Here is a 133,177-nt window from a genome sequence, read left to right as displayed (position 1 = left end):
CTTCCATATGAAATCAGGCTCATAACCGAAAGCTGGAGATGTTCTCTGAAACACATCCACATCAGAACACACTTTATTAAGAATGCATATAAAGTAACAATCGTCAAGATGCTGCTCACACACACAAACACACACACACACACACGCAGCATAAACCTCGCGTGTAATAAGGAATAATGAGCCGAGCGACATACAGATCCGTGTTACACACACACACACACACACAGGGTTGCAGATTGGCAACGTTTGACTGGAATGTCTTGATGCATGTATTGTCCAGAGTTCTTTTCCATTATATATTTTAAATATGTTATTGTTTGGGGTGTAAAGAGATGAATCCCTCCCCTGTGTTCCAGCTCAATAAGGGATCACGGAATTCCATGTTTTCCAGACGGATTCACTTCACTCCTTCTCTAGCGCCCTCTGCTGGCCACTGTCAGTCCTGCACTGAGTCCATCATCATCATCATCATCATCATCATCATCATCCTCATCATCCTCCTCCTCATCCTCATCATCATCATCATCATCCTCATCATCCTCCTCCTCATCCTCATCATCATCCTCATCATCCTCCTCATCCTCCTCATCTCCTAGTGCGCTTATCGGATCAGTGTTGAATTATTCAGTGTATCTGGAGTAGAGCCCTGCACGGGCCTCAAATCTAGGCCCTAGCCCGGCCCTGCCCCGAGACGCTCAGGCCCTAGCCCGGCCCGTGTCCGACAGCTCAACAGAATGATCAGCCCGAGTCCGACCCGAGCCCGTAAAAAAAAAAAAGAAAAAAAAAAAGATAAACAGCCTGACCTATGTTGCAGTCAGTAAACCAACCAGATATATTTTGTTTTCAATGGCAAAGTATTTACCGGTAGGTTTATTTTCATTTCTTTATAAAGTTAATTAAGAAAAAACAAAAAACAAAATTTATGACGACCAAGCAGCCGACAGCGAGTTAAACATGTTTGATCCATTGATTGATTTATAGCCTCTCAAATCAACACTTTACTTGGCTACAATAAAATCCATAGATATAAAACAACTTAAGCATATCACACAGACATTTAACGTTAGTTTAAACGTTTATTGTCATTTTTGAAAAGCTGAGGCAAACTGCTCTGCTGCTCAGTCGCAACAGCGCTCGCAAACTAAATGAATTTATAATATAGGCTACAATACAGAGAATGCAATCTAAACAAATCAAATAAATTACATTAAAAACAAACATGCAGGTTATCTTACCTCAAAAATCAAGTCTTCACTACAGAACATGGCCATTTCCAATAGTTTCCAACAGACTCATGAAAATAAAGTCCAATCAAACAAAAAACAACCTCCTCCTAACATGGCTAAGAACAGTCTCAGAGCATCGTGAAGAAAAAGCACAGCATCCACAGTGGAAGGTTTTAATCCAGTCGTACTTTTTCCAGCTGCGCTGAAGTCACGCTCGCTACCATAGCGGGACACTAGAACGAGCCGGTCGCGCGAATCTCAGATCGCGCCGCCGGGAAACCTGTGTGTGTGTGTGTGTGTGTGTGCGTGAGCGTGAGCATGAGCAGACTGTCATGTGTCAGTCTTATGTCAGTGTGATAGGTTATAAAACGTCTTTCTATGTTTGCTTTTCAATCGTCATCTTCTCATGTTTTATTTTAATTAATGTCTAAAATAGGCTATAAAAAAGATAAGCCTAAAACAGGCCCGAGGCCCGGCCCGCGTGTGAACTATGACGTGAAAATTGGCCCGAAGCCCGGCCCTAGGAGCATAAATAAGTCGGGGCCCGTCGGGCTCGGGCTGAAATGCAGGCCTCTAATCTGGAGATTGTGTGATTTTAAGATTTGGTGTGTATAAATTCCTCACAAGTAACGAGTCCCTTAACTGGTTAACTAGTGCGCAGTTTTTCTCTCTGACACATATTAGTAATCATCATAAATTAGGTATCATTACCTTAAACACTCAAATTTCACCCTGTCAGGACTGTTTGAAATAGAGCTCAACAGTCGGTTCAGACGCCAAAAATCCATACATTTTCTCCATAAGGAAATTGATTTTTACCAATAACTTCTAAAGCTTTAAAGCCAGCCCTTCTGCAAGCTAACACTGGTAAACATGACTCTGTGCTGAAGTCAATACTACAGAAAAAACTATGTAATTTACATGGAAAAGTTAGTTCAGGAAATAATTTAAAAAACTAAGTAAATTCTATATTGGTACTCAATTCAAGCGTGTAGAAATGAAAGTGTAAATATCAACGTTATAAAATTAGGTAAAACTACTCAACTTTCCAGACAGTTCCCATCATGCACTGGGGCTTGAATAATTAATGAGGTGATTTTCCACTGTTTTCCAGCTGTATTTACAGTGTTTCATCAGTGCTTGTGTTGGCAGGATTAGTAACTGGCCATTTTGGGACATTTGGAGTTCAATTTCTACTCAAAATTACTCAAACACAAAAACAATCCATCAAATGTTTCCGTCATTGTGTACAAGTAATTCTCTGCGTTCACATGACGCGTAACTTCTGATATGTAGATACGGTGTCTCACACAATCTATTGTATTAATTACTTGTTAAGTAATGATGTTTCTAAGTAAAGCATATAAAAGTGTGGTTTAATTCAATGTTATATTGTGCGAGTGAAATGTATTGCAAAGGAAACTTCAGCTAAATAGATATTACTCAACCTTTTACTAGCCAAGTTAAAATTACTTATTTTCTTTGTTACTTTCACTTAACTTAGTTAAGTAGAGTTTACTTCCATATGTGAAATTTAATTTAAAAATATGCGTGTGAAATTTACTTAAAAAATATGCGTGCAAACCTTGCCAAAGAAAGAGTACATTTTACTTAAAAAATTACCGTTCTAACATTACTACATTTTTAATGTTTCTGAGAAATTTCTTCTGCTCATCTAAGCTGCCTTTATTTTTATAATAAATTCAGTAAAACAGTGAAATATTATTCCAGTGTAAATCAGCTGTTTTCTATGTGAATATACAGTAAAGTGTAATTTATTCCTGTGATAAAGCTGAATTTTCAGCATCATTACTCCAGTCTTCAGTGTCACATGATCCTTCAGAAATCACTCTAATATGATGAACAGGGGCCGTATTCACAAGGAATTTTAAGGCTAAAAGTAGCTCCAAACTGGTGAATTTAGGAGCAACTCCTAAAAATAATGGGCGTGTCACTCCTAACTTTAGGACTCCTAATTTTTTTCACTAAGAGTAATTCACGAAGCATTTTAGCCCTAAAAGTAGCACCTAAGTCTGGGACAGCTTAAAAGAAGTCGAGAGGACTCCTAACTCACTAAGACCGATTCACAGAGGATTGTAGCGCACACCAGCGCCTCTCGCAGTCGTCCGGGGTCCGTGACACAAGCGGGAATGCTGCATTGATCTGCAGACAAATCCTCTCCCATTCTCACGCTTAGTTTTGCTTGATATCCCAGTGCCGAATTTCCCTTTTATTATGTTTTTTTTTCAGCACCAGCTGGGCCAGCAGCAGTAACTGATCCTGCGTCCAGCTGGGCTTTCTTTTCCATTTTGGCGACTTCATAATCCACCGTCATTCAACTATTACATTACTTCAATAGGAGCAACATTTCCTTGCTTTAAAGCAGCACTCAGTAAGAATTCCGCCCGCTCCCCATTGAAATGAATGGTATCGTGTCGCTTTGTCGCTTGTAGTGTGAACGGGGCTTGAGGCATTCCTTGACCGGCGCAGCGCCACAGATCTAAAGGCTACCGCCCAAGCCATCGGCAGAGGCATGGCTAACCTCGTTGTGCTCGAGCGCCACCTCTGGTTAAACCTCACTGACATCAAGGACGCGGACAGAACGGCGTTCCTCGACTCTCCTAACTCCAGCACCGGTCTCTTTGGTCCGGCCGTGAAAGGATTCTCTGAGAGGTTCACTGAGGCACAGAAGTCTTCTCAAGCTATGAGACACTTCCCGCATAAACGCTCCAGTTTTGCTCCGAGCCGGCACAAGAGCACAGCCAGCGAAACCAGTGCCTCGAGTCTCCCAGCCCCGCCCTGCGGCTGACACCCGAAGTCGCTCAAGGTCAGCTAAGCGCAACCCGCCGCCTTGTGTTGGACCCTGAGCCGCCGAAGCTCTCCTAGCTGCGGGAGGAAAGAGAGAGGGTCTGAGTCTCGCGCTAGCCGGACCGCCCTCCAAAAGAACTCATCTGAAGCTCACAGCTCCCTGTTCAGCTCAGGCGGCTGGAGATTTTCACACTGTAGTCAATGGGCCCGTTGGGCTGCACGCGCCCCTACAAACAAACACTGTTTTTACAGCGACCCAAATAAAGCACAAAAAGAGTATGTTTCAAACACACAACACCAGGGTAACCGGTCCCCATGTATTAGCCCCCTCCCCAACATGTGCACAAAACACAACACAAGGGTATTAAGTTCCCCTATGCTAGGCGACCCAGCCCCGATATATGTTCAACCCCTAGCCACAAGGGCCCAGGCCTGGCAAGCCGATGTGTCAAACTGGGTTGTGAACATTATAAAGCGAGGCTACTCGCTACAATTTGCTCGCAGACCCCCGCGTTTTCAGGCGGTCATAGAGACCTCGGTGAGAAGCAGCAGAGTGGCTCACATGCTTCGCACCAAAGTGCAAAACCTACTAGAAAAAGGGGCGATCGAACCGGTCCCCCACACACTGAGTCGCTCAGGGTTTTACAGCCGTTATTTTCTTGTACCAAAGAAAGACGGTGGCACCCGCCCCATGTTAGACCTGAGACATCTGAACAAAGCCCTCATAACGCTGTAACGAATCACACAATAATAATATACATAAAATGTATTTAAGGGGGGCCGGAAGGCCAATTTAGCTCAAAAGGAATGATTCATCGATTTGCAATGAATCTTGACCGAATCACTATGGAACCGAGCAAATGACTCGTTTAGAGTTCATTTGAACGGGCCGTAATTATAACCTTGGCAACAGATATAAATATCCAATCTATAGTGAAACACTATGTATTAGCAAGGTAACTTTAGATCGACAGTACAAGACATTAAATGTGCAAGCACAACACAAGGCAAATATCTTTTCAAATATATTGACGACTTTATTAACTATTCTAAACACATAAAACTAAGGTCTAAACACCATCACACACACACATTCATACAAGGCGCAGAGGAAGAGAGAGAGAGAGAGTGAGTTTTCAGAGTGAGATGCACTTTGTAAGACATGACCTGAACGAACCACCAAGCATTAATTTAAACCTTCGTTTCTTAGACAGGTTATTCAATTTACTTTTAAAGCACCAGTTCAGTTAGAGTCTGGAGTAGCTGCTACTTGCTTGTCTTTGCGTTGCTTAGGGAGTTCCCTTTTTGCGGTGCTTCGTCAAAGGGGTTTCCCGACCGGGTCCGTGTGGCTGGTTGTCTTTGAAGTGCCTGGATGGAAGTTTCTGAACAGCCGTTCACGTGTGATTGGCAGGCGAATAAGAGTCTTTACAGTTCAAAGCGCGTTGCAGGAGAGATGTTTAAACGAACTTCGCAGCAACTTAACTTTGAACCGAGACTTTTATGAAAAAAGAAAATAAAGGAAGAAATGAAAGTAAGACGAGTTAGATGGCTTGAATGAGCTGTTTTAACCCCGATCTCGATGGGTTATTTGTCTGCTGGTCTAATTTGGTCTGGTCGATGTAGAAGCGTGCGAACACGCTCTTTGGTGTTTTCAGAGAGAAGCACGAACAGGAACACTCTCTTGCTGTTGCTAGAGAGAGGCGCAAAACTTAATTCAACACCGAACCGAACTCAAAACCGAACGGCAACCCCGCACTGCTCTCTGAACCGAATTTCTTTTTCAACTCACTCTAACTCCTTTGTTCGGGTCTTTAACTTAAAAGTTAGTCCAACCTCTTTTGGAGAATTCTGACCAATGAGACAATGGCATCATTTTAGGAGTTGGATCGAGTTCCTACTTATCGTTATCTGGGATCTGCTTGGGTTCCAGCACTTAGCAGAGAACAAGAGACCCCAGTTTAAACATTATAGATTATTATAATCACACAAAACATTTTACACAGATTTCAAACAAGCCACCTTTTGAATTAAGGGCATACGATTCTTTTGATTGGAAGCACGATACTCTTTCATCCATACACACAGTTATATCACAATTACATGATTTATATGTGATCTAAGCATAATACAAACATGAATTGTAGGAACAACAAGAATTATGATGTTTGATTATTAGTCCACTGAGCATTGTTCTGCGTGAGTTTTAATGGGTTTGATGTGTAAAGTCTGTGTAAGTCTCTCACGTTCCATGAAAGCGTGGTCTGTTTTACATCACTGTCCTGCTCAGCAGTGGTGATGCTGAGGGAGGTCAAAGGTGGTCAGGCCCCTTGGTGGTCAGGCCTCGTCTCACCATTTCTGAGCAGCTTTGTCTGGCTTAAGGATGAAAACAGTGACACGTTCTTACTGTTTAGGCTTATCTCTGGGGCCATAAAAGTCTTCTCTGGGGGGTTTTCTAGACAATTTGGAGCCAGTCTTGTGACTTTGGAATGTGGTATTCAGATCCGAAATGCTGAATCACATTTGAATGAATCCCATGAGAGATTAGAAAGATTAATTTGTGTTTGGTTCATCCTTAAAGTCTCTACAACGCCCAGCCACAGGCCATTCTTGAGATTCGCCTTCGAGGGGCGGGCTTATCAATACACAGTCCTGCCGTTCGGCCTGTCCCTAGCACCCCACACATTTACGAAGTGCATGGACGCAGCGCTTTCTCCCCTGAGGAACAGGGAGTGCGCGTGCTGAACTATCTCGACGATTGGCTCGTCTCAGTCGAGGACAGAATTATTGACACACAGATCCATGATACTCAGCCATTTGGAATGCCTGGGTCTCAGAGCCAATTGTTCCAAGAGCAAACTGTTACCCAGCCAGAATGTAATCTTTTTGGGCACAGTTATCGACTCTGTAACGATGAGAGCGCAGCTCCTCTCTCTATCCAACAGCTGATCCTCCGTCAGGGTTGGTGCACGCACGCCCCTCAGGAGGTTTCAGAGGCGTCTCGGTCTCATGGCCGCCGCATCGTCAGTACTCCGACTTTGGGTCACTGCATATGCGCCCCCTTCAGCACCGTGTGCCGGCCCAGCCTCGGCCATTGGGTGTTCAGTTGCCGCAGCGCAGCCAATGAGCGAGCTAGACGCTCTGCTGTGTTTCACGGAGCAGCTGCACTGCATTTTAAATTATTGCTTCAATATTTCGACGAAAGGGAGTTTCCCCACTGCGTATTAGCTACGCAATACTCGTTCCCTTACTCTCAGGGGTAAGGTCCGTTTTGTTATTGCAGTCTCTGAAGCTCGTGTAAAGGCCCTCTTCTGAACGGAGGCGGAGCTAAAGCTCATTTGCATTTAAAGGGACGCATACAAAACGCCGTGTTTTTGCTCACACCCAAAAAGGGGCAAATTTGACAAGCTATATTAAACGATCTGGTATTTTGAGCTGAAATTTTACACACATTCTGAGGACACCAGAGATTTATATTACATCTTGTGAAAAGGGGCAAAACTTGTCACCTTTAAAATGGGTCTGAATTCATGACTTACAACCATTTAAGTTTGGATTAATCACAGGTTATGATATATCGTGTACAAAGACATGCATTACTGGTTAAAGCATGAACAGCAGAGGTGACTCCAGATTCAGTCATGTTCTACATTAGGTGTAAAGATCTGACCTCGACTGTTATATGTGTGTGTAAAGATCTGACCTTGACTGTTATATGTGTGTGTAAAGATCTGACCTTGACTGTTATATGTGTGTGTAAAGATCTGACCTTGACTGTTATATGTGGGTGTAAAGATCTGACCTTGACTGTTATACGTGTGTGTAAAGATCTGACCTTGACTGTTATATGTGGGTGTAAAGATCTGACCTTGACTGTTATATGTGTGTGTAAAGATCTGACCTTGACTGTTATATGTGGGTGTAAAGATCTGACCTTGACTGTTATATGTGGGTGTAAAGATCTGACCTTGACTGTTATACGTGTGTGTAAAGATCTGACCTTGACTGTTATATGTGTGTGTAAAGATCTGACCTTGACTGTTATACGTGTGTGTAAAGATCTGACCTTGACTGTTATATGTGGGTGTAAAGATCTGACCTTGACTGTTATACGTGTGTGTAAAGATCTGACCTTGACTGTTATATGTGGGTGTAAAGATCTGACCTTGACTGTTATATGTGTGTGTAAAGATCTGACCTTGACTGTTATATGTGGGTGTAAAGATCTGACCTTGACTGTTATATGTGGGTGTAAAGATCTGACCTTGACTGTTATACGTGTGTGTAAAGATCTGACCTTGACTGTTACATGTGTGTGTAAAGATCTGACCTTGACGCTGATGACGGTGTTCAGGACTTTGGTCTGCGTGGCTTCAGTCAGGGGGTTTCTGCGGTGTAACTCCTGCGGAGGAACTCGATAGAAACAGGGATGCCGGCTGGTCATTCTCAGCTTCTCTCCGCCGGTCTGTGGCTTTAACACCGAGCTGAAGTACAATCCTCTCGAGCTCACTTTAACAGCTGATAAACTGACTTTAGTGATGGTTTGATGGCTAGGCTACGTGTGTGTTTGTTCTTCATTTCTTCTATACATGTCATCGCTGAGCAACTGGTCTCTGTATCATCTATTATTCATTGAATTTTCTTTTCCTTTTTATCTCTATGGCTTCCTTCCCTCTCAAATGTGATCTGGCTCTTTAAACGCTCTCAGGTGGACCTTATCAATAATTCATCTCAGGTTCGGGTTTGTAGAATATGTTGACATGTACTTGCCCAGTTAGCAGAATGTCTGAAGTGTTTCTGTTCTTACGCAACTGTAACCCGAGTCAGATGTTCAATGATTAGACAACATAACGCTTTTAGACTGTCTCAGTTCAAGTAAGCCGACTTCGGGTTCAGAGTATTTTTTTATTCCCACATTAATTTCACACGTCTAGTACAACTATGTGGTTTTGTTTCATTAATACAGTGTTTACTGTTTTCTTGATTTACCTTGAAAGAATGGAAGTGAACTGTGACAACATGCCCCATAGGTGGAGTTCACTGTAACATGACCATACGACAGATTAAAATGATATCTGATCTAATAAAAAAAAAAAAACTAAAATATTTTCTCAATAAAATACAATTATTAACTTTTTCATATAAAATAATGGCATTTTTTGATCATTAAAAATCTACAAACATCTATATAGCATAGTTCAAAACATAATAATTATTATTATTAATAACCTTTTTCTCATGGTTTCTCAATAGAATTCATAATAGAATAGAATAGTTCTAATAGCGGCTCATTGTAACACAATGTGACAACATGCCCCGCCTGAGCGACTGGTGTTTAAACTCGGCGAGTGTGTTCTGCTGTCTAGCCCTCCAGCATATGGAACATTATGAGCAAAAACGCATGTTTAAACTTAGCAGTTAATTTGTGAAAAATAAAGTTTGAAACAAAATTCTAGCCCTGCAATGAAAACTGGCCAATGCATGTAAAAAACAACAAACACGCCTTAAGACACTCCTCTAATGCAAGAATTATTAAATATTAAAGGAAACCACCTTTTTCTTCAGAAAAATATGATCATTACCACTTCCCTTTTTTGGCAAAATTATGTATTATGTAGAGTTACACGCTATTCTACTGTTTCTACGTATTCAAAATAATAATAATAAAATATATATCCCATATTAAGCAATGAACCTTTATAATGTGTAAATATTATTGCAGAAATAGTCAAAATTGTAGTAAAGATGTAATCGGATTCAAGAAAGAAGCTATAATAATAATAATTATTAATTGGCTATGAAATGATATAAATACTCTTGGTCAAACAAATAAGTCTCAAGACAGAGCATGTTATTTCCAGACGACTCTTTAAGGCCTTAATGTTATCAGACAAAAGTAACTCGGACTCAGTTTAATCTTCCAGCACCGTGTGTCACTGACACTTTTACATTACTTAATAGCTTATCTTGTCACAATCTTACAATATAATAAATGTGCAAAGACATATATACAGTTATGTCTTACTATAATTTTTTAGAGGCTGTCTTATAAGTGAAGCTCTAGAAACTGCAGAGCTATTTTAGATGAACTGCATGAAAGTGTGTGTGTGTGTGTGTGTGAAAGCCTGGCGGTCAGAGGAGCGTCGCTGTGGTCGACAGCTGCATCACTTCCTCATCAGGGAAACTTCACTCCTCTGGGCTTACACTACTCTTACGCAGACGTTTGCATGTTAATGGCTAATAGTCTTTCATATTTATACCATGACTTAAAGTGAATGAAAAAATGCTAAATGAAAAGTCAATGGCACGTATGAGTGAACAGCCTACTTACTTAATAGATTCACTCTGCAGAAAACAACATATTGATAAACAGATTAATCTCCACGAGTCATGAGTTTCTGTACACTTGTATTAAGCTTGAATTCTTGGTACAATTTTTAAGTTGTAGAATTGACCTTAACTGGATTCAAAACAAATTATGAAAAATATCATTTTAAATCTCTATAAACAGGATTCCAACTAGTTTGTTATTATTTAAATTTTTTATTTAATTTGAATAAATTTTTAATTTTAATTATTTTTTTAAATGTTTGTTTTATTTGTGTTTTACAGTAGAGCATGGCGCTCACTACGCCAAAATCATCCGCTCGATTCCCAGAGAAATTAACATTCCTGAACTGATAAACATTTTCCCTCAAGGTAGTTGAGAAACAGACATAAAAAACAAAACTTTTTTTTATTTTTATATTAGGTCAGCTGTAACGGTTATTCATGAAATTGCAGGTCAAATTGACCCACGAACATCAAAATCATCAGAAATGATGTACACACAAGAGTCAAAACTTTCCAGGCACGTCCATATGACCATAAATAAGAAAGTTATAAAATGTAAAAAAAAAAAAAATATATATATATATATATATATCCTAGGTTAACCAGTATTTTAAACCAGTCGAACTGATCAACAACATAATAAAAAGGGTTAAATATGACAGACAGTCCGTATTTTTTGTCTTTCAGCTGTTTCTGATGTTTAGATTAATGTATTTCTGACATTTTAGAATTGAATTTTCAATGATATATGTGTTGTAGCCAGCAGTGAAGCTAAAAAAAAAATGTTTAAAATTTAAAATGTATTTAGTTTCAACCTTCATATATCAAAATATATTGCCAATATAGATAGAATCCAGGATGCATAGTTGCAAAAAGATTAAACTGATTCAGTATGAGAACCAAAAAGCCAAATCCAAACATGGCCTAGACACAATAATATTAGTTAAAAACGGCAATGAAAGTTTTACTATGCTATATTCACTTGAACTGTGAAGTGCATTACCTATTTGTTACAGTTACTATGTAAAGTAAAAAGGTAATAAAAGCATATGCACATACAAGTATTTGATTTTTTTTCAAGTATTTAAAATTCTGGATGCATAGTTGCAAAAAGATGAGGCAAGGGTGTCGAGTTACATTCAAGATATTTTAAGGTACACTGATTTTTTTCTTTTTTTTTCAAGGAAAACAAATTTAAATGCAATTTTGGTGCTCAAAGATAAGTTTTAAGCCACAATCCCCGACCAAAAATCAACTAAACAACAGGACGACATAAAATACATATTCTCAATGCATATAAACTACATATTCTCAATACACTTTAGCCTTTTTATAAGAAGCCCTCTGTGACATTTTTGTTGTAGGCTTTGACATTGTCAGAAACAAGAGCGACACGCAAGTCATTCCAGAAGAGCGGCTGCCCTCGCGGGTTCTTGGGCCACGACAGGACGGACTTCTTGCAGAGCCGCTTCCTCATCTGAAGGTATTTGAACTTGGGGAAGACAAGGTCCAGCAAAACAAGAACGGCAACATCCACTTTCTCATCTAGAAGCCGCTGCTGAACCAGAAGAAAGGCTTGTCGGACAATCCCACTCGCGTGAGTGTAGCCACTAGGGCTGGTCAACACAAACACCGTCTTTCTGCTGCTGTACACCGCCTGGTGGAGGTTCTCTATGCAAGATACTCCAGGCAACCAGTCACGCTCCTCTAGGCAAAGCCGAAAGCGCCATCTCCCCCTGCTCTCCAATCTCGCAATCATCTCCTTGTAGATCCAATCTCTGACAGCCTTGTTACTCGTATCAAAGACCACAAACGCATCGTACTGGTTATCGGCCGTGTTCCCGTTGGCTGGAGTGTGTCCCTTGTGTCCGGTCCATAAAATCTGGATGCAATACCACAGATCCCAGCCGTAGAGATGCTTTAACAGGGGAATGCTGGTCGCGGCCAATGTCAACAATAACGTACAGAGTAAAGCGAATCCCCCAAATATCTCCTGGCAGGAGCGAAGGTCAACCGAGAGGACGTTCACGCCGGCCAATGACTCTGGGTAAGCACAGTGAACCTGTGTGGTGAGGTGTGGGATATCCAGCTCAGTTTCTCTGAGGAATTTGGCAAAGTCGGAGATAATGCAACTACAGATAAAAGGATTGGCGTGCAGGACAAGTTTGCAGGAGGACGCATTATTATTCCCCCCAGCCGCACAGAAAGCATCACCTTTATGAAACGACAAGGGAAGAGCGTGTACGTCAAGGATCTTCAGCTGGTTGTGGTTGAGCATTAGGTGTTTAAGGTGCACTGCCTGACTAAGGAAAACCCTTGGGATTGCAACTAGCCGATTGTGACTTAAGTCCAGGCTTATGAGACGCAGCTCAAAATGGATGTAAGGTAAGAACGAAAGCATGTTTGAGCTGAGGTTCAGGAAACAGAGCTGTTTGAGGACTGAGATGTTTGCCCAGGGAAAATAGCTCAGCATGTTGGAGTCGACGCGGAGCACCTGGAGGCTCGAAGGCAAGTTCACCATCACCTCCGGGGGGAATGATTTCAGATGGTTTTCAGAAATGTCTAAGTGTGTAAGGTTAGTAAGACCTTGGAAGAAATGCGCGTATTGGTTACGCCTAGAGTCCCACATTATGTCCAAACGATTCCCCGAGAACACAAAGTACTTCAGGGAAGTGCTATTGAGAACGTTAGAGATTCGTAAACCGATGTGATTGTTCGCTAGACTCAGTACTTTAAGAGACGACAAGTGTAAAAGGAACGTGAAGCGATGTCCCATTCCCTTCATGACAAAGTGGAATTCGTTATTGCTGAGATCAAGAGCTTTCAGCGTCCCACTAACCTCTCGAAACGCCTTTTCAGAGTACAGGTCGATGCGGTTGTGCGCCATATTAAGGAAAGCTAGTTTGCTTAGACTTGAGAACTGTTGGCCGTTTAAAGATTGGCTGATGTAGTTGTAGGATAGATCTATGCATACCACGTTTTCCATGCCGCTGAAAGTGCTTGCATTCAGCCATGGGATGTTGTTTTGAGACAGGTCAAAAAACAGGCTTTTAGAGCAGATCTGCTTTTTGAAATGCCACATTGAGTAGTAAAAAGGACAGTGATCTCCGTCAGAGCCCTGCTTAGAGTTCAGCTCTGGGACTTCTGGGATTTGCAAGTTGTAATGTTCACGGTCGTGGCGTTTATCAAGGGTTTGGTAATTTGATGTGTCTTCAGAATTGCAGGTTGAGTAACATGGACTGAAAGCAAGCATGTTTTGGGAGAGTCCCACTCTTCTTAACTTCCTCATTTTGCTAATCGAATCAATGCTAATGGAGCAGATGAAGTTCATGCGCAGCTCAAGGGACTCCAGTCTTGGGAGTTTGATCAGATGTGCGAGGCTGTGGTCCGACAGTTCTTTGAAGAATAATCCACTCAGATACAACTCTCTTAAAGCCGTCATCTTCTCTATGGCTGGTGACAGAATCAACTCAGAGAAGGTGTTCAGGGGTTCATAGTTGTAAAGCAGACTGAGGGACACAACATGCTGGAGCTCCTCATAAAAGGTGCCATTCTGTATGGCATAGGCTAGAAAGTTGTCGGATAGATCCAGATCTCGGAGATTGTGTAGCTGCAGGAAGAGATGCCGGGGAAGTGTACGAAGAGAGTTTCCTCGCAGACTTAGACTGATTAGAGAGTCGTTCTGATGCAGAAACGCATCCGGATGCAGATGCAGAGACTGGTTGTCCGGGCATGGGAAACAGGGTTCGGAAGCATGGTCACATCTTTGGCAGTTCCAACCGAGGTTCAGATGTCGCAGATATGTAAGATTGCCAAAAGAGTCTTTGTTAATACGTTCAATCTTGTTCTCTCCCAAATCTAGGCTTTCCAGTGAAAGTGGGAGATGTTGGGGAACAGCGGTCACATTGTTGTAACTAAGGGTAAGGTTCAAAAGCTCAGGAAGATCCTGAAACACACGTGGGTCGATAAAGTAAGACTGATCACACGGGTTGGCGTAGAAACAATTCTTGCTGAGCAGTAGTTGTTTCAGTAGAGGTGTACCGAGAGGTTTGACGATATGAAAGATGTTGTTAAATTCCAGTCCTAAGACCAAAAGCTGCTTTGGCAGAGGAGGAATGCTCTTCAGGCTATTCCCTGCTAACTGGAGCGAAGTCAGGTTTCTGAGTCCGACAAATGCTTCTGGATCAACATTCAGGTTGCATGAAGGCCATCTCTGCTCTTTGAGTTCTGGTACACAGTTCCACATCAAGCTGAGATGCTTGAGATTGGGTAAACCAGAAAATGCATCCCCTTTAATGTAGTGTATATGGTTTAGATTTAAGTTGAGTGATACGGCAGAGAGGGATGTGAACTTGGGGATTTTACCGAGACGTCTGTGCTGGCAGTCGATATTTACGTGTCCGTCCTTGGAAGTGTGACTTTCACATGGATAGAATCCAGGATGCATAGTAGCAAAAAGATGAAACTGATTCAGTATGAGAACCAAAAAGCCAAATCCAAACATGGCCTAGACACATGAGAATAATAATATTAGTTAAAAACAGCAATGAAAGTTTTACTTAGCTATATTCACTTGAACTGTGCATTACCTATTTGTTACAGTTACTATGTAAAGTAAAAAGGTAATAAAAGCATATGCACGTACAAGTATTTGATTTAAAGTTTTTAAAATTCTGGATGTATAGTTGCAAAAAGATGAAGCTGATTCAGTATGAGAAGCAGATACGCCTGTCCAAACATGGCCTAGACACACCAGAACAATAATATTAGAAGAAAACAACTGCAATGCAAGATAAGCTGCATTTACTTTTTACTGTGCTATATTCACTAGAACTACAAAGTGCATTACTAACTTGTTACATATACTACGTAAAGTAAAACGATAATAAAAGCATATGCACATTCAAATATTTTATAGCAAATAAACTAACTTACAATATTTATTCACTGTACTATGTAGGATTTACTTTACTGAGTATTGAATATGTCGTGCTGTAAATTATTTGCTTGCCTTCCCCATCATAAGGAACATATTTAAAACACAGAATATCACTTACCAAAGGTTTGCAATCCAAATCTCACAACTCCACAACACTGTGTATCTTTACATTCACACGGGGAAGCAAAGAAATCAGAAGCGCAGGGTCTGAGTATTTATATTAACAGTGTTCACCTTTTCATGGAAGTGAAAGAAAAGTGTGGAGTAACTGAAAGACACACACACACACACACACACACACACACACACACACACACACACACACACACACACACACACACACACACACACACACACACACACACACACACACACACACACACACACACACAGACACACGCACACTCTGGGAACAGATGTTCAGAAGTGGTGAGGCATGTGATGCAAGAAGGAGTAATATTAGTTATTCTTGGTTTAAAAATAGTTACTGAAATTAAGAGAGAGATTTCCTGACAAATGAAAGGCTTTCGGGGCTTTAGACACAATATGTTTCTCTCTTGCACTAAACCGGATTTCCCCCCCTCTCTTATTGCATGATCATAGCATGAGTTGTTATCTAGCTCTATACAGATATTGATGGCGCACACATACCATACTTGAGAAACTAAATAATCTAATGTGAAAAGAGACCAGCAGGGATGAGGTTTAGAGCACGTCATGGAAAAAGGTTAAAATCAGCCTTACAGAAAGTCATCAGTACATTTTATTGAAAAGAATGCAGCAAGTTCTTTAGTACATATCCCAGAAAGAAACCATATTACAAAAGAACCGGTCAGCTTGGCACAGATATTATTAGCCAATAACTGAACACTAAAGCCATTTTCAAAAGCAGTAAGAATTGTAGTATTTTTCAGATGTAGTGTAAATTAGATTTAATTACTTAAAACATACTTATGGCATTGTATCATTTCCATTTCTTCAAATATCACACAATATGCCTGTGAACCTCGTCAAGTGCTTTTCGCTTCAGTATGAGCGATTTTGATTGAGATCTGAATAAATTCAAGGAAAAAGCAGCAAGAGAATGCCTGAGTTAATGCCTCAGTGTGGCGATGCAGCTGTTATCAATGAGAGAGATGGTCGAATCATGAGTAGAGCTGATTATGGTTTATGTGGAGGAAGTGACATCACAGAGAAAGGTGTTGGATGACCCAGAGAGCGGCGTTTACGAACCCATCCGATTCTGCGTCAACTTTGGACAAAGCGTGATTATTGCCTGGGTACCACAGCAATCTGTGGACACACGAATGTCAAGTCAAGTCTCCTTCATCTATACAGCGCTTTAACAATATAGAGTTTCACAGCAGCTTTACAGTGATAACAGGAGATTACAGTAACAGAGAGTGTTTAGGCTTTACAGCAGTTATTGTAATAAAGTTATTGTCCAGATAAAGTTAGTTTTGATTGATTCACTTCCGTTGCAAAGATCATTACTTATTAACTTAGGGGCCGCTAACACGACACCGCTCTAACAGAAGACAGACACTTTACTGTGTTCCGGCCGTTCATTCACACACAGCAGTGTTTGGAGCTCGAGAACGCAAACTTTACAACAGGTTTAGCAAGATTTGAAACATGATGAAAATGTTATAATCTCCGCGTAAGCTTCAAAACCGAATCTGTGAAAGCGCTTACGGCGTGCACATGTGTATCACGTGTTTAGTCTATAGGTGTGTGTGTTTGAATATAAATGTGTACAGGCGTTGACCTCAACAAATGACTTGTCTGGCCTTAAAAATTAATAATACAGAATTGTTAGTCGCTTCCGTGTATCCATGCGAACTGTAATGACTTTGATATGAATGATTCGCTGTGCTCACCTCACCGGCACCGGCACCGGCAACGCCTTCAGCGCTCGGTAGTACTCAACACCCTGCTTACTGGGAACACGCCTGTCCTGCTCACCCAACATCAGGAGGACTGGGGCTTTCACCTGACGAACAACACACACGCTTGAACGTTACACACGCTTGAACGTTACACACGCATGAACGTTACACATGCATGAACGTTACACACGCTTGAACGTTACACACACATGAATGTTACACACGCATGAACGTTACACACGCATGAACGTTACACACGCATGAGCGTTACACACGCTTGAACGTTACACACACATGAACGTTACACACGCATGAACGTTACACACGCATGAACGTTACACACGCATGAACGTTACACACGCATGAACGTTACACACGCATGAGCGTTACACACGCATGAACGTTACACACGCATGAACGTTACACACGCATGAACGTTACACACGCATGAGCGTTACACACGCTTGAACGTTACACACACATGAACGTTACACACGCATGAACGTTACACACGCATGAACGTTACACACGCATGAACGTTACACACGCATGAACGTTACACACGCTTGAACGTTACACACACATGAGCGTTACACACACATGAACGTTACACACGCATGAACGTTACACACGCATGAACGTTACACACGCATGAACGTTACACACGCATGAACGTTACACACGCATGAACGTTACACACATATGAACGTTACACACGCTTGAACGTTACACACACATGAACGTTACAAACGCATGAACGTTACACACGCATGAACGTTACACACGCATGAGCGTTACACACGCTTGAACGTTACACACACATGAACGTTACACACGCATGAACGTTACACACGCATGAACGTTACACACGCATGAACGCTACACACGCATGAGCGTTACACACACATGAACGTTACACACGCATGAACGTTACACACACATGAACGTTACACACGCATGAACGTTACACACGCATGAACGTTACACACGCATGAACGTTACACACGCATGAACGCTACACACACATGAGCGTTACACACACATGAACGTTACACACGCATGAACGTTACACACAAATGAACGTTACACACGCATGAGCGTTACACACGCATGAGCGTTACACACGCATGAACGTTACACACGCATGAACGTTACACACACATGAACGTTACACACGCTTGAACGTTACACACGCATGAACGTTACACACACATGAACGTTACACACACATGAACGTTACACACGCATGAACGTTACACACGCATGAACGTTACACACGCATGAGCGTTACACACGCATGAACGTTACACACGCTTGAACGTTACACACGCATGAACGTTACACACGCATGAACGTTACACACGCATGAACGTTACACACGCATGAACGTTACACACGCATGAACGTTACACACGCTTGAACGTTACACACGCATGAACGTTACACACGCTTGAACGTTACACACGCATGAACGCTACACACGCATGAACGCTACACACGCATGAACGTTACAAACGCATGAACGTTACACACGCTTGAACGTTACACACGCATGAGCGTTACACACGCTTGAACGCTACACACACATGAACGTTACACACGCTTGAACATTACACACGCATGAACGTTACACACGCTTGAACGTTACACACGCATGAGCGTTACACACGCTTGAACGCTACACACACATGAACGCTACACACGCATGAACGCTACACACGCATGAACGTTACACACGCTTGAACGTTACACACGCATGAACGTTACACACGCTTGAACGTTACACACGCATGAGCGTTACACACGCTTGAACGCTACACACGCATGAACGTTACACACGCATGAACGCTACACACGCATGAACGTTACACACGCTTGAACATTACACACGCATGAACGTTACACACGCTTGAACATTACACACGCATGAACGTTACACACGCTTGAACGCTACACACGCATGAACGCTACACACGCATGAACGTTACACACGCATGAACGTTACACACGCATGAACGCTACACACGCATGAACGTTACACACGCTTGAACGTTACACACGCATGAACGCTACACACGCATGAACGTTACACACGCTTGAACGTTACACACGCATGAACGTTACACACGCTTGAACGTTACACACGCTTGAACGTTACACACGCATGAACGTTACACACGCATGAACGTTACACACGCATGAACGTTACACACGCATGAACGTTACACACACATGAGCGTTACACACACATGAACGTTACACACGCATGAACGTTACACACGCATGAGCGTTACACACGCATGAACGTTACACACGCATGAGCGTTACACACGCATGAACGTTACACACGCATTACACACGCATGAACGTTACACACGCATGAACGTTACACACGCATGAGCGTTACACACGCATGAACGTTACACACACATGAGCGTTACACACACATGAACGTTACACACGCATGAACGTTACACACGCATGAGCGTTACACACGCATGAACGTTACACACGCATGAGCGTTACACACGCATGAACGTTACACACGCATGAGCGTTACACACGCATGAACGTTACACACGCATGAACGTTACACACACATGAGCGTTACACACGCATGAACGTTACACACGCATGAGCGTTACACACGCATGAGCGTTACACACGGATGAGCGTTACACACGCATGAGCGTTACACACGCATGAACGTTACACACGCATGAGCGTTACACACGCATGAACGTTACACACGCATGAACGTTACACACGCATGAGCGTTACACACGCATGAACGTTACACACGCATGAACGTTACACACGCATGAGCGTTACACACGCATGAGCGTTACACACGCATGAGCATTACACACGCATGAACGTTACACACGCATGAACGTTACACACGCATGAACGTTACACACGCATGAGCGTTACACACGCATGAACGTTACACACGCATGAACGTTACACACGCATGAGCGTTACACACGCATGAGCGTTACACACGCATGAACGTTACACACGCATGAACGTTACACACGCATGAGCGTTACACACGCATGAACGTTACACACGCATGAGCGTTACACACGCATGAACGTTACACACGCATGAACGTTACACACGCATGAACGTTACACACACATGAGCGTTACACACACATGAACGTTACACACGCATGAACGTTACACACGCATGAGCGTTACACACGCATGAGCGTTACACACGCATGAGCGTTACACACGCATGAGCGTTACACACGCATGAACGTTACACACGCATGAGCGTTACACACGCATGAACGTTACACACGCATGAACGTTACACACACATGAGCGTTACACACGCATGAACGTTACACACGCATGAGCGTTACACACGCATGAGCGTTACACACGCATGAGCGTTACACACGCATGAGCGTTACACACGCATGAGCGTTACACACGCATGAACGTTACACACGCATGAGCGTTACACACGCATGAACGTTACACACGCATGAACGTTACACACGCATGAGCGTTACACACGCATGAACGTTACACACGCATGAACGTTACACACGCATGAGCGTTACACACGCATGAGCGTTACACACGCATGAGCGTTACACACGCATGAACGTTACACACGCTTGAACGTTACACACGCATGAACGTTACACACGCATGAACGTTACACACGCATGAACGTTACACACGCATGAACGTTACACACGCATGAACGTTACACACGCATGAACGTTACACACGCTTGAACGTTACACGCATGAACGTTACACACGCATGAACGTTACACACACATGAACGTTACACACGCTTGAACGTTACACACGCATGAACGTTACACACGCATGAACGTTACACACGCATGAGCGTTACACACGCATGAGCGTTACACACGCATGAACGTTACACACGCATGAACGTTACACACGCATGAGCGTTACACACGCTTGAACGTTACACACGCATGAACGTTACACACGCATGAGCGTTACACACGCATGAGCGTTACACACGCATGAACGTTACACACGCATGAACGTTACACACGCATGAACGTTACACACGCTTGAACGTTACACACGCATGAACGTTACACACGCATGAACGTTACACACGCATGAGCGTTACACACGCATGAACGTTACACACGCATGAACGTTACACACGCATGAGCGTTACACACGCATGAACGTTACACACACATGAACGTTACACACGCATGAGCGTTACACACGCATGAGCGTTACACACGCATGAGCGTTACACATGCATGAACGTTACACACGCCTGAACGTTACACACGCATGAGCGTTACACACGCATGAGCGTTACACACGCATGAACGTTACACATGCATGAACGTTACACACGCATGAGCGTTACACACGCATGAGCGTTACACACGCATGAGCGTTACACACACATGAGCGTTACACATGCATGAACGTTACACACGCATGAGCGTTACACACGCATGAACGTTACACATGCATGAACGTTACACACGCATGAGCGTTACACACGCATGAGCGTTACACACGCATGAGCGTTACACACGCATGAACGTTACACACGCATGAACGTTACACATGCATGAACGTTACACACGCATGAGCGTTACACACGCATGAGCGTTACACACGCATGAGCGTTACACACACATGAGCGTTACACATGCATGAACGTTACACACGCATGAGCGTTACACACGCATGAACGTTACACACGCATGAACGTTACACACGCATGAACGTTACACACGCATGAGCGTTACACACGCATGAACGTTACACACGCATGAACGTTACACACGCATGAGCGTTACACACGCATGAGCGTTACACACGCATGAGCGTTACACACGCATGAACGTTACACACGCTTGAACGTTACACACGCATGAACGTTACACACGCATGAACGTTACACACGCATGAGCGTTACACACGCTTGAACGTTACACACACATGAACGTTACACACGCATGAACGTTACACACGCATGAACGTTACACACGCATGAACGCTACACACGCATGAGCGTTACACAAACATGAACGTTACACACGCATGAACGTTACACACACATGAACGTTACACACGCATGAACGTTACACACGCATGAACGTTACACACGCATGAACGTTACACACGCATGAACGCTACACACACATGAGCGTTACACACACATGAACGTTACACACGCATGAACGTTACACACAAATGAACGTTACACACGCATGAGCGTTACACACGCATGAGCGTTACACACGCATGAACGTTACACACGCATGAACGTTACACACACATGAACGTTACACACGCTTGAACGTTACACACGCATGAACGTTACACACACATGAACGTTACACACACATGAACGTTACACACGCATGAACGTTACACACGCATGAACGTTACACACGCATGAGCGTTACACACGCATGAACGTTACACACGCTTGAACGTTACACACGCATGAACGTTACACACGCATGAACGTTACACACGCATGAACGTTACACACGCATGAACGTTACACACGCATGAACGTTACACACGCTTGAACGTTACACACGCATGAACGTTACACACGCTTGAACGTTACACACGCATGAACGCTACACACGCATGAACGCTACACACGCATGAACGTTACAAACGCATGAACGTTACACACGCTTGAACGTTACACACGCATGAGCGTTACACACGCTTGAACGCTACACACACATGAACGTTACACACGCTTGAACATTACACACGCATGAACGTTACACACGCTTGAACGTTACACACGCATGAGCGTTACACACGCTTGAACGCTACACACACATGAACGCTACACACGCATGAACGCTACACACGCATGAACGTTACACACGCTTGAACGTTACACACGCATGAACGTTACACACGCTTGAACGTTACACACGCATGAGCGTTACACACGCTTGAACGCTACACACGCATGAACGTTACACACGCATGAACGCTACACACGCATGAACGTTACACACGCTTGAACATTACACACGCATGAACGTTACACACGCTTGAACATTACACACGCATGAACGTTACACACGCTTGAACGCTACACACGCATGAACGCTACACACGCATGAACGTTACACACGCATGAACGTTACACACGCATGAACGCTACACACGCATGAACGTTACACACGCTTGAACGTTACACACGCATGAACGCTACACACGCATGAACGTTACACACGCTTGAACGTTACACACGCATGAACGTTACACACGCTTGAACGTTACACACGCTTGAACGTTACACACGCATGAACGTTACACACGCATGAACGTTACACACGCATGAACGTTACACACGCATGAACGTTACACACGCATGAACGTTACACACACATGAGCGTTACACACACATGAACGTTACACACGCATGAACGTTACACACGCATGAGCGTTACACACGCATGAACGTTACACACGCATGAGCGTTACACACGCATGAACGTTACACACGCATTACACACGCATGAACGTTACACACGCATGAACGTTACACACGCATGAGCGTTACACACGCATGAACGTTACACACACATGAGCGTTACACACACATGAACGTTACACACGCATGAACGTTACACACGCATGAGCGTTACACACGCATGAACGTTACACACGCATGAGCGTTACACACGCATGAACGTTACACACGCATGAGCGTTACACACGCATGAACGTTACACACGCATGAACGTTACACACACATGAGCGTTACACACGCATGAACGTTACACACGCATGAGCGTTACACACGCATGAGCGTTACACACGGATGAGCGTTACACACGCATGAGCGTTACACACGCATGAACGTTACACACGCATGAGCGTTACACACGCATGAACGTTACACACGCATGAACGTTACACACGCATGAGCGTTACACACGCATGAACGTTACACACGCATGAACGTTACACACGCATGAGCGTTACACACGCATGAGCGTTACACACGCATGAGCATTACACACGCATGAACGTTACACACGCATGAACGTTACACACGCATGAACGTTACACACGCATGAGCGTTACACACGCATGAACGTTACACACGCATGAACGTTACACACGCATGAGCGTTACACACGCATGAGCGTTACACACGCATGAACGTTACACACGCATGAACGTTACACACGCATGAGCGTTACACACGCATGAACGTTACACACGCATGAGCGTTACACACGCATGAACGTTACACACGCATGAACGTTACACACGCATGAACGTTACACACACATGAGCGTTACACACACATGAACGTTACACACGCATGAACGTTACACACGCATGAGCGTTACACACGCATGAGCGTTACACACGCATGAGCGTTACACACGCATGAGCGTTACACACGCATGAACGTTACACACGCATGAGCGTTACACACGCATGAACGTTACACACGCATGAACGTTACACACACATGAGCGTTACACACGCATGAACGTTACACACGCATGAGCGTTACACACGCATGAGCGTTACACACGCATGAGCGTTACACACGCATGAGCGTTACACACGCATGAACGTTACACACACATGAGCGTTACACACGCATGAACGTTACACACGCATGAACGTTACACACGCATGAGCGTTACACACGCATGAACGTTACACACGCATGAACGTTACACACGCTTGAACGTTACACACACATGAGCGTTACACACACATGAACGTTACACACGCTTGAACGTTACACACACATGAGCGTTACACACACATGAACGTTACACACGCTTGAACGTTACACACACATGAACGTTACACACGCATGAACGTTACACACGCATGAACGTTACACACGCATGAACGTTACACACGCATGAACGTTACACACGCATGAACGTTACACACGCATGAACGTTACACACGCATGAACGTTACACACGCTTGAACATTACACACGCATGAACGTTACACATGCATGAACGTTACACACGCATGAACGTTACACACGCATGAACGTTACACACGCATGAACGTTACACACGCATGAACGTTACACACGCTTGAACATTACACACGCATGAACGTTACACATGCATGAACGTTACACACGCATGAGCGTTACACACGCATGAACGTTACACATGCATGAACGTTACACACGCATGAGCGTTACACACGCATGAGCGTTACACACGCATGAGCGTTACACATGCATGAACGTTACACACGCATGAGCGTTACACACGCATGAGCGTTACACACACATGAGCGTTACACACGCATGAACGTTACACATGCATGAACGTTACACATGCATGAACGTTACACACGCATGAGCGTTACACACGCATGAACGTTACACATGCATGAACGTTACACACGCATGAGCGTTACACACGCATGAGCGTTACACACGCATGAGCGTTACACACGCATGAACGTTACACACAAATGAACGTTACACATGCATGAACGTTACACACGCATGAGCGTTACACACGCATGAGCGTTACACACGCATGAGCGTTACACATGCATGAACGTTACACACGCATGAGCGTTACACACGCATGAACGTTACACATGCATGAACGTTACACACGCATGAGCGTTACACACGCATGAGCGTTACACACGCATGAACGTTACACACGCATGAGCGTTACACACGCATGAGCGTTACACACGCATGAGCGTTACACATGCATGAACGTTACACACGCTTGAACGTTACACACGCATGAACGTTACACACTGCGCAGTCGAGAATAACACTTCAGGATAATGGACTGTCATTAACAATAACTATGCAGGAATGATGAGTAGTCCTACATTAACACTTCAGCTACTATTATTAACTAATATAGAAACAAGCTTCACTGATCAGTAATATCACATTTAGGAGGTAGTTCCTTAATAGGTAATTAATAATTACTGAATGAGATTAGCCTCATTAATTACTATTAGCTAACTGACAAATTATAAAGAACATTATCGTGTGTCTGAGATGATCAGTCATCATGTTTACTCTGAATATACAGGGGACTCCAAGGCACTCTCAAGCCTTTATTCTTATGGCTTGGTCAAATTAACCATCTAAAAAACTAATATTTTTGTTTGTCTTACATTAGCACAATGATTGCAATGATGGCATTTGTAAGAACCTATGGGCCTAGGGCCTAACCATGTTTGTTTTACTTCTGGTTTAAGATAACTGTGAACCAATCTATCTTGTAGGGTGGGACAAACAAAATCTTTTCATGATGTTGGTACCCAAAGGGAATTTACCATTAACCATTTCATAAATTGTCAAACAACCTTTGTCATTTATAGATTGGAATGTCCTATGTGTAAAGTCTTTTATGTTGGAGGAACTAAGCGGCGTTTACTGGATAGATTGGCTGAACAAAAATACGCAATCCACACAGGTAACACCAACTATCCCATGGCAAGACACTATATGGAACATCACAATAGTGACCAATCCACTTTACAGGTTTCTGGGATTGACCACATTCCTTTATCCTTAAGAAAAGGTAATAGGCAAAGACAGCTGAATCAACGGGAAGATTTCTGGATATATCGCCTGCAGGTTACTAAATATCCAGGCTTAAATGAGGAACTTGACCTCAGTGTATATCTGTGAGGTTCTGTTGTCTTATGGTGGTTTAAAATGTATATACTATGCTTGTATTTGAACTTTTATGTGTCGCCGTGTTGGTGTGTATTTAATTGATTAGTTAAGAAGTGGAAATGATGACATCTGCTGTCCCTTTTGTGTACTATCAATTGTAATCTGAGCACCCTAGTTGACAGATGGAGACTTCTGATTGGTGGACTGTTAGTTCATAAGAAACTCTGTTTGTGTGAGATCAGTTTGACTCCCAGAAGAAGGCATGTAGCCGAAACGCGTTGGAGTTTTTTAGATGGTTTATTTGACCAAGCCATAAGAATAAAGGCTTTTTAACTTTTTCAATTGAGAGTGCCTTGGAGTCCCCCCTTTTTTGATTTTTGGTATTTAGTTTCCCATCCAAAGAGCACCTCTATCTTAATCAAACTTTGGAGTCCAGGATGCGCTCCTCTACCCCTCCGGTTTACTCTGAATATAGTCATAAAATGCATCACTAATTACTCAAGTGTTGCCAAGTCAGTGTGCAGGAACTACTAGTGATGTTTTTCACTTTAAGATAAGCTAGTAGTCCTTGAAGAGTGACTAGGCAACACTCGAGTAATTAGTGATGCATTTTATGACCACGTTGAGAGTAAAAAAAGACGATTGCTTACGATTAGTAATTAATTAGTACTTCTTTATAATTTGTCACAATTTCATATTAGTTCTTAATGATGCCAATCTCATTCAGTAATTATTGATTACCTAATAAGGAACTGTCTTAGTCCTAAATGTGATATTACTTACTGGTTATTTAAGCTTGTTTCTATATTAGTTAATAGTAAAGCTAAAGTATTAATGTAGTGCTACTCATGAGTCCTGCATAGTTACTTATTAATAACGGACCATTATTAGGAATACAAAACAGTAAATAATGCCTCCGCTCACCTTGCTCACGTGTTTTATTGGGGACTTGTTTAACATTTGCTCCAGAGTAGCAGGTTCAATATGAATGTCAGTGTTATATTCATATCCAGCTTCCACCATACACCTGAACACACACACACACACACACACACACACACAAACAATCCGCCATCAGGACAATACCACAATACATTACTCTTACTTCACTGCAGAGCAAAAGAAACGAAGAGAAAAACCTACTTTTTTTGCATTACATTGGATCAGGCACCTACTCCCTATAATTTATTCTTGTTTAAATAAAATAATAATAATTGTATTGTATTAAAGTGCCATTATTATGCTATTTTATCCATCAAAGTGGATTTGCTTTGTCAGCAGAAAACAGCGTCTTCTCGACATGAACGACACGAGCCGAACTCTCCCAGTCTCAGACACACTACAGTGTTTGAGGGCGGAGCTAAGAGACGCTGCTCAGCCAATCAACACCAGAGGAGGGCATTATGCTAATTAGTTAGAAACCTACGCAGGTTCAGCAGGAAGTAGAATTACTGACGACTTGTTTCAGTTCAGAATCACTCCTTTCGTTTCGGAGACGATAACTTTATTAATCTACACTTTGATCTTTGCAGACCTTTAACATCCACAACCAGCTCTATTACACACTGCATGAAAGGTCATGTCTGAAAGGTAATTTCCTGAAAAGTATAATAGGGGCACTTTAATATTTCACATCACCGAGAATACAAAGAATTGCAAAAAAAACTTTAACCTGGTATGTAATTTCACCACTAATGAAATTTAGTCTGATGATGTTCATGTCACATTACCAGTCGGGAATGTCTGTGCTGCCGATCATGGAGGCCAGATTTGTGACGGGGTTTCGAGCCACACACGCCTTGTAAACCTCAGGATACTGGCCAATCAGATGACAGGCCAGGAATCCACCGTGAGATCCTCCAATCACAGCGATCTTCTGCTCGTCGAAGTCTCCGAGCTTCAGAACACTGTCTACCGCAAACTGATCAGAGTTCAACACACACTTTATTATACACACACAGACTGAAGTATAGTCAACACATATGCCGCTAATTATTCCAGCGGGGCCTTCTGAAACGTTGAGATAATTGTGAGATAAAAAGTCGCAATTATCTATTTTTTTTTATTCCGTGGCTAAAACAAGCTTCCATATACTTGATTGCTTTTAGAGGGAAAAGCTGTCCATAAATGCTGGTGTAGGATCCGTTTTCTCCGTAATAAAAGAATATTGGCGAAATTCCAGTGTTTTGAGCGGTGAGTGCATTAGATCTATGAGCGCGCAAATCCTCTCGTTATAATAAGCTATGTTAATAAGACATTATTGTGTATCAGCTTTACTGATAGCCTAATGGAACATTGTGAGAGTGCGATGAAGTTGTAGAACCGTTTTTAATGATAATAAAATGAGCGCTCTTTGCGAGAATTCTGCCATGCCAAATCCTGCATATAGCCTGTTTTTAAAGGGGAAGCGCATATCTTCATGGTGTTGGTTCACCCTGTGTTTTGGTGTTGTTTAAATATAGAATTTGGTCTATTTCAGTTATATTCAGTGTTGTGCTAGTTACTAAGAAATAGTAACTAGTTACAGTTACTAGTTACTTCGTTCAAAAAGTAACTCAATTACTTCGTTGATTACTTACACCAAAAAGTAATGCGTTACTGTTAAAAGTAACTTTTTAGTTACTTAAAAAAAACCCCCATTTTTAATGTTCCCATTAATGCCAGCGTTATATTATGCGTTATGGTCTACACAAACACAAAGCTGACTTAAACAGAAAGTAATTTTAAACACGATTTTATTTAAGTCAGACCAGCACAAACTCACAAGGATTTCTGAGGTGACTCGCGATCTTCGCAGTAGTGAACGCGCCAGAGAGAAATGCACATTTCATACGCATTACATAAGCAGAGAGCAGTCTGTAGTCTGTTTTCTTTCGTTTTGAATTGTTCTGTTTAAAAGTAGAAATGTCTGTGAGGCAAGTAGGCTACCTTATACGCTGAGTTTCGGTTCATTTATGAGACGAGCTCCAGTTCACGCGCCGGCGCCTCCGTGTCGTGATTATCTATCGTCTGCTATATTTACTTCTTATTTATTAAATCCAGGCAATTGGTTGATGAAACATTGATTAAAATTAAGATACAATTAATACAAAACGAAATTCACTTTAAAGAAAGGTTTTGTGCTTTCTGTTTGATGTCTCTGCAAGTATTAAAGCATCTTTTAGTGCCGCTTTCAGAGCGCTCACGTCCGTAACGGAGAACTGTCACGTCCGTAACATTGTTTTTTCCTCATAAATGCGAACACTAAAAATAAAATAAAATGAATATTTTGTTCTGTGGAGACTGAGAGCCAACCCTTCTTCATCCGGTGGGTAGTATTACTTTGGTTTGTGCAGTGTAGGCCTAATTCACAGAATTACTCAACAATATTTTAGGCCTATAAAATTCAGCACGTATAAATGTATAAAACGTATAAAAAAGTAACGGACAACGCACCATATGGTAACGGTAACAGAGTTAATTTAAAAAGGAGTTCATTTATTTAAATTAATTAATTAAAAAAAGTAATGGACAACGCACCATATGGTAACGGTAACAGAGTTAATTTAAAAAGGAGTTCATTTATTTAAATTAATTAATTAAAAAAAGTAACGGACAACGCACCATATGGTAACGGTAACAGAGTTCATTTAAAAAGGAGTTCATTTATTTAAATTAATTAATTAAAAAAAGTAACAGACAATGCATCATATGGTAACGGTAACAGAGTTCATTTAAAAAGGAGTTAATTTATTTAAAAAGTAATGTGTTACAGTATGAGTTGCTGTCAAAAGTAACTGCGTTAACGCGTTACTGCCCAACACTGGTTATATTAGACTAAATAGGGGATGTTATTGTTTTTGTGACTGTCTGTTTTGTAGATCATAAAACTCTACTCCTACTCCTACTCCACTCTACTCTACTCCTACTCTACTCCTACTTTACTCCTACTCTACCCTACTCCTACTCCTACTCTACTCCTACTCTACCCTACTCCTACTCCTACTCTACTCCTACTCTACTCCTACTCCTACTCCTACTCAACTCCTACTCTACTCCTACTCCTACTCCTACTCTACTCCTACTCTACTCCTACTCTACCCTACTCCTACTCCTACTCTACTCCTACTCCTACTCTACTCCTACTCTACTCAACTCCTACTCAACTCCTACTCTACTCTACTCCTACTCTACTCCTACTCTACCCTACTCCTACTCTACTCCTACTCTACTCCTACTCTACTCTACTCCTACTCTACTCCTACTCTACTCCTACTCCTACTCTACCCTACTCCTACTCTACTCCTACTCTACTCCTACTCTACTCCTACTCCTACTCTACTCCTACTCTACTCAACTCTACTCCTACTCTACTCCTACTCTACCCTACTCCTACTCTACTCCTACTCTACTCCTACTCTACTCTACTCCTACTCTACTCCTACTCTACTCCTACTCCTACTCTACCCTACTCCTACTCTACTCCTACTCTACTCCTACTCCTACTCTACTCAACTCCTACTCTACTCTACTCCTACTCTACTCTACTCCTACTCTACTCTACTCCTACTCTACTCCTACTCTACTCCTACTCTACTCTACTCTACTCCTACTCTACTCCTACTCAACTCCTACTCTACTCTACTCCTACTCTACCCTACTCCTACTCTACTCCTACTCCTACTCCTACTCCTACTCTACTCCTACTCCTACTCCTACTCCTACTCTACTCCTACTCTACTCCTACTCCTACTCCTACTCAACTCCTACTCTACTCCTACTCCTACTCTACTCCTACTCTACTCCTACTCTACTCCTACTCTACCCTACTCCTACTCCTACTCTACTCCTACTCTACTCCTACTCTACTCAACTCTACTCCTACTCAACTCCTACTCAACTCCTACTCTACTCTACTCCTACTCTACTCCTACTCTACCCTACTCCTACTCTACTCCTACTCTACTCCTACTCTACTCCTACTCTACTCTACTCTACTGTTCAGTAGTAAATATGCATTTCCTTCGGCCTGAGGATTATTATTTCACTTTTGGTGTGAAAGGGCCTTTTCATTTGCCAAAAATAGATTTCAAAAAGAGATTAAAAAACAAACAAGCCCAGGCGAGAAAAAGTAACGCAAAAGTAATGTAACGCATTTAGTTAATTGTTTGGGGAGTTACGCAATGTTGTAATGCATTACTTTTGAAAGTAACTTTCCCCAACACTGCTGTGGTGCTTGATGATGTGATCATGTGACCAGCGAGTGCTAGTGTTTACCTGCACGTCTCTGACGTCCTGCGTACCGACGTTTCCAGGTAAGGAGGAGATGTTATCCTGACCAAACCCAAGTGAGCCTCTGTAATTCACTACAACAGGACACACACACATGACACAAAACCTCCCCAAATCATTGACATCGACTCATTCCTGCCCACACGGCCCAAACATTACCATATTAGCCTGGACGTTTGGCTGAAAGTCTGTCATTTACTCATCCTCATGTCATTTGAATTTTTAAGTCATGTGTCTTGGAGTATCGCAATAATATTGTATTGTGAGTTCAGTATCGTGACACCCCTAGTGTAAAGCATTAACTATGACCTCTGCTCACCCAGCAGGACGCCGAAGCCCATCTTACACAGAACCGCTGTGGACAAGATCCACTCTGTCACCAGCACTGAATGAGGGCCGCCTGACACACACACGCACACACACACACACACAGACAGAAAATCAGCACAGCAAGACGTCAACATTTTCTTACATCACTTTTACATTGTAAAATATAAGCGTCAGTGCAGAGCAGACCGTGTGGCATGACGATGAGAGGCAGTTTGCTTCCCTCCGTCTCCTTTGGCTTCAGCAGAATCGCATCAAAGTCCAAACCAGCTAAAGAAGAACAGAGAGTTGTTATTGCTCCATGCAGATATACTGTACAGTGCAACATGTGAACACTAGGACTGGTGAAATTTCAATATCACTTTTGACCACAAGGTGGCGCTGCTCCCAAAACTAGTTTTGTGATTTTTGGCCAAAGCATTCAGAAGTTATAAGCAAAAATGTTTCATATCTCCTGACCACTAGAGGGCACTGCACCGAAACTGTGCAGGTAGACTCGGGTCATGCATGTCATAACACACACCAATGTTGGTCAGAATACGCTAAAGCGTTGCACAGATATAGCCTCACGTTCATTTTGCCAGGACCGTCGCCAAATTCGTTCGCACATTATTCGAGAACTGTTTGACAAATCAACTCTTTGTTAGGGCCGTCTGAAGATGATCGAGTTACATTCCATGAAATCCGGAGCAACGGGCTCGCAGGAGTTTGACTACTTCCAAATGGCGGAAAAATGTTCATGCCGGAAAATGACGTCGTAGGGTGCAATCGCATCGCCTTGAGCGTCTTGAATTTTGTTTCTAGTTGGTTTCAACTTTGGACAGTTGGTGGCGCTAGAGGGATTGAGTTAGACTCCAAATTTGCTTTGGTGACAGTTCAGTCTGTCCTCCATCTGTGTGCCAAATTTCATAACTTTTTCATAACATTTTCATAACATTTTCATAACAATTTCATAACATACACCTGCAAGCGGTTCTATGGGCTGCCGTTACTTCCAGAGCGTAAGCGGAGGAAACGGAATTGAATAATAATAATAATAATAATAATAGGAACGCCAACGATTACAATAGTCGCCTACACATCTCCGGTGCTCGGCACCTAATTACAAGGATAATTGCAGTTATCTATATGATGGGGACGGGTCTAGTGAACACACACACACACACACACACACACACACACACACACACACACACACACACACACACACACACACACACACACACACACACACACAGATCGTACGGTAGAGTGTGTTGTCCTGGTCAGGAGGGCGGCACACGCACACACACACACACACACACACACACACACACACACACAGGTCGTATGGTAGAGTGTGTTGTCCTGCTCAGGAGGAGGGCACACACACACACACACACACACAGATCGTACGGTAGAGTGTGTTGTCCTGCTCAGGAGGGCGGCACACGCACACACACACACACACACACACACACACACACACACACACACAGGTCGTATGGTAGAGTGTGTTGTCCTGCTCAGGAGGAGGGCACACACACACACACACACACACACACAGGTCGTACGGTAGAGTGTGTTGTCCTGCTCAGGAGGAGGGCACACACACACACACACACACACACACACACACACACACACACACACAGGTCGTACGGTAGAGTGTGTTGTCCTGCTCAGGAGGAGGGCACACACACACACACACACACACACACACACACACACACACACACACACACACACACACACACACACACACACACACACACACACACACACACACAGGTCGTACGGTAGAGTGTGTTGTCCTGCTCAGGAGGAGGGCACACACACACACACACACACACACACACACACACACACAGGTCGTACGGTAGAGTGTGTTGTCCTGCTCAGGAGGAGGGCACACACACACACACACACACACACAGGTCGTACGGTAGAGTGTGTTGTCCTGCTCAGGAGGAGGGCACACACACACACACACACACACACACACACACACACACAGGTCGTACGGTAGAGTGTGTTGTCCTGCTCAGGAGGAGGGCACACACACACACACACACACACACAGGTCGTACGGTAGAGTGTGTTGTCCTGCTCAGGAGGAGGGCACACACACACACACACACACACACACACACACACACACACACACACACACACACACACACACACACACACACACAGGTCGTACGGTAGAGTGTGTTGTCCTGCTCAGGAGGAGGGCTGAGGTTCAGGGTCTTCCAGCTGATCTGGTCCTGAGTTTGAGTCTCCTCCAGCGTGACCCACGACACCGGGCTTCCAGAACCCTTCGCCGGCAGAAAACCCACGCGCTGCGGACACAACATCTCATTAAACACACACATGCAGAACACAACATCTCATTAAACACACACATGCAGAACACAACATCTCATTAAACACACACATGCAGAACACAACATCTCATTAAACACACACATGCAGAACACAACATCTCATTAAACACACACATGCAGAACACAACATCTCGTTAAACACACACATGCAGAACACAACATCTCGTTAAACACACACATGCAGAACACAACATCTCATTAAACACACACATGCAGAACACAACATCTCATTAAACACACACATGCAGAACACAACATCTCATTAAACACACACATGCAGAACACAACATCTCATTAAACACACACATGCAGAACACAACATCTCGTTAAACACACACATGCAGAACACAACATCTCGTTAAACACACACATGCAGAACACAACATCTCATTAAACACACACATGCAGAACACAACATCACATTAAACACACACATGCAGAACACAACATCTCATTAAACACACACATGCAGAACACAACATCTCATTAAACACACACATGCAGAACACAACATCTCATTAAACACACACATGCAGAACACAACATCACATTAAACACACACATGCAGAACACAACATCTCATTAAACACACACATGCAGAACACAACATCACATTAAACACACACATGCAGAACACAACATCTCATTAAACACACACATGCAGAACACGACATCTCATTAAACACACACATGCAGAACACAACATCACATTAAACACACACATGCAGAACACACACACATGCAGAACACACACATGCAGAACACACACATGCAGAACACACACATGCAGAACACACACACATGCAGAACACACACATGCAGAACACACACATGCAGAACACACACATGCAGAACACACACATGCAGAACACACACATGTAGAACACACACATGCAGAACACACACATGCAGAACACACACATGCAGAACACACACATGCAGAACACACACATGCAGAGCGGTACATTAATCATCTCATTGCTCAGGTGGCAGCAAATAACCGACTTAATGAGCGAGTCATTGGAGTCGATCTTTCAAACATTCGTTCAAATGCTTATTCATTTACGAACAAAGGAAATGTCTTTATGAATGGGTCATTGAGTATACACACACACCGCTGTTTATAAGTTCGGGATCGGGACGTTTTTAAAAAAAAATTTAAATAAGTGTTTTCTATGTGAATATACAGTAAAGTGTAATTCATATCCCGTGATAAAGCTGAATTTTCAGCATCATTACTCCAGTCTTCAGTGTCACATGATCCTTCAGAACACTGAACTGACACTGAAGATAACATCAACACTGATAATAATCATAAGTGTTTCTTGAGCATCAGATCATCATATTAGAGTGATTTCTGAAGGATCATGTGACACTGAAGACTGGAGTAATGATGCTGAAAATTCAGCTTTATCACGGGATATAAATTACACTTTACTGTATATTCACATAGAAAACACTTATTTTAAATTGTAATAATATTTCATAATATTACGGTCTGTTTTGTATTTTTAATTAAATAATAGCAGTCTTGGTGAGCAGAAGAGACTCTTTTAAAAACATTAAAAATCTTACAGATCCAATTAAGCTTTTGAACGGCAGTGTGTGTGTGTGTATATATATATATATATATAATTGGCAAAACATTCATGCATTTAAGGGTTAAATTAAAAAGATTAAAAGTGTGCAAGCTCAATGAACAATGTGTTTTGTGTGTTGGTCAAAATGCTCATCTTGACGCTAAATTATTTTAACCCATTCAGTTACCGTATGTCATAATTTAATGTAATCAAACAGAACAAAACAATTTGGTGTATATATATATATATATGGTGATAATGTATGTGTGAATACCAGGTCTGGAGGTTGGTTTGGTGAAGAGCAGCTGATCACCATCAGATCTCTGTGAATATTCAGTAAACTCCAGCTTCCTTCCTGAGATTCTACAGTACAGAGAGATCAGAGTCAGACAGTTCAGTACAGTACAGTATATGTAGCATACAGTAAAGTAGAGTACAGTGGATGTAGAGTACTGTAGAGTACAGCAGAGTTAGAGTACGGTGGAGTACAGCAGAGTACAGTAGAGGTAGAGTAGAGGTAGAGTACAGTAGAGGTAGAGTACAGTAGAGTAGAGTACAGCAGAGGTAGAGTACAGTAGAGTACAGTAGAGTAGAGGTAGAGTAGAGTAGAGTAGAGGTAGAGTAGAGTAGAGGTAGAGTAGAGTAGAGTAGAGTAGAGGTAGAGTAGAGTAGAGGTAGAGTAGAGTACAGTAGAGGTAGAGTAGAGTAGAGGTAGAGTAGAGTAGAGGTAGAGTAGAGTACAGCAGAGGTAGAGTACAGTAGAGTTGAGCACAGTAGAGGTAGAGTACAGCAGAGGTAGAGTACAGTAGAGTACAGCAGAGGTAGAGTACAGTAGAGGTAGAGTAGAGTACAGTAGAGGTAGAGTAGAGTAGAGGTAGAGTAGAGTAGAGTAGAGGTAGAGTAGAGTAGAGGTAGAGTAGAGTACAGCAGAGGTAGAGTACAGTAGAGTTGAGCACAGTAGAGGTAGAGTACAGTAGAGGTAGAGTACAGTAGAGTACAGCAGAGGTAGAGTACAGTAGAGTAGAGTACAGCAGAGGTAGAGTACAGTAGAGGTAGAGTACAGTAGAGTAGAGTACAGCAGAGGTAGAGTACAGTAGAGTACAGCAGAGGTAGAGTACAGTAGAGTAGAGTACAGCAGAGGTAGAGTACAGTAGAGTACAGTAGAGGTAGAGTACAGTAGAGGTAGAGTACAGTAGAGTACAGTAGAGGTAGAGTACAGTAGAGTAGAGTACAGCAGAGGTAGAGTACAGTAGAGGTAGAGTACAGTAGAGTACAGCAGAGGTAGAGTACAGTAGAGTTGAGCACAGTAGAGGTAGAGTACAGTAGAGGTAGAGTACAGTAGAGGTAGAGTACAGTAGAGTAGAGTACAGTAGAGGTAGAGTACAGCAGAGGTAGAGTACAGTAGAGGTAGAGTACAGTAGAGTAGAGTACAGTAGAGGTAGAGTACAGTAGAGTAGAGTACAGTAGAGGTAGAGTACAGTAGAGTACAGCAGAGGTAGAGTAGAGTACAGTAGAGGTAGAGTACAGTAGAGGTAGAGTACAGTAGAGTAGAGTACAGCAGAGGTAGAGTACAGCAGAGGTAGAGTACAGCAGTTTACAGTAGAGGTAGAGTACAGTACAGTAGAGGTAGAGTACAGTAGAGTAGAGTACAGCAGAGGTAGAGTACAGCAGAGGTAGAGTACAGTAGTGTACAGTAGAGGTAGAGTACAGTAGAGGTAGAGTACAGTACAGTAGAGTAGAGTACAGCAGAGGTAGAGTACAGCAGAGGTAGAGTACAGTAGTGTACAGCAGAGGTAGAGTACAGTACAGTAGAGTAGAGTACAGTAGAGTACAGTACAGGTAGAGTACAGTAGGTAGAGTACAGCAGAGGTAGAGTACAGCAGAGGTAGAGTACAGCAGAGGTAGAGTACAGTAGAGTACAGTAGAGGTAGAGTACAGTAGAGGTAGAGTACAGTAGAGTAGAGTACAGCAGAGGTAGAGTACAGCAGAGGTAGAGTACAGTAGAGTACAGCAGAGGTAGAGTACAGTAGAGTAGAGTACAGCAGAGGTAGAGTAGAGTACACCAGAGGTAGAGTACAGCAGAGGTAGAGTAGAGTACAGTAGAGTACAGTAGAGTACAGTAGAGGTAGAGTACAGTAGAGGTAGAGTACAGTAGAGGTAGAGTACAGTAGAGTAGAGGTAGAGTACAGTACAGTAGAGGTAGAGTACAGTAGAGTAGAGCACAGTAGAGGTAGAGTACAGTAGAGTAGAGCACAGTAGAGGTAGAGTACAGTAGAGGTAGAGTACAGTAGAGGTAGAGTACAGTAGAGTACAGTAGAGGTAGAGTACAGTAGAGGTAGAATACAGTAGAGTTGAGCACAGTAGAGGTAGAGTACAGTAGAGTTGAGCACAGTAGAGGTAGAGTACAGTAGAGGTAGAGTACAGTAGAGGTAGAGTACAGTAGAGTTGAGCACAGTAGAGGTAGAGTACAGTAGAGGTAGAGCACAGTAGAGGTAGAGTACAGTAGAGGTAGAGTACAGTAGAGGTAGAGTACAGTAGAGGTAGAGTACAATAGAGTAGAGCACAGTAGAGGTAGAGTACAATAGAGTAGAGCACAGTAGAGGTAGAGTACAATAGAGTAGAGCACAGTAGAGGTAGAGTACAATAGAGTAGAGCACAGTAGAGGTAGAGTACAATAGAGTAGAGTACAGTAGAGGTAGAGTACAGTAGAGTAGGGGTGTAACGGTACATGTATTCGTATTGAACCGTTTCGGTACGAGGCTTCCGGTTCGGTACGCATACAAACCTAACGATTCCTTGGACCATTTTTCCTACCGACAAAATTCGCGCTGGCGCGATCACCACAACGTTGCGCAACATCAAATGGCAAGCGTAAAGAAAGCGGAACAAAACTGCGCTACTCATGTGCTTCACGGATCGTTTATCAGTTCGGAGTTCGGACCAGCAACATCTGTGCAGCGCGAGCCGATCTCGATCAAGCGACACTGTCACTACACAGCGCTAAGATCCAGTGAAGAAAACATTTGAATTCGCCACTGAAGTAATAACATCGCTGCGAGATCTAGTGAGAAGCATTCACATTTCTCCGTTATTAACCGTAGACCTCTATTAGATCAAACAGCGCTGACGTGGACACCAGGAGAAATATTGTGCCGTGAATGATCTAAGTTAGTAATACTTTACGTCCACAGACCAGCAACATTCACCATGGATTTAATATAGTAACACTAACTGTAACCAGTTTGGCTGGAATAGTGAAATGCTTTCAAGTACTTCACACATCTTTTTCCAGCACTTCAAAACTCAAATATTATATAAATAAATATTTGAAGAGTTCAGATGCAAAAGCCTCTAAGTGCCATTTGAAATTTTCTTCTAGAATGATCATTTTTATGAAGCTTGTATATTTAAGTTCAGTAATTTCACTCAAATGACAATTAATAGGTAATCTTCATTGCCATTTAAGTGAAATTACAAAACTTAAATATACAAGCTTGATAAAAATAAAGAAAATTTCAAATGGCTTTTGCATCTGAACTCTTCATATATTTAAATGTTATTTTTAATGTGATGACCAAAACATTATTTGTTCATCCTTCAAAGATGACACCCATTTATAAACCTGAAAGTTTCAAGATGTAGGAAAACTCACAATTATTTAAAAAATATTTTTTTCTTTTAACAAATAGGAAATTTCTCTGGCATTTCTTACTTTTTGCTGTATCGAAAACGTACCGAACCGTGACTTTAAAACCGAGGTACGTACCGAACCGTGATTTTTGTTACACCCCTACAGTAGAGTACAGTGGAAGTACAGTACAATAGAGGTAGAGAACACTAGAGTACAGTAGAGGAGTAATATGAGACAACGAGAGTAGCTCTACATACGGGAGGTGAGAGACGTGACCTCGCGACTCGAAGTATCAACAACCAACAGATCCTGTAATATACAAACACAATGTTGATTGATGACGATGAAGGTTAAGTAAAACTACATCACTGCAGCGCCAGGCTTCATTGAATCTAAACATGAGCCATTTGCGTGTCAACACATTTAACTGGGGATTTCCAATATTATGAGCGCAGAACTTGCAGGAATAAAATTGCGTGCAATCCTGCACCAAATTTCAGGTCATGATTCATCAAACCTGTATGACTTGCTTTCTTCTGTGGAATAAAAAGCAGATATTGCTTCTGTCAGTCTGTTTGGACCCCACTGACTTTCATTGTATAAACAAAACAAGTTTTTTAATAAATAGCTTATTTTGTATTCAACAGAAATAAAATAAACTGCAAATGGATGCAATGAATGAAATAAATGAGAAAGATGTAATATAATTCTGAGAATACTTAGCAATTTGCAATAATAACCATATTAATCTGTGTCCATGAAAACAGTACCTTACGGCATCTCTGAGCGCAGGAGATCAGCACACGCTGACTGTCAGCTGACCAGCAGCGGGGAGAAAGCATCGAGCTGTAGATCCCAGTAAAACCATCTGACACACACACACACACACACACACACACACACACACACACACAAGAGATATTAAACAGAGATCATCTTGGTTACATATATGTAACCCTCATTCCCTGAAGGATTACGGATACGTACATCGGACGTGCCGATTAATTGGGATCCCCAGTAACACGCCACCTAGTGCCGCCACCTTCCAGTGCCTAGCGAAAGCCTCCCGATCCCCCCCGCATTTGAGGCGGAGATGGGACAGGGCTTAGGCCAGGGAAGTCCACTGCTGTTCCGCATGACTCACTCAGACAGACTTGGATAACACTGGGAAAGCATGCCCTTTCAGTGGAAAGGCAGACGCTGCGTAAGCCACAACCTGCCCGTAGGGAGGTATCATGTGGAAATTACACATATGGACAGGGCGTTTCGGGGCAGTACAACATATGAAATGTCACTGAGGTTGCTCCGTTCGAAGCCAGGACACACCGGTCAGAGAAGGCAGAGCGGGCTCTGCCAAGGGAACGACACAGGCTCACCGCAGGAAGCCGTACCATGGAGGAATACACATATGGGACCACCATAGGGATCACAACATATGGGACGAGTGTGACTGCCGAGGGATGTGGGGGAGCCGTACCGGGGGAGGAATGGGACATTAACACATTTAACTGGGAATTTCCAACATTACCTACCTTACGGCATCTCTGAGCGCAGGAGATCAGCACACGCTGAATGGTAAATGGACTGCATTTATATAGCGCTTTCACAGACCCAATGGCCACCAAAGCGCTTTACAATTTGCCTCACATTCACCCATTCACTCACTCATTCATACACCGACGGGCGACGGCAGCCATGCAAGGCGCCATCCAGCTTGTCGGGAGCAGTCGGGGTTAGGTGTCTTGCTCATGGACACCTCGACACTTGGTCAGGTGGAACCGAGGATTGAACCACCAACCTTCCGGTTTGTAGACAACCCACATGAACCACTGAGCCACTGAATGTCAGCTGACGAGCAGCGGGGAGAAAGCATCGAGCTTAAACTCAACAGGATTCGGCTAACGGGGGACTCAACTGGTGCACGTATCCAGTCCATAGGAGGTGAAAGGTGCAGCAAGCCGACACTTTGAGCGGGACCTAGGGTGTTTACTGGCTATGGGAAGCGAGCACACTGGAGGATACCGGCTCAACCCGAAGGGTTTAAAACCTAGCAAACGTGTTTGGTGTTGCCCAGCCCGCAGCTCTACAAATATCTGTCAGTGAGGCGCCTTGTGCCAGCGCCCAAGAAGAAGCGACACTCCGGCTGGAGTGGGTACGCAAAGACGATGGCATCCACTATCCAGTGGGCCATCCTCTGCTTGGAGAGAGCCTTTCCCTTCTGCTGGCCTCCGTAACAGACGAAGAGCTGGTCTGAGGTCCTGAGGCTGTGTGTTCTGTCCACGTATAGGAGCACGAACGAGAAAGCCAGGGCTGGGTCTGCCTCCTCCCGGGGGCAACGCTTGCAGGTTCACCACCTGGTCCCGGAAGGGAGTGGTAGGAACCTTTGGCACATATCCAGGCACGATTCGTGCAGGTCCCCTATCCTCTTGACGGAGGCCAAAGCAAGCAGGATAACTGTTTTCATAGACAGGATTTTTAACTCAGCTGCCTGCAATGGCTCAAAGGGAGGTCTCTGCAGTGCTGTCAGCACCAGATATAAGTCCCAAGAGGGTATCGAGGGTCGTGCTTCCCCACGGATTTTCCATCAACTGCATCGTGATGTGCGGCAATAGAGGCAACATTCACTTTGAGGGTGGAAGGAGACCGCCCAACCTCTCTTGCAGAAAGGAAAGCACAGACCGATCGAACATCTTCAGGGGTCTTCTCGGTGAGAAGAACAGCACTCTACGAACAGGTTCACTTCAGAGCGTAAGTGTGCCTTGTAAAGGGCGCTCTCACAGAAGTGATGGTGTCTACGACTGCTTGTGGTAGATCACCTAAGTCCTTCGCGTCCCGTCCAGGGACCAGACATGCAGTTTCCAGAGGTCTGGACACGGGTGCCATAGGGTGCCCCGTCCCTGAAACGCATACTTGCATAGGTCCGGTGGCCAGCTGTGTGCCAGAGCATCCATGCCGAGGGTCCCCTCGGTCAGAGAATAGAACAACTGTCAATGGAACGAGTCCGGAGAGGCAAACAGATCTACCTGTGCGGTCCCGAAGTGGTCCCAGATCAGCTGGACCGCCTGGGGATGGCGTCTCCAGTCTCCCGGGGCCACAGGCTGTCGTGAGAGCTCGTCGGCAGCACGATTGAACAGGCCGGGGAATAAGTGGCACGAAGCGACCTCAGATGCTTATGACTCCATAGGAGGATATGGCGGGTGAGTCGCGACATGCGGTGGGAGCTATAGTGAGATCTAGTGAGAAGCATTCAAATTTCTCTGTTATTAACCGTAGATCTCTATTAGATCAAACGGCGCTGACGTGGAAACCAGGAGAGGATTTAAGTCCACAGATCAGCAACATTCACCATGGATTTACTGTAGTAACACTCACTGTAACCATGGAAGTTAGGCAGGAATAGTAAAATGTTTTCAAGTATGTAACATCTTTTTATTAAAACTAAAATATTATCATATTTAAATGTTATTTTTAATGTGATGACCAAAACATTATTTGTTCATACTTCAAAGATAACCCCCATTTATAAAACTAAAAGTTTCAAGATGTAGGAAAACATTTTTGCTGTATCGAAAACGTACCGAACCGTGACACCACTGCGTCGTATCGAACCGAACCGTGAATTTTGTGAACCGTTACACCCCTAGTCTCCACGGGTCGGCAGGGTGTGTGTGAGAAGGGTTTTTGAGGAATTTGCTCTTTTCTTGAAAATGTGGGTGCCGCTGGACTCCGGGGAGGCAGGAGTTCGCATATGGGCGGTGCGAAGTTCTACAGGCGTCGCCAAAGAGCCCAACCTGGGAAATGGGGGAGTCCAGGAACTGAGACTTGTCGGTCTCCCTCATATCAGGCAGGTTCAATCATCATCAAACGCTCGGCTCCTCAGCGAATGGTTCTTGCATGCGCTTCCATGTTTATACCCGCGCTGTGGGGCGGAGCGCGACATGCTAATCTCACACGCCAATGTGCATCGGCTCCCTCTGTTAACACTCGAAGATGACAGGCTGCCTAAGCGTGATCCCAGTCATTCGGCACGACCGACGTACGACCGTCTAAAAGGGAACTTCATCTGAATAACACGTTTCTGAACTCATTGAGTTTTTATTTTTTTACTTAATTTCTTTAACAACCAACATTTTTTTTTTTAAATGTATGCAAACAGGCTCTTACCCTCTCTGGCTCTCGTCTGCACATCGACCACAACACTCGTCTTCTGGGTGTACCAGTCATACTGCAAACACACAACTGATCACATTACTGCAACACTCTACAGTCAGGGTTAGTTTATACACACACACACACACACACACTCGTCCGCTGGGTGTACCAGTCATACTGCAAACACACCACAACTGATCACATACTGCAACACTCTACAGTCAGGGTTAGTTTACACACACACACACACACACACACACGCGCAGACACACGCAGACACACACTCAGACACACACTCAGACACACACTCAGACACACACTCAGACAAACACTCAGACACACACTCAGACACACACTCAGACACACACACACACTCGTCTGCTGGGTGTACCAGTCATACTGCAAACACACTACAACTGATCACATTACTGCAACACTCAACAGTCAGGGTTAGCTTACACACACACACACACACTCAGACACACTCAGACACACTCAGACACACACCACAACACTCGTCTGCTAGGTGAACCAGTCATACTGCAAACACACCACAACTAATTACTGTTAGTGCTAAGACTTTACAGTCAGCTTTCATTTACTTAAAGAATTGGACACACACACACACACACCACACACAGTCGGCTGCACTGCTGGTGAGGGCCGAAGATGCCGGACTCCAGATAAGCGATGCGACAGTGATCAGGACTGAGCCGAGGAGAGCAGACGGAGCTGGAGTTACAGGACAACTGGTCTGAGAACACAGATACAAGATTATGATCGTCAAACGTGCGATAATTATGAGGAAATGTATACACACACACACACACACACACACACACGCACACACACAAACACACACGCACACACACTCACTCTCTCACACACACACACACACTCACTCTCTCACACACACGCACACACACACTCACTCTCTCACACACACACACTCACTCTCTCACACACACGCACACACACACTCACTCTCTCACACACACGCACACACACACTCACTCTCTCACACACACACACTCACTCTCTCACACACACGCACACACACACTCACTCTCTCACACACACACACTCACTCTCTCACACACACGCACACAGACTCACTCTCTCACACACACGCACACACACACTCACTCTCTCACACACACACACTCACTCTCTCACACACACGCACACACACACACTCTCTCACACACACACACTCACTCTCTCACACACACATGCACACACACACTCACTCTCTCACACACACACACTCACTCTCTCACACACACACACTCACACACACACTCACTCTCTCACACACACTCACTCTCTCACACACACTCACTCTCTCACACACGCACACACACACACTCACTCTCTCACACACACGCACACACACACTCACTTTCTCACACACACACTCACTCTCTCACACACGCACACACACACACTCACTCTCTCACACACACGCACACACACACTCACTTTCTCACACACACACTCACTCTCTCTCTCACACACACACACACACACACACACACTCACTCTCTCACACACACGCACACACACACACACTCACTCTCTCACACACACACACTCACTCTCTCACACACACACGCACACACACACTCACTCTCTCTCACACACACACGCACACACACACTACATATTGTCAGTAGAGAACGGTTGAAGATGAGAGCTTTACCACATTTGCCACTAGCCAGATCCACGTAAAACAGAGACGACCTGCAGAAACGACAGAGCTTGTAAACACCACAGATACACAACAGATGCGTTCTTCATAACACAGAGATTCCTCCTCATCCTCACCTTCTGTTGGCGCAGTACTTGAGCCCCAGTCTGAACGGCTCGTGCCACCAGCCCACGAACACCAGCCCGGTGTCGCCGGGGGCCCAGAACGCCTGCGGGCCAGAGGCCAGATTCAGAACCGAACACCCGAAGCAGAGCTACTACTAGAAGAGCAGGCGTGGGGATGTTTGACTGAAGCGGACAGGACAATGTTCCAGTAAATGCTAAACTTCACCTCATTCTCATGGTGTTCAGTTAGCTGTGGCACTAGCGCCCCCTGTGGGTGAAGCTTGATATCCTCTGTATTCTGTTCTCTATGTGCATCACTACTACCAGCCAACAGTTTGGCATCGGTGAGATTTTTAATGTTTTTAAAATAAGTCTCTTCTGCTCACCAAGGCTGCGTTTATGTGATTAAAAATACAACAACAAACAGTAATATTGTGAAATATTATTACAATTTAAAACAGCATTTTTCTATGTGAATATACAGTAAAGTGTAATTTATTCCTGTGATAAAGCTTAGTTTTCAGCATCATTACTCCAGTCTTCAGTGTCACATGATCCTTCAGAAATCACTCTAATATGAGGATTTGATGCTCAAGAAACACTTATGATTATTATCAGTGTGTAAAACAGTTATTTACATTTTTATTTCAGGATTTTTTGATGAATAGAAAGTTCAAAAGAACAGCATTTATCTGAAATATGATCTTCTGTAACATTAAACTCGACTGTTCAACAGTTTGGGGTCAGTAAGAGTTGTGCTTTTTTGGTGGGGGGGGGGGGGGGGATAAAAGAAATCAATACTTTTATTCATCAAGGAATAATTAAATTGATCAAATTCACAGTAAAGACATTAAAAATGCTACAAAAGATTCTATTTCGGATAAATGCTGTTCTTTTGAACTTTCTATTCATCAAAGAATCCTGAAAAACATCGTACACACCCGTCTGTGGCCAAAGTGACTGAGATTTTTTGCTCTTGAAGCGGAAGCATTATCAGATGTTTAAGCTTATTGCCATTCAAATCAATATATAATACGTTAAAATAAGGCCAGTCTCAGTCTGAACGCACGTCAGACACAAGGACTCGAGAGATGTACCTGTCCTGGAGAGATGTCGGAGGGCGTTCCCTCCAGAACCGTGATGTTGCCGCCCTCGACGTCCAGCACACACAGCACCGGGCTGCTCTTACCCACCAGCGCCTCACCCCAGTCCTCGTAGTACTCGAACTGATGCCCCTGCCACACACACACACACACATTACACACACACGTTACACAAACTCTCGTTAGATAAGAGTGTGTGTGAGTGCTGTCTTTCTAAAGAAGGCATTGACACTGTTGACCATCAGAAGCTTTTATCTAAACTAACAAATTACAAATTTTCAAGGGAGGCAATACTTTGGATAAAATCATATCTATTAAATAGGAAACAGTGTGTGTGTATTGATGGTGCAAACTCCTCTCCCCTAGCCCAGGGCGTTCCACAAGGCTCTATTGCGGGACCAGTTTTATTTCCACTTTATATTAATGATCTACCTGGAGTATGTAAAGTGGTCATTTTTACCCATGCTAAGAATTTTGAAAAAGCTTTGATTACTTTGAGCAATATTCAGGATTGGCTTACCAGGACAGGTTTATTATTGAACACAAACACAAACTGTGTGTATGATGTTTGCAAACCAGTGGAGATGACAGAATCAGGTGTTCCTGAGAGCAGCTGAAAGTGTTAAAGAGTTTACGTATCTTGGGTTTCTTTGGATAATACTCAAAATTTATCAATATTAGACCTTTTAAAAGTTAAAGTATATTAGGCCATTTTTGTGCTGCCAGGTTGTATTGGTGATTCAATGTGATTCAATGATTCGGTGATGTAACTGTGATTCAATGATTTTTTTTCACATATTCAGTATTTTTTTAATAGTTGGCCATGCATAGGTGACACTACTCTAAAGTTAATAGAATCACTGTATAGTGTTGAATAAAAAAAACGTCTAAAAAAAATTATTGAGTTTTAAAAATTGTAAAAATGTCACATTTGCCTGTTTTATTCATAAGGTCTGGCATGGGCCTTCGTTAAATGAGTTTATAAAGCAGAATGTGGAGTTAGTAGCAGATCTGTCCTCAGATTAGATTAGGTTGTGAAGTGCCATACAGCCCAACATCTTCCAGTCAGAAAGTATTATCTGTAATAGGGGGCAGAAATAGGAATAGTTTACCACAGTCAATAAGACAGCGTTCTCCTTAAGTTGATCTGAAGAAGTGGCGTATGACGAATCAGTCGTGTAAAAATTTCACTTAGTAATTGTAATAATGTGTGTATTGTGTCTTTGTACTGTAGTGTTGAGTATTTGTTCTCGTGTGTACCTGTGGATGTAAATTAGCAATGTTGCTATAATCCGGCTTGTTTACTTTTGTATTTTATACTAAAGCTTTGTCCCTATCAGATAAACAGGACATGACGGCAGCTGTTACCAGGCTGGGTTCCTCCTTCTTGCCCGTGCGGCCGGCCTCCTCCTCATCGCTGAGCGCGCCCGTCTCCGGAGCCTGCGGGGCGAGGGAACGGGTCAGGCGAGAACACACACACAGAGTCATCAGAAAGAGTGTGTTTTGTGTAAACCTGGAAGTAGGACTCTGTCTTGGGTCGTTTCTTCTCAGCAACATACAGGAGGTGAGTCTCTGAATGAGACCAGACCATACAGCCGAACTGATCTGAGAACAGAGCACATTATCAGCGTCTGCGTGTGTGGAGGGTTCAGGACATCTCATTTTCCTATGAACAGCCGCTGTAGACTGAACTGAAGACCCTAATGTAACCTGCCACCAGCAAATAAACTAAAGGCTATTTAACAATGCATGATTCTGCTCATATAATCTCACACTCCATATGTTATCAGTGTAATCGTGTGCTGTAGAGCTGCACGATTAACCGTTACGAGATGGCGATCTGTCTATTAACCCTTCGATCAGCAACATTCAGATCTGAGTTCTGATCCAGAGAGAGCCGGCGTCATGAATAGATATCAAACCGCTTCACTAACAGTCTTTCCAACTCACAGGATCATTATATCTGTCTTACAATCACTCAGATTATCACAGGAGTGCTGGAGGAAAGATTATAGTTCAGATATAAACACTGATGTCTACAGTAGAGATCAAAATAGAGTTAAAAGTAACTTGATGCTTCACATAAAGATTGTATTACACCGTTACTCCAGTAGGGGGACACAAGAGACTTAATGTGTTTGTCATTGAATCATTGAATCAGAAACACTGAATCATCCAGTAATGCAACAAGTGAAGACTTTATGAGCCAGTCGTTGAATCATTCACTCAAACTGATTCATTAAGTCCCCCTGTGGTGTAAATCCAGCGTTTAATGTTGTTTATGTGTCTATGTGGTGTTTTTAATACGCTTTAAGACACACCATGTGTAAGTTCATAAGTCGACAGCATTGCTGAGTATTTCCTCCTTAAAACTGCAGTGAACCAAAGACAGTCTCAAAAACACGGTTTGAAATCGCTGTGTTTCTGACGTATTTTAAGGCATGAATAAATGTTTGAATACGTAATTTTGGTGATCAAAGATGAGTTTTAAGGGATCAAATGAGTTTAGGTTCACAGCAGTTTGGGTACACAACCCTTCAGCGATACAGCGGAGAGGAAAGTGTGTGATTGTTTTCCTCTTACCATCTTCATACACTTTGCCGTGTTTGTTGAGAGTCGTCAGATTAAGACACTTCAGCTTCTGTTCTTGTGCCAGATCTAGAGAGACACAGAGAGAGAGACACAGAAAGAGAGAGAGAGAGAGAGAGAGAGAGAGAGAGAGAGAGAGAGAGAGAGAGAGAGAGAGAGAGAGAGAGAGAGAGAGAGAGAGACAGAGACAGAGAGACAGAGAGAGAGAGAGAGAGAGAGAGAGAGAGAGAGAGAGACAGAGAGACAGAGAGAGAGAGAGAGAGAGAGAGAGAGAGACACACAGAAAGAGAGAGAGAGAGAGAGAGAGAGAGAGAGAGAGAGAGAGAGAGAGAGAGACACAGAGAGAGAGAGAGAGAGAGAGAGAGAGAGAGAGAGAGAGAGAGAGAGAGAGAGAGAGAGAGAGAGATGAGAGAGAGAGAGAGAGAGAGAGAGAGAGAGAGAGAGAGAGAGAGAGATCACTGCAGTTGCACACTGACCGACTGCGATGTGACTGACACTGAGTTACGAGGTTGACCTGCTGCCAGAAAGCACATTAAACGAGTGGAACTGCGCTTTACTGACATTCATCAATCAAGCGCTGGTCTGCTCTTTATTCCCAGACGAGATAAAGGTGACATCAGTGCTGACGAGTGACAGAGCCTTGGGTTAAGAGGAAGAAGGGGTCGACGAAGAGGAGGAAGACAGATTTACGAGCCGACATGTACAATATACGGACATATTCCCCCATTCTCTTCATCAGTCTGGACATTATACGAATATAATATAACGAAACAGCACAGAACAGTGCACAAGTATTGGCATGCACCTCTTATCTTAAAATGCAATGCCTAGCAGACCAAATATATTTAAAGGGGTCCTATAATGCCCTTCTCACAAGATGTAAAATAAGTCTCTGATGTCCCCAGAGTGTGTGTGTGTGTGTGTGTGTGTGTGTGTGTGTGTGTGTGTGTGTGTGTGTGTGTGTGTGTGTGTGTGTGTGTGTGTGTGTGTGTGTGTGTGTGAAGCTTCAGCTCAAAATACAGATATTTTTTTATAGCGTGTTAAGATTGGCACTTTTTGAGGGTGAGCAAAAAACACACCGTTTTGTGTGTGTGTCCCTTTAAAGGGTAACTAAACCCTAAAAACAACTTTTTTTAGTTAATGATCTGTAAGACTGGAGCTTTATTAGTGCTGTTCATTGATTCAAGTACATTTTTTGACATTTGGGTATAAAGTGTTTTAATTCTACAATATATGGTGTAAAAGTTGTGGTGCCCTGTGATGTAAGAGGGTACCAGCTAACCCCGCCCTCGCCTACAGAGAGAGACCCGTCTCAGGTGTACCCCCTTACTGCCCGTGAGACTGTAGTGTGTTATCAGTTTCACATGCTCACGCAGCGTCAGTGTGCGGTGAAGTCATCAGTGCAGTCGTATCGCAGATTAATGAGGGAACTGTGGAATAAGCTGACCTCCAGGAACTGCTTCTCTTCTCCTTTAATGCTGGACTCTCTCAGCACAGCCTTCATGTCTCCGGATGGGGAATCCACACTGAGCAGCCTGAACACACACACACACACACACACACACACACACACACACACACACACACCGATCAGCGGATCTCAATACCAGTGCTCACAGAACACACACACAAATATTATACCCAAAAATTCTCCATACAGTAAAATGTATACAAATTTGGGAGCAGAAATGATTCCTCCACTTTGAGCTGATGATGTTCTGCTGAAGTGTGTTTTCTGTAACTGCTAATGCTCTTTTCACACACACACTGAACAACATGAAGCATTGCTTGGTCACTGGTTGAGCTAAACTGGTATTATCTAATTGTGTAGTTAAATTTAACAGCGGACAGATATTCAACATAATTCATGTGTGAGAGTCTAACAGAAGGACGGACAAAACCAGTCAAATATCCACTGATCTGAGAACTCTGAGTTCTAGAGTGACTATAGCGAGTAAGAGTGATGTTGAAGGAGTGTGTGAATACGTGTGTGTGTGATGAACAGCGGTGCGATGGACATACTCTCCCTTGATTTCAGTGCAGTTCCCCGAGGGTCCGGAGTAAACCACTGACGCCTCGTCATGAAACACGATGTACTGACGACAGAACTTCACACTCTCGTTCCTCTCCAGGTCCCGCTGAGTCCACTCTAAACACACACACACACACACACACACACACACACACACACGTGTCAGACATCACTCACACACACACGTGTCAGACATCACTCATAACTGCAATGCAATGATGATTGAGAGATGAACTAATAAACCTTCCTTAAAAGCCTGATGATCATATTTATTACTCAGGATTTTTCCTTAAAAACAAAAATGATGCATGGATAATCGAGTAAACATAAGTCACTTCAGTCCAGTAAGTGTTCATCTAAAAATTATCCTTACGTTTGTTTTAAATAAAGGTTTCATTTTTTTTTTTTTTTACAATTATACTAAAAAGCCTTAAACTTGCTAAAAGTCTGAACTATCAGTCAGACGACAGAAAACATGAAGTACAACAGGTTTTTCAGCAAAGTTTTGATCATGAGGAGAATTTAGAGGCCTTAGAAACTGTGATACAGCAGCAGACTTTATGGGGTTAATGATGATGGTCATTTAATTGTGTTTTAATAGTTGGCTTGACACGTCAGTGATGAAGGTGTGTTAATAGTGTGATGAAGGTGTGTGTAATAGGTGTGTTAATAGTGTGATGAACCTGTGTAGATGTTGCAGTACTGTCCTCCGTATCGTGACGTCACCACGGGACCCACGTCAGCGCGACACAAGGCGGGGAACCGACACTGATCCCGGTACAGCTGAGCGATCTCTACCGGCTCCCGGAGCACCTCACACACACACACACACACACACACACACACACACACACACACACACACACACTCAATGTATGAACCACAGAACGTGTGTGTTTAAACTGGTCGTCTGCTCCCAGCACGTGACGCGGAAGTTGCTCGAATAACCCTGAGCTGTTGTTCAGCGGTTGAGAATGAGCAGTGTGTGTTCTGTTGCGGTGTAAAGAGTGAGATACACATGTAATGATGTTGTTGTTCATGATATTTGAGTGATTTGTCAGTACCTTTGAGCCCATGATGACAGCGCTGTGTGAAGTGAGTCGCTGAGAAAGGAGAATCCTGCCGTTTAACATGGAGAGTTGAGGGGGCGGGGCTCCACGCAGCGGGACGCGTCTCTCATTGGTCAGATGGAGCTGAGGGGGCGGACCTCCACGCAGCGCGACGTGTCTCTCATTGGTCAGATCCGATGACGTGAGTGTTATTTATATCAGAAAATTGACTTTTTTGTTTATATCATTTGGCATAATTTATTAATCTTATGGTCATACTTGATTCGTTTCATATTAATCAGAAACCTCTTTATCTGTGGTGTTTTAAGAATTTTAAAATTACAGACAATTATTAAAGTTTTCACTTTAGGGTAATACTACAATGTCTTCAGGCCCAGTTATACACTGTAAAATGTCTGTTTAACTTAAGTTATTAAGTTATATATATATATATATATATATATATATATATATATATATATATATATATATATATATATATATATATATATTTAATTTATATATATATATAGTTATATATATATTTATATGTTTAAGTATTCAAATTCATTTGAGCAGATGCAGTTCAATTTATAAAGTCAGTTTAATGTAGCCTAATTTAAGTTGAAATGTCTTAAAGTCCCCCTGTAGTCAATAATTGTATCCCTTAAAACTCATCTTTACTGTGACATAATTAAAAGTTTTTTCTTGAAAAAAATGTATTCATGCCTTAAAATATCTTGAATGTAACTCGACACCCTCGCCTCATTTAGTATGCGCGGTTCTATGAATATGCAGATGAGCCCCGCCTCCACTCACTCACTCAGCTCAGAGATCCACTGGTTGACGATCACACGTTGATCTGATTGGTTACAAGGTCGTTTGTGACGTCAGAAACACCAGCGATTTCAAACCGTGTTTTTGAGACTGTCTTTGGTTTACTGCAGTTTTAAGCAGAAAATACTCAGCAATATTATATTATAATATAATATTAAAAACCCCACATAGACATAAACAACATTAAACGCTGGATTTACACCACAGGGGGACTTTAAACGCTGAATATTTTTGGTTTGTCCTATTGGACCTGATCCAATTAAATAAAATTAACTGATTTGTTTGAATGATTTGGTTATTTTATTCATTTCCCGATATAATTTAATCAAAATATTGACCATATTTACATTTGCAAGTATCTCTATGAGTGAATGAGTAAAGAAAATGTTTTTCTTTCTAGTATCTTCTATCAGAGTCTCATATTTGAACCTCATATTTTGTAGGTTATCAGATGAAATATCATAATATCTGTGTGAAAAGGACAGTGGGATGCAGGTGTTTTTTTAAAATCCTCTTTTATTTTTTCCTGATTGTATCGGAGGGTCATTATTACTTTCATCACACAACATGACGTTACATCAAGCCTACTACAGGTATACACTGAAACAAACACAAAGTTTACAATGGATATATGGATACGCTCCCACAACAGTCAATGTAACACTTTATTTATCGACCACCTTCAAACTGTTGTCTGTTTTTTTCTTCTTTTTTCTAAAATACATGTCGATTTAAATTCCCCATCCACAAATTACATGGAAGCCGGTTTCTCTTTTTTTTTTAAAAAGAAAAAAAGAGTCTTTTACAATCACAACAAGTATAGACCATAGACCAAAAATGTCTCAATACATTTTTTTTTTTTTTTTTTTTTTACATTTCCAAACAGTCCACATGAGCCGGTCACATACACAGTGTGATTCATTTGAATATTTATGTGTTTATTTGGTTTCTGTTTATGTCGTGATGCTCCTTTTTTTAAGACTTAATTTACACACAACACCAGGTCATTTTACACCTTGCTTTGAATGTTTCGTGTGCAGAAGTATAGTACAATTTACATGTTTTACAGATATATTCATGTGTTTGGGTGAGATGGCGGAGCAGCGAAGGATCGGGGCGAGGCCCATGCACTTCTCAAGGTACTCTAAACACAGATTTATCTGATTGTGTCCTTTATGCCGACCTGTTTATGTGTTTGCCACTAATCCTACAAGAGTAACTGTTTTCTAACCCAGTAAAAGGATGACGATGCACGAGTGAATAAATAAACAGATAATGGCAGGTGATCTGCTTTCCCTGACATACATCACAGTCAAAAGCCCTAATGAATCAAACCTAGGGTGTAAGAATGAATGGCTTTCTTGGTATTGTAATTAAGCCCTTATATCTATGCATATAGTATCTCCCCTTGGTGCATTAAGTCTATGCTTTCCTGAGGTGAACGGATCAGACGCACACATGCACAATGGGACAGAATGAAAGCTAACACAGTCGATATTGCAGTACAAACCGTTTTCTGTCGGTGCTTTACTATATATATCTAAACATTATACATCATATAACTCTCTCAGGTGCTGCCCCATATACATACTAAGCCATTTACATAATATCTATTTGTTTAATAAAATATGATTTATTAAATGTCGGTATCTAGTCATTTAAAACTTCTTTTTGAAAAAATAAATATATCCCAATACATATAAACAAGCCTGAACACACAGATGTGAATGCAGTGTGTACACGAGCGAATCACGGGCAGCCCTTCAAATATAAACCTCCTCATATATCATACTTGTATTAAAGTATTGCACCAGCTATATCATATATATCTTTCAATCTATAGCGGCAACGACCATCCGTGGACAGAGAGATGATTGGCGTTCATGTTAATCGCTATGGCTAATCGGCTCCGCTTCAACGATGGGAAACATGCCACAAATATGGGAACGAAATTTCCATTCAGATTGGTTATTTACAGTACAGTTTCTCTTATACAAACAAATCAGCCCCCTAATAACATTTGTGAAACTACTTAGATTAGGTGTTTTATTTCCTTTTATCAACCATTTTTTTTCTCTCAGATGAGAAGTTCATTGCATAGAAGGTCTGAAATGTAAAGTCCTCTGACCAAATGTTTCGTTTCTGGTTGTTGGTCAGATTTTTTTTTTTTTTTTTGATTGATTGATTGATTGAATGATAACAAATGCAGATGCATACAAACACACATCCAAAATCATTCACACATACCATTAGAACATATAGCAATATCAATATATTTTTTTTTTGAACATGCAATCTCTACTTGCTTAAAAGATCCAACATTCCACTAAACATCTCCTTTATTTCTCCAACTAGCTTTGTGTTATTCTTAATTATTACCATTATTTAATAAAAAATCTTTTAAAAGAAACATGGCTTTGACACCTAATGTGTTATCGTAAGAGACTGGGCATCACTATTTTAACGACTCAATAGACAGTGATCCTGAACCATAGAGATATATTACAGACTCTCCTCACCACGACTGTAAAAACATCGAACAATTGTGCTCTTTACCGACTGACCACCATCATCTATTGCTTTTGATCTATTTCTAAACTGATCAAAATAAACTCAAACAAAATATATTTAAAAAAAGAAAAGCTGTAAACAAGTGACAATGGATTTAAAACAGCAATGAAAAAATGAAGAAACTTAATGCAATTATTTAAAAAATTTAAAAATAGAAATAAACTTTTTCCATATACAAACAATGCGAAATAAATAAACAAAATAGAAATTGTGAATAGAAAAATATCTACAAACATAGTAAGGCGACAATCGAACAACTAAACGAAAAAAGATAATGCACAATATTCCAACTCGCCGATACCGTCCAGTTGTTGTAAAAATACCCCATCCGCAGCCTGAGGACGATTTCTGAACACTTTGGAAAGGATAATGAATAAAAAAGACCTGATCGGCCAGAACCTGATCTCTTACGACGTCTCGTGTGTTGGGCTTGTCCTCTTCTTATTCTCTCTGCTCGAGTATGAACTCATCGTCGATCTCTCGCTGATACCGTGAACAGTGTAAGGTCTTGGATTACATGCACTCCGAGTCCACTTTACACTTTTATAGCACATAGCAAGAGAAGGAAAACAAAAAAAGACAAAAACAAACAAACAGGTTTTTTTTTTTCTTCCTCATTCTGGAATGTCGAGTTAAAGGACTTAGCATAGAGATGTGTGTTACAGTAACCATGTTCATGATTTGCCTTTTTTTTCTTCTTCTTTTAGGAAAAACCTATGAAGTTTTTCTAAGTGTTCAAACTTGGCTGTTTCTTCGGATCCTGAGAGGGGAGTGAAGAGCGTTTCCCGAGAGAAACAGGGAATCACACTTCTTTGTAAGTAACTGGAGTGGGATCGTGTCAGCGTGTTTCCAGGATTGACTGTCGGCTTTATCGACCTGCGTCGTGTGCTGATCGCTCTCTTTCTGTCTGTCTCCCAAACGGTGTTCTGTCGGCCGAGAGCTGGAGGCTCTCAGAGATGGTAATATCTTTGGCCATGCCGTTCGGATGGAACACAGATACTGAATTCCCAAATCATCTGAAGAAGAACAATATGGAACACAAAGACGGCATTACAATCCAATGACAGACTTTTTTAACGTCAAATTTGAAAGTAATGAATATTTTCAAACAGGTTCCCCCAGCCAACTCTCCCATCAGACTCACATCAGTAATTGAGATTGAGAGTGAATTATCATATTTGGGTCAGCTAACCCTAATACATCCATGCCCTGAGTGGACTTTAATACCTTTATAGATTAGACAACATTGGCTGGCTAAATTGGATTCGAATTTCCAGGATTCTTCCATCCCAGACAGCAACATAGTGTCGGCCCAGATCCGGCCCACATCCGGGCCGTGTGGAATCCATAGTCGCGTTTCCACTGTCGGGCCAGCGGGCTTTAAACGGACGGGCGGGGCTAATAGCCTCGGGTCTGGAGTACCAAGCCCAAAATCTGCTGGGTTTCCACTGTCGGGCCAGTGCGAGCGGGCTTTAAACGGGCGGGCGGGGCTAATAGCCTCGGGTCAGGAACACCGGGCCCAAAACCTGCTGTGTTTCCACTGTCGGGCCAGTGTGAGCGGGCTTTAAAAGGGCGGGCGAGGCTAATAGCCTCGAGTCTGGAACACCGGGCCCAAAACCTGCTGTATTTCCACTGTCGGGCCAGTGCGAGCTGGCTTTAAAAGGGCTTGCGGGGCTAATAGCCTCGGGTCTGGAACACCGGGCCCAAAACCTGCTGTGTTTCCACTGTCGGGCCAGTGCGAGCGGGCTTTAAAAGGGCGGGCGGGGCTAATAGCCTCGGGTCAGGAACACCGGGCCCAAAACCTGCTGTGTTTCCACTGTCGGGCCAGTGCGAGCGGGCTTTAAACGGGCGGGCGCGGCTAATAGCCTCGGGTCAGGAACACCGGGCCCAAAACCTGCTGTGTTTCCACTGTCGGGCCAGTGCGAGCGGGCTTTAAACGGACGGGCGGGGCTAATAGCCTCGGGTCTGGAGCACAGAGCCCAAAACCTGCTGTGTTTCCACTGTCGGGCCAGTGCGAGCGGGCTTTAAAAGGGCGGGCGGGGCTAATAGCCTCGGGTCAGGAACACCGGGCCCAAAACCTGCTGCGTTTTCACCGTCGGGCCAGTGCGAGCGGGCTTTAAACAGGCGCGCGGGGCTAATAGCCTTGAGTCTGGAGTACCAAGCCCAAAATCTGCTGGGTTTCCACTGTCGGGCCAGTGCGAGCGGGCTTTAAACAGGCGGGCGGGGCTAATAGCCTCGGGTCAGGAACACCGGGCCCAAAACCTGCTGTGTTTCCACTGTCGGGCCAGTGTGAGCGGGCTTTAAAAGGGCGAGCGAGGCTAATAGCCTCGAGTCTGGAACACCGGGCCCAAAACCTGCTGTATTTCCACTGTCGGGCCAGTGCGAGCTGGCTTTAAAAGGGCTTGCGGGGCTAATAGCCTCGGGTCTGGAACACCGGGCCCAAAACCTGCTGTGTTTCCACTGTCGGGCCAGTGCGAGCGGGCTTTAAAAGGGCGGGCGGGGCTAATAGCCTCGGGTCAGGAACACCGGGCCCAAAACCTGCTGTATTTCCACTGTCGGGCCAGTGCGAGCGGGCTTTAAACGGGCGGGCGGGGCTAATAGCCTCGGGTCAGGAACACCGGGCCCAAAACCTGCTGTGTTTCCACTGTCGGGCCAGTGCGAGCGGGCTTTAAAAGGGCGGGCGGGGCTAATAGCCTCGGGTCAGGAACACCGGGCCCAAAACCTGCTGCGTTTTCACCAACGGGCCAGTGCGAGCGGGCTTTAAACGGGCAGGCGGGGCTAATAGCCTCGGGTCTGGAGTACCGGGCCCAAAATCTGCTGCGTTTCCACAGTCGGGCCGGTGCGAGCGGGCTTTAAGCGGACGGTGTCGCGGGGCTAATAGCCTCGGGTCTGGAGCACCGAGCCCAAAATCTGCCGCGTTTCCAATGTCGGGCCAGTGCGAGCGGGCTTTAAACGGACGGGCGGGGCTAATAACCTCGGGTCTGGAGCACCAAGCCCAAAATCTGCCGCGTTTCCACTGTCGGGCCAGTGCGAGCGGGCTTTAAACGGGCAGGCGGGGCTAATAGCCTTGGGTCTGGAGCACCGAGCCCAAAATCTGCCGCGTTTCCACTGTCGGGCCGGTGCGAGCGGGCTTTAAACGGGCAGGCGGGGCTAATAGCCTTGGGTCTGGAGCACCGAGCCCAAAATCTGCTGCGTTTCCACTGTCGGGCCGGTGCGAGTGCGCTTTAAACGGGCGGGCGGGGCTAATAGCCTCGGGCCTGGAGCACAGAGCCCAAAATCTGCCGCGTTTCCACTGTCGGGCCAGTGCGAGCGGGCTTTAAACGGACGGGCGGGGCTAATAGCCTCGGGTCTGGAGCACCAAGCCCAAAATCTGCCGCGTTTCCACTGTCGGGCCAGTGCGAGCGGGCTTTAAACGGGCGGGCGGGGCTAATAGCCTCGGGCCTGGAGCACAGAGCCCAAAATCTGCCGTGTTTCCACTGTCGGGCCGGTGCGAGCGGGCTTTAAACGGACGGGCGGGGCTAATAGCCTCGGGTCTGGAGCACCGAGCCCAAAATCTGCCGCGTTTCCACTGTCGGGCCGGTGCGAGCGGGCTTTAAACGGACGGGCGGGGCTAATAGCCTCGGGTCTGGAGCACCAAGCCCAAAATCTGCCGCGTTTCCACTGTCGGGCCAGTGCGAGCGGGCTTTAAACGGGCAGGCGGGGCTAATAGCCTCGGGTCTGGAGCACCAAGCCCAAAATCTGCCGCGTTTCCACTGTCGGGCCGGTGCGAGCGGGCTTTAACCCTCTGGGGACCAGAAACGCGCGGGCGCGTTTTGCTCGTTTTTTTTCACATAGCAGAAAAATAGACTTAAAGTACTACCATCATTTCTGTTCATATAGAGTTAAGAAATATGAGAAAATAATCTGTTAAATGTCTACTTTTTTTATGTGCCCACATACAATCGAAATAAAATATTGTGCTTTTGTAAAATAAAGAAAATAAACAGGGTGTGCGTTCTGCCTCTCGGTCACCGTGAACTTTTTTTCTGGAGCACGTCTCTAATCTTCAACACAACTCAGCTAAAACTATTCACCCAGCCATAAGCAATATATCTTTTAAATCATTTGAGTTTGTACTTTTAAATGATCCGATTCAAAACTAAAATTATTATTCTCCGTTTATGTCATCTATATAAAAAGAGAGACGTGTCAGCCCGTCTCATTATCGTTCTCTCAGCTGATTATCCCTGGTAATGTGACACGCCCACGGAGAGCACGCGCTATTCAAACGCAAATATGTGAAGCAAAACATTGAGACGCGTTAACGCCCATAAACTCTGAAAACACACATTATTTTTTAGTCAGATTAATCTACTGTCGTCTTGCGCGGCTATATGAGGAACAATCCTGGGACACTTACCACTGGATTTATTTTCACTGCGAGGATGAACAGATTCAGCTGAGAAGTAAGTGTTTTATGCAAGTGCTTTGTTCTAATCGCGATATAGAATAACGTAGTGTCTGTAAACGGAAAAATAGCATACTGTTAAATGTGAATCGTGTGTGTGTGTGTGTGTGTGAATGAATGAATGAATGAATGAATGAACGCACAGATACGCACTGTTACAGACTAAATAACAGACAACATTTCTCGTTTTGGATAAAGTTTTTACTCTAAAATAGACATCAAATAAGCTTTTTTAGGAGTTTCTGCTCATATGTTAAATATATAGTAGGCCTATGTTTTGTCAATAAACTAATCAACTAAGATGTTATAGTGTTTGTTCAAGCTATATCAAAATAATGAATCCTCAACTTTGAAATATGTATGATCAAACTAAGACATTTATGGAGAAAGACAATTTTCTTTTCAAGATGTTTCCAACTCTAACTTTGAACTGAAATAAAACCATGTCTATATGGTGAAGGGTGTGTGATAGAAGTGTCCAGACGTATGCACCCTGTATTTTCCTTATATAAATCCAAACAATCTAAAAGCCATTCTTTTTTAAATCTCCTCATTCTTTGTGCAAGGCTCCTGTAATGATATGGCCTGATAGCACCTAATAGGGCCATTATGGGAGGGTCTTTGTCTTTCTCAGGTGTGGAATGCCATACATATTAATGAGAGATCAAGCCTCCTGCATAAAGCTTTCTCAAACAAAACACGTCATTAAAAATGTAAAAGACTTTATTGACTTATCTGAATGAGTAGTCAGGATGATTCTCACATAGTTTTGGAGCAAATATTCTAGGCTATGTGATACAATTTTCAAAAGTCTTGTGAAGAAATAATCAATATGTGTTTTGTGGTCTTATTTCAGCAACTTTTATTTTTATTTTTTTCAATAACCACGCATAAACATTATTCTATTAAAAATACAAACATGTACATACATGTTGCTCAGATATCATGGATGCCAAGTTTGTGCTATATAGAGTGAATTTACACCTTTGCCATTAACATGTTTATAAATAACTGAAAAAAGCACAAATGTCAGTGCATGTCAAAACATCCCAAGGGCCCCAAAAACACTCTGGTCCCCAGAGGGTTAAACGGCGGGCAGGGCTAATAGCCTTGGGTCTGGAGCACCGAGCCCAAAATCTTCCGCGTTTCCACTGTCTCTGCAGCGCTTCACTAAAACCCGCCCGTAACACGCCTCTCTTGAACAGCGTCACACACACCCATCATTTCACCAACAAATGGAAGTTTTATCAGAAAACTAATCAGAAAGAAATCGCTAGAAACAGCGAGATCGAAAAACAAACATGATAAAAGTGACCGTTTGCTGCCATTTTTTTTGTTTACTTGAATATTTAAAACCCCAGCATCGATGTTTTACCACAGGTTTACAATAAAAAGTGACACATTGATCATAATGAATTAATTTGTGTCAAAATTGGACATTAGTCACATAGAAATGGTATACCGTTAGGTCTAGGCTATTTCACAAAAGAAAGAGGACAGACTTACTTATTCCTTCGAGGCTGTTTCTGTTTATTTGGTAGATACAGGACATATTTACATCACATTTAGAAAGAATTATAATTTCTACAAATATGCCACCAAAAATACGACCTGATGAGCTTTCCCAGTAGGCTACAGTAGTTAGCTAAGTTTTATTTTCAGTCAGAGAAACAGAGAAAGCTTTATTTTATGATAGTCCGGTATAAAGAGACGAGGCTACTGACAGATAAAATAAAAATATGATTATGATAGCCTTTATGATTTGTCTGATTTCTTCAAGCGGTCATATTTACCATGTTTACTATGGTAATGGTTTGGGCACTAGTCTTTTGCATCGCGTATAAATATTTCTGCCTTATACGGTGATCAGAATCCACATCGGATCACAAACAGAAGGCTTTCAAACATGAAAGTGAGTTTTGAGGTAAATTAGTCTTTAATGCTGATGTTAGCTGAAATCCTCCGGCGCTGGCGTCTCCAGACTCGGGTAAACCTGTTCGTAACCACTCCTCTAGCCCGAGCTGGCCCGCTGTGGACCAAGGTGTTCGGCGGTCCAGAAACCCTGGCCGTTGGCCCCGAGGAGCCCCGACGAGGCCCGATCAAGCCCGGGAGTGACAGTGGAAACGCGACTGGCCCTGGCACGCACTAGCACGCCCGCTTTTGGCCCGACAGTGGAAACGCGGCTATGAGCATGTGTACACATGTGTACCAGATGTGGGCCGGATCTGGGCCGACACTATGTTGCTGTCTGAATCGGCCTTTCCAGCTGATGCTCGACCCAACGCTTCTCTATCAATCAAACCAATCCCCATTGTCACCAATCCATCTTTCCAACCCCTGGATTAAGACTATGTCCTTTCAAAACTTCACATTTTAAAAATACTTACAGGCTTTCAGAGCGAAGAGTGTTGTCTCCATTGAATTATGACCTTGAGTTGGTAGAGTCCTGTGATTCCAGTCCTGGTTGGCTTAAAAAAACAAAAACAAAAAAACAAAAACAAATTCTATTCTACAAAATGTTTTTTACAAAACGTTGCAATATCACCAACTATTTCTAACAGTAACGGACATGATTATGGAAGTAAAATAATGACAAAAAAGCTTGTTGAATTGCACTACTTGAAAAAAATATGCATTGCATTAACCCTGCTTGCATTTTAATTGTTTGAAATTCAACATGATTGTATATTTAAGCTGTGAATATTTCAATTAAAAACTTTTTACACACGTTTTCATTAATAAACTAAGAAAACTAAACAACCGAGAGAAATATATTAATATATTGTGAATACATTTCAGCCCATTAAAATGCAAGCAGGGTTAATGCAATGCATATTTTTTCAAGTAGTGCAATTCAACAAGCTTTTTTGTTTCAAAAACATTTGTCATTTTTTTATTCCATACATGATACCACACAGGCCTAATATAATATGCATGAAGTTTTATCTTATACTTATCATAATTTATTTTCCTTACCAGAACGACCAGATAGCTTCTCTCCCTCTCACTTTCTTGTGTTGTCTTCTCTTTAAATTAAAACATTATAGCGAAACTTCATAGGTTTTTCCAGTGCAAAAATGTCCTCTGTCATTGTAGACACCCTGAAATAACACAGAAAAAATAACAATAATCACTGTAAAGCTAAAAATATGCCACCTTATTATAATGCACTGTATTCAGTCAACTGTTCAATCTCTCACCCCACTGTAATTGATAATTCTTTATAATTTGTCATAGTTTATAGTTATTATATGAAGCTAATCACATTCTGTAAACATTATTGATTACCTAATATGGCACTATCTCATTTCTAAATTTGATATCTCTTACTGATTAGTTAAGCTTGTTTCCAAATGAGTTAGTAGTAGCTGAAGTGTTAATCTAGTTCTTCTCATTTGTGCTGCATTACTTTCTGCAGAGTTGCTTATTAATGACGGACCGTTATTCTATAATCTGACCACTAAAGTAATTGCACCCACCTTTAATTGTACTTCCTCACCACAAGGAGGAGAACTTCTTGCCAAACCCAGAGATGGCTGTGCCAGTCACAGAAAAAAGTGAAAATAAAAGGAGAAAACCAAGAGATTAATATTGGTTATAAAAAGTATTCTACAATTAATTACATGCCTTTTTGCAAATGAAAAATATTTCAGAAAAAACATTGATTAATAATACTCATTGACTGGCCCATGCATTACTTAAACTAGGCCTTTAAAGGAGTAGTTCACTTCAGAATTAAAATTTCCTGATAATTTACTCTTCCACACGCTATCCACGATGTTCATGTCTTTCTTTCTTCAGTGGGAAAGAAATTAAGGTTTTTGAGGAACACACTCCAGGATGTTTCTCCATATAGTGACTTCAATGGGGTCCAACGGGTCGAAGGTCCAGATGTGAGTTTCAGTGCAGCTTCAGAGTCTCGACACGATCCAGCCGAGGAATAAGAGTGATCTAGACAAACCAGCGGACATTTTATAACAAAATAAACATTTATATACTTTTTAACCACAAATGCTGGTCTTGCTCTAGCTATTCCTCGGCTGGATCGTGTCGAGACTCTGAAGCTGCACTGAAACTCACATCTGGACCTTCGACCCGTTGGACCCCATTGAAGTCACTATATGGAGAAACATCCTGGAATGTTTTTTCTCAAAAACCTTAATTTCTTTCCCACTGAAGAAAGAAAGACATGAACATTTTGGATGACGTGGGGGAGAGTAAATTATCAGGAAATTATCATTGTGAAGTGAACTAATGCTTTAATAGTAACAGACTAAAAGTACTAGTTCCATCTTGGAAACTCTGCTCACCTTCTCCTAATTTCCCAGCCTGTTCTGCAGCTCCTCCTGGCAGAATTTTAGACATAAGGCCGTCTCCATCTACACCCATCGGACCCGTCTGACCCGCGGCGGCACTGCCGATCCCACCGGGCCTTAGAGGAGCCTTGGAGCCTAGAGAATCACGGGAACATCGTCAACAGACACATATATCCCACTTCATACGGATATGGGTGGAAAAATAGTAATCCAAGAAAATGTAATGATCAGACACTCATGAATCCTCAAGACACAGTACAGAGCACATGTACAGCACTTTATCTCCCTTGAACAGTGGCATTATAAAGAAGTGGTTGAGTAGACCGCTTGAATTATTGCCTTGTTCGTTGTGTAACTATCAAAAAGCACCCCTCACAAAGATGCCACTGCCAAATAAAAAAAATGTCAAGTTCACCAAACTTGAACCCAGCTTGAAATTCATGTATAGAACATCTCTGCCAACAGAAGCGGATTCTCATTGGCATGACGTGAAATATCGCCATTTCAAAAATGACATTTTTCCACAAATTGCTGTCTCTTTATTTCGGGCCACGTTTCCTTTCATGCACCCATGCTTTTTATTGCTTTTACTAAATATGAAGAGTTTCATGTATGATGACTCATCATTATAGTATACAGTATATTTTCTTTGAAGTATATACTGTCATTACATGGCTGTCCTGCCGATATTTACAGATCAAAAGTATACACTAATTCTTCACTAATTTATTTGGTGTAACCAGGGTTTGAAATGAAGTGTTTTCCCTCACTGGCCAATTTGACTACTACATTTTTAAGTTACCGGCCATTCAGAACCTCTACTAGCCAAAAAAAAGAAATTAACCAGATTAGCTACGTCACAGCTTGAATATATATATATGTGTGTGCGTGTGTGTGTGTATAAGATATATAAATGTGTCTGTGAATAAACATTAAGGGCCCTATTTTAACGATCTGAAACGCAAGTGTCAAAGCGCAAAGCGCAAGTAACTTTGTGGGCGGATCCCGGCGCTGTTGCTATTTTCCCGGCGGGATAAATGCCTCTTGCGCCTGGCGCAAATCTAAAAGGGGTTGGTCTGAAGTAGCTTCATTATTCATAGGTGTGGTTTGGGCGTAACGTGAAATAAACCAATCAGAGCGTCATCTCACATTCCCTTTAAGAGCAGGTGCGCATGTTCTAAAGCGGATTCCTATTATAACGGCGGATTTGCCAGGCGCGCGCCAGGAGCGGTTCACAGCGAGGAGAGCAACGTTCTCGTCAGGGCCGTAAAACACAGAGAAGTGACATTGGGGATGGAGAAACCCACCCAAATTAGCTTCTGTTAAACAGGCGTATGATAATTTGGGTAAATGTGTAAGCTACATGTATGCTTTTATAATAAATTGTCTATCTATCTATCTATCTATCTATCTATCTATCTATCTATCTATCTATCTATCTATCTATCTATCTATCTATCTATCGTAATAATGTATGATTTGCGAAAATAAAAACTGGTGCTTAGATGAGAGAATCAAAGTGTATGCGCGTTGTGCACACGCTACATTGATTATGGCCAAGCATGCGCCCTTAAAATAGCATAAAGAACAACGCGCAACGCGCCACTGACTTTAGACTACTTTTTTTCTGGTCAGTGGCGCAATTGTTTTATAGAACAGCAAAATAGCATGAGGGAAAGTTTGCGCCGGAACACGCCTCCTCTTTGCGCTGAACCGCCCCGGGGAGCGCAAGTGTATTTCTTAGTTAACCGACGTGTGTCTGTGGAGGGAAAAGCCTGCTTTGCACCGGTGCAAAATAGGAATGATACATGCGTCAGTGTACAAAGTCCTTTGCGTCGGGTGCAAGATAGGGCCCTATAAGTAACATGCCAAGTGATTTGACAGCGTTATCACAACAGTTGATTTTGACCCGCATTAGGCGGGTTGGTGGGTATTAATTTCAAACCCTGGGTGTAACATTTGTTTTTCCCCACGAAGGCCGAATGTATATCAGTGGCAGGCACAGTGTTATTTTTGGCCGGGCTTGCATGTAAGAAATGCTGCAGCTGCATGAATAGACAGACATAACCCCTGTAGCAGATCTAGACAGGTGGAGCTGGGGAGGGGGAGCTGGGCCGGGGGAGCTGGGGAGGGGGAGCTGGGCAGGTGGAGCTGGGGAGGGGGAGCTGGGCCGGGGGAGCTGGGGAGGTGGAGCTGGGGAGGTGGAGATCTGCTACATAACTCCTGTAGCAGATCTAGACAGGTGGAGCTGGGGAGGGGGAGCTGGGCCGGGGGAGCTGAGGAGGGGGGGCTGGGCCGGGGGAGCTGGGGAGGTGGAGCTGGGGAGGGGGAGCTGGGGAGGGGGAGCTGGGGAGGTGGAGCTGGGGAGGTGGAGCTGGGGAGGGGGAGCAGGGGAGGTGGAGCTGGGGAGGGGGAGCTGGGGAGGGGGAGCAGGGGAGGTGGAGCTGGGGAGGGGGAGCTGGGGAGGGGGAGCTGGGCAGGTGGAGCTGGGGAGGTGGAGCAGGGGAGGTGGAGCTGGGGAGGTGGAGCTGGGGAGGGGGAGCAGGGGAGGTGGAGCTGGGGAGGGGGAGCTGGGCAGGTGGAGCTGGGGAGGTGGAGCAGGGGAGGTGGAGCAGGGGAGGTGGAGCTGGGGAGGTGGAGCTGGGGAGGGGGAGCTGGGCAGGTGGAGCTGGGGAGGGGGAGCTGGGGAGGTGGAGCTGGGGAGGGGGAGCAGGGGAGGTTGAGCTGGGGAGGTGGAGCTGGGGAGGGGGAGCAGGGGAGGTGGAGCTGGGGAGGTGGAGCTGGGGAGGGGGAGCTGGGGAGGGGGAGGTGGAGCTGGGGAGGGGGAGCTGGGGAGGGGGAGCAGGGGAGGTGGAGCTGGGGAGGTGGAGCTGGGGAGGGGGAGCTGGGGAGGGGGAGGTGGAGCTGGGGAGGGGGAGCTGGGGAGGTGGAGCTGGGGAGGTGGAGCTGGGCCGGGGGAGCTGGGGAGGTGGAGCTGGGCCGGGGGAGCTGGGGAGGTGGAGCTGGGCCGGGGGAGCTGGGGAGGGGGAGCTGGGCCGGGGGAGCTGGGGAGGTGGAGCTAGGGAGGGGGAGCTGGGGTTGTGGAGCTAGGGAGGGGGAGCTGGGGAGGTGGAGCTGGGGAGGGGGAGCTGGGGAGGTGGAGCTGGGGAGGTGGAGCTGGGGAGGGGGAGCTGGGGAGGGGGAGCTGGGGAGGTGGAGCTGGGGAGGTGGAGCTGGGGAGGGGGAGCTGGGGAGGTGGAGCTGGGGAGGGGGAGCTGGGGAGGTGGAGCTGGGGAGGTGGAGCTGGGGAGGGGGAGCTGGGGAGGTGGAGCTGGGGAGGTGGAGGGGTTCAGAGGAACCAGCTTACAGCAAACACCATTCACACGCTGAGCAAGAAAGCTCCTTGACTCCCAAATCAGCAGAGGCCGGTCAGCTTGCGTCGTCTAGTAAATTATGTGATTGCTATCAGATTGCACGTAAAGGACCGATCAGCCTGAGACATCTAGAGTTTCATGAATTAACTAGATATTTACATTATTGTTACCTATAGGTTCTTTCTCACTGATATATTAAATTCATCATACTTGTATATCCCTGGTATTTAGTAAGAGCACTGAGCAACACGGCTAACATTTGGTAAAATTACCACACACTGAATCCACAGTAAATAAATAAAAGGCAACCATGGTATGCATATGAAAAAATGCTGTCCTTTGATTGAGATTTAAGTGAATCTAGGCCATGTTTTTTTTTAGCAAAATTACCTATCCCGGTAAGTGGAGGTTGAGCTATTTTGGCAGGCTGGCCGGGGACTGCTTTAGCTCCAATAGCAGTGGCAGGGGTCGGCTCTGGTTTAGTCTAGTGGAGACAAGAGACACACGTTCATAAAATACACCTATTCATTTCATATATTAAAACTTCTGCTTATATTGTAATTTAAAGTTCAATTGATATGGTGTAATTATATTTTCTTTTTGTAAGAAGAATAAATTCATATTTAATGTGAAATTAAACAAAATCAATATTATGATTTAACCAACTTTTAAAAGTGCTGTTTAAAAGAAAACTATAACTCACTCTTTCAATCTATAACTTAAGCAGGCACTAAAGAAAGGGGAGTTTTGTAACAGAGCAGAGTATAGAACAGAGATGGTGAATACAAGAAATGTGTTAGGCATACATTCGAAACATATAGACAAAAGATTATGTAACTATGCAAATGTGAATAGTAGAATGGCATTAGAAGAAAAATAAGATTTGCACTTCCTGGGGGTGAAAATTGCCAGTGCTTGCAAGGCAGCAACAGAATAGTCTTAAAGTTTCAGGTAAGCCTTTTAGCTCTTTGACGTTGTTATGCACATAGCATGTGTCTTGTTTTTAGTTGGCTGCACTGAAGCATTGACAAACATAATGCAGTATTCTTGACCTAAGATTTTAAAAAGTTATTAGACAGGATAAACAATCAGGATAGGATTCTAAGTTAGGATGTTTCTATAATACAGGCCCAGAAGAACAAGGCCTATCCAGAATATTTGAGCACTATCAATACAGTGCTGCCTTGCAAGACCTGTAATAAACCAGGTGCAGGAAAAACAGATAAAAAAATAATAAGGTTCATCTCATCTGGCCACAGTTATCTGAGTCTTACTTCTGATGGCTTTACTCTTAAAAGAATAGTTCCCCTCAAAATTAATATTTGCTGTTAATTTACTTTCTTTCTTTAGCAGAACACTAAATATGAACCCATTTTCCTTGGCGATTCATAAATTGCAAGTCAACGGGTGCCGTCACTTTGAGAGTCAGAAAGCAGATTCAGGCAACTCAAACTAAATCCCCATGGCTCCTGATGACATGTTGAAGTCTTATGAAGCAAAACGATGCAAGAAACTGAACATTATTTAAAACATTATTACCTGTAATCCATAGTCTCAGGCAAATGGTCCTGTGCACATTCACTAGAGTCTGGAGCTCAAGCTTGTCCTCGCATGACGAAAGCGAAATGGCATTTCAATGCACGACTCATGACAACAGAGGCTCTCTAGCTCTGCTGTCACCGCATGGTACTGAGAACATGAGCACCACCACATCTCAAGAGCCCTCTGTCTCTCCAAGGCTTGTGGTTAAGGCGCTGCCACTGCTTCCTTCATCTCTCTCAATTATTTATTGGTATATTTAGGTATGAACAAGTAGGGCTGGGCAAAATCTTCTTCTTGTTTTACATCAGAATCATCAACCATTTTTGTCCAGCCTTTTTTAAACTCCTTTCCTTGCTGGTGTTAAACTGCTGATGAAGGCGTTTGATCTGCACATGCGTCCTCCCTCTCTTTTGTAAACAATATATTTCATGCATGATTTTGCCTCTGCGCATACAGTACATCAGAGGTAGGCAGCCTCTGTTGTCAGAAGGGATGCTATTTTGCTATTGTGCATATACATCATGTGAGAGATCTCAAGGCTATGGATTACAGGTAATAATATTGTAAATAATGTTTCGTTTCTTGCACAGACTGATTGTTTCGCTCCATAAGACCATATATAGACCTTTCATAAGAATATATCATCAGGAGCCACAGGGATTAATTTTGTGTTGCCTGTATCTGCTTTTTTGACTCTCAAAGAGAAAGCACCCATTGACCTGCATTTATGAATCACCAAAGGGGGCATCATCTTAAGGGGCAAATTTACTAAACAGGTCAAATTAGCATGAGAGCGCAATTCCAAAGCGGCGCCGATGGGAGTGGAAAGTTCTGCGCATGATCTACTTACGACGCGCAAATTAAAGAACACAGACGCAGTCAGACCAACGCAATCTAGCAGGTAGCGTCTGTTTTAAGAAGTGCTTTTTTTGGGGCGGTAAATAATGGCGCAAACACCAGTACATTGACGAGCGCAAACCTTAGTAAATCACCTTGCAGTATTCATTTAAATAACCTTGTCCCATAAATGTTGTGCCTGAAAGGGAAACTCCTACAAATGTGTATGCAATAAGGTCAGCCGCAAAAATAACTGTGGCTTTTCAGCGCTAATTTTTCACTGCGTGTCTTTAGTAAATCCTGACAGTAGTTTTTTAACGCCAAAAGAGGGTTTGCGCTGGCACAAGCTGTTATTAAATCTGGACCATAGTGTGCTACTGAAGAAAGTCACCTACATCTTGAATGGCCTGAAGATGAGTAAATTAACTAATCCTTTAATGAACCCTGAAACTCTGAAAAGCTACACTACTTACTAATATGGCTCAATCTGACTAAGCATAGATTTAAGAAGAACAGGAAAAATAATTAAAATTCTGTGACATATTACTGCAAGCATTCATAAATCTCATCCATAATGGTCATTAAGTCTAAAGATTATAAACTTCCCAGGAACATGCTGAATAGGAGACACTATTTTTAAGAAAATATCTGGAAATTTAATTAAATTACTTATTATGTATGTCTCAAAATATTTACTTACTGCAGCTGGGGAGGTCTGTGCTACTGAGGCGGGTTGTCGAGCCATTGGACCAGTCTGGCCAGGTTTAGCTTGCAGTTGCTGGCCTTGTACTAACTGTGGTTGCGCTGTGCCTGTGGCAGATATCTGTGACCCTGACCTGGTAGCTGATGTCTGTGCCTGCTGTTGAAGCTGTGCTCTCTGGCCTTGCTGCCCATCAACAAGTGGCTGGGAGACAGCTTGCCTGCTTGAACTCGAAGGTCCACCTTGTCCCTTCTGTCCAGGCCCAAGAGATCCTTGTTGCCGGGATGACGAGGGGTGGTCCTGTTGCTTCCTACTGGAGGACCCTTGATGGTGGGAGGACTGTTTTCCAGAGCGGGAGCTATGTTGGTGGCCTGAGGTGTCACGGGAATAATCTGAGGATTGGTATCCCTGAGAACGAGAGTCTCCCCTCCTCCCTGAAGACAAGGAGCGGGAGTCATGCCGCATGGATGGATCCTTTGAGGAACGTGATGATCGAGAGGAACGAGGCTCATCTGAGTGGCGTGATGAGTGCCTACCAGAATTTCCACTGCTTTGATGACGTTGCTCTCTAGAGGAAACATGGCGGGTTTGGCCATAATCATCTTGTGGCCAAAGATCTTCTGGTGGCTCATCGTAATCATGGTATGTGTGCTTGACATGGCCTCGCCTCCCAGAATGACCACTGCTGCCATAGTGGCGGGAACCACGAACATCACGGGGCTTCTCAAACCAGTCTGTCTCCTCTTGACCGAGATGGTATGCTTTGGAAACCAAAAGCAGATCACAGTCAATCTCGATGTCTGATGGTGAAAGACGATTGCACACTGAGACCATGCAAAAGAAAAAGAAGAACAAAAATAGCCAGGCTTAAAGAAAAAGCATGCAATGTATTTAAACTCAATATACAACATATAAAACAATTATCTCAAATGGATGTCAAAACCATTCAATATCACACACAAATGAAACACCTTGGAAAAGAACAAGAGTGGGCAAAAATAAAGAGACCACACAGCAACTCATGCAGTTTTTGGAACTGAGCACAACATTGAGAGTCAGTTTTATTGAAAGCTGCATGTTGCCTGAAGACAAAACATGGGCATGCACTTGATTTTCACTTCTTTACTTCAGCTATTCACTCTCTTTCTCTGGGTGGGTGGGGGATGTTTAAAGTGGGCAGTAACGCTGGCATTCAGCTCCCAATTACCTTCGCTGTCAGAAACAGCACAATGCATATCGTCAATTATATACATATCATCTGGTTTGTAGACATGGGTCCGGGGCAGGTCTCGAATATGGTCCTGCACATCGGGTAGAGAGTGACTTGAACCATATGAATTTGATGGATAGCCGAAAGCCCTCCCAACACCCATAAGCTTTGTCATGAGGTGGGAGTTCTCCTTTTCTGAATATTGAGACTGCAAAGTGGGGCGCACACTGTGGCCATAGTTGCTGTGGTATGACCGGTCTACACGGTCCCGTTCATATGACCTGCTTCTGTAGCTCCTCTCACAGGGAGGGATTTTGTCCATGCCACAGCCAGTTGAACGGGACCTGCCATAGCCATAGAGACGTTCATCATTATAGTAGCCCCGTTGTTGACTGTAAGTACTCCGTAGCCCATAGATGTCATCCTGAAGTTTATGGTAATGGGAACCTGAGCCATAACCACTGGTTGTAGAGGGGCTCATGGTGTAAGAGGCCAGATCTGCCTCCACATCATGAGCTTCCTCAATTGGGGAAAACTTGGACATCTTCTGCTCAATGCCTTGTTTACGATGTTTGCTCCTCTTGGAGGACATGACGGCTGAAGGGCACAGGTTCTTTGAAGAGTGCTTTTGGGCTGCCCATGTAGGTGTTGAGTGACTGCTGTCATCATAGTAATATGATGATCCCCCACCCATGCTACTGCTTCCCACTACCCGGCCATGCGTATTTGCCCCTTGTGCTTGGTAGCTGCAGGTGCTCTTACCCCTGCCATGATGCTGGTCGTACAGATCTGTATCACGTTCATCCTCTGGTCTGCCAAAAGAGCTCCCCCCTCGAGTGTGAAGTCCATCACTCCCATATCGTCCATGACCCTCATTGCGATGTGAGTCTAAACTAGTGCCTTCTTTGGTGAGTTCACATATGTCATCGATCATGACATAGTTCCTTGGGACATTCTGATCTAGGTTGGAGGATCCATATAGGCCTTCACTGGAGTACATAGAGGGGCTTTCCATTGAATGTATATGGTCAGATAGTGTTGTCTGCCCATATGTATTGGTAGGAATTGTATTATATTGCCCATAGGAACTGGCTGCAGTTACTGTATATCCATATGTATTTGCAATAGTTGTTGTGTACGGCCCATAACTACTGGATGAGATTGATGTGTATGGCCCATAACCAGAGGTTGCGGAGGTTGTTAAAGACCCACCATATGTATTTGAAACAGAAGAGGAGTAGGGACCATAAGTGCTTGCCATAGTAGTGCTGTATTGGCCATAAGATGAACCCAAACCAGACTGGCTGTAACTGATATCTTGGGAAGTGGTAGTTACTACAACTGTAGGATTACTTATAACCTCATAATTAGTGGGCATCTTGTGTTCAAGGTCAGCAAGTGATGTCTGTCGTGGCTTTTGGTGAAAAGTGAGAGTGTCTGTCTGTGGCTGATAATTGCTTACTTGACTGACCGGATAGGGGGGTGCCTGGCTTGGGTATGGTGTACTGTGGGTTGGATAAGGGAGTGGACCAGTAGGTGGTAGGGTAGGCTGAAACCCTGGTTGACTTGGCTGTGCTGGAGGTAGCACTGAAGTGTCTGTTGGATATGGAGGCTGGCTCTGTGGGAAGACTTGGGAAGGAAATGTCCCATGGACCTGATAAGATAGGGTTGGATAAGTCTGCAAAGGGGTGGGTTGGGGGAGAGCTTGAGCTTGGGTGACTGACGGATAGGGAGGTTGGTTGAAACCTGTGCTCTGTGGGGTAGGTGCCGCTGGGTGACTTTGGGGGTACTGGTACGACATGAAAGATGATGTGGGGGGAAACTGGGCAGCAGTGTTCAGCTCACAAGTAAACTGGCTGAGTGGTGCCGTGCTAGGTCTGGTCATTAGCCCGTTGCTCTCAAAGGATGAGGCCACAGCTGTCAGGCGAAGATTGTTGAGCTCAGAGTCTGACATATAGTCTCGCGAATCACCCATGCAGCGCAGGTATGTTAGCTCCCTCCTGTCTCTATCCTTCGCCAATGTTTCTTTTCGCTGTGTAATGCCCAACTCCAGGTATCTAAGTTTGGCGTCAATTTCCTTTTCCTCCTCCTCCAACTCAGCCTGCTGTTTACGTAGCTTTGTAGATTCCTGCTCAACAGCCTTCAGCTCATGGGTCAAGTCCTTAAGTAGACTGGCCTTTGCAGCTAAACGAGAACTCCCTTTCAGAGATGGCAGAGAGGGCACAAGTATGTGGGATAGGTTAGGGGTGAGCATAGGCAGTTGTGTATCCTCTGGTGGAGGGCTTGGCAAGGTCCTCTTCACCTTCCTTAGGAGGGAGCTCTGCTGCAGGGCTGCCAGCTGCAAAGACACAGGGCCCATGAAGAGTGAAAGAGCAGGACCATGAAATACAGAGGACAACACAATGTTATATATTAGAGTACTACACATAACTACAAGCATAGCTCAAACTACTGGTTTAATATGATATAAAACTGTAAGAGTACACATTCCTGCCCATTTTAATAAAGATTCTTATTGAAATCAATGGCATTCTGACCAAACACATTATCTTGCCTTTTTGGCCATATATACAGCAAGGCAATACATTGTATTGCTGCTGTAATAATAACGAGTTTCTTTTTAAAAGAAAGAGGAGGTCTGTGGCACAAGCAAGCAAAAAAGGCCCCAGAAACTGATTGAAAGGTAATTTACTCCACTCAAGAATGCAAAAAAGTGCATGTGAAAACATATTTTGAATGTACTTCATGAATACTGCATACTGTACTGTTAGCGGAAAACTAATAACAACACCATAACAAACAACGACAAACAACATTGAAACAAAATGACACCAGCAAAGCAATTGCCATTTTTTAGCAACTCAGGCTTGCAGACATAGACATAATAATTAATATCACACTGCAACCTCATGGTCAAGACCACTTCAATAATTACATTTTCCTCATATATAATATATGTAAACAGCAGAAACACCACCACCTGAGTGATACTGTTATAATTTTTCACAAGTTCATATCGTCCCTTATACAAGGCAAGTGCAAGTTTGCAATCAAAGAGATACTAAATGAACCATACCTGACTCTGAAGGGCTTGCTGTTGATAAAGTGAAATCCTAGCCTTGGTATTTTCATCTGTAGTAGGACTGAGAGGCTTAGGGTCTGACAGAGATCTCTGAATATTCTTCATCGGGCGGGGAAGGGCCTGATGTCTCTGTGATGGCTCGGCAATACAGGACTTCTGCTGTGGGGTGACATGTGCTTTATTCAGCCTCTCGCTAGAAGAGAATGATGTTTCTATGATGCGTTGTGGAGAAGAAAGAGGAGAAACAGGGGAATACAGCACCTGTGGAGATTTAGGTTGTTGCCGGATCAAGCTGGACAGAGACTCATTATGCAGGTGATGCTGCTGGTAACCGAACTCCAAAGGATCAGGCCTCCGCCTCCCAAACTTCCCAGAACTCTGTTGACCTGGGGAGAGTGAATCAGCTGAACCAACTAACTGGATACTGGTGGGACTGACAGTGGTAGCAATGCTTATCTGTGGAATAACTATGCTTTGAGACTGAGTCTCAGGGTCAGTTTGGCAAGCTAAGCTTTGACCCTTCTGTGTTCTCTCAGGACCAGAAATATAGTGGACAATTTCAACCTTGTTGGGGTCTGGGATGGTGACATGTATGCTCGGGGATACTCTAACCAGCTGCTCTGTCTCTGTTTGGCAAGAACAATCTTGAATGGTCTGGATGGCAATGCTGGAGGATGCTGTCTTAGCAGTTGAAGTGGTTAATGGAGATGCTTCGGATTTGTGGTCTACACCAGATTCAGCAGAATGTCTTGAGTAACGGGAACGTCTGCGTCTAACTGGCTGCTCCCACTCTGCCTTGTCTTCGTCATCATCTGTCTGAACACTGCAGTCCACACTGCGCTTAGTCCGTCGTCTTCTTGATACCAGATACCTCTCCTCTCCATCTTCATCATCTGTTTGCACACTGCAGTCTACACGTCTTTGGGGGAACATTGTCACTTCTCCCTCATTTCCATCTTGCAGTCGAGGCATAGATCTTTGTTTACGCATGGACCAGATTGCTGGCTGATCTTCACTATTTCTCAAGCATATCTCTGATGTAGAGTTTGGTAGTGATCTTAAGAAAACCTGGACATCATTATACAACATATCTGAGGCCAATTCCTGTGACTGAATCATTCTGCCAGCTTGATCACTCAGGATTTGAGTATTTGAACTGGCTGCAGCAACAGCTGTTGCAGTCTTCTGTCTCTTTTGTTCCTCAAGCTGCTGCTGTAACTGTTGTTGCAAAGACTGTATCTGGTCAAGCTGCTGTTTTTGTTGAGCTAGTTGCTCTCTCTGCAGGACCAACTGGCTTTCTCTCTCAGTTTGCTGCTGCTGCAAAACTTGTTGCTTTATAGTCTGCAATTCCTGAATCTCTCGCTGTACAAGTATCTGCTCTTTTTCTCTATGCCTCTGCAACTCTGAACGCTCCCGCTCAAGCTCTTCCTGAAGCCTTTGCTGTCGCAATTTTTCCAGCTCCACTCTCTCTCTCTCAATTTGCAAAAGTTGTTCCTGCTGTTGATGCAGTCTTTCCTCTGTTTCTTTTTCCTGAGTTGGAGCAAGATTTCTGATAGCAGTAGCAGTAGGTCTACCTCCTTGAGATGATGGGGGTGGCTGTGTTTTGGGAGGAATAGGATGACCCTGCACTGGAGGATAAGGTTGAGCAGACGATTTAGATTGTGGTAGTTGGTGATGTAATAGAGGCTGGGCAGTGGGCTTGGCCTGAAGGTAGGGCTGAGATAGATTCATTGGTTGCAACTGGATCTCAGGTTGGCTCATTGCCACGGCTACTGGTGTTGAAATAGGTGCTGATATGACAGAACCAGCAGGTACAGAAGAGGACTGAATTGGTTGTGTAACAGTTCCAGCTACTGTTAAGCTTACTGGAGAATTACCAAGGTACAATGGAGTATCTTGAACTGTTGTGATAGACTCAGGTACTTTTATAGATGTTGTAAGAGGGAGAGGATTAGGTGTAGGACATTGGAAAAGTGTCTGCCCAGTCATTGGAGCTAGTGGCGATCTAGTTAGGCTTGCCAATGGTACTGGTGTCATATTTGGTGTAGGGTAAGGTCTGTATACCCCTCTTAATAAAGGACGTAGCATAGAAGCTGGCTGGGTTGTAATTGGAACTGTAGATGCAATTGGTGTGTTTATAGTTGAATAGATCATCCCATCAGCTGATCTAATAGCTGATGGATACATAGCTCGAAGACTGGCTTGTCTTGCATTTATGAGATCAGTTAGAGCTTGACTATGGGAAAGAGGCTTTCCATCTGAGCTGTACTTGAAACCAAATCTAGGACTTTGGTGCAGATTCATTCTACTAGGCGGACCACTGCTTCTTTCGGTGCCCAACTGTAATATATCAGGGTTACTACTATATCTATCTATGGAGTTAAGAGCTGCACACATGCGACTTATCTCCCTAGCAGTTGTGGCACTGTACTGGGCAAGATTAGACTCTGCAAAATCACCTGAGAAATATCCATAATCTGAGCTCATATTGGTCAAGGAGCTGTACCTTCTAATTGGTAGATCAGCAACATCATCCTGACGAAGATCTGTGTAGGAGCCATATTGAAGCCCCATGCCAAGGTACCCTCCATCATAGCCATCCTTTACTGTGTCTGTGAATAATTCTCCAGAGCCATGAAAAGGGGGATCAAACTTGGCTGAATATGATGACAATCCTGCCTCTGCAAGGTTGGTTTCAGACATTGATGGTTGAAGCCGTCCAGGGAGAGGCAATGTGTATGATTTAATTGCGTAATCTTGGTATGTCTGTCCATCTTGCCGTAAATCAAGTTGTGTTCTTGATGATAGCTTAGAAGTCTCATCTGTGACTGGTTTCTGGGAGAATGGACCACCCACACAGCTGCCACCAAAGGGCAGGTTATAAACCATGTCACAGCAAGTCACTTGATTTTCTGATTTTATTTGCCCAGTTAAATTCATCGCATCCTGGCCTTCCTCTGATTTGATAAGTTGTGTGATAGTAGCTCCTTGTGCAGCGCCATCTATCTGGACCATCATCACATGAGGCTTGACGTTTGTTAGATTCATGATTCCTGTCTCTGATGGCTTTCCTCTTAACTCAAGCGAACCTCCAACACTATAAACCTCAGATGTCATAGCCGGTGAGATGATATTAACCTCTGTGGCAGTGCTTGTCTGAGTGACAAGCATATCCTTTTTGATTAGAGGTAGTTGGCTAGATAAGTTCAACTGAGCAAAAGAGGCAGCTTGTTGTTGTTGAAGTTGATGATGTTGCTGAAGCTGCTGCTCAAGAAGTTGTTGTTGTTGTTGAAGCTTCTGCTGCTGTTTAAGTAACTGCTCTTGCTGGATACTCAGGTCTTCCAGCTTAGCATCAATCTTTGGTATAGATGGATCAATTTGTGGTGGCTTGTTTGGTGCCAGGCAAACTACTGTTCCCATATCTTTGCCCAAATCAACTCTGTTTTCAAGAGGATCACAATAGAGCACAGGGTGCTTAGGCTGAGACATGAACATAGATGCAGCTACAGTAACACTGACAGTTGTAGCTATTGGTGTCACAACATGCAGCTGCTCCTGTGTATTCAGGTTCATTATTAAGGGCTGAATAGTTGTGGATTGACGAATGGGGCTTCCTTCAACAGACCCAGAAAATTTTCGAGATTCTGTGGCTAAGGAAGTCAAATCCATTCCTTGGTCAGTCATGATAATTGGTGTTGGCTTTATGCCAGTTCGTAGATCTACTACACTTCCACTCTGTAACCTGTGTCCCAGCTCAATTCTTGAAGTACCGGGAACTGTGGAAATGCGACAAAGGGAAATGTTTTCCATTGACATTGATCCACGTGTGTACATGCTAGCAGTGGTGACCATGCTAGTTCCAACACTAACTTTTTCAGCTCTATAGCTTTTGTATAAACCATGCTGTGGTGATATTTGATGTGGTGGAGTATCAGGAGGGCTGACAGGAGGCGAGTAGGCTTCAAATGTTGATTGGCGGCTAAACCTTGTCGGTGAAGACAAAGGAGATGTTGCTGTGTTGACTGTAACTGGCTTTGGTGGACTAGTGGGCTCAAGCTCTTCTGTTCTAATCATAAAATGGATATCTTGAGAGGACTGCTGTCTAAAAAGGCATGGTGAAACAACCCCATGTGAAGTCTGAGTGCCCTGTGCCATAACTGGATAGGTGTGAGAAGCATTTCCAGATGAAGCTAACATTGAAGGGATAACTGTCTGAGTTGAAAGCTCAGCTGTTCTCCTAGCGAGAGATCGTGTTGGACTATGAAGAGGAGATGAAGTGGGAGAAACAGGAGGACTCCTTTCATGGTAAGTATAACACCTAATTGAACTTGGGCCAGATTCATTTATAGCTTCTGATGATGTTGAATTATCCCTCATTTGGAGTCCTTTGCTGATTGCCATTTTCCTTGCAGCACTTTCTCTTTGGTTGCAAGCCTGAGTGATTGCAGATATTTTTTGAGACACATTTGAAACACTAGCGGTGGTTGTGGTAGTCTGCCGACCATATAAATTGGGTTGTGTGCTGGACACTGTTTGACTGGCACTAGTTTGAGAGACAGTGACAATTTCCCTGGCATACACTCCATAAGCAGCAATAGTTGTGGCAGCAACTGCTGGTGTAATACCATTTTTACCTGTTTGATTTCTAAGTCTGTCTTTGGGCCCATCTTTTGAGAAATGCTGAGTTACTCTAACATCAGGTATCCGCCCTCCTGTCCCAGTTTCAGAAAATGATACTGGCGCTGAGAGCTGAGTGGGGCTTGTGCCAGGAGTCAGTAAAGCATTGCTTTGTTCCAGCAACTTAGCAAAGGCTGAGCTTGTATCTAGTAACTGCTTTTCTGAGTAGGACACATCCATCTCCATTTGGTCGTCAAGCTGCTTTGAAATGTTTTTTGAGGTCTGGCGGATCTCTTCATAGATATCAACCGTCTCCTCATTCTGAAAGTGAATACCATCTTGAGCAGTATACTCATATTCATCCTCAATATCTTGTCTGTTTCTAATGTCTGACTCTTGGTAGGTGTTTGTGCTGTACTGTTGTAAAGATTGCTGCGGTGTCTGCTGCTTTTGTAGTTTCTGCAACATCTCTGCTTTCCTCATCATTTCTTCATATACTTCTTCTGCACTTTTTAATTGCTTGCTACTCGAGGCAGTAGTTGTAGCAGCTGTCGATGATGTAGTTTGTGGTTTTTCGGTAGGAGAATAAAGTGACATAAAGGTTGGTAGGTTGTACTCACTACCTGATTTGTACAGCTTTGATGAAATTTCATAGCCCTCGCCATCTGAGTCAGCCGAAGGAGAGTATTCTGAGCAGGAGGATCGGTGGAGTTCCTCCATCTCGGCTGCCTGTCTTAGCTCTTCTGTTGGAGAAGCATCCTCAATTGGGGATAGATTGCTGGGGGGAGTCTTGGATCGTTCTCTACGTCTTTGTGCTCTAAGCTCTTCTTTGTCACGTTTTGTTTTTCGGACAGTGCTTCGTATTCTCTGTTGCTCCACTTCCCTCATCTTTTCCTGCTCCCTTAGGAGTTCTTCTTCTTCCCTCAATTCGTCTTCTTCTGAAGAATCCTCAATGGTAGGTAGGAGAGGGCCATGAGAGCGATGCCTGGCCTTCCTCTGCTGCTTCGCCTCCTCCAGACGCTGCCTGCGACTAGGACTACTGTCACTGTCATCTTCCATAGAGGATATGGAAGTAGGGGATATCCCCGAGGTGTAGCTAGAGGTGGTAGGTGGGAGGGTGGAGGAATATTCCCCTCTCGACCTTTCTTCTGGAGAACCTGTGAGGCTTTCCATCTCCAGCTCAGGTTCTCTGTCGAGACTCAGGTCATTGTCATTGTTTAATTCCATGTCTCGACTATAACTGCTGGTGTTGTTCAATTCGATAGTCTTGAATCTGCGCAACCCTCCTTGCGAGGCCATGAGGTCCTCTTCAGCTGATCCTTTGTATACATCACTTGTTGTTGTACTCTCCTCCTCAAAGCTACTAGAGTGGTATGTGAGACGGCGCTTTTCTTTTCCTGCATCACTAATGTGCTTTTGTGTCTTTTTTAACTTTTTGTAGCCATAGCCTTCATCCTCATCATCGTCCTCTTCTTCCATTTCTTCTTCTTCATCCACATTATCCTCATCTGCACTCATCTCCATAATTTGCCTCCTCATAAACTCCTCATCAGTAATCTCTTCAGGTTCAACATTTCTTTTTTTATGGCCACTCTTCTCTCCTACAGCAGCAATTGACCTAAACTCTCCCTCAGTTGGATCTTCCTCCTCTTCCATAATGCCTTCAAGGTCCTCATCTGAGTCAAATTCCTCTGGACTGATTGATATTGAGCGAGACTGATGCTTCCTTAAGTCACCGTGTTGCTGTTTTCCTCGCTTTTTGTCCTGTGCTCTTTCTCCTTCAGATGAAAATTTAGACTCTAGAAGGGGTCGCATGGAGCTCTCCAGCTTAATCAGCTCAGACGGACTTGGTGGTGTATGGTGCCCAGTCAGACCTCTCTCACTCATCTTCAGCTCTTCCTCCTGGATAAGACCAATAATTTCACTATGTGAACTGGAGATCCCATCAGAGGAATAGCCAGTGTCACTCAAACTCTGTGGGCTCCGAGATAAATCATGATTGCTGTTTGTCTTGGTGGTTTCCTGGGAGACCAAAAAACACATATACAAAAGATACACTTAGACAAACAAATGCTGGTGCACACCATAAATTCAATCTATAGAGTGATACTCTATCAATCAGTACACCGAGCCCTCTCTTTATAAATCTGAAAATATTCTGTTAAGAGCATGGTTTATTGAAAATCTGACAATACTATGCAACAAGCAATGAAAAGATATACAAGTTCACTTTGGCCTCTTTTTGAAAGTAATTTTAAGGTTAAAAATATTTGAGATTAAAATTTGCAAAATGATGGAGATATTACTATGAGCTAATGGCTTACCTCATAGTATTTGGTAATACTCTGTAATTCTTTCTTTTCCTCTTTTGTAGGTGTCTGAAGCGACTCTGTTGTTCCTCTCTTCAGAGTTGGTTTATTGTCCCTATCGTCAAGGTCAGGCCCCTTAATAAGTTTGGGTGCAATTTCCTTCCTCACTTCTTCACAAATAAATGCAGCAGTTGTAGACACAGGAGGTTTTGTAGCTGTAGTAGGCTGTGCAGATGTTTTTATACCAATTGCTGGTCTAGCTAGGGGGGAAGAGAAACCACTCTGTTGAGAAACTGGAGGTTTCTGCTTTGGTGACATTGCCTGAAGCCCTTGCTGCTGCTTGCTGGGAAGTTGCTGATGCCGAGGGGAACCCACCGGTTGACGGCTGGGAGATGAAGGTAGAACTGGAAGAGGGTCAAGTCCACCAGACATCAGTCTCTGAGTCTGACAGTTCAGACAGAGCCATTCTTTCTTCTGCAAAACAACAGGGAAGTTCAAGTTCAATACTCAGAATCACAAGATGATCTTTATTTTGAAAAAGGTACACAAAGTAACAAATATGAAAAAGTTATTAAAAAAACATAGAACAATGTTGCAAACAACATATTGAGTGAATACATAAATGAGTAAACTGTTGAGTGAATTATAAAAAAAAAAACACAGTTTTGGCAAATAATTGCATTAAAGTCGCGATTAAACATGAGGTAGTAACAGAACTTTACATCCGTATTGTGACATACATCCAAGTGTAATGGATTAAAAGAGTGAGACTCGGTCGCATCTATCGGTTGTTGATTGGATTTTGAGATGTGCGTACTGCACTCAAAAATTGATGCAAGCTTGCAGTCGACTGTGAAAGGGCAGGGTTTAAGAGCACACAATGATTGAGAAGTCTGGCATACACCACCAGAGAGAAGACTGCCATTTTCACAGAAAGATTAAACATTATTTTGATTAAACATTATGAGGTAATGTGAAGATGATAACTCTAAGACTCTGAAGACTCTAAAATGCTATCTGATGTTTATTCACATCTTCAAAGCATCCATTCACTCAGGGGTATCAAACTCATTTCTTGAATGGCCTAACCCTGCTCCAACACACATACCTGTAGTTTTCAAATAACCATGTAGGACTTGATGAGCTGGATCAGGTGTGTTTAATTAGGGTTGAAGTTTAACTCTGCAGGGGCTGTTTACACGACACCATTTTCGACTAAAACGCAAAACTTTTTATGCGTTTTGGCCGCTTGTTTACACGACAATGCCGTTTTGGGCGCCTGGAAACGCAAAGTTTTGAAAATGGGTTTCAAAGTGCACGTTTTTGAAACCGGTCTCCGTGTAAACAACAAAAATGCTAATTTCTGAAGACGATGACGTCATGCACATGCGCATTACATGTTCAGTCTTTAGTGTTTCATCGCCATCTAATGGCCTGGCAGCAGAATACATGGTTTTTATTTGTTTTCGTGGATCCATGTGAATGGGGATTGTTTTGACAATGTTGTCGTCTGTACGCGGAAAACTTAAAGGAAAAACTTCTCAGTTTTAAGCATATCGTTGTCGTGTAAACGTACCCTAAGTTTTACATCCCTGGTCCATTGTTTTGTGGTGCAAATGCCCCATTCAGTTCCAGTCTCCCCTGCACACATTCACACCTCCCCGGCTGGGATATGGATCTAAATATTATTTTTCCTTTATTATATTTACTGATGCCTTTCCATTCACACTGTTTTAATCCCTCATTTCTTTGATCAGACTTTTTACTTCACCATCTTTGACTTTGTATCAAATGCCCTTAAAAAAAAAGAAGAAACATTCCAATGATATTTACTTTTCCAAATAAGTCATAACACATAATCACTCCTGGTAACAGGCCCATAAGGGCTAGCTAGAATGTTTGCTTGACACAGCATCAAAACATGATAATTTATGAGATTTAAACCATGTTTTTTGCTCCAAACTCACTTTATAACATCAGTCGAGTGTTTGAAATAACCTTCTGTGATCCCATGTTGCTTCTTATCCCAAAATGAGGCAGAAAATATATTATTTTAGAGTATTCTGGGTAGCACTTTAGAATACTGTTCTGTCATTAATGAATAACTACACAGATACAAATGAGAAACACAATATTAACATTCTTATTTTTAACTGTTAACTTATATAAAACCTTGAAAAAACAAATCAGTGCACTCTAAAAAATGCTGGGTTAAAAATAATCATTGCTAAAACAACCCAGCTTGTTGGGTTGTATACATTAACCCTGGGTTATTTGCTGGGTTGTTTTTGACATAATGCTGGGTTAATCAATCTGATATTGAAGGGATTATCAGAAGGGATTATTAAATAAAAATCTCTATTATATACTCTATATAGGACAAGGACACTTTATATAATATATTTTTTTATTCAATGGCAAGTCAGTCTTTTACAATCATAAAATACTCAAAAACATTTAGGAAGTTTCAAGAGCAGCCTCTGGGAATCAGTGAGAGGAAAACTGTTCCAGTTCATTCAGTGACAATCTTATTCTATTCATATATTATATATTATTCATGTTTGCATCAACAACAGGTTTACCTTGTGCCATCTCATCTGTCAGACATTTACACTTCAACCTGCCAAACGAATAGCGCAAACACAGCCATTGAGTAAGAGGAGCATATGGCAACTTTCTTAAAGACTACGACGTTACATGATCATTCTCCATTCGTTTGGTGGAGGTGAAACTTCTTTATGTTCTGGAAGTTCGCTCAGAGTGTATATATGCTGCTTTGTAGATGCCTAGTGTTCAAGCATTTGTTAGCAAAAAATTTATCCTCCTCATTTAAGCACATATGTGTTTATGCACACTTTTAGAATTTATGCACATCTTGGCATTTCCATCAAGTGTTTATAAGATATCCCAAAATGTTCATAAAAATTGGTGGAAACATAGCTATTGACATGACTGGTAACTGAGTGATTGAAAACCAGCCCTTTTTTGTGTGTGTGTGTGCGTGGTTGCCCTATGCCACCCATGAGTGGTTGACCATGTCACCCAGATGCCTAAATCCGCTACTATACACACACACACACTGTTAGGACTGACACCCATGTCATTTCGCTGCTCGTATGGACAGATGATTTGCATCATAACACTAGAATATGACACACGCATTATCAGTACCAGCTTATAAACCTGCAGTGCTTTGGAATGTACTTGAATGGACAATGGGTTTGAATGAACAATAGCCATGCAGAAAATACAACACTCATGTCTAGGCCTCTCCCTGTGAACACAGTTACTCTACACACATCACAATTCCCACCACACAGTAGAACATTAAAACTGCTTTCTTTCTGAGAGGGATTCCGCTGGCACTCAATATGAACAAAGAAGGATTAAAGACTGAGAAAGAGAGGAATGTGAAGAAAAGAAGAAATAGTTTCAGTCCATTACATTACAAGATGAGTGTAGCTCCTTACCTCCACCAGATGTGGTGTGGGATTGAAACCACAAAGATTGCACACCTCTGTATGACACTGGGTGCAGGACCTGTAGTTTGGCGGTTCTGTTGTTCCGACATTGAACGCAGTCTTGCATAGTGGACAGGTGACGTCTGGCTTCTGGATAACTGGCTGAGTTGGAGGCTGAGTTGCTGGCTGCTTTAGCGGTGACTGCTGTGGTGTTGTTTGATGGTGTGACGGCGACTGCTGTTGTTTCGGCCCTTTTTGTTGGTGCACTGGTGACTGCTGCTGCAGAGGCTGTTTCTGAAGGGGGGCTCCAGGACCTTTAGGGAACATGACTCCTCCTGGGCCTGTTTTGGCAGTGCCAGGTGGCCCTGCTGCAGGTTTAGCACTAGCCCCAATGGTAGCATCACTAAAGATCACCCTTGTCCCCTGGGCAGTCGGGTTACGGGCAGGTGAGGGCTGCTGTGAGGATCCAGGAAGAGGGTCAACAGAAATAAGGGTGCTTGCCTGGTTTAGGAGAGACGCCCCAAAACCAAACAGCTTAGTTAGACCATCTTGAGGTGGCTCGTGGGAGGGTGGGTGATGGGCTGGGGAGCTTCCGGCACTCCGGGCCTTATCGGGTTGACCTCCAAGCCGCACTGGAGAGCCCCGCCCCAGATCGGACTGCGATTGTGCCTTTGCTAAGCCAGGTAAAGGCACTGCCCCTGGATGAGGAATCCGCACTGGTTGGGCCATTTTTTCTGGACTTTTTGGTCCTAATACCTGCCTTTGGGTATCCTTGGACCCAAACTGGGAACCTGAATGTGGTTGCTCTTTTTGTGTCTGGAGACCAGCTTGTGGCCCACTGTGAAGTCCAGTCTGGTTAGGTCCAGTAGGACCAATCTGTCTCTGGACCCCAGAGAACGCTTGAGTCTGAGGCTGGATTTTTGTCTGTGCCTGCGTTTGGGATTGTAACTGCGGTGTGGGCTGAGCTGGGGGTTGGGTCTTGGGTATGGGGTCAGCCTTAGGTTGATGAGAGGGAGAATGTATCTGCTGCTGACTCTTGGACCGTGGTGTAGTCATGTTTATTCCCAAAGCCCGCTGCATCTGGCAGTTTAAACAGAGCCACTCCTTGACCTGTTGAAGAAACACATATTAGTGCATTACTTAGAGAAAGATACACACTCCATTCAGAATTTGGAATCACTTTTTTTTCCAAATTATTTTAATTGACCAAGGACACATTAAAATCACAATGAAAATTTTATGGAATATTGCAGTGTTTATTAAGGGGCCAAGCACGTATTGTAATTGTTAGTGTTCTTATTCTTCTTCTACCGCTCTGGAAGCCCATAGAACCGTTTGCAAGAAAGGTATGAAATTTGGTACACAGATAGAGGGCAGTCTGAACATTAACCACAGCTAATTTGGAGTCTTTAACTCAACCCCTCTAGCACCACCAACTGTCCAAATTTGCACTCACGTTTATGCTAATAACTTTTGAACTGTGGGGCTAGAAACAATTTTGCCATAGTCGGCTGAAACTCCTGTCCGAACTCCTCTTAGACCGATTGTTCATTTTTCTCCAAATTCGAGTCAGATCATCTTCAGACCATGCCGGCAAAAAATATAGACAAAACCGTTTTCGTATACCGCATCAACAAAATTGATGGCATGATGCCAAAACGACTCTGAGGCTGTATCTCTGCAATGCGTTGGCATATTGACACCAAACTCTGCTTGTGTTATTGTCACCTTACTCTGACCACACCACATCAATGTGGTCACAGCGCCACCTATTGGTCGCTTCTCTTCTGATGATAAGGTCAGGGCAACCTGTTACTCACATGAGATCCACCAATGGCCAACCACAACCATCCAATCGATTCCCCACGGGCAAAATCAAAACCGCCCTACATTTGTTCTAGAAGCCGTTTCACTCGGATATACGTCACAATAGGCAAGAAAAGACTTCTGTTTCATCTGATATTGCTGTTATATCTGATTTTTACTCAAAACTACAGCTACAAATATAAATACACCCTTGTAAACGTATGCTTTCAAGTACTACTGACAGTGAATTCTTCCACTACACCTTGAGAATACAACATTTGGTGCACCTGCCTTACTGAACGACAATTGACCTCTCGGTAAGCCCCTCCCCTTGAACACAGATGAGCCAATGGCAGTTGAGAATCAGTTGCACGGGACCGGAACTCGGACATCTTTAGGTTTCAGCGCCATAGAGAAACATTGGAAGATCCGAAGCTCTCATCGGTTTGATGGTAAATGGTAAATGGACTGTATTTATAATAGCGCTTTCAACAGAACCATGGCCACCAAAGCGCTTTACATATTGCCACACATTCACCCATTCATTCACACTGACAGCCATGCAAGGCGCCATCCAGCTCGTCGGGAGCAGCTGGGGTTAGGTGTCTTGCTCATGGACACCTCGACACTTGGTCAGGTGGAACCGGGGATTGAACCACCAATTTTCCGGTTTGTAGACAACCTACATGAACCACTGAGCCACTGCCGCCCCAGTGATTTGAAAAATGGTAAAACGATGTGGCTGGGGTTCTTGTATCACTGATTCCAGGTATCCTGAGAGGATGGGCATGGGTATTCATGTATTGAATCACCGTACTGTGAGTGTGTTCACCAGCGCGTTTCAAAAGTATGATAAGATTTGCGCAAACGGACCAATTATCTGCGCAATACAACTAAAGCCCGGTTTATTTATAATATCAATGATGTGAGCGCATTAACCTGGTTCCCTAAGGATTCAATCACAAGAAGACAAAAATGTTCATTTTCTGGTTGTCATACTCTCATTAAGTTATAATTAAAGTTAGTGAGTCCATGCTAACATACAAACCTAAATAGCTAACTGTTCTCACATCATGTACAGTGTAGGTCAAAAACACCCGATGGTTTAAAAACAGCCATCTGCGATCGTGACGACCGTAACATGAGGCTTCTCCCGCTTGCATTGTGATCTGTAGTCCTCACTTCCAAATTAATCTTGTTACCTACCATATTTATTTTAAAATCTTTTATATATCGCTCAATGGCACATTTAAGTCCCACTAGAATGCTCCTTGACAAGAGGTGGTCCTTCTGTGTCCAAAATTTATCAAAAACCTCTAAGGATTTTCACACTGACAGCTGTCACTGTAAGACAGTTAGCACCTCCGTTTGTTTGTCTGAGATAGCAACAGTGACTAAGGGGGTGGGGCTTACCGATCAATTAACCAAACTGAACTTAAATATGACCAGTCCAGCATTGATTTCATTGAAAAACAAAATAAAGGAGGATGCCACAGAAGACACACATGCAAAAACTAAAGCTTAATCAATAAGAATAAAACCAATCATGTAGCAGGAATCCCATTTATTCAGAAGTCTTACCCCTATAAGGTGTGGGTTGGGGTTGAAGCCGCACTGGTTGCACGCTGTAGTGTGGCACTGGGTACACTTGTTGAAGTTTGGCGAGCCATCAACATTTGTTAACTCTGTAGTATTGCAGACTGGACAGAGCTTACTGCTGGGCATTGGTGCTATCTGGGGTACGGAGTATGGCGAAGTTGGCGCGCTAGCTCTATCAGGAGAGACTGACGGTGAGCGGCCTCTTCGCCCGCCGCTGCTGAAGTCCACCTGGAGGTTGCGTCTGGAGGCGTGTTGTCCAGGGCTTTGGTTGGGTCCCATGCCCCCGGGTGAAGGTTGAAATTGAGACTGATGTGTAGAAGTGGTCTGGGGATGTCTAGGTCCATCATGCACTGCCTTTTTGTAAGGGCTTCCACTTGCTTGCATGCCAAAGTCACCACCTGGCCCCCGATCGCTAGCAGTTCCATAGCTTAGGTTTGGGCTTGATGGTGGGCCTCCTCCTCCGGCCAGCCTAAATGATGCAAAAAGAGAAGCAGAACATCTGATTAATCTTGTGCACCTTTTTAACAAGCCTGCTCTTAACATATCAGCCATTTAGGTAGCCTGATATCACTTCAAGTGAGGAGCAAGGCATTAAAAAGCTCAGCTCAGTTATTAATTTACATTACACTTACATTGAATCATTTAACAGACACTTTTATCCAGGCCAATGCACATGCACAAGCAAATGATCATACAGGTACCAACAATATTCACAGTACCACAATACCAAGTTTCAGGAGGTTATGGTACAGACTCTAGAGAAGAAGAAAAGAAAAGCAGAAAAGTAAAATAGTAAAGTGCTTTGTTTTTGTGGTTTTGGTTTAGTTGCGTATGTGTTTCAGCACTTTCTTGATGGTTGTGCTGGTCTCAACAGATCAGTCCTTCAAAACAATCTGAACAAACCTTAATTATTATGAGGTGGATACAGGACTGAGACCAATGCTGTGAAGCCAGCCAACTGAGCAATGAATGAACACAAACACGTTCTAGACTGGATAAAATCATATGATGCATGAAACATTGCATATCATCCAAACAACATGCATATTCGCAAGTTCTCATCTTCTGTACATCAGATGTTAGCTTATAACCTTTCATTAATGTACGGTTTGTATCACTCCTTTTCCTTTTTTTTTAAATTGAGTTTCTGTGATCACACGTACTCCATTAGAGCAGATTTTGGCTCCTGATTGAGAAAAACCTGTGATTACTCATTGAAATCAATGTGTTAATTGAGTTTCTAATGAATATTCATGTTTGAGCATGTTTGCATCCTTTTCACTTCTCTTTAAAACATGAACTAAGCTTTAGTTTGACCATGGCTTCGGGGTTCCCTATGGTTGGGAATATGTTTCAATAAAGGATGTAAATTTACATAAGAAATCACCTGACATTGGTCAAGATTAAAGCATACTGAAAATGGAAATTACCCACGCAGTACAACAGTTGCTTTTGCTATTGCTCCCAAGCACAGTCATGCAAGGTTTTCACATTTTCCCCTTGGGTTAGGGTTAGGGTTAGGGTTAAGAACATGGCCAGCTAGTATTGAGACCTGTTTGATTATATTTCTGAGCTCAGGATAATATTAGAGTACTTGTGGCCAGTATACTTGATAATACTTGATATGGCCAGCAGCCATATCCCCCTGTAGCCCAAGACTGGTCACCCACTGAAGCTAAGCAGGGCTGAGGCTGGTTAGTACCTGGATGGGAGACTCCTGGGAAAACCAGGTTGCTGCTGGAAGAGGTGTTAGTGACGCCAGCAGGGGGCGCTCACCCTGTGCTCTGTGTGGGTCCTAACGCCCCAGTATAGTGACGGGGACACTACTGTCAAAGAGCACCGTCCTTCGGAAGAGACGTTAAACCGAGGTCCTGACTCTCTGTGGTCATTAAAAATCCCAGGATGTCCTTCGAAAAAGAGTGGGGGTGTAACCCCAGCATCCTGGCCAAATTTGCCCAGTGGCCCCCATCCATCATGGCCTCCTAATCATCCCCATATACTGATTGGCTTCATCACTGTCTCCTCTCAACCAGTAAGCTGGTGTGTGGTGGGCGTTCTGGCGCAATATGGCTGCCGTCGCATCATCCAGGGGGTGCTGCTCATTGGTGGTTGTTCCCCTTTCCATATGTAAAGCTCTTTGAGTGCCCAGAAAAGCGCTATATAAATGTAACAAATTATTATTATTATTATTATTCCAGTTAATGTGCCATTGAGACAGATTCAAGAGAATTAGTATGGGTAGGTACGAAAACTCTGATTGGCTTGTGACTGTTCTACAGTAAGTTTCAGTCGGTTGAGTGACTGATTTCACAGACTCATAAAAGAGTAGGAAAAAAGTACCTGGAGGACGTACTACTTCCAGTGAGATCCTGAAGTATGCATCTGATGGACACTTCACTATCCCATGAGGCCATGGGAGAGGATTTGTGAATGAAGGTGAAGTGACACAACTGATGCTGGTAGGTGAGATGACAGACTGATATTTGAACTTGACTGATAGATTCCTATATTAGAGGGGGTTGGTGACTGATGGAAATGGAAGCTTTGACTATGGAGTGGAAGAATGATGTCTCTGTTTTAAGTAAGAGATAATGTACATCCAGCCGGTTGTTATGTCAGAATAAACCCGACAGGGTGATCAGGATCAGGTCTTCATCAGCCTGAAGGGGTTTATTCTGCAATAACACACACACACACACACCTGAAGAGGTTTATTCTGTGATCACACACACACACACACACACACACACCTGAAGAGGTTTATTCTGAGATAACAACCGGCTGAGCGTACATTATCCCACTTATTACACGGCTTCTTCCCACATAAGTAAATAATTAGACACAAAATATTGATCTGATTCTAAATATTTTATTAGCTCTTTAAACACAAAGTGGAGAGAGCAGTTTCAGCGGCGAGATCAAACTAGACGGACATTTAAGAGATACGGTATACAGTCATAACACTTATTACACAGCATTTCACCACATAAATAATTATGGGGATTACAGATATTAATCTGAGATTAAACTGTTTTAAAATTGCACCTGTTTGTATCTTATAATCCAACAGTGAACAAAACAATAGTCACAAAATGGCTGCCGCTGCGTTTGTATGAAACAAGAGAGAGCGAGTCCACATTATTAAATAACTGTGCACAAAATATTGATTTGACTGAGTTTTAATATTTTATTAGCTCACCAAACGAGGAAAGACCGCTCCTAGCGAGTGTGTAGCGCTGAAGACTTCAGTGACCGGATGAGCCGGTGTTTCTGCTGTTATCTGGGAATAATACACCGCTGGATGTGTGATTGACCAATCAGAATCAAGCATTCCACAGAGCCATGTAATAAGCCTAAAGCACAGTCAGGTAGAGTAGATGGGTGTGTTGGATTCTCTTCAAGCCTCTTCATTTTTCCTATCACCAATTGGCAGTCTGTTCTTTTGCTCCATTACTTGAGTGCAGACAGCGGGCCAACTTCATTACATTCAGAACTGATGCAGCAAGTTAAAGTAAAGAGAACATGCACTGGAGGGGATGAGTGGCAAAACAAGGGATCATCAAGAGTGGGACGAGATGGGAAAAGTGGTCGCACACCTTATGGGGGATGAAAATATTGGCCGTATTCCTCTTCGGCTTCTTGCGAAGGCAAAACCCAGCCTTCCCGCTTGTTATGGCAAACTGATGTGGACTTGCCTTCACTAATGCTTGCCCGTGAAGAGTCTTGGGTTTTCCATTTTCCATTGTGTGATTGAGAAAGAAACTCACAAGCAATTAATTTGTCTCATTTTATGGCATTGTTAGTATATTCTTTTCTGTTCTCTCTCAGTCTTCAATTATATGTGTAACTGACCAAACCCTCCTGGATGTTGAGCAGAACATGTGAACTGCAAACGCTAACACCCACGCCATTCAGGTGAATGAGAGCTTAATAATATTAGCATCAATATAAGTTTCCATGTCATTTGAGATGCACAATAAATCTTGTGTAAAGCACGTAAAGCTTATGAGTGGAATTGCTACTTGGAATAATGTACCGTTTGCCAGATATTGATTACATATCTAAATGCAGCGGATGCCAAACTAACCAATTAAATAAAAATAACCGTATATGTTCAAGTTTCTCCTCCAAAATAAACACAATGGCACACATTAAATCTCCCAAAATTATAAACCGTAACTGTGATGTAGTGTGTTGTGTTGTCGAGAGGCTGGGAGACGTTCGGAAGGCTCAGTGCAATGGAGTGGTTTCCCAACGCCAATGGGGATTTATTGTACAAGCTGCATTTCACAAGGGACAGAAAAAACAAGTACAGAAAAACAAAAACAACAAAAATACAAACTTAATGCTACATATACTGGTGCTAAAAAAACTGGCACTAAACAATGACTAGCGGCACATCCACAAAAATATCTGCACGTCTCAGACATATTTAACAGTACACAACCTCTCCCCAAACATGCTCAGACAAGGGGTTAAATATACTCGTTTCCCGCCAAACACTAGTGGGACGAACCATTATCCCGGGGGGGACCCTTTCCCGTAACACTCACCACAGCAAAACATTGTCACATAAATAATATAACTAATTTCTGACATGCAATCATCATAATACCAACAAGCATAACATACAACCACAAAATCAAACATTGAACACCTCAGTGCACTCATGTCTCTCTCCATTTTGAAAAATGGTACGTTCTGGCTATGCAGAGCCCTCCTCCGAAACACGGCTCAGACAGGAGAGGTCTCACGTGTGCTATAATGCAGGATTACACAATACAGACACACAATGGCTCTCTATTATCCTTCAAAACATTAACCCGTTGAACACTTGATGTTGGGATTGTCCATCCACATATAGATTATCAACATACAATAAATAATAACCAGGTAAATTCACAATAGCACTTCGCTGGCACTCTAGTGATGATGTCATTGACTCATCATCATCACAATAACAAAACACACACATATTCAGAGATCACAAACCTGACTCCTCTTTAACCACATGTAGGTGTTGTGCAGCAGTGTTTGGGAACATTACTTTTAAAGCTTTACTCCTTTAAAAAAAGTAACTAATTATGTAACTTTCCATGTAAAGTAATGTTTCTTAAACTCAGCTGGCGGTGGCTCTCTTTTTCTCTTTTTTTGCTTTTTTCCTTGTCTATTTTTAAATCCAAATTCTATTTATTAATTTCTTTCAAGTGTTTGACTTAGTAACGCATCCAACACTATATCTCACTCACTCCAGTCATGTAAGAGTTTGCTGATTCATGGCCATTGATCCATTCATCAGTGTGAAAAACAGCTGTCAATCACTTCTGTTTAGCGCCAGCCACAACTTCTGCTATTAATAAAGCTCACGTCACTGCATAATCAATCTCTTATTACACCGCGTCTTTGCTGGTTATAAAGAGAGACTTCACGAGCATGACCGTATACTCTTCATTTAACAGATCATGGGTCTGCTGCATTACTGTCAAACATTTACAATAGAGAAAAATAGAACTTGTATTAAACAGGCAAACCCGGCATAATGCTATTGTTCTGAGAGAGACAGAACCACAGCCGGCTGACGAGAGGAAACGTGCAAAACTACATTACTGTTCGTAAAAAGTGACTTTACATTTTTTACAATAATGCAATATTGCAATGAATTAGTTAAAAGTAAAGTTTCCCAAACTAGTGCTGTTTTGTGTTACTATTTGTGTTGAGCATATCTTGTGTCTGGAGATTATTATTTTAAAACACACTGAAACTATCGTACAACAACTGCAGTGAAGATGGGCGAGAGAGGTGATCAGCCAGTCTCTCTCTCTTTAGAGAATACACCGGAAACAAAACATTTCTTTACAGTTCAGATTTGTATACCGTACAGTCCATAACGTTCTCTGCCAAATCATATCAGATACGCTGAAACTCCAACATTATGCAGGTTATAGGTCAGAGAGACTCGCACTGGCTCTGTCTCAGTGTAGTGGGCCAGTGTCCATACTTCAAAATCATTAAATCACTACATTATAGATAACAACGAGACGCAAACAAAAGCCCAATCTGAGTGTTCGCAGTCGGAGGAGTTCTGCTCGAGTCACACGCCATACTCGCATTATCTTATTAGTGTGATCTCTGTGTAATATCAGTCTTTAAATGCAAGATATTTAAAGTGTACTTGCAATAGTTACACTTTAGCACTATCAAATATACTTCAGTATATCTTTAGTTGAACTTCAGCACTATTTCTGGATAACTAACGTATATTAAGTACAAAATTAGTTGTTCCAATTTAGCAGATGTTAAGTATACCAATTTAGGATATTAAAAGTACAATTGCTGAGTATTTATAATAAGTACATAAATATGTAAATCTATTTGTAGTATACTAAGCATAAAATAAATGTATTTCAAATACACGATGGCTGCTCTGTCAAGTCTTCGTCGTCGGTTAGGAACCTGGGTGTGTGTGTGTGTGTGTGTGTGTGTGTGTGTGTGTGTGCTCTTTGATACTAATCTTTCATTTGAAAGTCACGTGTCTATTATCTGTAAAACCGCATTTTTCCATCTTAAAAATGTATCTAAATTACGTCATATACTCTCATTGACAAATGCGGAACAGTTAGTTCATGCGTTCATGACATCAAGGCTAGATTACTGTAATGCTCTACTGGGTGGTTGCCCTGCACGCTTAATAAACAAACTCCAGCTGCTCCAAAACGCAGCCGCTCGAGTTCTTACCAGAACCAGGAAATATGACCATATTACCCCGGTTCTGTCAACACTGCATTGGCTCCCTGTTAAACATCCTATACATTTTAAAATATTGCTGATTACTTACAAAGCACTAAATGGCTTAGCTCACAGTATTTGAGCGAGCTCTTAACGCATTATATTCCTTCACGTCTATTGCGATCTCAAAGTTCCGGCCAGTTGATAATACCTAGAATATCTAAATCGACTGCAGGCGGTAGATCCTTTTCTTATTTAGCACCAAAACTCTGGAACAGTCTTCCTACCATTGTCCGGGAAGCAGACACACTCTGTCAGTTCAAATCTAGACTAAAAACACATCTCTTTTACCTGGCATTCACATAATACATTATCGACTTCTATAATTCAATGTTAGGCTGCATAGATTAGGTCAGCCGGAACTGGGTACACTTCCCATAAATCCTGACGTACTCGTTACATCATAAGAAGAATGGCGTCTACGCCTAGTCCCTGTGCTTATTCCGAGGTTTACCGCAGTCCGCTGGATCCAGGCCGTATCCAGATCTGATGAAGGACCTGGGTCTGGACACACACACACACACACACACACACACTCCAGATCTGATGAAGGACCTGCGTCTGGACACATACAGGTTCGCGTTTTTAAAGTTTGCGTAGAGAGAACTTAAGAGATTTCTGTTAAAACGGTGTCGTGTTAGCGGCCCATCAATTAAATCAATCAATTAAAACTAAATTTAGCTGGACAATAACTTTATTCTAGAGCTGTCATAAAGCCAAAACAATCTCTGTTGCTTTGATTTCCTATTATCACTGTAAAGCAGCTTTGGAACAATCTACATTGTTAAAAGCGCTATATAAATGAAGATGACTTGACTTGACTTAACAAATGCATTTTGGTATATTTATTTTTCACAAATATACCGAGAATGACTGAGCTCATTCTCTGTTTGTTTAACACGTCTTTGAAGTTTAAAAGTGACTTGCTGACTCACTGTAACGCAAAACTGCTTTGAAATGCAAATAGGGTGCTGAAACTTAACTTAAAGACGGAGTTTATAGGTAGGCTTGCAGGAAAAAGCATGTGCTGAACACTTACTGTAGTCTCTACTATATAACCCTGCTCCATGGGTCCTTATCCACCGTATTCTTAACTGCGGAAATGAGATATTTTCTGTGGATGTGTGAAACTTCTGATTCTGTAAACTAGTAGAATAACAAAGTGCAGTAAACAGTAAAACTATTTGCACGACAAACCAGTGTTTACAATTACTTCAATACATTAAAATAATATGGTAAAAAACACCAGTATGCAACATCAATCAGCATAACGAGCCGTTCTGTACAGCTGGGGAGGTGGAGCTGGGGAGGTGGAGCTGGGCAGGTGGAGCTGGGGAGGGGGAGCTGGGGAGGTGGAGCTGGGCAGGTGGAGCTGGGGAGGTGGAGCTGGGGAGGGGGAGCTGGGGAGGGGAGCTGGGGAGGGGGAGCTGGGGAGGGGGAGCTGGAGCTGGGTAGGTGGAGCGGGGCAGGTGGAGCTGGGGAGGGGGAGCTGGAGCTGGAGCTGGGCAGGCAGGTGGAGCTGGGGAGGGGGAGCTGGAGCTGGAGCTGGGCAGGTGGAGCTGGGGAGGGGGAGCTGGGGAGGGGGAGCTGGGCAGGTGGAGCTGGGAGGGGGAGCTGGGGAGGTGGAGCTGGGGAGGTGGAGCTGGGCAGGGGGAGCTGGGGAGGGGGAGCTGGAGCTGGGGAGGGGGAGCTGGAGCTGGGGAGGGGGAGCTGGGGAGGGGGAGCTGGGCAGGTGGAGCTGGGGAGGGGGAGCTGGGGAGGTGGAGCTGGGCAGGTGGAGCTGGGGAGGTGGAGCTGGGCAGGTGGAGCTGGGGAGGGGGAGCTGGGGAGGTGGAGCTGGGCAGGTGGAGCTGGGTAGGTGGAGCTGGGGAGGGGGAGCTGGAGCTGAGCAGGTGGAGCTGGGGAGGTGGAGCTGGGGAGGGGGAGCTGGGGAGGGGGAGCTGGAGCTGGAGCTGGGCAGGTGGAGCTGGGGAGGGGGAGCTGGGGAGGGGGAGCTGGGGAGGTGGAGCTGGGGAGGTGGAGCTGGGGTGGGGGAGCTGGGCAAGGGGAGCTGGGGAGGGGGAGCTTGGGAGGTGGAGCTGGGCAAGTGGAGCTGGGGAGGGGGAGCTGGGCAGGTGGAGCTGGGCAAGTGGAGCTGGGCAGGTGGAGCTGGGGAGGGGGAGCTGGGCAGGTGGAGCTGGGGAGGTGGAGCTGGGGAGGGGGAGCTGGGGAGGGGGAGCTGGGGAGCTGGGGAGCTGGGGAGGTGGAGCTGGGGAGCTGGGGAGGGGGAGCTGGGGAGCTGGGGAGGTGGAGCTGGGGAGGTGGAGCTGGGCAGGTGGAGCTGGGGAGGTGGAGCTGGGGAGGGGGAGCTGGGGAGGGGGAGCTGGGGAGCTGGGGATAGTGGGGACTGATCAGCCGGCGCCCTCTAGAGTTTCATGACTGAACTTTATATGCAATAACTGTTATATAATGGCTGTATAACTGAGATTGCGTTGATCGGATGGGCAGAACGTGTGAAGCTCTTCCTGCACCTTTGAGGATCTGTCGCTATTTACCGATACAATACTGTAATTGGCAGAATGTCTTCGCTCGATAAGACAAGCAGGCATTATTGTTTATCATATACTGTAAGCCATCTCTGTTTCCGTTTCTCGTGTATCTCTGTACAAGCATGCAAAAAAAGCCTTTTAAACACAGGCTCATGTACAAACCTTACATAATATAAACTGCACTAAAAGAGCCACACATATGCATTACAGTATTACTGCAGGATGTTCTGATGGACATGTCTGTTATTAAGCTACTGTTGGACAATCAAAAACAGGTGGATATCCCTTTTCTTCCTTTTATTCAGATACACTGTTGTGTCTCTAATGATGCACGATACACTCCTGCACTATAATACACTCCTGCACTATAATACACTCTTGCACTATCATACACTCCTGCACTATCATACACTCCTGCACTATCTCCTGCACTATCATACACTCCTGCACTATAATACACTCCCGCACTATCATACACTTCTGCACTCCTGCACTATCATACACTCCTGCACTATCATACACTCCTGCACTATCTCCTGCACTATCATACACTCCTGCACTATAATACACTCCTGCACTCCTGCACTATCATACACTCCTGCACTATCATACACTCCTGCACTATAATACACTCCTGCACTATCATACACTCCTGCACTATCACACTCCCGCACTATCATACACTCCTGCACTCCTGCACTATAATACACTCCTGCACTATCTCCTGCACTATCATACACTCCTGCACTATAATACACTCCTGCACTCCTGCACTATAATACACTCCTGCACTCCTGCACTATCATACACTCCTGCCCTATAATACACTCCTACACTATCATACACTCCTGCACTATAATACACTCCTGCACTATAATACACTCCAGCACTCCTGCACTATCCTGCACTATAATACACTCCTGCACTATAATACACTCCTGCACTCCTGCACTATAATACACTCCTGCACTATAATACACTCCTGCACTATCATGCACTATCATACACTCCTGCACTATCATACACTCCTGCACTACACCACTCCCGCACTATCATACACTCCTGCACTATCATAAACTCCTGCACTATCATACACCCCTGCACTATCACACTCCTGCACTATCACACTCCTGCACTATAATACACTCCTGCACTATCACATCCCTGCACTATAATACACTCCTGCACTATCATACACTCCTGCACTATCATACACTCCTGCACTATCACACTCCCGCATTAAAACACTCCCGCACTATCATACACTCCTGCACTATCATACACTCCTGCACACTCCTGAACTATCATACACTCCTGCACTATCATACACTCCTGCACACTCCTGCACTATCATACTCCCGCACTATCATACACTCCTGCACTATCATACACTCCTGCACTATCATACACTCCTGCACTATAATACACTCTTGCACTATCATACACTCCTGCACTATCATACACTCCTGCACTATAATACACTCCTGCACTATCATACACTCCTGCACTATCTCCTGCACTATCATACACTCCTGCACTATAATACACTCCCGCACTATCATACACTCCTGCACTCCTGCACTATCATACACTCCTGCACTATCATACACTCCTGCACTATCTCCTGCACTATCATACACTCCTGCACTATAATACACTCCTGCACTCCTGCACTATCATACACTCCTGCACTATCATACACTCCTGCACTATCACACACTCCTGCACTATCATACACTCCTGCACTATCATACACTCCTGCACTATAATACACTCCTGCACTATCATACACTCCTGCACTATCACACTCCCGCACTATCATACACTCCTGCACTCCTGCACTATCATACACTCCTGCACTATCATACACTCCTGCACTATCTCCTGCACTATCATACACTCCTGCACTATAATACACTCCTGCACTATAATACACTCCTGCACTCCTGCACTATCATACACTCCTGCCCTATAATACACTCCTACACTATCATACACTCCTGCACTATAATACACTCCTGCACTATCCTGCACTATAATACACTCCTGCACTCCTGCACTATAATACACTCCTGCACTATAATACACTCCTGCACTATAATACACTCCTGCACTATCATACACTCCTGCACTATCATACACTCCTGCACTACACCACTCCCGCACTATCATACACTCCTGCACTATCATACACTCCTGCACTATCATACACCCCTGCACTATCACACTCCTGCACTATCACACTCCTGCACTATAATACACTCCTGCACTATCACACTCCTGCACTATAATACACTCCTGCACTATCATACACTCCTGCACTATCATACACTCCTGCACTATCACACTCCCGCATTAAAACACTCCCGCACTATCATACACTCCTGCACTATCATACACTCCTGCACACTCCTGAACTATCATACACTCCTGCACTATCATACACTCCTGCACACTCCTGCACTATCATACTCCCACACTACACCACTCCCGCACTATCATACACTCCTGCACACTCCTTCACTATCATACTCCCGCACTACACCACTCCCGCACTATCATACACTCCTGCACTATCATACACTCCTGCACACTCGTGCACTATCATACACTCCTGCACTATCATACTCCCGCACTACACCACTCCCGCACTATCATACACTCCTGCACTATCATACACTCCTGCACACTCCTGCACTATCATACACTCCTGCACTATCATACACTCCTGCACACTCCTGCACTATCATACACTCCTGCACTATCATACACTCCTGCACTATCACACACTCCTGCACTACACCACTCCCGCACTATCATACACTCCTGCACTATCATACACTCCTGCACTATCATACACTCCTGGACTCCTGCACAATCATACACTCCTGCACTATAATACACTCCTGCACTATCATACACTCCTGCACTATCATACACTCCTGCACTATCATACACTCCCGCACTACACCACTCCCGCACTATCATACACTCCTGCACTATAACACTCCCGCACTACCATACACTCCTGCACTATCATACACTCCTGGACTCCTGCACAATCATACACTCCTGCACTATAATACACTCCTGCACTATCGTACACTCCTGCACTATCATACACTCCTGCACACTCCTGCACTATCATACACTCCTGCACTATCATACACTCCTGCACACTCCTGCACTATCATACACTCCTGCACTATCATACACTCCTGAACTATCACACACTCCTGCACTACACCACTCCCGCACTATCATACACTCCTGCACTATCACACACTCCTGCACTACACCACTCCTGCACTATCATACACTCCTGCACTATCATACACTCCTGGACTCCTGCACAATCATACACTCCTGCACTATAATACACTCCTGCACTATCATACACTCCTGCACTATCATACACTCCCGCACTACACCACTCCCGCACTATCATACACTCCTGCACTATAACACTCCCGCACTATCATACACTCCTGCACTATCATACACTCCTGGACTCCTGCACTATCATACACTCCTGCACTATCATACACTCCTGCACTCCTGCACTATCATACACTCCTGCACTATCATACACTCCTGCACTATCATACTCCCGCACTACACTACTCCTGCACTATCACACTCCTGCACTATCATACACTCCTGCACACTCCTGCACTATCATACTCCCGCACTACACCACTCCCGCACTATCATACACTCCTGCACTATCACACTCCCGCACTATAACACTCCCGCACTATCATACACTCCTGCACTATCATACACTCCTGCACACTCCTGCACTATCATACACTCCTGCACTATCATACACTCCTGCACTATCACACACTCCTGCACTACACCACTCCTGCACTATCATACACTCCTGCACTATCACACACTCCTGCACTACACCACTCCCGCACTATCATACACTCCTGCACTATCATACACTCCTGGACTCCTGCACAATCATACACTCCTGCACTATAATACACTCCTGCACTATCATACACTCCTGGACTCCTGCACAATCATACACTCCTGCACTATAATACACTCCTGCACTATCATACACTCCTGCACTATAACACTCCCGCACTATCATACACTCCTGCACTATCATACACTCCTGGACTCCTGCACAATCATACACTCCTGCACTATAATACACTCCTGCACTATCATACACTCCTGCACTATCATACACTCCTGCACTCCTGCACTATCATACACTCCCGCACTATCATACACTCCTGCACTATCATACTCCCGCACTACACTACTCCTGCACTATCACACTCCTGCACTATCATACACTCCTGCACTGTCACACTCCTGCACTATCATACACTCCTGCACACTCCTGCACTATCATACTCCCGCACTACACCACTCCCGCACTATCATACACTCTTGCACTATCATACACTCCTGCACACTCCTGCACTATCATACTCCCGCACTACACCACTCCCGCACTATCATACACTCCTGCACTATCACACTCCGGCACTATAACACTCCCGCACTATCATACACTCCTGCACTATCATACACTCCTGCATACTCCTGCACTATCATACACTCCTGCACTATCACACACTCCTGCACTACACCACTCCCGCACTATCATACACTCCTGCACTATCATACACTCCTGGACTCCTGCACATTCATACACTCCTGCACTATAATACACTCCTGCACTATCATACACTCCTGGACTCCTGCACAATCATACACTTCTGCACTATCATACACTCCTGCACTATCATACACTCCTGGAGTCCTGCACAATCATACACTCCTGCACTATCATACACTCCTGGACTCCTGCACAATCATACACTCCAGCACTATCATACACTCCTGGACTCCTGCACAATCATACACTCCTGCACTATTATACACTCCTGCACTATCATACACTCCTGGACTCCTGCACAATCATACACTCCTGCACTATCATACACTCCTGCACTATCATACACTTTCATACACTTCTGCACTATCATACACTCCCGCACTACACCACTCCCGCACTATCATACACTCCTGCACTATAACACTCCCGCACTATCATACACTCCTGCACTATCATACACTCCTGGACTCCTGCACAATCATACACTCCTGCACTATAATACACTCCTGCACTATCATACACTCCTGCACTATCATACACTCCTGCACTATCATACACTCCTGCACTCCTGCACTATCATACACTCCTGCACACTCCCGCACTATCATACACTCCTGCACTATCATACACTCCTGCACTATCACACTTCTGCACTATAACACTCCCGCACTATCATACACTCCTGCACTATCATACACTCCTGCACTATCATACACTCCCGCACTATAACACTCCCGCACTATCATACACTCCTGCACTATCATACACTCCTGCACTATCATACACTCCCGCACTATCATACACTCCCGCACTATAACACTCCCGCACTATCATACACTCCTGCATTATCATACACTCCTGCACTATAATACACTCCCGCACTATCATACACTCCTGCACTATCATACACTCCTGCACTATCATACACTCCCGCACTATCATACACTCCCGCACTATAACACTCCCGCACTATAACACTCCCGCACTATCATACACTCCTGCACTATCATACACTCCTGCACTATCATACACTCCCGCACTATCATACACTCCCGCACTATAACACTCCCGCACTATCATACACTCCTGCATTATCATACACTCCTGCACTATAATACACTCCTGCACTATAATACACTCCTGCACTATCATACACTCCCGCACTATCATACACTCCTGCACTATCATACACTCCTGCACTATCATACACTCCTGCACTATCATACACTCCTGCACTATCATACACTCCCGCACTATCATACACTCCTGCACTATCATACACTCCTGCACTATCATACACTCCTGCACTATCATACACTCTTGCACTATCATACACTCCCGCACTATCATACACTCCTGCACTATAACACTCCCGCACTATCATACACTCCTGCACTATAACACTCCCGCACTATCATACACTCCCGCACTATAACACTCCCGCACTATCATACACTCCTGCACTATCATACACTCCCGCACTATCATACACTCCTGCACTATAATACACTCCTGCACTATCACACTCCCGCACTATCATACACTCCTGCACTATCATACACTCCCGCACTATCATACACTCCTGCACTATCCTGCACTATCACACTCCCGCACTATCATACACTCCTGCACTATCATACACTCCTGCACTATAACACTCCCGTACTATCATACACTCCTGCACTATCCTGCACTATAACACTCCCGCACTATCATACACTCCTGCACTATCATACACTCCCGCACTATAACACTCCCGCACTATCATACACTCCTGCACTATCCTGCACTATAACACTCCCGCACTATCATACACTCCTGCACTATCCTGCACTATAACACTCCCGCACTATCATACACTCCTGCACTATAACACTCCCGCACTATCATACACTCCTGCACTATCCTGCACTATCACACTCCCGCACTATCATACACTCCTGCACTATCCTGCACTATAACACTCCCGCACTATCATACACTCCTGCACTATCATACACTCCCGCACTATCATACACTCCTGCATTATAATACACTCCTGCACTCTCATACACTCCTGCACTATAATACACTCCTGCACTATCATACACTCCTGCACTATCATACACTCCTGCACTATCATACACTCCTGCACTATCATACACTCCTGCACTATCATACACCCCTGCACTATCATACACTCCTGCACTATCATACACTCCTGCACTATCATACACTCCCGGACTATCATACACTCCTGCACTATCACACTCCCGCACTATCATACACTCCTGCACTATCACACTCCCGCACTATCATACACTCCTGCACTATCCTGCACTATAACACTCCCGCACTATCATACACTCCTGCACTATCATACACTCCCGCACTATCATACACTCCTGCACTATAATACACTCCTGCACTCTCATACACTCCTGCACTATAATACACTCCTGCACTATCATACACTCCTGCACTATCATACACTCCTGCACTATCATACACTCCTGCACTATCATACACTCCTGCACTATCATACACCCCTGCACTATCATACACTCCTGCACTATCATACACTCCTGCACTATCATACACTCCCGGACTATCATACACTCCTGCACTATAATACACTCCTGCACTATAACACTCCCGCACTATCATACACTCCTGCACTATCATACACTCCTGCACTATCATACACTCCTGCACTATCATACACTCCCGCACTATCATACACTCCCGCACTATCATACACTCCTGCACTATCACACTCCTGCACTATCCTGCACTATCATACACTCCTGCACTATAGTCCTCCACTTCAGTTATGAGGAGAGCTGCGACTCGACGGCATGAAGAGTCCAGCATTGTACACTTCGTCTTCAGTTCATTAAGTGCATCATCATCATCCGGGAAAAAAGTGCAGTTTTTCTTTTTGGGATTTCCAGTGTGAATGCACTACTACAAAATGGCATAAAGTAACCAACTATAGTTTTACAGATTAATAACTCTATGCCAATGCCTGTCCATCATTTTGAAAGTCATTGACGGTGGCTGTGTCCAACATCAGTAATAGTGCACTAATATGGTCCAGCGCGATCGGACAGCGTCCCGGAAGCCTTGCCAACTTTTGCATCACTTTTTATTAATAAAATAAAAGTGCTGACAGTGGTTATGCTCGCAGTGCTCTATTTGCACGACAAACCAGTGTTTACAATTACTTCAATACATTAAAATAATATGGTAAAAAACACCAGTATGCAACATCAATCAGCATAACGAGCCGTTCTGTACAGCTGGGGAGGTGGAGCTGGGGAGGTGGAGCTGGGCAGGTGGAGCTGGGGAGGGGGAGCTGGGGAGGTGGAGCTGGGCAGGTGGAGCTGGGGAGGTGGAGCTGGGGAGGGGGAGCTGGGGAGGGGAGCTGGGGAGGGGGAGCTGGGGAGGGGGAGCTGGAGCTGGGTAGGTGGAGCGGGGCAGGTGGAGCTGGGGAGGGGGAGCTGGAGCTGGAGCTGGGCAGGCAGGTGGAGCTGGGGAGGGGGAGCTGGAGCTGGAGCTGGGCAGGTGGAGCTGGGGAGGGGGAGCTGGGGAGGGGGAGCTGGGCAGGTGGAGCTGGGAGGGGGAGCTGGGGAGGTGGAGCTGGGGAGGTGGAGCTGGGCAGGGGGAGCTGGGGAGGGGGAGCTGGAGCTGGGGAGGGGGAGCTGGAGCTGGGGAGGGGGAGCTGGGGAGGGGGAGCTGGGCAGGTGGAGCTGGGGAGGGGGAGCTGGGGAGGTGGAGCTGGGCAGGTGGAGCTGGGGAGGTGGAGCTGGGCAGGTGGAGCTGGGGAGGGGGAGCTGGGGAGGTGGAGCTGGGCAGGTGGAGCTGGGTAGGTGGAGCTGGGGAGGGGGAGCTGGAGCTGAGCAGGTGGAGCTGGGGAGGTGGAGCTGGGGAGGGGGAGCTGGGGAGGGGGAGCTGGAGCTGGAGCTGGGCAGGTGGAGCTGGGGAGGGGGAGCTGGGGAGGGGGAGCTGGGGAGGTGGAGCTGGGGAGGTGGAGCTGGGGTGGGGGAGCTGGGCAAGGGGAGCTGGGGAGGGGGAGCTTGGGAGGTGGAGCTGGGCAAGTGGAGCTGGGGAGGGGGAGCTGGGCAGGTGGAGCTGGGCAAGTGGAGCTGGGCAGGTGGAGCTGGGGAGGGGGAGCTGGGCAGGTGGAGCTGGGGAGGTGGAGCTGGGGAGGGGGAGCTGGGGAGGGGGAGCTGGGGAGCTGGGGAGCTGGGGAGGTGGAGCTGGGGAGCTGGGGAGGGGGAGCTGGGGAGCTGGGGAGGTGGAGCTGGGGAGGTGGAGCTGGGCAGGTGGAGCTGGGGAGGTGGAGCTGGGGAGGGGGAGCTGGGGAGGGGGAGCTGGGGAGCTGGGGATAGTGGGGACTGATCAGCCGGCGCCCTCTAGAGTTTCATGACTGAACTTTATATGCAATAACTGTTATATAATGGCTGTATAACTGAGATTGCGTTGATCGGATGGGCAGAACGTGTGAAGCTCTTCCTGCACCTTTGAGGATCTGTCGCTATTTACCGATACAATACTGTAATTGGCAGAATGTCTTCGCTCGATAAGACAAGCAGGCATTATTGTTTATCATATACTGTAAGCCATCTCTGTTTCCGTTTCTCGTGTATCTCTGTACAAGCATGCAAAAAAAGCCTTTTAAACACAGGCTCATGTACAAACCTTACATAATATAAACTGCACTAAAAGAGCCACACATATGCATTACAGTATTACTGCAGGATGTTCTGATGGACATGTCTGTTATTAAGCTACTGTTGGACAATCAAAAACAGGTGGATATCCCTTTTCTTCCTTTTATTCAGATACACTGTTGTGTCTCTAATGATGCACGATACACTCCTGCACTATAATACACTCCTGCACTATAATACACTCTTGCACTATCATACACTCCTGCACTATCATACACTCCTGCACTATCTCCTGCACTATCATACACTCCTGCACTATAATACACTCCCGCACTATCATACACTTCTGCACTCCTGCACTATCATACACTCCTGCACTATCATACACTCCTGCACTATCTCCTGCACTATCATACACTCCTGCACTATAATACACTCCTGCACTCCTGCACTATCATACACTCCTGCACTATCATACACTCCTGCACTATAATACACTCCTGCACTATCATACACTCCTGCACTATCACACTCCCGCACTATCATACACTCCTGCACTCCTGCACTATAATACACTCCTGCACTATCTCCTGCACTATCATACACTCCTGCACTATAATACACTCCTGCACTCCTGCACTATAATACACTCCTGCACTCCTGCACTATCATACACTCCTGCCCTATAATACACTCCTACACTATCATACACTCCTGCACTATAATACACTCCTGCACTATAATACACTCCAGCACTCCTGCACTATCCTGCACTATAATACACTCCTGCACTATCATACACTCCTGCACTATCATACACTCCTGCACTACACCACTCCCGCACTATCATACACTCCTGCACTATCATAAACTCCTGCACTATCATACACCCCTGCACTATCACACTCCTGCACTATCACACTCCTGCACTATAATACACTCCTGCACTATCACATCCCTGCACTATAATACACTCCTGCACTATCATACACTCCTGCACTATCATACACTCCTGCACTATCACACTCCCGCATTAAAACACTCCCGCACTATCATACACTCCTGCACTATCATACACTCCTGCACACTCCTGAACTATCATACACTCCTGCACTATCATACACTCCTGCACACTCCTGCACTATCATACTCCCGCACTATCATACACTCCTGCACTATCATACACTCCTGCACTATCATACACTCCTGCACTATAATACACTCTTGCACTATCATACACTCCTGCACTATCATACACTCCTGCACTATAATACACTCCTGCACTATCATACACTCCTGCACTATCTCCTGCACTATCATACACTCCTGCACTATAATACACTCCCGCACTATCATACACTCCTGCACTCCTGCACTATCATACACTCCTGCACTATCATACACTCCTGCACTATCTCCTGCACTATCATACACTCCTGCACTATAATACACTCCTGCACTCCTGCACTATCATACACTCCTGCACTATCATACACTCCTGCACTATCACACACTCCTGCACTATCATAGTTCACTATCATATCATAGCACTATTACTGATTACTGACTCCTGCACTATCATACACTCCTGCACTATCATACACTCCTGCACTATAATACACTCCTGCACTATCATACACTCCTGCACTATCACACTCCCGCACTATCATACACTCCTGCACTCCTGCACTATCATACACTCCTGCACTATCATACACTCCTGCACTATCTCCTGCACTATCATACACTCCTGCACTATAATACACTCCTGCACTATAATACACTCCTGCACTCCTGCACTATCATACACTCCTGCCCTATAATACACTCCTACACTATCATACACTCCTGCACTATAATACACTCCTGCACTATCCTGCACTATAATACACTCCTGCACTCCTGCACTATAATACACTCCTGCACTATAATACACTCCTGCACTATAATACACTCCTGCACTATCATACACTCCTGCACTATCATACACTCCTGCACTACACCACTCCCGCACTATCATACACTCCTGCACTATCATACACTCCTGCACTATCATACACCCCTGCACTATCACACTCCTGCACTATCACACTCCTGCACTATAATACACTCCTGCACTATCACACTCCTGCACTATAATACACTCCTGCACTATCATACACTCCTGCACTATCATACACTCCTGCACTATCACACTCCCGCATTAAAACACTCCCGCACTATCATACACTCCTGCACTATCATACACTCCTGCACACTCCTGAACTATCATACACTCCTGCACTATCATACACTCCTGCACACTCCTGCACTATCATACTCCCACACTACACCACTCCCGCACTATCATACACTCCTGCACACTCCTTCACTATCATACTCCCGCACTACACCACTCCCGCACTATCATACACTCCTGCACTATCATACACTCCTGCACACTCGTGCACTATCATACACTCCTGCACTATCATACTCCCGCACTACACCACTCCCGCACTATCATACACTCCTGCACTATCATACACTCCTGCACACTCCTGCACTATCATACACTCCTGCACTATCATACACTCCTGCACACTCCTGCACTATCATACACTCCTGCACTATCATACACTCCTGCACTATCACACACTCCTGCACTACACCACTCCCGCACTATCATACACTCCTGCACTATCATACACTCCTGCACTATCATACACTCCTGGACTCCTGCACAATCATACACTCCTGCACTATAATACACTCCTGCACTATCATACACTCCTGCACTATCATACACTCCTGCACTATCATACACTCCCGCACTACACCACTCCCGCACTATCATACACTCCTGCACTATAACACTCCCGCACTACCATACACTCCTGCACTATCATACACTCCTGGACTCCTGCACAATCATACACTCCTGCACTATAATACACTCCTGCACTATCGTACACTCCTGCACTATCATACACTCCTGCACACTCCTGCACTATCATACACTCCTGCACTATCATACACTCCTGCACACTCCTGCACTATCATACACTCCTGCACTATCATACACTCCTGAACTATCACACACTCCTGCACTACACCACTCCCGCACTATCATACACTCCTGCACTATCACACACTCCTGCACTACACCACTCCTGCACTATCATACACTCCTGCACTATCATACACTCCTGGACTCCTGCACAATCATACACTCCTGCACTATAATACACTCCTGCACTATCATACACTCCTGCACTATCATACACTCCCGCACTACACCACTCCCGCACTATCATACACTCCTGCACTATAACACTCCCGCACTATCATACACTCCTGCACTATCATACACTCCTGGACTCCTGCACTATCATACACTCCTGCACTATCATACACTCCTGCACTCCTGCACTATCATACACTCCTGCACTATCATACACTCCTGCACTATCATACTCCCGCACTACACTACTCCTGCACTATCACACTCCTGCACTATCATACACTCCTGCACACTCCTGCACTATCATACTCCCGCACTACACCACTCCCGCACTATCATACACTCCTGCACTATCACACTCCCGCACTATAACACTCCCGCACTATCATACACTCCTGCACTATCATACACTCCTGCACACTCCTGCACTATCATACACTCCTGCACTATCATACACTCCTGCACTATCACACACTCCTGCACTACACCACTCCTGCACTATCATACACTCCTGCACTATCACACACTCCTGCACTACACCACTCCCGCACTATCATACACTCCTGCACTATCATACACTCCTGGACTCCTGCACAATCATACACTCCTGCACTATAATACACTCCTGCACTATCATACACTCCTGGACTCCTGCACAATCATACACTCCTGCACTATAATACACTCCTGCACTATCATACACTCCTGCACTATAACACTCCCGCACTATCATACACTCCTGCACTATCATACACTCCTGGACTCCTGCACAATCATACACTCCTGCACTATAATACACTCCTGCACTATCATACACTCCTGCACTATCATACACTCCTGCACTCCTGCACTATCATACACTCCCGCACTATCATACACTCCTGCACTATCATACTCCCGCACTACACTACTCCTGCACTATCACACTCCTGCACTATCATACACTCCTGCACTGTCACACTCCTGCACTATCATACACTCCTGCACACTCCTGCACTATCATACTCCCGCACTACACCACTCCCGCACTATCATACACTCTTGCACTATCATACACTCCTGCACACTCCTGCACTATCATACTCCCGCACTACACCACTCCCGCACTATCATACACTCCTGCACTATCACACTCCGGCACTATAACACTCCCGCACTATCATACACTCCTGCACTATCATACACTCCTGCATACTCCTGCACTATCATACACTCCTGCACTATCATACACTCCTGCACTATCACACACTCCTGCACTACACCACTCCCGCACTATCATACACTCCTGCACTATCATACACTCCTGGACTCCTGCACATTCATACACTCCTGCACTATAATACACTCCTGCACTATCATACACTCCTGGACTCCTGCACAATCATACACTTCTGCACTATCATACACTCCTGCACTATCATACACTCCTGGAGTCCTGCACAATCATACACTCCTGCACTATCATACACTCCTGGACTCCTGCACAATCATACACTCCAGCACTATCATACACTCCTGGACTCCTGCACAATCATACACTCCTGCACTATTATACACTCCTGCACTATCATACACTCCTGGACTCCTGCACAATCATACACTCCTGCACTATCATACACTCCTGCACTATCATACACTTTCATACACTTCTGCACTATCATACACTCCCGCACTACACCACTCCCGCACTATCATACACTCCTGCACTATAACACTCCCGCACTATCATACACTCCTGCACTATCATACACTCCTGGACTCCTGCACAATCATACACTCCTGCACTATAATACACTCCTGCACTATCATACACTCCTGCACTATCATACACTCCTGCACTATCATACACTCCTGCACTCCTGCACTATCATACACTCCTGCACACTCCCGCACTATCATACACTCCTGCACTATCATACACTCCTGCACTATCACACTTCTGCACTATAACACTCCCGCACTATCATACACTCCTGCACTATCATACACTCCTGCACTATCATACACTCCCGCACTATCATACACTCCCGCACTATAACACTCCCGCACTATAACACTCCCGCACTATCATACACTCCTGCACTATAATACACTCCTGCACTATCATACACTCCTGCACTATCATACACTCCTGCACTATCATACACTCCCGCACTATCATACACTCCCGCACTATAACACTCCCGCACTATCATACACTCCTGCATTATCATACACTCCTGCACTATAATACACTCCTGCACTATAATACACTCCTGCACTATCATACACTCCCGCACTATCATACACTCCTGCACTATCATACACTCCTGCACTATCATACACTCCTGCACTATCATACACTCCTGCACTATCATACACTCCCGCACTATCATACACTCCTGCACTATCATACACTCCTGCACTATCATACACTCCTGCACTATCATACACTCTTGCACTATCATACACTCCCGCACTATCATACACTCCTGCACTATAACACTCCCGCACTATCATACACTCCTGCACTATAACACTCCCGCACTATCATACACTCCCGCACTATAACACTCCCGCACTATCATACACTCCTGCACTATCATACACTCCCGCACTATCATACACTCCTGCACTATAATACACTCCTGCACTATCACACTCCCGCACTATCATACACTCCTGCACTATCATACACTCCCGCATTATCATACACTCCTGCACTATCCTGCACTATCACACTCCCGCACTATCATACACTCCTGCACTATCATACACTCCTGCACTATAACACTCCCGTACTATCATACACTCCTGCACTATCCTGCACTATAACACTCCCGCACTATCATACACTCCTGCACTATCATACACTCCCGCACTATAACACTCCCGCACTATCATACACTCCTGCACTATCCTGCACTATAACACTCCCGCACTATCATACACTCCTGCACTATCATACACTCCCGCACTATAACACTCCCGCACTATCATACACTCCTGCACTATAACACTCCCGCACTATCATACACTCCTGCACTATCCTGCACTATCACACTCCCGCACTATCATACACTCCTGCACTATCCTGCACTATAACACTCCCGCACTATCATACACTCCTGCACTATCATACACTCCCGCACTATCATACACTCCTGCACTATAATACACTCCTGCACTCTCATACACTCCTGCACTATAATACACTCCTGCACTATCATACACTCCTGCACTATCATACACTCCTGCACTATCATACACTCCTGCACTATCATACACTCCTGCACTATCATACACCCCTGCACTATCATACACTCCTGCACTATCATACACTCCTGCACTATCATACACTCCCGGACTATCATACACTCCTGCACTATCACACTCCCGCACTATCATACACTCCTGCACTATCACACTCCCGCACTATCATACACTCCTGCACTATCCTGCACTATAACACTCCCGCACTATCATACACTCCTGCACTATCATACACTCCCGCACTATCATACACTCCTGCACTATAATACACTCCTGCACTCTCATACACTCCTGCACTATAATACACTCCTGCACTATCATACACTCCTGCACTATCATACACTCCTGCACTATCATACACTCCTGCACTATCATACACTCCTGCACTATCATACACCCCTGCACTATCATACACTCCTGCACTATCATACACTCCTGCACTATCATACACTCCCGGACTATCATACACTCCTGCACTATAATACACTCCTGCACTATAACACTCCCGCACTATCATACACTCCTGCACTATCATACACTCCTGCACTATCATACACTCCTGCACTATCATACACTCCCGCACTATCATACACTCCCGCACTATCATACACTCCTGCACTATCACACTCCTGCACTATCCTGCACTATCATACACTCCTGCACTATAGTCCTCCACTTCAGTTATGAGGAGAGCTGCGACTCGACGGCATGAAGAGTCCAGCATTGTACACTTCGTCTTCAGTTCATTAAGTGCATCATCATCATCCGGGAAAAAAGTGCAGTTTTTCTTTTTGGGATTTCCAGTGTGAATGCACTACTACAAAATGGCATAAAGTAACCAACTATAGTTTTACAGATTAATAACTCTATGCCAATGCCTGTCCATCATTTTGAAAGTCATTGACGGTGGCTGTGTCCAACATCAGTAATAGTGCACTAATATGGTCCAGCGCGATCGGACAGCGTCCCGGAAGCCTTGCCAACTTTTGCATCACTTTTTATTAATAAAATAAAAGTGCTGACAGTGGTTATGCTCGCAGTGCTCATCTGATAAGCTGCAGTAATGTAATGATCTATCTGGAAAATTAGCTTCCCGGACAGCACCATACCATAGTGTCGGATCAGGGGTCCGGGTTATAACCGGTGCGTCGCACAGAACCGGCCCTGCACGAGCCGTACGCCACTGCACACACACCAGCTGTGATCTATAAACACACACACACGAGCTGTGATCTATAAACACACACACGAGCTGTGATCTATAAACACACACGACGGGAGAGTGTGTAAGTTCATCTGTGAGTAACTCTGATCATTCTGGACACGGAGACGTTTGGCGACACCGATGGAGATCTGAGGAACTGATGAAGGAAAACATCTTTAATCTTCATTATGAGGCATATTCATAAATACAGTGAAGTTCACAATAACAGTTTAAATACATAAAAGTATGATTTAAACTCTGTTTTACTTCTGATATACACATTTAGATTAAATATGCCATTCTCATTAATGGAGTTAAGCACTTAAATTACATGAAAAATCATTACGGAGAAGTTTACAACATTTTTTATATTCTAATAAATAGTAATATTAGTAGCGTATGCGCTGCTGTTGAACACTTCTCCTGAGGCTGCTGTGTGTTAATGTTTGCTCAGCGCATGATAACAGCAGAGATGCAAATAATGATCAATAATGCACAATAAGGCCTATCTGTTTCCATTAAAAATATAAAGCAATTAAATGTATTTTATACCAGCCTATTTGATTTATTTATTCAAAAACAAGGCAAGGATCGGCTACTAAATGATTTTTAGTAATGTAAAGTGACGCACATCCATATCTCATATTCTCCTAATGTCTTACTGTTAAACATGGGAACACGTGATGAATTTGAATATGCTAATGATATGCAGATGAGGATATAGTAAACGAGGCGTTGTCAGCTCATATATGGTAATTTCGGGGAGGAGACGCATGTTCACACTCTTCCTCTGACTGGGTTATAAAGGGATTTAGCGCAGGTTCTGGCGTACACACACTTTTATAACTTTTTATAACATTTTTGTCTTTCGGGCGCACGGACACTTTTAGTAAAGATCCTACACACAGGTTTATACATGAGAGCCCTGATCCGGCCCACATCCGGGCCGTGTGGAATCCCTGTGCACCAGATGTGGGCCGGATCTGGGCCGACACTATGTTGCTGTCTCGGTTGTGTAAACCGTAATTAAAATATGAAATGTGATTCGGCTGTGGACAGCGTCTTCTGGAATTAATTTATGCACACACTGCATTATAGGTATTCCCTGGCGGTTGAACACGTGGTACTGCGGTGCATTATGGGATTGAATGAGTGCACTCAATAATGTACACCACAACAAAATGGCTGTCTCTTGAAATTGTGGATCCAGGGGCGATTTCAACACGCGTCCACTTTCCAGAAAACCTCCTCGAGTGTTCACCGGATCTGTGGCTCAGATCATCATCGCGATATAATACCTCATATTCATCACATTTTCAACCAGTGCATTAACAAATGTGATGGAAACACGGATCTGAGGCTGTTTCTCATGGGACTTCACATGTGTAATCGTCCCCTGGCAAAACCAGATCACTGTGTGTGCTGACAGCGTGTGTGTGTGTCATACTACATAAATGGCTTATAACACAGTTAAAGCTTTCCCTGATATTCTTGGTATATTCTGCAACTTTCATAATTATACTTACAGTACACTATAAATATGATTTGCAAAATGTTTCATTACAATTCTGTATAGGTGACAGGCTTTTAACTGAGTTTCAGGAGCCATTATTAATAACGCATATGGTGAAAACTCGGATGAATCAACACATCGACGGAATAAAACACAGATGCGTTGTGTAGTGAGTGAGTGTGTGAATGAGTGAGTGATGATGATGGCTATACCTGAAAACACAAATAGCTCGTGCTATTTTTAGCATGTCAGCCAGAGATCAGAGAGAGCCAGTACACACACATGAGTCACGCTGAACTGAGGGACGGATGAATGAGGCGCGTTGCAGTGCTATCAATTCTTCATGTGAAAGCACTTACAGTCGGAGCTCCTCTCACCCTCCATCACACACACACACACACACACACACACACACACACACACACACACACACACACACACATATATAACCCACCGACAGCCATTTGCAGAGGATGAAACACTCGCGGACGGAGATTCTGAAGGATTCTCAGAGAAACACTCATGAAGACACACGAGTATTATTTGCTAATCGTTTTATTAACAGAAAAGAATCTAAAATCATGTGATTTGAGTCATTATAGCCTATAGATATGGTATGTTGGATATGGATATAGGTATGTCTGAGTATATCCAGCAGACTTCTAGCAAACGTGCCGAATCTCACGAGAGACGCTGATTGATCATTTCGCGAACAACCAACAACGAATATGACGCTGTGTTTGTAATTCTCTGTGAATGCAGCGCGCGCCCGAGAAATATTCAAGCGCGTGACAGTAAATAAATGTGAGAACAATTCTCCTGTCATTCACACGATCATATACAATTCTCTCTCCCTATCTCTCTCTCTCTATCTCTCTCTCTCTCTCTCTCTCTCTCTCTCTCTCTCTCTCTCTGTGACTGTGACTGTTTAAAAAAAGTTTAAATGAGGATTGTGAATTGTATTCAATAATCTGCTAAGTTATGAGAATTTATGAGTTATTGTGTGGGTATATATGCGTATTTATGTAGCTACATTTGAGAAAATAGATAGAAAATAGAAAATAGCCTATGTGTATGAGATTTTATTTATTTATTTATTGTAATTTTTATGTTTTTTTCAAATTAATTAATTATTATTATTTATCTAAATAATTAAATTGTACAATTTTTGAATATAAATTCAAAGGATTTGTATTGGTTAAATGTGGGTTGAGTAATGTATAGAGTGTAGCTATAAATAAAGGTGTGTAAAGGTCTCTCTCTCTCTCTCTCTCTCTCTCTCTCTCTCTCTCTCTCCCTCTCGGTTTGTCATCTCTCGGCTCAGGTGTGTCGATCTCTGATCTGAACACGTCAGCTCTGTGATATCGCTATCTTTAATGCCCTGTTCTTGTGTTCGTGTTCAGAGATCGTAGCCTAGAAACGAGCATCATCAGCAGCATCAGCATCATCATCATCATCCTCCGTTCCGCTCAGCTTCTCGCTGTCAAACCTCGATCATATTCGATGAGGAAAGCGAACGCAAGCATGCATGGCCTTTAAGCGTGTATATGTAGAGTAATAACGCGGTTCTTACCGATGCATCCCCGCCCTGGGTTCGAGTCCAGCCCCGGCCGCTGCGCCATTGACGGGCTTCAGGATCTGTCCAGAGCCCAGCGGTGCTGAACCGGTCATGCCCAGCACCGTGCCCCCTTCCCCGGCCTCCAGGCTCGCCTCGTTACCCATGCTCGGATCCGGCGAGCAGGCCGATTATGATTTCTATTTATAATAAAGTCAGGGAACGCAATTATATAAAAAGATCCGCTCAGCGCCGATGTTCCTCCGCCATCATCTCTCTCTCTCTCTCTCTCTCTCTCTCTCTCTCTCTCTCTCTCTCTCTCTCTCTCTCTCTCTCTCTCTCTCTCTCTCTCTCTCCTGCGCATTCAGTGCGCTCGAGCTCGGGTGGGAGGAGACACACACATCCAGCAACTACATTACGCGCGCGTGCACGCCTCACATGCATACACACCAATGCATATGTTTATATATGCACGTCTACTTCCAGGTCTATATCATCAACATCATATATCCTCGCTCTTATATTGTGTGTCGAAAACTAGGGCATCTCCTTTAAGCTTCACGTGTGCTGCACTTCCACTGGCAATGAAAGCTTTTAGTGTTCTTCTTCTCCCGCGCAGTGATTGTGCTTTACTGTGCTCGGGTTCTCGAGGCTACAGCAGTGATGTATACTCTCAGACTGTATGAGGAATCAGCTTGCATAAGCTGCACGTGAGGTTCAAGATGCTGTTACTGGCTCTGCTGATGCTCGAGCGCAATAACTCTCACACACACACACACACACACACACACACACACACACACACACACACACACACACTTTCAGTGCAGCACACAGACAAATTACACAACATAATATAAGTTAATTCAGGGTTTTTTTGTAATAAATATGTTCGCAAGTGGTTTAAATAATAACAATTAATTACAATTTAAAATGAATAAAATAAAATAAGTCATTAAACCTAAATCTATAAAATGATGCGATTGGAATCTCTATATGAAGCGCCGCACCTGACAACATGTTCCTCTATATACAACTCTATATACAACATGTTCCTCTAAGAGCGCAGATCGTCAGTGTTTACCACTAGAGGACATCGCATACATTACTGGTTTTAGATTTGTGGAGTAAAAGTTAAAGTTTGTATTTTGAAGTAAAAAGATCAAATTAGACCCTTGGGGTAAGATGTGTCACCCAGAATTGGCACTGTTACTGGTGTGTGTTTTTTTTTTTTATGTAATAATTATTGTAGTTAATGGGATTATTGTTCATTGTCACGGTTGATCAATTCACCGTCTCTCTCTTGTCCTGCGTGCTGTTGCGTGTGTGTGGGTGTGGCCGCTGATCATCCTTGATTAGCGGCGCCAGCTGGTTCCACTTGTTTGTCCCTTTATATGTCAGTAACTGCTGTCTCATGTTGTCAGATCGTTGTTTGATCTCCCTGGCGTGTTCCTGTTCCTGTTCCCGTGTCTGTCTTCCTGGATTGTGGATTTCCCTGTGTCTCTCGTCGTGTCGGGTTGTTTGGATTCCTTTACCTTCACTGGACCACAGAGCACCGTATTGGGATTACCACTGGATCACAGAGCACCATCGTTGGATCACCGAGCACCATCACCAGTTGTCCACCGAGGTCCCTGCGTCACCTCTCATCCTGCGCTGGTGTCCGCTCGACCATTCCTCTGTGTTGTGTTCCCTGTGTGTTTGTACTTTTCTGACCTTTTTGAGATAATAAATAGCGTTCTTTGCAATTGCATCCTGCCTTTGTCGTTCCGTAACAGAACGATCTGACCACATCATTGATGCAGCAAGCGCTACGAGCTGGGATGACTTTGCCGCCATGAGCATCTCGAGAATGGATCAACAACAAGAGTCGATCGCCAACACTGGTCGGGCGGTCCAAGCACTTGTGACGCAGGTGTCCGAGCTCACCCAACAGCTTCAACAACTTAGAGATCCCACTGCGCCGCCCACACCGCCCGTTCAACCCATTCCACCGGAGCCGCATCATCAGCGAGAGCCACGACTTCCCACACCTGAAGGGTATGCAGGTGAACCTGAATATTGCAGAGCTTTCCTGACTCGTTGCTCCATGCATTTTGCCTTACAGCCCCAGACGTTCAGTCAAGAACAATCGAAGGTGGCGTTTGTGATCACTCTGCTCTCTGGCAAGGCGGCTCTTTTGGGGAACGGCGGTGTGGGAGAATCAAGACCCATGCTGCGCCTCGTTCCAGGCACTCTCCGAGGAGATGAGGAGGGTTTTCGATCGCGCGGTAGCGGGTAGGGAGGCAGCCAGACTACTCACTGATCTCCGCCAAGGTAACGGCTCGGTGTCGGAATATTCCATCCGGTTCCGCACCCTGGCTGCAGAGTGCCGATGGAACGAGGAGGCGCAGTGGGATAGTTTCCTGCATGGGTTGGCTGACCGTGTCCAACGAGAGATTTACATGCTGGATCTGCCACCTCGACTTAATGGACTCATTGAACTGGCATTGAGAGTGGATGCACGCCTGAGTAGGATGGGTCGCGTCCTACAGAACCAGCCATTTCGTGGCGCGGAGGGTTCGCGCGCTGATTACGTGGACATGGTCAGCCCCGTCTCCGATCCCGAGCCCATGCAGGTGGGTAGAGCTCGGCTTTCCCGGGAGGAGAGAGAACGGCGGAGATCCCAGGGACTGTGTTTATACTGCGGGAAGATGGGGCACTTTATTCACTTGTGCCCAGTAAAAGATCAAGCCCGGTAGTAACAATGAGGCTACTATCGGGTGGGATCTCCGCCAGGAAGACCTCATCACCATCATCATCTACCCTCCTCCCGGTAAGACTTAGGTGGGCAACTCACACGCACGACACTAAGGCTTTACTGGACTCGGTGGCAGAAGGTAATTTTATGGACTCTGGACTGGCACAACGTCTTCACATTCCTGTTTTTACTCTCACGCACAAGATCGCCGTCAATGCTCTCAATGGACAACAACTTCCTAACATTTCACATACCACTGAACCCATCACTCTCATTACATCTGGCAATCACACTGAGACAATAACATTCCTCCTCATGGACTCTCCACTTACACCCATTGTACTTGGTCACCCGTGGCTCACACAACACAATCCCAGAGTCGATTGGGGTCACAACTCTGTATCTATGTGGAGTAATATGTGTCATGAGTCATGTCTAGTGTCTGCGTGTTCGTCTGTACCAGTCTCTGTGTTCCAGGAGGAGGCGGTGAATTTGTCGAACGTGCCCGAGGAGTACCAGGACCTGAGGGAAGTGTTCAGTAAGTCTCGTGCTGCTTCTCTTCCTCCGCATCGTCCCTATGACTGTGCCATAGATTTAGTCCCAGGTAAGTCTCCGCCTAAGGGCAAGTTATATTCACTTTCTGTCCCAGAGAGGGAGGCTATGGAGAAATATATTTCTGATTCTCTGGCATCCAGGTTCATTCGCCCTTCCTCATCTACTGCGGGGGCGGGGTTCTTTTTTGTGGGGAAGAACGATGGATCTCTGCGACCGTGTATTGATTACCGGGGGTTGAACAACATCACGGTAAAGAATACTTATCCTTTGCCGTTGATGTCTTCAGCCTTCGAGCGGTTACAGGGAGCATCCATCTTCACAAAACTGGATTTACGTAACGCTTATCATTTGGTTCGCATAAGGAAGGGCGATGAATGGAAGACCGCGTTCAATACCCCTAGGGGGCACTTTGAATACTTGGTCATGCCGTTCGGGCTGTCCAACTCCCCGGCGGTCTTCCAGGCACTCGTCAATGACGTGTTGAGAGATATGGTCGACCAATTCATATATGTTTACCTGGATGACATATTGATTTTTTCATCTTCTCTCCAGAAACACGTTCAGCACGTCAGACGAGTGCTTCAGAGGTTGTTAGAGAATGGGCTTTTTGTCAAGGCGGAGAAATGCATGTTTCATGCACAGTCTGTTCCTTTCCTAGGGTACATCGTCTCGTCTGAGGGAATGCGTATGGATCCTGACAAGGTTAAGGCTGTGATTGATTGGCCAAGTCCAGATTCCCGTAAGGCCCTACAGAGGTTCCTGGGGTTCGCCAATTTTTATCGGCGTTTTATTCGCAACTTCAGCCAACTAGCCGCACCTCTGACTGCCTTGACCTCCCCCAGAACGACGTTCAGGTGGTCCGATACAGCCGAGGCTGTATTCGCTAAACTTAAGAGCCGCTTCGTTTCGGCTCCCATCCTCGTTGCCCCTGATCCATCACGTCAGTTCGTGGTGGAGGTCGACGCGTCAGAGGTGGGTGTAGGAGCAGTTCTTTCCCAACGCTCTTCCACAGACGACAAGATGCACCCCTGCGCGTTTTTGTCCCATCGTTTGTCACCTGCCGAGAGTAACTATGAGATTGGTAACAGAGAGCTGTTGGCAGTCAAGTTAGCGCTGGAGGAATGGCGTCACTGGTTAGAAGGGTCAGGGGTCCCTTTTATCGTATGGACCGATCACAAGAATCTAGAGTATATTAGAACCGCCAAAAGACTCAACTCTAGGCAGGCTCGATGGGCACTTTTTTTCGGACGTTTTGACTTTTCTCTTTCGTACCGCCCGGGTTCCAAGAACATCAAACCCGATTCTTTATCTCGTATTTTTGACCAATCCGAACGCCCGTCTACTCCCGAGTGTATTTTACCCGAGACTTTAGTCGTCTCCACTCTTAGATGGGAGGTCGAATCGAAGGTCATGAAGGCCTTAGAAGGGGTAACGCCTCCGCCCGATTGCCCATCGAATCGCTTATTTGTGCCAGAAGAGTGTCGGTCCGACGTTATTCAGTGGGGGCATTGTTCCAGCGTGGCCTGTCATCCAGGAGCTAATTGCACCAGTTTTTTGGTAAGGCAACGATTCTGGTGGCCACTTATGGCTCGTGACATCCGCAGTTTTGTCTTGGCTTGCTCGGTTTGTGCCACTGGTAAATCCTCCAATCGACCCCCAGATGGGTTACTCCAACCACTGTCTGTCCCTTCGAGACCCTGGTCCCACATTGCGCTAGATTTTATCACCGCCCTCCCGCCCTCCCAGGGCAAGACAGTCGTTTTGACTGTCGTGGACCGGTTCTCGAAGGCGGCTCACTTTATTCCCTTGCCTAAATTACCCTCCGCCAAGGAGACAGCGGTAACTGTCATTGATCACGTCTTTCGCTTACATGGCCTCCCGATGGACGTGGTTTCTGACAGGGGTCCCCAATTTGTGTCCAAATTTTGGCAAGAGTTTTGTAAATTGCTGGGGGCGACTGTCAGTCTTTCTTCGGGGTTCCATCCCCAAAGCAATGGCCAAACCGAGAGAGCCAACCAAGATTTGGAGAGAGTGTTGCGATGTTTGGTTTCCAAGAATCCTTCCTCCTGGAGCCAACAACTTTCTATGGTGGAGTACGCACACAACTCATTACCAGTGTCATCCACGGGCCTCACACCGTTCGAAGCTAGTTTAGGTTACCAGCCACCAGTTTTTGCCAGTACGGAATCCGAGATCGCGGTCCCCTCTGCTCACGCCTTCGTCCAGAGGTGCCGCCACACTTGGACTAGAGCCCGTGAGACTCTTCTCCAAGTGGGGGCGCGGACCAAGGCTAAGGCCGATCGCCACCGGTCGAAGCCTCCGATATACGTCGTTGGTCAAAAAGTGTGGCTTTCTACTAAGAACATTCCTCTCCGATCCGTATCTAACAAGCTTGCTCCTAAATTTATTGGCCCATTCCCTGTCACCAAGATCATTAGTCCGGTGACAGTCCGACTCAAACTTCCTCCCGCGTACAGGAGAATTCATCCCACCTTCCATGTGTCCAAAATTAAACCTGTGTTTCATGCACCCATTAATCCCCCGGTCCCGGTTCCCCCTCCGCCGCGACTCGTAGATGGGGAACCATCTTATTCGGTTAATCGCATTCTGGACTCGAGAAGGAGGGGACGCGGATTCCAGTACCTGGTGGATTGGGAGGGTTACGGTCCGGAGGAGAGAAGTTTGGTTCCTGCTAGGGACATTCTGGATCACTCCCTGATCGATGATTACAATCGACAGGTAAGTCCGTCGAGGATCGCCAGGAGGCGTTCCTAGGGGAGGGGGTACTGTCACGGTTGATCAATTCACCGTCTCTCTCTCGTCCTGTGTGCTGTTGCGTGTGTGTGGGTGTGGCCGCTGATCATCCTTGATTAGCGGCGCCAGCTGGTTCCACTTGTTTGTCCCTTTATATGTCAGTAACTGCTGTCTCATGTTGTCAGATCGTTGTTTGATCTCCCTGGCGTGTTCCTGTTCCTGTTCCCGTGTCTGTCTTCCTGGATTGTGGATTTCCCTGTGTCTCTCGTCGTGTCGGGTTGTTTGGATTCCTTTACCTTCACTGGACCACAGAGCACCGTATTGGGATTACCACTGGATCACAGAGCACCATCGTTGGATCACCGAGCACCATCACCAGTTGTCCACCGAGGTCCCTGCGTCACCTCTCATCCTGCGCTGGTGTCCGCTCGACCATTCCTCTGTGTTGTGTTCCCTGTGTGTTTGTACTTTTCTGACCTTTTTGAGATAATAAATAGCGTTCTTTGCAATTGCATCCTGCCTTTGTCGTTCCGTAACAGTTCATTATTTCCATGAATTAGATGTACATTTCAGACATCTTTGCTTTCATTAAAACCTATAGGTTAATTTAGTGAAATCATTACATTTATTTCTATTATGACAATAGAAATAAAATATGGGCAATTAAATATGTAAATATTCATACGCCTGTACATTAAGTCAGAATAATTGTACCTTTCAGATGAATCTCTTTTCCTGGGATTCTGCTTTGTCTGTCATTTGTAAATACAATAGTTTATTTAGAATTTTACATTAATGACACTTTAATAAGTTGATAATTAAATCAAAAGTCATCTATACATTCTGTAAAAGTGTATCCAGTAGAGACCATCGTTCCCCAATATTTGACATTTTGTGCTATAACAACAAATGTTTCTATTTATTGTAGCAAATTGAGCAAATGTTTCTATTTATTGTAATAACACACTGGCTGACGCATCATTATCATCCTGCACAAAATAAACTTACATCCAAATATGTTTGATATAATATGAAATTTACCGTAAAAAATACAGTAGCAACATTTTAGGTTTTACAGATTTAAGTTAAAGGTGCAGTGTGTAGATTTTTAGCGGCATCTAGCGGTTAGGTTGCGAGTTGCACTAATGGCTCCGCCCACTGCTCACCCCTCTCTTTCGAAGAAGCTACGGTGGCTCAAACGGGACAAACATATCGTCGTCTGGAGACAGCAGAGGATAGCCAGAGTAAGCCAAGAGTGTGTAACACTGTCACTGTTTCTGTACCACAGTCCATTATAAACCACATCATGGATAAAGTTTACAAAGCCATAGTCAGGTGAGGATCAAGGGTCTTAATACATAATATAATGATAGTAATCAGCTGATTGTCTCACGAGCATAACCAGCACATTTCTCCCCACATAGCAAACCCATAATACAGCGAGGGAGAAGAACCACATGAAACTATGCAACTATCAGTGTTTGGAATAACGCCGTTTAAAAGAACGGCGTTAGGTAACGACGTTATTTTTTCAGTAGCGGGGTAATCTAACTAATTACTTTTTCCATCGTTACAACGCCGTTAACGTTACTGGACGTTAAATGCGGTGCGTTACTATGCGTTGATTCATGGGCGTCAGTTTGGTTTGAAATGTGTGGGGGACAGAGACGCATTCGGAAGTGCACTTTCAGAAGTGCTGGGTACAACGACGCAATATACTTAAATATACGGTTAGTAAAAAATATACTAATGTCATAGAACGGATACCTAATACGAATAAATAAAACATATCCAGTTAACTAGCAGAGCATTCATTTAGTTCGCTATTAAATAAGAGATCTAGCGCTTAAATCTGTTGTTTTTGAGATCCAGCTGAGCGCTCGTGCTGCTGCGATCAGTGTCATGGATACAGTTGTGCTCTTGTGGCTCGCGGCGCGCGCAGTCTTCACTCGGACGCGCGCTTCAATCTATCGCCGTTGCGGAGACTCTCATTCCGGTGAAATCACAAAATAAAATGCACACAAACGTGTCCCTGCTTGGTCTAGATATATAGAAACAGATATATCTAGGGGCCAAAGTTCAATCTTTAAAAGCACTCCATCTTGTTAAACTGTTTACTTTTTTAATGAAGATAAAGAAATACAGCAGCCTATGTCTTCCAGACTATTTATCTCAGGTTGTTAGAGTTTATTTGATTTATTTAATTTGCTACAGTTACTGCAAACACACTTTATATTATTTAACTGTTCACTTTTGAAGAAAATACTTGAAGTACAGAATGTCTACCAGACCAGTTGTCTGACACTGGGAGTTTGATTTATTTAATTAAGCATTTGTAGTTTAAAAGTTTACTTTTGTTGTGAACAAAACACTTGGAAGTACAGGTTGTTAACTTGACCAGTTGTCTCAGGTTGAGAGAGTTTGATTTAATTCGCTAGAGTTAACTGCACTTTATATGGTGTAACTGTTTACTTTTCCTACAAAGATTATACTTGAGGTGCAGGATAAACCTCTTGCTGTCTGTCGACGTGCAATAAATATCGAAAGTTACGTACAAACACCTGTCTGTTCTATTCATTTCAACTGACTTGTGAAAACTGCAAAAAAATCCAAATTCTTTGACATATAGCAACTTTTTTTTTAACAGTAACGCGAATAGTTACTTTCCCTGGTAACGAGTTACTTTTATTATAGAGTAATTCAGTTACTAACTCAGTTATTTTTTGGAACAAGTAGTGAGTAACTATAACTAATTACTTTTTTAAAATAACGTTCCCAACACTGGCAACTATATATTTTTTCTAACAGGGTAGTAAAAGTTTAGCTGGCTAATATGAGCTGCTACTGTGGCTGAGCTGGTTAAAGCATAAAGCCTTGTTTAAACTCGACGCGTCCGCATGATATGAGCCCAAAGCCGTCGATCGCGGTCGACAAGTCCATCTTGGAAGCATTTTAAGTCGATCGCGAAGAGTTTTCAAAACCAGAGAAAAAAACACTATTTGTATTCATTATTATTTAATAATTTGTGTGTAGTAAATGGTGTCTAGGGGATGCGGAAGCGCGCGCTGTTACAATGTCATTTTTGTCGCGCGCATCCCCTAGACACCATTTACTACACACAAATTAATAAATAATAATGAATACAAATAGTGTTTTTTTCTCTGGTTTTGAAAACTCTTCGCGATCGACTTAAAATGCTTCCAAGATGGACTTGCCGACCGCGATCAACGGGTTGGTGACTCCTGTAACGTTACTGTTTTACGGTCAATAGTGCTACTCAGCTGATTGTCAAAGCCACAACACAGCGAGGGAGAAGAACTAAGTTACATGAAACAATCCAACTACATATTTTACACCACTGATGAGGGAAAGTCTCTACTCACGGTGACTGTGGCTTCTAGCTTTCTGTGGCTTCTCTTTCAAGGTAGTGACGAAACGCGCTCTGTAACGCTGTGTGTTCGCTGTGTGTAGCGCTGTGTGTTCGCTGTGTGTAGCGCTGTGTGTAGCGCTGTGTGTAGCGCTGTGTGTTCGCTGTGTGTAGCGCTGTGTGTTCGCTGTGTGTAGCGCTGTGTGTAGCGCTGTGTGTAGCGCTGTGTGTTCGCTGTGTGTAGCGCTGTGTGTTCGCTGTGTGTTCGCTGTGTGTAGCGCTGTGTGTTCGTTGTGTGTTCGCTGTGTGTTCGTTGTGTGTAGCGCTGTGTGTTCGCTGTGTGTAGCGCTGTGTGTAGCGCTGTGTGTAGCGCTGTGTGTTCGCTGTGTGTAGCGCTGTGTGTTCGCTGTGTGTAGCGCTGTGTGTAGCGCTGTGTGTAGCGCTGTGTGTTCGCTGTGTGTAGCGCTGTGTGTTCGCTGTGTGTTCGCTGTGTGTAGCGCTGTGTGTTCGTTGTGTGTTCGCTGTGTGTTCGTTGTGTGTAGCGCTGTGTGTTCGCTGTGTGTAGCGCTGTGTGTAGCGCTGTGTGTTCGCTGTGTGTTCGCTGTGTGTAGCGCTGTGTGTTCGTTGTGTGTTCGCTGTGTGTTCGTTGTGTGTAGCGCTGTGTGTTCGCTGTGTGTAGCGCTGTGTGTAGCGCTGTGTGTAGCGCTGTGTGTTCGCTGTGTGTAGCGCTGTGTGTTCGCTGTGTGTAGCGCTGTGTGTAGCGCTGTGTGTAGCGCTGTGTGTTCGCTGTGTGTAGCGCTGTGTGTAGCGCTGTGTGTTCGCTGTGTGTAGCGCTGTGTGTAGCGCTGTGTGTAGCGCTGTGTGTTCGCTGTGTGTAGCGCTGTGTGTTCGCTGTGTGTTCGCTGTGTGTAGCGCTGTGTGTTCGTTGTGTGTTCGCTGTGTGTTCGTTGTGTGTAGCGCTGTGTGTTCGTTGTGTGTAGCACTGTGTGTTCGCTGTGTGTTCGCTGTGTGTAGCGCTGTGTGTTCGTTGTGTGTTCGCTGTGTGTTCGTTGTGTGTAGCGCTGTGTGTTCGCTGTGTGTAGCGCTGTGTGTTCGCTGTGTGTTCGCTGTGTGTAGCGCTGTGTGTAGCGCTGTGTGTAGCGCTGTGTGTTCGCTGTGTGTAGCGCTGTGTGTTCGCTGTGTGTTCGCTGTGTGTTCGCTGTGTGTAGCGCTGTGTGTTCGCTGTGTGTAGCGCTGTGTGTTCGCTGTGTGTAGCGCTGTGTGTTCGCTGTGTGTAGCGCTGTGTGTTTGCTGTGTGTAGCGCTGTGTGTTCGCTGTGTGTAGCGCTGTGTGTTCGCTGTGTGTTCGCTGTGTGTTCGCTGTGTGTTCGCTGTGTGTTCGTTGTGTGTAGCGCTGTGTGTTCGCTGTGTGTTCGTTGTGTGTTCGCTGTGTGTTCGCTGTGTGTTCGCTGTGTGTTCGCTGTGTGTAGCGCTGTGTGTAGCGCTGTGTGTAGCGCTGTGTGTTCGCTGTGTGTAGCGCTGTGTGTTCGCTGTGTGTAGCGCTGTGTGTTCGCTGTGTGTTCGCTGTGTGTAGCGCTGTGTGTTCGTTGTGTGTTCGCTGTGTGTTCGTTGTGTGTAGCGCTGTGTGTTCGTTGTGTGTAGCGCTGTGTGTTCGCTGTGTGTTCGCTGTGTGTAGCGCTGTGTGTTCGTTGTGTGTTCGCTGTGTGTTCGTTGTGTGTAGCGCTGTGTGTTCGCTGTGTGTAGCGCTGTGTGTTCGCTGTGTGTTCGCTGTGTGTAGCGCTGTGTGTAGCGCTGTGTGTTCGCTGTGTGTAGCGCTGTGTGTTCGCTGTGTGTTTGCTGTGTGTTCGCTGTGTGTAGCGCTGTGTGTTCGCTGTGTGTAGCGCTGTGTGTTCGCTGTGTGTAGCGCTGTGTGTTCGCTGTGTGTTCGCTGTGTGTTCGCTGTGTGTTCGCTGTGTGTTCGTTGTGTGTAGCGCTGTGTGTTCGCTGTGTGTTCGTTGTGTGTTCGCTGTGTGTTTGCTGTGTGTTCGCTGTGTGTTCGTTGTGTGTTCGCTGTGTGTTCGCTGTGTGTTCGCTCTGTAGCGCTGTGTGTAGCGCTGTGTGTTCGCTGTGTGTAGCGCTGTGTGTAGCGCTGTGTGTAGCGCTGTGTGTAGCGCTGTGTGTTCGCTGTGTGTTGCGCTGTGTGTTCGCTGTGTGTTCGCTGTGTGTTCGCTGTGTGTTCGCTGTGTGTTCGGTGTGTGTTCGCTGTGTGTAGCGCTGTGTGTTTGCTGTGTGTTCGCTGTGTGTTCGCTGTGTGTTCGGTGTGTGTTCGCTGTGTGTAGCGCTGTGTGTTTGCTGTGTGTTTGCTGTGTGTATCGCTGTGTGTAGCGCTGTGTGTTTGCTGTGTGTATCGCTGTGTGTAGCGCTGTGTGTAGCGCTGTGTGTTCGCTGTGTATAGCGCTGTGTGTTCGCTGTGTGTAGCGCTGTGTGTAGCGCTGTGTGTAGCGCTGTGTGTTCGCTGTGTATAGCGCTGTGTGTTCGTTGTGTGTAGCGCTGTGTGTTCGTTGTGTGTTCGCTGTGTGTACGTTGTGTGTAGCGCTGTGTGTTCGCTGTGTGTAGTGCTGTGTGTTCGCTGTTTGTTCGCTGTGTGTAGCGCTGTGTGTAGCGCTGTGTGTAGCGCTGTGTGTTCGTTGTGTGTAGCGCTGTGTGTTCGTTGTGTGTTCGCTGTGTGTTCGTTGTGTGTAGCGCTGTGTGTTCACTGTGTGTAGTGCTGTGTGTTCGCTGTGTGTTCGCTGTGTGTAGTGCTGTGTGTTCGCTGTGTGTTCGCTGTGTGTTCGCTGTGTGTAGCGCTGTGTGTTCGTTGTGTGTTCGCTGTGTGTTCGTTGTGTGTAGCGCTGTGTGTTCGCTGTGTGTAGTGCTGTGTGTTCGCTGTGTGTTCGCTGTGTGTAGCGCTGTGTGTAGCGCTGTGTGTAGCGCTGTGTGTTCGCTGTGTGTAGCGCTGTGTGTTCGCTGTGTGTTCGCTGTGTGTTCGCTGTGTGTAGCGCTGTGTGTTCGCTGTGTGTAGCGCTGTGTGTAGCGCTGTGTGTTCGCTGTGTGTAGCGCTGTGTGTTCGCTGTGTGTTCGCTGTGTGTAGCGCTGTGTGTTCGCTGTGTGTAGCGCTGTGTGTTCGCTGTGTGTAGCGCTGTGTGTTCGCTGTGTGTAGCGCTGTGTGTTCGCTGTGTGTAGCGCTGTGTGTTCGCTGTGTGTAGCGCTGTGTGTTCGCTGTGTGTTCGTTGTGTGTAGCGCTGTGTGTAGCGCTGTGTGTAGCGCTGTGTGTAGCGCTGTGTGTTCGCTGTGTGTAGCGCTGTGTGTTCGCTGTGTGTTCGCTGTGTGTTCGCTGTGTGTTCGTTGTGTGTTCGCTGTGTGTTCGTTGTGTGTAGCGCTGTGTGTTCGCTGTGTGTTCGTTGTGTGTTCGCTGTGTGTTCGCTGTGTGTAGCGCTGTGTGTTCGCTGTGTGTTCGTTGTGTGTTCGCTGTGTGTTCGCTGTGTGTTCGCTCTATAGCGCTGTGTGTAGCGCTGTGTGTTCGCTGTGTGTAGCGCTGTGTGTAGCGCTGTGTGTTCGCTTTGTGTAGCGCTGTGTGTAGCGCTGTGTGTTCGCTGTGTGTAGCGCTGTGTGTAGCGCTGTGTGTTCGCTGTGTGTAGCGCTGTGTGTAGCGCTGTGTGTAGCGCTGTGTGTTCGCTGTGTGTTCGCTGTGTGTTCGTTGTGTGTTCGCTGTGTGTTCGTTGTGTGTAGCGCTGTGTGTTCGCTGTGTGTTCGTTGTGTGTTCGCTGTGTGTTCGCTGTGTGTAGCGCTGTGTGTTCGCTGTGTGTTCGTTGTGTGTTCGCTGTGTGTTCGCTGTGTGTTCGCTCTATAGCGCTGTGTGTAGCGCTGTGTGTTCGCTGTGTGTAGCGCTGTGTGTAGCGCTGTGTGTTCGCTGTGTGTAGCGCTGTGTGTAGCGCTGTGTGTTCGCTGTGTGTAGCGCTGTGTGTAGCGCTGTGTGTTCGCTGTGTGTAGCGCTGTGTGTAGCGCTGTGTGTAGCGCTGTGTGTTCGCTGTGTGTTCGCTGTGTGTACGCTGTGTGTAGCGCTGTGTGTTCGCTGTGTGTAGCGCTGTGTGTAGCCCTGTGTGTTCGCTGTGTGTAGCGCTGTGTGTAGCGCTGTGTGTAGCGCTGTGTGTTCGCTGTGTGTTGCGCTGTGTGTTCGCTGTGTGTTCGCTGTGTGTTCGGTGTGTGTAGTGCTGTGTGTTCGCTGTGTGTTCGGTGTGTGTTCGCTGTGTGTAGCGCTGTGTGTTTGCTGTGTGTTTGCTGTGTGTATCGCTGTGTGTAGCGCTGTGTGTTTGCTGTGTGTATCGCTGTGTGTAGCGCTGTGTGTAGCGCTGTGTGTTCGCTGTGTGTTTGCTGTGTGTAGCGCTGTGTGTTTGCTGTGTGTATCGCTGTGTGTAGCGCTGTGTGTAGCGCTGTGTGTTTGCTGTGTGTTTGCTGTGTGTAGCGCTTTGTGTTTGCTGTGTGTAGCGCTGTGTGTAGCGCTGTGTGTATCGCTGTGTGTTTGCTGTGTGTAGCGCTGTGTGTAGCGCTGTGTGTAGCGCTGTGTGTAGCGCTGTGTGTATCGCTGTGTGTTTGCTGTGTGTAGCGCTGTGTGTTCGCTGTGTGTAGCGCTGTGTGTAGCGCTGTGTGTTTGCTGTGTGTAGCGCTGTGTGTAGCGCTGTGTGTTCGCTGTGTGTAGCGCTGTGTGTAGCGCTGTGTGTTTGCTGTGTGTAGCGCTGTGTGTAGCGCTGTGTGTAGCGCTGTGTGTTTGCTGTGTGTAGCGCTGTGTGTTCGCTGTGTGTAGCGCTGTGTGTAGCGCTGTGTGTTTGCTGTGTGTAGCGCTGTGTGTAGCGCTGTGTGTAGCGCTGTGTGTTTGCTGTGTGTAGCGCTGTGTGTTCGCTGTGTGTAGCGC

The 133,177-nt window shown here is 44.6% G+C and overlaps 4 protein-coding genes across 8 annotated transcripts in view; all 4 read right to left on the bottom strand.

The window, feature by feature from the left end:
• Positions 1 to 78, bottom strand: part of LOC130075690 (ERC protein 2) — a 20,921-nt gene extending 20,843 nt beyond the window's left edge. The window contains exon 1 of the mRNA XM_056240433.1: positions 1 to 78. The gene's annotated coding sequence lies outside the window, so the exon portion shown is untranslated.
• An 11,521-nt stretch (positions 79 to 11,599) lies between these two features.
• On the bottom strand, positions 11,600 to 14,932 carry tlr9 (toll-like receptor 9). Its single transcript, XM_056240468.1, has one exon. It carries the CDS (start codon positions 14,866 to 14,868, stop codon positions 11,695 to 11,697), a length of 3,174 nt encoding a protein of 1,057 aa, XP_056096443.1. The 5' UTR covers positions 14,869 to 14,932; the 3' UTR covers positions 11,600 to 11,694.
• Positions 14,933 to 16,465: 1,533 nt separating this feature from the next.
• Positions 16,466 to 52,881, bottom strand: LOC130075709 (acylamino-acid-releasing enzyme-like). The gene is given in 24 exon segments (XM_056240469.1): positions 16,466 to 16,596; positions 17,184 to 17,296; positions 27,791 to 27,893; positions 28,597 to 28,787; positions 32,123 to 32,211; positions 32,457 to 32,537; positions 32,654 to 32,734; positions 34,650 to 34,788; positions 36,688 to 36,776; positions 40,302 to 40,353; positions 40,815 to 40,912; positions 44,209 to 44,269; positions 44,829 to 44,950; positions 45,899 to 45,939; positions 46,024 to 46,115; positions 47,109 to 47,246; positions 48,483 to 48,554; positions 48,628 to 48,719; positions 49,698 to 49,757; positions 49,760 to 49,772; positions 51,151 to 51,238; positions 51,726 to 51,852; positions 52,419 to 52,548; positions 52,800 to 52,881. Coding segments are annotated over 24 exon segments (2,247 nt in total). The 5' UTR covers positions 52,869 to 52,881; the 3' UTR covers positions 16,466 to 16,490.
• A 3,782-nt stretch (positions 52,882 to 56,663) lies between these two features.
• On the bottom strand, positions 56,664 to 119,139 carry bsna (bassoon presynaptic cytomatrix protein a). 5 transcript variants are annotated; one of them, XM_056240454.1, is made up of 14 exons: positions 118,854 to 119,139; positions 89,454 to 89,940; positions 86,076 to 87,176; positions 82,621 to 83,079; positions 75,941 to 82,318; positions 75,674 to 75,838; positions 72,595 to 74,935; positions 71,388 to 72,148; positions 68,699 to 68,792; positions 64,950 to 65,090; positions 64,119 to 64,175; positions 63,616 to 63,740; positions 63,027 to 63,107; positions 56,664 to 57,208 (listed from the first exon to the last, which is right to left on the bottom strand). In XM_056240454.1, exons 1-11 carry the CDS (start codon positions 119,000 to 119,002, stop codon positions 64,135 to 64,137), a joined length of 12,117 nt encoding a protein of 4,038 aa, XP_056096429.1. In that variant the 5' UTR covers positions 119,003 to 119,139; the 3' UTR covers positions 56,664 to 57,208; positions 63,027 to 63,107; positions 63,616 to 63,740; positions 64,119 to 64,134. The 5 variants fall into 5 exon arrangements, with proteins under 5 accessions (XP_056096429.1, XP_056096430.1, XP_056096428.1 ...); XM_056240455.1 differs by having other exon boundaries at positions 75,674 to 75,835; XM_056240453.1 differs by having other exon boundaries at positions 63,616 to 63,721; positions 64,101 to 64,175; positions 75,674 to 82,318.
• Positions 119,140 to 133,177: the final 14,038 nt, after the last annotated feature.

Source organism: Rhinichthys klamathensis, unplaced genomic scaffold (genome assembly GCF_029890125.1).
Source record: "Rhinichthys klamathensis goyatoka isolate OS25496 unplaced genomic scaffold, OSU_Roscu_1.1 h1tg000599l_1, whole genome shotgun sequence".
Lineage (NCBI taxonomy): Eukaryota > Metazoa > Chordata > Actinopteri > Cypriniformes > Leuciscidae > Rhinichthys > Rhinichthys klamathensis.
This window is presented reverse-complemented; position numbering and strand designations above follow the sequence as displayed.

What these genes read in the sequence shown, in the direction of transcription:
- bsna (XM_056240453.1), bottom strand. Translation starts at nt 119,002, where the DNA reads ATGGGTAACGAGGCGAGCCTGGAGGCCGGGGAAGGGGGCACGGTGCTG. An exon ending in CCCAGGGCGGGGATGCATCG is followed by an intron (nt 89,941 to 118,853) that starts GTAAGAACCGCG and finishes TGCATCATTTAG; the next exon opens with GCTGGCCGGAGGAGGAGGCC. An exon ending in CACAGACCTCCCCAGCTGCA is followed by an intron (nt 68,793 to 71,387) that starts GTAAGTAAATAT and finishes TGTCTCCACTAG; the next exon opens with ACTAAACCAGAGCCGACCCC.
- tlr9 (XM_056240468.1), bottom strand. Translation starts at nt 14,868, where the DNA reads ATGTTTGGATTTGGCTTTTTGGTTCTCATACTGAATCAGTTTCATCTT.